The sequence below is a fragment of the Chiloscyllium plagiosum genome, unplaced genomic scaffold (genome assembly GCF_037043375.1).
Source record: "Chiloscyllium plagiosum isolate Xiang-an unplaced genomic scaffold, Cpla_swu_hap1 HiC_scaffold_43, whole genome shotgun sequence".
Lineage (NCBI taxonomy): Eukaryota > Metazoa > Chordata > Chondrichthyes > Orectolobiformes > Hemiscylliidae > Chiloscyllium > Chiloscyllium plagiosum.
Genome location: NW_028270181.1, coordinates 7,674,149 through 7,796,044, shown reverse-complemented (window position 1 = coordinate 7,796,044; position 121,896 = coordinate 7,674,149). Strand labels below are relative to the sequence as shown.

Here is a 121,896-nt window from a genome sequence, read left to right as displayed (position 1 = left end):
CTGCAGTAACTCAGCAGGTCAGAGTTAGCCTTTCATCTGATGAAAAGTCACTGGACTCGAAACGTTAACTTTGTTTCTCTGTCCACAGATGTTGCCAGATCTGCTGAGTTTCACCAGCACTTTCTGCTTTTGTTTCAGAGAGTCTAAATATTTCAATTGCATGATCATCACTGAATCCCCCCAAACCACCAACATCTTGGACATTCCCACTGACCAGGCTAGATCAACCAGATAAATATTGTGGCAGGGCTCACGCAGTGCAGTGGTACTGTCCCGACCTCTGAGGTCTGGGTTCAAATCCCACCTCCTCTAGAGGTGTGTAATAACATCTGTTGACAGACTGATTCGGAAAATATCTATAAATACTCGGACTGCTAGAACAGGTCAGAGGTAAGGAATCCTGCAGAAAGTAACTCACTTCCTGAATCCCAACATCTACAAGGCATAAGTCAGGAGTGTGATGGAATACATCCGACTTGATTGGCACCACATCCATAAACATGCCCTGTCTGCACTGCCAATTTTAGTAACAGCAGTATGTACCACCTACAAGATGCTCTGCAGAAATCCACCAAGTCATTGTGGAAAATACCTTCCAAACGTGGGTTCCACACAAATGATCACTACCATCTAGAAGGACAAAGACAGCAGATACATGGAAACACCACCACCTGCAAGCCACTCATCATTCTGACTTGGAAATATATCACTGTTCCTTAAGTGTCGCTGGATCAAAATCCTGGAAATCCCTCCCTAATAACACAGTTGGTGCCCCTACAACCCATTGACTGTATACTCTCAGTTGAGATGGAAGGGTGGGATTTATGGTTCTGGTAATTTTACACTGTTTGTACGGTGCTCTCCATGTGATAAAACATCTTATGGAACTTCACTGGAGTGTTATGAAGAAATATGATACCAAAGCACATAAGGCAATAAGGCATCTTGCTATTACCTTCTCAAGAGACACTTATGGCTGAGAAATAAATACAGAGACACCCACGTTCTGTGAAGTAATAAATAAAAGTCCAGGACTCCCTCAGAACTGCACTGGAGCATTGCAAAGTAATGAAAGTGCACAAAAAAAGCTATGCAATACCATTGATATTTTGCTGAGCCATTTTCAATTGCTGTCCCATCTCCTGAGGGCATTTATTTAAATTAGTGTATGTTGGACATACACCAGCTATGTCTCTTTAAAATGACCATTCGCCCTGAGCGGGCATAGATTGAGAGTCGGAAGGCTACTTGGCTGTGGAAGGGACTAAAACCGAGTCCATCCTGTCTCAGATCCTAGTTTGCAGACAGGCAATCATTTGAATAGCAGCCTCTGCTCGGAAACCGGAAACTATCCTGAATAATTCTCTTGTTGAAATGTATCTGCCTTATTTTACACTCTTTTGTTCTTGAAGCCTGACAGAAGCCCAACATACACTTGACAATCACCACATTGCCTGCGGTCATTCCTCAGCTAGCTATGTATAGCTGTTCATCTTCACTGTGAAAGGATTCAGAGAATAGCAACAAGGTGCTTCCATGATTCAGGGATTAGTTTAGAATGATAGCCTAGGTAAAAACAAGGACTGCAGATGCTGGAAACCAGAGTCTAGATTAGAGTGGTGCTGGAAAAGCACAGCAGGTCAGGCAGCATCCGAGGAGCAGGAAAATCGACGTTTCGGGCAAAAGCCCTTCCTCAGGAATAGAGGCAAGGTGTCTGCAGAGTGGAGAGATAAATGAGAGGGGTTGGGGGTGGGGAGAAAGTAGCATAGAGTACAATAGGTGAATGGGAGGGGGGGGGATGGAGGTGATAGGTCAGAGAGGAGGGTGGGGGAAGGTAGCAAAGAGTACAATGGGTGAATGGGGGTGGGGATGAAGGTCGTAGGTCAGAGAGGAGGGTGGAGTGGATAGGTGGAAAGGAAGATAGGCAGGTAGGACAGGTCATGAGGGTGATGCTGAGCTGGAAGGTTAGAGCTGGGGTGAGGTGGGGGAAGGGGAAATGAGGAAACTGGTGGTCTACATTGATGCCCTAGGATTGAAGTGTTCCGAGGCGGAAGATGAAGCGTTCTTCCTCTGGGCATCAGGTGGTGAGGGAGCAGTGGTAGAGGAGGCCCAGGACCTCCATGTCCTCAGCAGAGTGGGAGGGGGAGTTGCATAGGGCGGTGGGGTTGATTGATGTGAGTGTCCCAGAGATGTTCCTAAAGCACTATGCTAGGAGCAACAGCCCTTAACTTCGATGAAAAGAAGTGAAATACAGACAAAATGATTGTTTAGTTTAAAAATAAGAACAGAAGTGGATACAATCAAAATTGGCTGAAAATGTGTTGCTGGAAAAGCGCAGCAGGTCAGGCAGCATCCAAGGAGCAGGAGAATTGACGTTTCGGGCATGAGCCCTTCTTCAGGAATTATGGTATATCACTGACTGACAGTGATATACCATAAACACTGTACAGTTTGGCTTTGGAGGGAATTGTCTAGAAACGTTCTTGCTCCAACAATGTCAGACCAAGTTGGTTGATATCTAAATATCACAGATCATAATTGTTATAGAAAGTGGACATTAGTCATTCCTGACTAAACAGAGATTAGGATGTATATGTGTACGTGATTGTAATCGCTAAAGAGAAGAAAAAAAAACCATGGAAGATGACTTGTATTTCTGTAGCGCTTTTAAGAATTCAGAACATCCCAGGGGGCTTTTTAAGTCAAGAATGTTGCAATGGTGGAAACATAGCAATAAAATTTAGCACAGTAAGCTCCCATAAGCAGCACAGTGATAATGAGTAGATTAGTGTTTTTGTGATGTTGGCCGAGGGATATCCTTTAGTCAGGACACCAGGGAGAAACGATAGAGTCACAGAGATGTACAGCACGGAATCAGACCCTTCAGTCCAACTCGTCCATGCTGACCAAGTATCCTAAATTAATCCAGTCCCATTTGCCAGCATTTGGCCCATATCCCTCTAAACCCTTCCTATTTATATACCCATTTAGATGCCCTTTAAATGTTTTAATTGTACTAAGTCCTGCTCTCCTTCAGAAAAATAGCCCAAGATTATTTTGTATTTCTACTAGTAGAGCTGAAAGACTTAACATCATATCTGAGAGCACCTTCAACAGTGCAGCACTCCCTCACAACTGCACAGAATATCAATCTTGAGTTTTGTGATTTAGTATTGGAGTGGGTCTTGAAACCACAACCTTCTCGCTCAGAGGCAAGTGTACTGCTAACTGGACCAGAGCGCACCACTACCACAACCCTTACTGAATAGGGATTTAACTGCAGGTGGATTATGGCAAACAGCTTCATTCTCATCAACAGGACCTGTACAGAATGGCCACCTCTGTCCCTAACTGATTTGTAAGTCAAAATCTTCTACTCTGTTCTTGATCTGGCTGGAACATATCTACATAAATGCAAACAGCAGTACAAGCATATTTTAAAGTGGATATTTATTCATCATTTCCTGTGCTAATTGGCAATCAATATTGCAAATAGGAAGGAGCAATTACTTATATTTTTGACATACTTGTACAATTTTACAGCTTCAGTTTGACATCTTTGTATTGTTTTCCTCTCTGGTCTGACCATGCTGTTTCAGTCTGTAGATGCTAATTCATGTGTATGTTTGTATATCTAGAGTGTTTGTGCGTCACACACTGTGTACGTAGAGTTTGCGTATGCAGGCATGTGCCTGTGTATTGAGAGGGTTTGTGTACATAAATATGTGTGGCTATGTAGCTAGGGTGTCTGGGTGCATACATCTTTGTAGTTGTGTACCCACAGGGTTTTTATATATAGGTGCCCGTATCTACAGTGTTTGTGTGGGTGTGGGTGTGTGTATGGGTTTGTGGTCTGTGTATCTGCGGTGTTTGTATGTCTAAGTAACTGAGTATTTGTAAGGGTGGCTCTATCTGGAGTATTTGCATATTCAGTGTGTGGCTGTTCACCTACAATGGTTGTTTGTAATTGTATATTTCTTTGTACCAACAGTATTTGTGTGTACAGTTACACCATTTGTGTGTGTACCTACAGTATTTGTGTGTATCGACAGCATTTGTGTATGTACCTACAGCATTTGTGTGTATACCTACAGTTTTTGTGTGTACCTACAGTATTTGTGTGTCTCTGTATCTACAGTATTGTGTCTGTACCTACAGTATTGTGTGTGTACCTACAGCATTTGTGTGTCTCTATTTCTACAGTATTGTGTGTACATACAGTATTTGTGTGTCTCTGTACCTACAGTATTGTGTGCGTACCTACAGTATTTGTGTGTCTCTGTACCTACAGTATTGTGTGTGTACCTGCAGTATTTGTGTGTCTCTATTTCTACAGTATTGTGTGTACATACAGTATTTGTGTGCCTCTGTACCTACAGTGTTGTGTGTGTACCTGCAGTATTTGTGTCTCTATTTCTACAGTATTGTGTATACATACAGTATTTGTGTGTCTCTGTACCTACAGTATTGTGTGCGTACCTACAGTATTTTTGTGTCTCTGTACCTACAGTATTGTGTGTGTACCTACAGTATTTGTGTGTCTCTGTATCTACAGCATTGTGTGCATACCTACAGTGTTTGTGTGTCTCTGTACCGACAGTCTTGTGTGTTCCTACAGTGTTTGTGTGGCTCTGTATCTACAGCATTGTGTATGTACCTCCAGTGTTTGTGTGTCTCTGTATCTACAGTATTGTGTGTGTACCTACAGTCTTGTGTGTGTACCTACAGTATTTGTTTGTCTCTGTACCTATAGTATTGTGTGTGTACCTACAGTATTGTGTGTCTATGTAGTGTTTTTGTGTGTACCTACAGTGTTTGTGTGTCTCTGTAGCTACAGTTTTGTGTGTGTACCTACAGTATTTGTTTGTCTCTGTATCTACAATATTGTGTGTGGACCTACAGTGTTTGTGTGTCTCTGTGCATACAGTGTTTGTGTGTGTACATACAGTGTTTGTGTGTCTCTGTACTTGCAATATTTTGTGTGTACCTACAGTATTGTGTGCGTACCTACAGTATTTTGTGTGTCTCTGTACCTACAGTATTGTGTGTGTACCTACAGTATTTGTGTCTCTCTATTTTTACAGTATTGTGTGTGTACCTACAGTTTTTGTGTGTCTCTGTACCTACAGTATGTGTGTGTACCTACAGTATTTGTGTCTCTCTATTTCTACAGTATTGTGTGTGTACCTACAGTATTTGTTTGTCTCTGTACCTACAGTATTGTGTGTATATACAGTATTTGTTTGTCTCTGTACCTACAGTAATGTGTGTGTACCTACAGTGTTTGTGTGTGTACCTACAGTATTTGTGTGTCTCTGTACCTACAGTATTGTGTGTACCTACAATATTTGTGTGTTTCAGTATGTACAGTATTTGTGTGTAAACCTACAGTATTGTGTGTGTACCTACAGTATTTGTGTGTGAACCTACAGTATTGTGTGTGTACCTACAGTGTTTATGAGTCTCTATATCTACAATATTGTGTGTGTACCTACAGTGTTTGTGTTTCTCTGTACCTACAGTATTGTGTGTGTACCTGCAGTATTTGTGTGTCTCTGTACCTAGTCTTGTGTGTGTACCTACAGTGTTTGTGTGTCTTTGTACCTAGTCTTGTGTGTGTACCTACAGTGTTTGTGTGTCTCTGTACCTATAGTAGTGTGTGTACCTACAGTATTTGTGTGCCTCTGTACCTACAATATTGTGTGTGTACCTACAGTCTTGTGTGTGTACCTACAGTATTTGTTTGTCTCTGTACCTATAGTATTGTGTGTGTACCTACAGTATTGTGTGTCTATCTAGTGTTTTTGTGTGTACCTACGGTGTTTGTGTGTCTCTGTACCTACAGTATTGTGTGTGTACCACAGTGTTTGTGTGTGTACCTACAGTATTTGTGTGTCTCTGTACCTGCAGTCTTGTGTGTGTACCTGCAGTATTTGTGTGTCTCTGTACCTACAGTGTTGTGTGTGTACCTACAGTGTTTGTATGTGTACCTACAGTATTTGTTTGTCTCTGTACCTACAGTATTGTGTGTGTACCTACAGTATTTGTGTGTGTACCTACAGTATTTGTGTGTCTCTGTACCTGCAGTCTTGTGCGTGTACCTACAGTGTTTGTGTGTCTCTGTACCTGCAGTCTTGTGCGTGTACCTACAGTGTTTGTGTGTCTCTGTACCTGCAGTCTTGTGCGTGTACCTACAGTGTTTGTGTGTCTCTGTACCTGCAGTCTTGTGCGTGTACCTACAGTGTTTGAGTGTCTCTGTACCTGCAATCTTGTGTGTGTACCTGCAGTATTTGTGTGTCTCTGTACCTACAGTGTTGTGTGTGTACCTAGTGTTTGTATGTGTACCTACAGTGTTTGTGTGTCTCTGTACCTGCAGTCTTGTGCGTGTACCTACAGTGTTTGTGTGTCTCTGTACCTGCAGTCTTGTGCGTGTACCTACAGTGTTTGTGTGTCTCTGTACCTGCAGTCTTGTGCGTGTACCTACAGTGTTTGTGTGTCTCTGTACCTGCAGTCTTGTGCGTGTACCTACAGTGTTTGTGTGTATGTGTGTTCGTGTTGGGGGGAGGAATGGGTGCCGTATATACTGAGGCGCAGGCTCGCACAGTCTCAGATTAGAGAGAGGGAGGAGGGGGGGGGGGGGGGTGGGGAGAGTCGCGGATTTAATCAGCTCGCATTTCACAGCGACCAACCTGCGGGAGCAGTCGCATCCGTGTGGCCTGGGAGGATGCTGAAGCCGCTGAACTTCCTGCTGATCCCCTTGCTGCTGGCCGGAGCAGCGGACAAGGACAGTCCTGAGAAAGGGGGCAGCAAGGACAATTACCTGGAGGATGGGCAGTGGCTGTCCGGGGTCTCCCAGTACAGCCAGCAGATCAAAGACTGGAACCGCTTCAGAGACGTGAGTGTTTCATTCGGAATTTCAACCAAACCCATTGATGGGGACACGGGAAGCTGACCCGCTATTGAAATGCCGCAGAGAAATTAAATTTATACATTAAAACTAATGCTCAGAAAATAATTGCAAATGACAATGATTTGAAGATCGGATGAATTTGGCTGGAGGGGAAACTCATTAGGGAAAGGCTACATGGTGGGATTGTAATTATTTCGGACTGGCAGCAATATTCCTAGCGTGGTGTATGCATTCACCTGCCGTGGTGGGGGGCAAGATTGCATATTGCACCATTAAATACAGGGGATCTGGTTAGGGAGGGGGGAACTGGGGTAAATTATGAGGGGACCCACATCGAACTGGCTATGGATTTGTCAGCTGCCAATAACAGTGTTAAGGGTTGGAATGGATGTTTTTGCAGCCTCTCAGTCAGTTCATTGTATCTGTTCTGGCGAGTTCTGGTTTTTTTTTGCCTCCGGGTGAAATCTGCAATGATACCCCCCTCCCCCAAAGAAAACGCAGGGGAAAGGGTTAATAAGCCCAGCCATACCAGCTAGCAGGTAACTTCAGTTCGTAAAGATGTTATCCCAGCCACACTGCGTCTCCCAAATGTGTTTGATAAACACCGTTATTTATTTATTTATTTATTCTTTGAAACATTAGAAAGGGTAAACCTTCAATGAGGGTGTCTGAGGAGATTGGAGTCTTTTAAATAGGTCATCAGTAGGCATTGTCTTGTTGGGAGTAGCAGCTCTGGATGATGAGGTAGATGGTTCAAGAATGGAGATTGGTGACATATCTGACACACACTGGCCTTTTTTTTGCTCCGATTGTCAGCTCCCTCTTGTACCGTCTTGTGGAATATTTCAATCAGCCTCGGTTCTAGTCTCGGCTGAGAAGCTGGGCTGAATATCCCTTTGGAGGGAAGACAGACCGTGTGTTTCACATCGCCTCTGCGGTGCAGATCTGAGCTGAGATGTTGCCCCTTTTCTGTAGCTATGGCGACTGAGCCTGTCTAAGGTGGTATAGTGCCTCTGAGCTAGAAACCCTGGACTGATGGCTGGGGAAGATCAACATAAGGAGCTAAACGCACACCGGTGGCAAGTGATGAGAGTCCGAGGGATTCCTGGTCAGGTGGGTAATGGTTTGAAACAGAAATAGGAACAGGAATAGTCCATTCAGCCCTTTGATCCTGTTCCACCATTCCATATGATCATGGGTTCATATATGATCCTCTATCTCAATTGCAATTCCTGCTTTCTCCACTGAGAAACATATCCTGCTTTCTCCCATTACACCTTAATGCCTCCCCCAGAGCAGATGTGTACATGCTGAGGCTGTAAAGACTCAGATAGCATTTGGAACATTGCAGGTAGTTTTGACCCCACGTCTAAGGAAGGATTTGTTGACGTTGGAGGAGATCAAGAGAAACACTACAAGGATGATCCCGGAGTGAAAGACTTTTCATGGGAGGAGTGGTTGAGGACTTTGGGTCTGTAGCCAGTGGAGTTTAGAAGGCTGAGAGGGATTCAGTTGAAACTTACAGAATACCGAGGCCTGGATAGAGTGGACTTGGAGAAGATTGTTCCAAAAGGAGAGACTAGGACCCTAGGGCACAGCCTCAGAGTGAAGGGACAACTGTTTTGAACTGAGGTAGGAGGAATTTCTTCATCCGGAGGGTGGCGGCTGTCCGGAACTCATTGGCACAGAGGGCTGTGGAGGCCAAGTCATTGAGTGTATAAGACAGAGATATATAGGTTCTTGATTAGTAAGGGGATCAAGGGTTACAGGAAGAAGGCAGGAAAATGGGGTTGAGAAACATATCAGCCATGATCGAATGGTGGAGCAGACTCAAAGGGCCAAATGGTCTAATTCTGCTCCTATATCTTATGGTCTTAAAATCTAAAATAAAATCTAATATAATCAATGACTTGACCTCCACTGCCTTCTGTGGTAGAGAATGGAAGTTGGAGTCTGTACCATCGCTGTCCATAGTTCCAAAACGAGCATGTTGCCATAGCAACACTGACCCTGAATGAACTGTAATGTACCGTCACATCTCATTAAACAGGTTGGATCCTCTCACCATCTGAAAAGGTTAAGCGGGTGATTTTCCCAAAAAAACTTCTGAATTTATATAGCACCTTCCAACGCTTCAGGTTGCCACTTTGCAGACAATGTAGTACTTTATTTTTTGAACTGTAGTCGCTGCTGTAGGGAAACAAATTAATGATTTATGCACAGCAAGCTTCCACAAACAACCATGTGATAACAACTAAACAGAGCACCTTTGTGATGTTCGGTTGCAAGTTTAATAACAGTGACAACATTGGCAAGATCTCCTCAGTGATCCTGTGCATTGAATCTGCTCCACCATTCGATTGTGGCTGATATGTTTCTCAAGCATACAACCTTGTAACCCTTGATCCCCAAACCAATCAAGAACCTTTTTATCTCTGTCTTAAATGTACTCAAGGACTTGGCCTCCACAGACGTCTAGGTGAGGGAACGGAGAGAGTGCATGTGGAGGAAACAAACAGAAAAGGCTTATTAATTCTGAGTCACTTGGCACCTTGGTAAGGGAACTGGGTCAATAGTCCATTTAGAAAAGGGGTTTAATAGTTATGTAGATGTCAATCGATCTGTTTAAATCACTTGGTAATTAGGAAGACAGTTTCAGTCTGTCAAGTGGGGAAGGGATTGAGTCAGTTATGCACACAGTGTAAAAGACAGTACTTCTCTGGAGTGAATGGCCTTTTCTCCAGTCAAATTTTATGTCCTCACTTAGATCCTTGGTTGCCAACTTGGAGATGCAGCTCTGCTTTCCAGATTCGTGCTGAAATTGTTTGCTGCATTCAGGGATCAAAGATTCACACCGTGCAGTGACAGATATTGCTGGGGTGCAGCTGAAAACAATCATCCCCTCTTTGCATGCACAGCACCACAAATCCTCACCCCTAATGGTCACTAATGCCCAGCGAGAATGTCTTGGCACACTGTAAGACTGTGCAACATGTTCCTATGCCGAGTGCATATAAACTACCTTGACGCGCAATCACTGAAAATATTGCAGAGACTGGGAAACGTCTGGCTTCTGAAAGGATATGAGTGAATAGTGATCGTCTGCCCAATTATTGATCAGATACGTTGGTGTTGGACTGGGGTGGACAAGGTCAGAAGTCACATGACACCAGATTATAGTCCCAACAGGTTTATTTGAAATCACAAGCTCCTGCACCTGATGAAGGGGCAGCGCTCCGAAAGCTTGTGATTTCAAATAAACCCTGTTGGACTGTAACCTGGTGTTGTGTGATCTCTGACCAATCATTGATGCTTTAGCCGAGTTCATCGATCCTTCCTCTTCTTAAAAAGGGTGACATTGCAAAATGGACTAGGGCGGGTAGCCTTTGAGCATTTGCCCAGAGCAGAATTCTTGTCTTAAGAAGTCACCACATCTGCAAAACCTCCACTTCCACCCGTGGTCTGAAACTTGCTCACACATCAAGTGTCATTGAGTTAGAATGATTGTTTTTTAGAAGTCAAATCACCATGGCTTACAAACCTATGACTGTGAAACTGTTACAGAAACATTAAATAGAGTAAGAAACAAATTAAGTTATTCTTAATTTAATCATTCATGATACTCATCACCTCAGGACTGAAAACACTTTGCAGCCAATTAGGAATGTTTGAAATGTGGCCCTGTAATAAGTTCAAGTGACTGCGATGGTGAAGTATTGCATGATGAGCACAAGGGGCAACTTTCTCCCTCCTGTAGCCAGTCCCCTCCCTGCAGGCCCCCTTTCCAGCTATGACCTTCACAAGCAGAGCTGCACCTTCTTGGCTGCAATTAGGTGCGCATCAGAAGTGATGCTGAATGAGCGTAGATTGGCTTCAAAGCACTTAACTTACAAATCCTTTTGACAGTGTTGTTCCCAGAGCTGCCAAGATCAGTGATAATGACATAAGCTTAGAAATTACAGGAGCAGACATTGGTGGAGGAACACTTAACTCATTTGTGTGAAATTCTCTCACTCACTATTTTAGCAGACATCACGTCTAATGCATTTGTGGTTCCATTAGCTATCGGCAAAGGCAAGAGCATTCTCCCATCACAACAGAAGGTTTAAGTCCCATTCCACATACTTAAACACAGAATCGAGGTTGACACTCCTAGTTAGTTTTGATGAAGGGCTTTTGTCTGAAATGTCGACTCTCCTGATCCTCAGATGCTGCCTGACCTGCTGCGCTTTTCCAGCACCACTCTAATCTTGATCTCCAGCATCTGCGGTCCTCATTTGGTCCTAGTTAGTACAGAGGGATTGCTGCATTGTTGGAGGTACTGCCTTTCCAGTGATACATCAGACCAAAGCCTTCTTTGATCTCACAGACAGATGCAAAAGATTGCACAGCCTCTACTTGAGGAAGAATAGGGGGCTATCTTCCCAGTGTCCCTGCAACTAATTCTTCTTCAACCAGCATTGACGAAGGTGATACCTGAATATGCCACAGATCTGAAATAATAACAGAAATTGCTGGAGAAACTTGGCAGGTCTGTGCAGGGAGAAACAGAGTTAACATTTCGAGTGCAGTATGACTCTTCATCAGAACCCAAGCAAATAATCTGATCATTATCCCATTGCTTTTTGAGAAATTGGTCTGTGTCTGTATTAGCTAATTGCATTTTCAATATTGCAAGAGGCTTTTTTTAGGTATTATTGGCTACGCTTTGGGACATCCTGGGATCATGAAAGGAATTATATAAGTCTTCTTTGATTAAAGGAGTGAATGGAAAAATGTAACACTCCTGGTATATAAATATTACCAACTTATTTCAACTCTGAAGAAATGGTGTAGTTAAAAATGCTGAGATCTGCTTGGCTGGCTCTGAGGAAACTTTGTTTCTGTTAAGTATACTGAGCAACCTGGTTGCAACAAGGCCTTTCAAAGAATTGTTTGGGATCCCTGAAGGCCAACAGACCATAAAATGTAGGAACAGAAATAGACCATTCAGCCCATTGAATCTGCTCTGCCATTCTATGACATCTCAGCCAACCTGGTAATCCTCAACTCCACTTTCCTGCCTTTCCCTCGAATCCCTTATTGATTAAAAATCTACCTCAGCTTTGGACATAATTATGACCCAACATCGCAGCCCTCCATGGTAAAGAATCCTACAGATTCCCTTTCATCTCAGAGAAGAAATTCCTTCTCATCTTTGTCTTAAATGGGTATTACCTTTATTCTGATCCTAGACTCTCTCACAAAGAAAAACAACCTCGCTGCATCAATCCTGTCAAGACCTCTAACAATCTTTCATGTTTCAGTAAGATTGCTTCTCATTCTTCTGAAGTCCAATTAATATTGGTCCAACCTACTCAACCTCTCGCTACAAGACAATCCCCCCACACCCGTGATCAAAGTAGTGAACCTTAGACTCATAGAGTCATAGAGGTGTACAGCATGGTAACAGATCCTTCGGTCCAACCTGTCCATTCCGACCAGATATCCCAACCCAATCTAGTCCCACCTGCCAGCACCCGCCCAATGCCAGTTTGTCTTTCCTCAGATAAGAGACCAAAACTGTTCATTGTACAAGCTTTAATACCTTCAGTAGGAAGGGAAAATGTTCAGCCGCACATTATACAGTTTTTGTTGGATAGACTTTAACCAGGAATACGTCATAATGGGCAGCTGAGATATAATCTCTGAAATACAATATTCTCCAAGGTGAAAATGGTAATCATTGTGGTTGTAATTAGAATGGAAAGTGCTAGAGAATCTCAGCAGGCCTGGCAGCATCTATGGCGAGAGAAGGAGTTCACGTATCGAGTTCAATATGACCTTTCTTTGGATTGGTTTTCATAATGTCAAAGTAATTGTGATACACTGAGATAAAGCTATATTTATATAGCAGCCTTTCCTGTGTTTAACATTCCATGGGATAGGTTACTTTGAAGTTCCTCATTCGTGATGAAGGGCTTATGCCCGAAACGTCAACTCTCCTGCTCCTTGGATGCTGCCTGACCTGCTGTGCTTTTCCAGCACCACACTCTCAACTCTAATCTCCAGCATCTGCAGTCCTCACTTTCTCCTCCTTTGAAGTTCAGTCATTGTTGTCCAGTAAGCAAATGAGGCTCATGCTTCGCACACAGCAAGATCCCACTAAGAGCCAGGAGGTGAATGACTGATTAATCAGTTTCGGGTGGTGTCAGTTGAGGATGGAACATCCGACTGAGAGAATTCCCAGACTTTGCTTTAATGCTGCTGCGGGACGTTCCACACCAACCAGAGTTTTGTTGAATATCTCACATCCTGACGCAATCTAATGGGTAAAGGTTTATTCACTACTGAAAATGAGTGAAAGACCAGGAGGGGAGATAGAGTGAATTTCTTTCACACAGAGTGTCGTTATGATCTGGAATACAACGTTTGAAAGAATCATAAAGTTTTACAGCAAAGAGGCCCTTCAGCCCATCGTGTCTGCATCGGATATCCAGCACCTAGCTATTCTAGTCCCATTTCTCAGCACTTGGTCTGTCATAGCCTTGCGTTCTATATTGTCTCAAGTGTTCATCTAAAATATAGTGATAGTTACCATCTCCACCACTCTACAACGTAGTGCGTTCCAGACTCCTATCACTCTCTGGTGTAAAAAAAACCTTTCTTACATCTCCAGTAAACCTCCTGCCCAGCAAGTCAAATTCTCCTGGTTATCGACCCCACATCTAAGGGAAAGCCTTCTTCCCCCAATGCCCCTCATAGTTTTATTCATCTCAATCAGGTCCCCTATCAGCCATCTCTGTTCTAAGGAAAACAGCCCCAGCCTAATGAGTCTCTCTTCAAAGGTGAATCACTCCAGCCTAGACAGCATCCTGGTGAATCTCCTCTGCACTCTCTCCAGTACAGTCCCATCCTTCCTACAGTATGGTGACCAGAGCTACACAGTACTCCAGCTGTTGTCTGGGTAATGTAATATAATAAGAGCAAGTATCCCATATGCCTTTTTAACCAACGTAACCACTTGTCCTGTTGCCTTCCAGGATCTGTGGATATTCACACCAAGGTCACCCTGTTCCTCTGTATTTCCTACCATTCATAGTATGCTCTTGTGACTTGTCAACCATCCCAGAATACATCATTTCACTTCATTCAGGATTAAATCCCATTTGCCATTGTTCTACCCATCTAACCAGCCCCGTTTGTATTTTCCTGCAGTCTAAGACCTTCCTCCTCACTATTTAACATGCCATTAATTTTCAAGTTGCCTGTGAACGTATTAATCATTCTTACTACATTTTTGTCAGGATCGTTAATGTACACAGAAAACAGCAAGGGACCCCAGCACTGAACCCTGCAGTACCCTGTTGGTCACAGGCTTCCAGTCACAAAAGCAACCTTTGACCATCACACTCTGCCTCCTGCCACTAAGTCAATTTTGGATGCAGTTTGCCAAATTGCCTTGGATGCCATGACCCCTTCTTGACCAGTCTCCCATGCAATATCCTATCTACAGCCTTATTGAAGTCCATGTAGAATGCATCCACTGCACTACCTCCTCAAAAAAACCTACCAGAGATGATCTACCCTTCACAAAGCCATGTTGATTATCCTTACCTCTCCTAGTGGCGACTGATTGTGTCCTCAGAATTGTTTCCAAAAGTTTTCCAACAGCTAATCTTAGGGTAGTAGTAGCAGAATCGGCTGTAACTTCCAAAAGGTAATTGGCTAAACTCTTGAAAGGGAGACTCTGCGGGACAATGAGGAAAAAGCAGCGAGAGTGGAAGTAACCGGATATATCTCTCCAAGAGCTGGAGTAGGCATGATGAGTTGAATGGGTGAAAGTGAGGACTGCAGATGCTAGAGATTAGAGTCGAGAGGGTGGTGCTGGAATAGTTGACATTTTGGGCAAATGCCCTTCATCACAATGAGTTGAATGGCCTCCTTACTTGCTCTCGGGTTCTCTGATCTCAGGATGGAAGAGGGTTAGGTACTTCTTTCTGTCCTAGGCTCTAAGGATTCTTACCTTATTGAAAAAAAATCCAAGAAATTATGTTGGTTAGTAAAATCTCAGTAACCCATTTCCCCCTCTCTGCTTGGCGTTTCCTGACAAACGACTGAGCAATTTTTAAAAATTTGGTTTCTTCATTGTATTCTTTCTGATTTCACCTCTGACCTTTACCCTTGCTTTTAGTTGCTGACCTTCTCTATTTTATTGATATTACTTTTATATATTGCTCTTGTGAAAATGCTACTCTCTTGATTTTTCCAAACTTCAAAGGTGCTGTCCATCTGCCTCCTTCTTCTGATCTGTTTATCATAATCTCGTGGTGAAACACATTCACACAGGACTGCTTGTGTTGTTCGATTTTTGATATTTTGTCCTCCTTATATATAAATGCTGATAAACATGTGAAAAGATTGGATCCAGTTATTTTAATGTTAGTGGTAGTTGTCCACTCACTCATCAGGGATTGATTAACTCCATGGGCTAGTTTATTTAAAACATTAAAACACAGCATAAGTTATGAAACAGACAGGACAGCAAACAAACAGAATTCGCTGTGTCCAGTTTGGAGACTCATAGCAGACCAACTGTCAGGCAGAGTCATAACTTTGTACCCACAGTCATTGAATTCTTAAAGGTGACCTCTCTTAAAGGCAAAGTACACAAACAAGTTTTATCCTTCACCAGGATACTATCTGCAACATAACAACAATGAGTTAACATCTAAGATTTTTTTAAAATCCAAACTAATGACTAATTGTTTGGTTTGTGGTTTATTAGGATTTGTTGTGTTTGACTGAGGCTCTACCTGCCCTTTCATTATTGTTGTAAATTATCCCACAGCCCCATTTCACAGAAGCACTGAGAAATAGTTCCCTGGTCCAGGTGTATCCCTCAGTCAGCATTGTCAAAAGCAAGGTTCAGGTTAGAATGAAGCCATTATCGCTTTGTCATATGTAGCAGCTTGCTGTGTGCAGATTGGCTACCGCATTCTCTACGTTGACAGCACTCTAGAAGTATGTCACTGTCTGTGAACTGGTTTGGGACGTTCTGAAGTGGTGAAAGTCACTTTGTAAATGCAAACGGTTTCCTAACTCAGAGCTAGATGGTTTTCATTCTGCTTTTCTCACAGGGAAATGCCCCAAAACCCTTTCTAGTAAGAGTTTATCAGTTTGAAGCAGCAACAGAGATCTTATTTAGAATCATTTAATTTGAATTGATTTGATTTATCTTTGACACATGTACCTAAGCACAGTGAAAAGTTTTGTTTTGTGTGCAGTACAGGCAGGTCATAACATTTAAGGACTTACAGATCATAGGATGCTTAGACAGAGCGAGTCATACAGGGTTACGGCTGTACAAAATCAAAATCAGCATTAGATTTGAAATTAGAGAATTCATAGAATCCCTGCAGTGTGGAAAGAGGCCATTCAGCCCATTATGCACTGGCCCTCTGAAGGGCATCGCACCCAAACCCAAGCCTGCATTTATCATTGCTAACCCACCTAACCTGTACACTATGGGGCAATTTCTTATGACCAGTCTACCTAACCTGCACATCTCTGGACTGTGGGAGGAAACTGGAGCGCCCAGAGGGAACCCATGCAGACACGGGCAGAATGTGCAAACACCACACAGGCAGATACCTGAGGGTGGAATCGAACCCAGGTCCCTCGTGTTGTGAGGCAGCAGTGCTAACCACTGAGCCACTGTGCCACCTGTTTACCTTCCATTCCCTGTCCTCACCCCCACACCCCCCTACTTTATTGCATTATTGCCACCTTGGCTGAGATGAGTCGGCTGACTACTTAAGACTGAACTCAGCACCTTTCGGGTCCCAACAGATATTTTCTGATCAACCCTGTTCAGGGGAGTCATTACACAACTCTGGAGTGCGTGGGACTTGAACCCAGACTTTCTTGTCCGGAGGTAGACGCCTACCACTGTGCCATGAGAGCCCCTTATAAACCAGGCGCAAGCAACCAGGCCATCAATCCGAGTCCCTGGTAAACTGACGAGCCATCGCCTTTGTGCCATTTCCCTGCACTGTGAGATGACAACATTGACAGCTCCTCCTCGGGGTGTTTGAGGTGTTGAATGGAGCCTCCCCCAACCTCTGCGTTGCTTTAGCCGTCAAGGAGCGAACCCGTCAAGGTCACATTGTCAATGGGTAACACAGCAGTCCGTCTGGTGACTGAGTGCACTCGAAATCCTTTTGGAATTCTTAAAATAAAACCACGGAACACAGGGCAAGAGCTAGCTCTGACGTCTAGGAACTGAGCTGCAGGCAGCTCCGGCTATTGTTTCCGCCCCCTTGGGCTAACTCCATTTCCATGGTAGCAGGCTCTGTACAATAGTAACGAGAGCTGCTCCCTGCACCAGGCTGAACACAGAAACCGATGGTGCTTTTTGGACAGTAGCTTCCTTGTGTACTGAGAATAAATCACCCAGAACATTACCTGGGGATGTGAAGGTGTTAAAACTAACAGACTGTAGCCCTGCATCATCTCCCTCACAAACACAGACCCTCCCCCCCCCCCCTCCACAGCACTCTTCAGATGCAGTGATTTGCTTTTGCAACCTATTGGTGCAACAGCTGCCAGGCGCACAGCAGGGCCCCACCCTCAACCGTCAGCTAAACCTGTGGCTCTGAGTCAGGAAGGAACAGTAATATTGTGCAAGGTGATTGATGGTACACGAAGTGCATAATGTGGTGCCTTTGTCCCCATTGCAAGAGAACTCATGGGGAGTTGCTGTTGGCCATAGCTGCTCTCTATTAGACAGAGAGAGACGGCTGGTGATGGTTTAACGTGAGGGTCGCCACATCTCTGGCGAAGGGAGAGTTTCCTAAGAAGAGTCCTTCATGGTAACCTCAGCTGGTGCTGGAATGGAACCCACGCTGTTGGTGTCACTGCTTGGATGAGTTGAGATCATAGTTATTCTAATAGTTTGGATGGAAGAGACCGTAAGCAATAGGAACAGGTGTAGACCATTCAGCCCCTCAGGCCTCCTCCACCGTCCAGTGGTGTAGTGACCAAAATGAGGTCAGCCAAGTAGATCTCCTGGAATATGAGTTCCCTGGCTGGAGCTGTTAATCTGGTCTAATCAGGGAGCTCTGGCTGACAGATATAGACAGGAGTGTCAGGTGCTCTGCTCATTCTAGGAGGTGGCTCTGAGGGAGCTGGATCAGTGTATTGTATTATGAACGTGTAAACTAAGGGTCACTTGGTGACGGGATACCGGCCTTCGTGGAGTTATTTCAAGTAAGATTATAGCTGATTTGATATTCCTCATGCCCTTTTAACTGTGTTTTCTCTATAATTCATGATCCCTGTGCTGACAGAAGATCTATCTATCTCAGCCTTAAATATACGAAAGGACTCCACCCCCACAGCTCTTTCAAGGACAGAGTTCCAATCAAGGGTCTGTAATTCCTAATCCGTTTGAAAAGGGACCTTTCAATTGAAAAATGTTTCAGAACTTGTGATGACAAGCTACATTTGTTGTTGAGTTTCACGGGTCATGTTCACCCGCGCACTGTGCAGGTGGTTAGATTGTTTATTGTTCAGCGTGCGGCTTTGGACTCCTTATTTGAAAAAAAAAAGGATCCAGGTACTTTGGAGCACAATCTTGTGGTGCATTGGTAACGTCCCTATCTCTGGGTTGGAAAGTCCTGGTTCAAGTCTGAGCTGCTCCAGAGATGTGTCATGACATCCGAGGAAAGGTTACTGGACCTGAAACGTTAACTCTGATTTCTATCCAAAGATGTTGCCAGACCTCCTGAGATTTTCCAGCAATTCCTGTTTCTGTGTGTCATGACATGTCTGAACAGGCTGACAAAGATACCTAAAGTTGCTCTAAAATAGTTTGGAGAAGGTCCAATCGACTCAATCCTGGGATGGGGGGATATTTTCCTTTGAGGAAAGGTTGGGCCTATGTCTATTGAAGAATGATCATTGATCTTATTGAAACAAAGAAGATCCTAAGTGGAGACTAGGATGATGTTTCTCACTATGGTAGAGACTGGAATGAAGGGTAATGTCTTAAGAGTAAGAGATTTCCTTTAAAAGACAGATAGGGAGATGTTTCCTGTCAGAGGGTCTGTGGAATTCTGTTTCCCAGAAGGCACTGGTGGCTGAGGCATTGAATGAATTCAAAGCTGAAAATGATGATTTTTTTTGTGAGACAGGGAGGTCATGGGTCATGGGAGGCAGAGAGAAAGGTAAAGTGGGGCCTGCAACCAGTTCAGCCAAGAATACATTGAATGATGGAGCAGGTTCAATGGGCCAAATGGCCTACTCCTACACCCATCATACAATGCAGGCCAGGCTTCCTACTCTATGTTTGTGTGCTATCAGTTTCCAGGATTGTGATCTTCAAAAATTTAGAAGAGTCTTATTTTAGTGGAAACATCTTGCTAAACAATGAACTGGGAGCAGCAGGTTACTGACCTGAGAGTTCAGTGCAAGGCATTGACAGAAACGCACATGTCAGTTGCTTTTCGGTAGAACAGACTTTCTTTATTTGAATAAAACAAAGAACTGCAGACAGTAGAAATTTGAAACAAAAACAGAAATTGCTGGAGAAACTCAGCAGGTCGGGAAGCATCTGTGGAGAGAGAAACAAATTAACATCTTGACTCAGTAACCCTTTCTTCAGGACTAATAGCATCTGGGAAACAGTAGTCTTTCTCTTGAGGAAAAGGGGTGGGATACCAGTCAGAGGGAGTTCCAGGATTTTGACACTGACGGGATGGTGAAATATTTACAAATCAGAATGGTGTCTGGTGGCGCTCCCATTTTTTGCTGTCCTTGTCTTTCTAGATTCTAGATCAGAGTGTGCTGGAAAAGCACAGCAGTTCAGGCAGCATCCAAGGAGCAGGAAAATCGACGTTTCGGGCAAAAGCCCTTCACCAGGAATAGAGGCAGAGTCCCTGCAGGGTGGAGAGATAAATGAGAGGAGGGTGGGAGTGGGGAGAAAGTAGCATAGAGTACAATGGGTGGATGGGGGTGGGGATGAAGGTGATAGGTCAGAGAGGAGGGTGGAGTGGATAGGTGGAAGGAAGATAGGCAGGTAGGACAAGTCATGGGGACAGTGCTGAGCTGGAAGTTTGAAGCTGGAGTGAGGTGGGGGAAGGGGAAATGAGGCAACTGTTGAAGTCCATATTGATGCCCTGGGGTTGAAGTGTTCCGAGGCAGAAGATGAGGCGTTCTTCCTCCAGGCGTCTGGTGCTGAGGGAGTGGCGGTGAAGGAGGCCCAGGACCTCCATGTCCTCGGCAGAGTGGGAGGGGGAGTTGAAATGTTGGGCCACAGGGTGGTGTGGTTGATTGGTGCGGGTGTCCCGTAGATGTTCCCTAAAGCGCTCTGCTAGGAGGCGCCCAGTCTCCCCAATGTAGAGGAGACCGCATCGGGAGCAACGGATACAATAAATGACATTAGTGGATGTGCAGGTAAAACTTTAATGGATGTGGAAGGCTCCTATAGGGTCTTGGATGGAGATGAGGGAGGAGGTGTGGGCGCAGGTTTTGCAATTCCTGCGGTGGCAGGGGAAGGTGCCAGGATAGGAGGTTGGGTTGGTGGGGGGTGTGGACCTGACGAGGGAGTCACGGAGGGAACTGTCTTTGCGGAAAGCGGATAGGGATGGGGAGGGAAATATGTTCCTGGTGGTGGGGTCCGTTTGGAGGTGGCGGAAATATCGTCGGATGATTTGGCTGTGTGGAAGGTGAGCACCGGGGGGGGGGTCTGTCCTTGTTACGGTTGGAGGGGTGGGGTCTGAGGGTGGAGGGGCAGGATGTCTTTCTAGATGGTAATGGTGGTTGCTTTGGAAGATGCTGGCTAAAGAGCCTAATGCAGTGCCAAAACCCAACATCATTAGGGACGGAATTCTCCCCTCCTGATCCAGTCTGGCTTGTTATGTGACTGCAGATCCATATCCATCCTTAATTGCCCTCTGAAAAGACTTAGTGAGCCAGACACTTCAAGGGCAGTTAGGGATGGACAATAAATGCCCTCAACTCATACAAGAAGAATGAAAAAATGTTTGCCACCATAGTTATCCTTTGGTGATGGGATCATTGAATTGGAACCTTTAGGTTGACTGCTGTTGCTATTTCAGAATGATTAAGAAGCTTGACCTAGGAAAACATTGCAAATTAAAGTTTGCACAGTATGCTGAATGATTTGATGTGTTGATAAAACATAACAAAATTATAAAGTATTACAGCAATCTCAGAACACAAGAGGCAAAATCCTATTGTTTACCACAAGGCCACTGGAGATTGTTCACTATCTTGTAGATGTTAAAAGGTTTTAAATGACCATAATACAATTGATTAGATGTAGCTAAACCTTGGGAGGAGGTTTGACAGAAATAGAGGGGTGTGGATAGAGGGTATAAGAAGATTTTAGCATTAGTAGAAAAGATTCAGAAATCAATTATCTGAAGACAAATATTAATCAAGACTATTAGAAAGTAGCCATACTATGCACTAATGAGTTCTTGCTAAGAACCGGTACAGCACGCCAGAGCATTACAGAGAAGAACAGCTTAGAAAACAGCCCTTTGGTCCATTGAGTCAGTACCAGACAAAAACAGGCACCTAGCTATTCCCCCACTTAGCCAATAGCCTTGTGTGCCTTAGCATCACAAGTGGACATCTGAATATTTCTGAAACATTTTGAGGATTTCTGTCTCTACCACCTTTACAGACAGTGAGTTCCAAATACCCACCATCCTCTTGGTGGAACAGTCTTCTTTACCTCCCCTCTAACACCTTACTTTAAATCTCTGCCCCTTGGTCATTGATCTCTCCACCAAGAGAATAAATTCTTTCCTGTCTACCCTGTCATAGAGTCATAGAGATGTACAGCATGGAAACAGATAATTCGGTCCAACTCATCCATGCCGATCAGATATCTCAACCCAATCTAGTCCCACCTGCCAGCCCATATCCCTCCAAACCCTTCCTATTCTTACACTCATCCAGATGCCTTTTAAATGTACCAGCCTCCACCACTTCCTTTGGCAGCACATTCCATACACGCACCACCCTCTGCGTGAAAATGTTGCCCCTTAGCTCGCTTTTATATCTTTCCCCTCTCACCCTAAACCTATGCCCTCTAGATCTGGACTCCATCTGTGCAACTCATAATTTTGATTGACCTGTTTCTGTGCTAGAATTATATTCTATAATTCTAAGACTGAATACAATATAAAACTGAAGGATATACACTCCATTAATACTCCTTATGAATGAACATGGGTCAGTGGACAAGAGTTTGTGGTTTTAGTTATGTTTATTGGTCAATGCATTGAGTGTAGGAGTTGGGAGGTCATGTTGCAGCCGTACAGGACATTGGGTTAGGCCACTTTTGGAATACTGCGTCTAATTCTGGTCTCCCTGCTATAGAGAAGATGTTGTGAAACTTGTCCAGAAAAGATCTACAAGGATGTTGCCAGTTTTGGAGGGTTTGAGCAATAGCGAAAGGTTGAATAGGTTGGGGCTATTTTCCCTGGAGTGTTGAAGGCTGAAGGGTGACCTTATAGAGATTTATAAAATCATGAGGGGCAAGGTATGGTGAATAGCCAAGGTCTTTTCCCCAGTGTCAGGGAGTCCAAAATAAAAGGGCATGGATTTAAGGTGAGTGGGGAAAGATTTAAAAAGGACGTAAGGGGCAACCTTTTCATGCAGAGGGTGGTGTGTGTGTGTGTGGAACGAGCTGCCAAAGGAAGTGGTGGAGGCTGGAAGAATTACAACATTCAAAAGGCATGAATGGAAGGGTTTAGAGGGATATGAGCCACGTGTTGGCAGGTGGAACTAGATTTATTTAGAATATCTGATCGGCATGGACATGTTGGACTGAAAGGTTTGTTACTGTGTTGTACATCTCTATGACTGGAGCATAAGGCTTGTCATAGGAGAAATTGGACAGTCCTGCTAAGAAGTGGATTGTTCAACATTTGTGCTTCTGTGGTAGTAGTTGAATTTTCCAAACTTATTCCCTTACCTAGAATAAAAACCTACAGATGAACTGGTCATTCATATCACTGCAGTTTAATCATAGAATCTCTACAGTGTGGAAACAGGCCCTTCTGCCCAACATGCTGAAGGGTAACCCACCCAGACCCATTCCCCTACATTTACCCCTGACTAATGTACCTAGCCTACACATCCCTGAACACTACGGGCAATTTAGCATGGCCAATTCACCTAACCTGCACATGTCTTCGGACTGTGGGTGGAAACACCCATAGACACAGGGAGAATGTGCAAATTTCCCATAGATAGTCACCCAAGGCTGGAATCAAACCCAGGTCCCTGGTACTGTGAGGTAGCAGTGCTAATCACTAAGCCACTGTGCCACCCTAAGTTTGGGTGATTTTGCTCCAACACTTTAAAACGCTTCACTGGCTGTAAAACATTTTAAGGCATCCTGACATTGTATAAATACAAAGTCACTTTATGCATTTCCTGATTGTAGCATTAAGAACGGAATCTTGCAAACAAAATGGATGCTTCAGTTTATTGATATTTGCAGACAGCAAACCAATGAAATATTAAACATTTTCACAGACAATTTGTTATCAGTTTTATTTTGCTTCCACGGTGGTCATTCTGCAGAATCAAAACCAGAAATGGCTGGAAAACCTCAGCAGGTCTGGCAATATCTGCGGAGAGAAAACCAGTAAAACGTCTGATTTTTGAGGAAGGGTGACTGGACTCGGAATGCTAACTCTGTTTCTGAGTGCACACACACATTACCAGTCCCGATGAGCTTATCCAGCACTTTCTGCTTTAGTTTCAGATCCTCAGCATCTTTGTTTTATTCTGCAGGATGATGTGTTCTCTTCCAAATCAGTTCCCTCTTGTTCCAGAGGCTGATTTCTTTGTTATTATTAGCTCATAGGACATGAGTACCGCTGCCTAAACCCACAATTATTGCCCATCCCAAATTGCATAGTGATCAGTTGATAGTCAACCGTATTGCAGTGGGACTGGAGTCACATGTAGACGAGATAAGGAAGGATATAGTGGAGTGATGAATTTTGCTGACATTTGACAGTGGTTACATGACCAACAGTAAGCTGCAGCCTTTTATGCTTGACTTTTATTGCATTAAAACTTTACCATCTGCCATAGGATTTGAACCCATTCCCCCCCACCCCACCCCCCCAGGACATTAGCCTTGGGGTTCAGGATTACTTATCCAGAAACGACCCCCACCTCCCTGCTGTTAAACTGCAATGTAACAGAAATCTGCGGTTGAGTTAGGCTCCTGTGACCTTAGTTCGTATTCAGCAAAAACATTTCACACAGTCATTAACTGCTTTAGCTGAACTACATTAATGTCTGAACCTAATTGTATGTGCTGTAGTGCTGCTGCAGGAAATGTAATTAAATGGTGTTTCACCTGCATAAATTTGCAATTTTCTGTATCATGGAGACAAATTATTTTGCACAACCTACTATCCCATAGGCTAGAAGTGTCTAATCATTTGCTTTCAAGTGTCATCTGACATCAAAAATCCTCAGGGACGCATTTGATGACTAAATGCATGCTCCCATTAATTTCCAGATATCCCAAATTGCTTACACTATCAAACCTTAATGTTCTCATTTATGTTGACAAAAAGAAAGGCTTGCATTTATAAAGCGCCTTTCACAGCCTTACAATGGCCTGAAGCACTCTGTAGCCAGCTAAGTATTTTTGTTTTGAAAGTGTAAGGTCTGAGTAGGAAATGGGTGAGATCATTCACACAATTCAGGACCCCCCCCCCCCACTTCACGAGGAGCAAATGAGATAATCTGTTGTGATATTCCTTCCAGAACAAATATTGCAAGAACTGCCCTGCATTTTAAATCAGACAGTTGGGTCCTTTACATTCTACTGAGAGATGAGAAAGATATTGGAAAATCTCACGCGAAAGGCAGTACCCCTGACAATGCAGCCCTCCTGCAGTATTGCGGTAAAAATGTTGACCTGAATTATAATCTCAAATCTCTGGAGTCGGACTTGGGTCCACAAACTTGTAACTCAAAAGTTCATAGAATTCAGAAGATTAGTGACTCTGTGCAAGAAGAAACTCCTCTTCAGCTGAATTGATCGGATTGAAACTTACAGCATACTGAGAGGTCTGGGATGTGGAGATGCTGCCTCGCGTGGGAGAGACTAGGACCCAAGGGCATAGCCTCAGGGTGTCGGGATGACTCTTTAGAACTGAGATGATGAGGAGCATCACTCTGAAAGATTGTGATTTCAGGTAAACCTGTGGGACTATTACTTGGTGTCACGTGACCTCTGACCTTGTCCACCCCATCATAAAAATTAATCAAATGGAGCCTTGAATAAATTAAAAGACCCAGCCCTCCCTATCTTTTGCGAAAGAGAATTACTCAAAACGAGAGAAGGCATTTCTCCTCACCTCTGTCTTAAAAAGGGAGAAGTCTTATTCTTAAACTATGGAAACACCCTCAGTTTTAGTTCTCCGCCCCCATCCCATACATTCATTCCAGGAGGAAACATTTTCTAAGATTCCAATTTCCAAGCTAGAAGTGCTTTGGCAAATAAAATCAGTTGTTCTGGTTAAAACTCGCGACTTGAATTGTCTCCAACCCTCCATGGCCTAACCTGCTTCCTGATGAGAGGCCATTTTGCTCTCACACAATCACTGGAAGAAATTAGAATCTCTTGTCTACAGGAGTAGTGCCAGAAGACTGGAGGATAGCAAATGTGGTTCCCTTGTTCAAAAAGGGGAGTAGGGATAACCCTAGTAACTATAGGCCGGTGAGTCTCACTTCTGTTGTGGGCAAAGTCTTAGAGAGAATTGTAAGGGATAGGATTTATGCACATCTGGATAGGAATAATGTGATCAAGGATAGTCAGCATGGTTTTGTGAAGGGCAGGTCGTGCCTCACAAACCTTATTGAATTCTTTGAAAAGGTGACGAAGGAGGTTGATGAGGGGAAAGCGGTAGATGTGGTATATATGGATTTTAGTAAGGCGTTTGATAAGGTTCCCCATGGTAGGCTACTGCAGAAAATACGGAGATATGGCATTGAGGGTGAGTTGGAGGTTTGGATTAGGAATTGGCTGGATGGAAGAAGACAGAGGGTAGTAGTTGATGGCAAAGTTTCTTCATGGAGTGCCGTCACTAGCGGTGTTCCGCAAGGATCTGTTTTGGGACCATTGCTGTTTGTCATTTTTATAAATGACCTGGAAGAGGGGTTAGAAGGTTGGGTGAGCAAGTTTGCGGATGATACGAAAGTCGGAGGAGTTGTTGACAGTGAGGAAGGATGTGGCAGGTTACAGCAGGATATAGAGAAGCTGCAGAGCTGGGCAGAAAGGTGGCAAATGGAATTCAATGTAGCTAAATGTGAGGTGATTCACTTTGGGAAGAATAACAAAAAGATGGGGTACTGGGCTAATGGTCGGATACTTGGTAGTGTGGATGAGCAGAGGGATCTTGGTGTCCATGTACACAGATCTCTGAAAGTTGCCACCCAGGTAAATAGTGCGGTGAGGAAGGCATATGGCGTACTGGCTTTTATTGGTAGAGGAATTGAGTTCCGGAGTCCTGAGGTCATGATGCAGTTGTATAAAACTCTGGTGCGGCCGCATCTGGAATATTGTGTGCAGTTTTGGTCGCCATACTATAGGAAGGATGTGGAGGCACTGGAACGGGTGCAGAGGAGGTTTACCAGGATGTTGCCTGGTATGGAAGGAAGATCGTATGAGGATAGACTGAGACACTTGGGGCTGTTTTCATTAGAGAAAAGAAGGTTTAGGGGTGACTTGATTGAGGTGTACAAGATGATTAGGGGGTTAGATAGGGTTGACAGTGTGAACCTTTTCCCGCGTATGGAGTCGGGTATTACAAGGGGGCATAGCTTTAAATTAAGGGGGGGTAGATATAGGACTGAAGTTAGGGGTAGGTTCTTCACTCAGCGAGTCGTAAGTTCATGGAATGCCCTGCCAGCAGCAGTGGTGGACTCTCCCTCTTTATGGGCATTTAAGCGGGCATTGGATAGGTATATGGAGGATAGTGGGTTAGTATAGGTTAGGTGGGCTTGGATCGGCGCAACATCGAGGGCCAAAGGGCCTGTACTGCGCTGTATTCTTCTATGTTCTATGTTCTATGTTCTTGTGGTGCAGTGGTAGTGTCCCTCCCTCTGAGTTAGGAGAGCCAGGTGCAAGTCTCACCTGCTGCAGAGGTATGCAATAACATCTCTGAACAAGTTGATTAAAGTAACTCGAGGGACAATATTAAGGACTCTTGTGGTGGGGTAGTAGTGTCCCTCCTCAGAGACAGGACATCATGTTCAAATCCCACCAGCTCCGATATGTAATGACCTCCCTGGACTGGTTACTCAGAAATGGTTCAAAGGCAGAAATTAAAGCCATGGTCCTAGAATCCAGAGATCCCAATAAGGGGAAAATGGCTGAGAGAGCTCTCTTGTCCTCAGTAAATCTGACTCTTTCTAATGTACCAAAGTAATTGGTGAAACATTCTGTTAATTTAAATGAAAAATGTTGTTTGAGACCTGAGGAATATTGTACTAAGCCCCTATGGGCAATTGAAGAGGAGTAATTTTCACTGATTTGCAAATTCTATTGAATTAAGAAAACTTTTATTGAACAGTGTCATCAATGTTCACTCAAGCCACATCACATCAAATGAGCTACATGGAGGTACAGTGAATGCTGTTAAATGTGAACACAGCAGCCATTTTGAGCACAGCAAGATCTCATTATCAGTGATGGAGCAAATTCTCATTTAACTTACATCCAGTGAAAGTAGAAATATGGGTAGATATGAGGAAAACGTCAGCTCTTGAACATTGTCTTCCAAGCTCAGATAGAATAATAATTTGTAATAGTAATAATTAACATGCCCAGGAACAGATCATATGTACGACTATCATTCTTAGGTGTGCACCATTTAAGCATTAATTTAGTAGTCTACAATCCAGTTGAGATTTCACAAGCATTTATTTTTTAATGATGTGAAATTCAGAATGACCTTGGAGGTTCTCCTGAGGAATGCTCTGCCTGAAAGCACAGCTCTTCACTGAAGGTGAGAACAACACGATTTTAAAACCCAGTCTGAGACTTGGCTCCTTCATTGAACATCATTTCTTTAATTTGAACAGTCGGATTCAGGTGTTTGCCACATAGACCCTTGATGACGCAAAGGGAAATGTGGAAGTGAGAAGATAATAAAAGCAGAATGGTTTGGCCATGAGCAGACTCAATGGACTGAGTGGCCTCTATCTGCTGCTGTGTTCAGTTGTAAAGGGATCATAGGGATATTGAACCACAAAGTATAGGGTCAACCAGGGAAGCACAAACTTAAAGATTAAGTGTTCTGGAGTGACAGCAGGAAGCACGTTATCACACAGAGTGCAATCATATGAGATCCTTTCCCACACAACCCCCCCCCCCTCCCCCCCGATGAACTTCCAGAGGAAGTGGTGGATGCGAGTCCAGTTACAATGTTTAAAAGACATTGAGAAAAGACATGACTAGAAAAGATTTGGAGGGATATGAGTCAAATACAGGCAAAAGGGACTACTTCAGTTCAGGATATCTGAGTTGGCATGATTTGGAGATGCCGGTGTTGGACTGGGGTGTACAAAGTTAAAAATCACACAATACCAGGCTATACTTCATGGGTTGGCATGGATGAGTTGGACCAAAGGGTCTGTTTCCATGTTGTATGACCTTATGACTCTGCTTCTGTGTTGCAGCAGAGATATCACACAAAGCTGATTCATTGCAGCAAGCATAATGCTCCTATGAAATCTGATCATGAAACTGGTATCAGTTTGGTAGTTTTTTAATAGTTATGATCGCAGCAGATGTTAATACTGGACTGAAATCCCGTACTGAAATCTAGCTTGATCTTTATTTTCTTTAAAGGGGAAGGTCTTTCACTGAAACACAAATGCCACACAATGCTAATGATTTGGTTTTAACAAAGTTTATTACGCAGAAGAAAAGAAGATAGAATAAACCAAGCTATTTACATATAATGCACATTGAACATTTTCAAAACATACACTAAAAATACAAACAGCAGAGAGAATTCACTTTGCTTTCACATTGATATGTTTAACATCACTGTTTCTTTCAATTCTCAGTTTTGACAATTTGATTACCTCTTCCTTGAGAAGTCACATAACCGAACTTAGACTTCCTCAGCTTCAAATAACCTCTTCAGATTCTGCATAACACTGCTGGTATGAAGGTCTCAACTGAAACCCTTACGATGAGATAATGTATTTCCTATATGACTCCTCTCTCTAGGGGAAACTCTCTAAGAGTATGTATATGTTTAACCAGAATTACAGAACTGAATCCAAAAGCTTTCCAAGCTATTAATTTAAAAAAAGTCCTGATTCTTCTAAACTGAAAACAAGCTGATGCTCTTCAGTGTTTACTCTGTCGCGTATTGTACACACCTAACCACAGAAGATATATGTGTGATATATTTGTTAGCTGTTACAAGTTATTATTCAATTGGAGCTTGAAAAAGGATGTTGAGTTTGCACGACTCGCAAACTGCATGAATAATACCCATTATCACTCCACAGGATCCTTGTCTCAGACTGGTTTATAATCAAACATGGCTTCATAAATACTGACAAACTATTCATTAAATCCCCTCATACACAGAGTCCAACTCCATATGCCACTAGTTCAAAATCCAAACTCTTAAATGATATTAATCTCACATCTTGCATCAGACAATACTAAGTTACTGTTGTGGTTTGGTTACATGGATGATGTGGTTTCTTCATTCCCTCAGTAATTAGCTACAGCACTGACTACATCATTTGGTTAATAAGGCAGTTAACCGGTTGAATTGAGGAATGGATGCAGCTCTTTCCCATCATTACCCCACCACCACCTTTCGCTTTCCTCTATCCTTAGTGAAGATGGGTCTGCAATCTACCATCTGTGAGGCCACGTACCAAGGGCTAGCAAGTGGGTTATGCTGAATGGCTACTCGTTGGAAGCAATGAACCAAGTGGCCTCAATCCATACCACAACTTTCCATGGACCCGTGGCTCAGCAATGAGGGTGCTAGCCAGGGATGGTACCCAGGATATGAGCCGCCTGTTACTGTAGATTGTTGGGGTACTTGGCTGGGGAAGCTAGAAGCAGTGCTTCTGGTTTCACTACCAACTGTGTCAAGCCAATCTCAGCAGCTGGATCATTGGGGGGGTCTTGGTTTAACATCTCAACTGACCTTTGTGTCTCACTACCTGTTGATCATGTGCCTTTATTACAAGGACCTTGTGTGCAGTGGTACTCACTGTACGTTGGAGAAGAAGGTATCTCACTTGCCCTGAAGATGTGTCACAAAATACAAAATAGTTCCTTTGCATCTTTTATTAAATGGATGGTCTGGTCAAGCATTAGCTTGTTAAAGGAACTGGATACAGCTTGACAAATCTCCCAATGAGCTGTGGATCCACTCATAATCTGTATTAATTTTGTTTGGACTTGGTTTTGACTTCCCTGAACTTACTGATTATTTTCATTTTTCTTCCTCCCACTTTCTCCCCATCTCATGCTGCCGGTCAGGAAGTGGAGGTTAGTGGTAGCTTTGTTCTGGTACATGGTCTAATTTTCGTGTATATGGTATATTTTTTGATTACTGTAAAAAAAAACCTCATATTTTACATTACTGTAAATATGCTATCTTACTTTGTCATAAATGCTGTTGCATTACAAAAGGATAATGGATCCTGATTTACATGAACATTCTTAACAGTGATATTTGAATAAAGTAGAGAAAGTGAGGACTGCACATATTTGAATAAATTTAATTTAACTTTAATCGTTCCTCATAAATGTCGCCTCCTAAATTTCTGCTCACGTTTCTTCATCGTTTATGGTTAACTTTGACAGATTAAAAATGTGATTTTGCTTCCCCTAACTGTTTGCCTGTCTTTGGGGAGTGCCCAATCTCTCTAACACTGGGTAGCAGCTGATGATCAGAAGGCAGTACTCTTGCCTCTTGTCAGGAAGCTGTGATTTCAATCTCCACTTTAGAGATTTAAATACAAATAGAAAGCAACTTGATGCAGTTATGAGGGAGTACAGATTTGCCAGAGATACCATCTTTTGTTTGAGATGTAAAGCCAAGACCCACTGACTTTTAATTAATTTGATTTTGATTTTATTGTCATACGTACTGAAGTACAGTTGTTAAGCATCACATAACACTAGGTTATAGTCCAACAGGTTTATTTAGAAGCATTAACTTTCAGAGCGCCGCTCCCTCATCCTTTGAGTTACCTGATGAAGGACCAGCTAATGCTTCCAGACAAACCTGTCGGACTATAATCTGGTATTGTGTGATTTTTAACTTTGCACACCCCAGTCCAACACCGGCTCCTCCACATCACAAGTACAGCAGTACAGTGAAAAGTGTATAATGTCACCACACAAGTACCTAGTATCTTAAGGACAAGGTAGAAAGAAAAAACAAAGTTAAAAGTTCTGGATGTAGGTTTGCTCGCTGAGCTTGAAGGTTTATTTTCAGACGTTTCGTAACCATTCTAGGTAACATCTTCAGTGAGCCTCTGAATGAAGCACTGTTGGTGTAGCCCACTTTCTATTTATATGTTTGAGTTTTCTAGGATTGGTGATTTAATTTCCTGTGGTGACATCATTTCCTATGGTGATGTCATTTCCTGTTCTTTTTCTCAGGGAGTGGTAAATGGGGTCCAAGTCAATGTTTTTATTGATAGAGTTCCGGTTGGAATGCCATGTTTCTAGGAATTCTCATGCATGTCTCTGTACTCTGAACGAACCTTCCAGCTCAGCAAGCAAACCTACACCCAGCACTTCAACCTGAGCTCCAAATCTTCTCAAAACCCGCTAAAATTAAAAGTTAAACATTGCAGTAATTGTAGTATAGTGTAAAACATACCAAATAAGATTAAAAGTTACACATTGCAGACCTTCTTAGTTTGAAGTAGGAAATAAAGTTCAAATGTTATAGTTTATCTTAAGTGCTTAGCCACGGTGGGACTGCACAGAGAGGAATCACCTCGAGACTGGAAGTCCATGCTGAGGCCAGTTGTAGTTGGCAGAAGAATTCCCATGATATAACGAAGAATAGAAGGGTCCTTATCAGTGTCCTGATCAATATTGGAAACTGAAAGAACTGTAGATGCTGCAAATCAGAACCAAAAACAGAAATCGCTGGAAAATCTCACCAGGCCTGACACCATTTGTGGAGAGCAGTCAGAGTTAATGTTTTGGGTCCCCAGTGACTCTTCCTCACAACTGATGGTAGTTCAGATAATGTTGGTTTTTATGCTGAAGGGAGTAAGGAGTAAACGATAGGTGGAGATAGACCCCGAAGAGAGAGAAGAATAGTTGGACAGGCAAAGGAGTGGATAATGGTCAGCCCTGGACGATAAATAGTTGTTAATGGGGAACTATTAGTGGTTAATAATGGGTTTTGTGTAATAGCAGAACCATGTGATAATGAGGCCTGGTGTTTGTCCCTCAATATTTATCCCCAACCAGGAGTAGTAAAGGCAGATGATTTGATAACAACTGCACTGCTGCTGAGATGGCCACTTGCTGCCCTGTAGGGATTACTGGGATTCTATATAAGCTTGTACAAACTGGCGACCAGAAGCTTTAGCCTAAAAACTGAATTTTAAGGAAGGGTCTTAAAATGAAGACCAGAAAGATCAGAGAGAGAGTTCCTGATCAACGGGCCAACATTTAAAATTTTTAATACTATGCTCCAACTCGCGATAATTTGGGTTTCGCAACCAGGGGAATTAAAGTGTACAATGCACAGAGCATTATTCTGCTTGTGTGAATCTCTTGAGGACACAATGTCTAAAACCTGTTTGTCAAAATCCAACCTGGCCATTTCCATTCCCTGCCATCTGCATTCTAGGAACAGCAGCTTAATCATTATGGTCATGAGGGAGTACTGCATTGCTCGAGGTGCTGTCATGTGGACTTCAATCTCTCTGAATGTCCCCTCTCTCCTTCCTAACTGTTTGGAGAGCTCTTAAAACCCTGCTCTGTTTCGAACATGTCTACTGGTCTGTTTTCTGCCTGCTCAGTCACTCTCCAGTGCTAACATACCCTAAACTGCCTCCCGCCTCTAAACCATTCAGATGTCTGTCCAGCAAAGAGAACTTCAGTCTTGGTTTTACTTGGCAGAGAGATCTCTAGCTCTCTTATGCAAAATGCCCATCCTTTCCTGATCTGCAAGTGTGTGTATGTGAGTGTGTGTGTATGTGTGTGTGTGTGTATGTGTGTGTATATAGGTGGCTCTGTGAATGGATGTATCATTATAACGTACATAAAGTAACCTCAAATATATACAAGGCCAAACAGAGAGTTCACTATCTGAAGGTGCAGCTCAGAAGTTTGTAAATGTTTATACCATCCACTCTATGGATCTGAGCAGCAGGAGTCAATATAATGCCCTGTATTGATTGATATTAACCCAGAGTGTAATGGTCTCTGGTCTAGTGTCGAGAACAGTACCAGGCAGTGCTGCACTGTCAGAGGTACTGTGTTTCAGATGGGGCTTTTAATCAAGGGCCTATCTGCTGTCTAAGGCGGATGTAAACCATCCCATGGCATTCCACGTATTTTGAAGAAAAACAAGATAGTTCTCTGTGATCACCAGATTATTGTTGTCAGTGATTATAGATGCCAAGAGGCAATCCCAAACTAAGCGCAAGACCCAGTCTAACCACATGGACAGCTATCGTGTGTAAAAAGGTTTACACAACGTAATGGGCTACAAAACAACAGTACATCCCTACCCAACGAGCTCAATGCATTCTACACTCGCTTTGAACAGAAGGTCAGTGAAACCGTGTCACCCATCCCACCAGCTTTGGATGAACCTATTCCCACGGTTACCGCTGCTGACGTCGGATTAGCCTTCTCAAGGGTGACCCCACGGAAAACAACTGGTCCAGATCAAGTCTCCGGCCGTGCGCTCAGATCCGGTGCAGACCAGCTGGTGGGAGTATTCGCTGACATTTTAGTCTCTCTTTAACATGATCTGAAGTCCTCACCTGCTTCAAGAAGACCACCATCATCCCAGTGCCAAAGAAAAGCCACTCAGCGTGCCTCATTGACTACCAGCCAGTGGCTCTGACCTCTATAAATGCTCGAAGAGGTTGGTCATGGCTCACATCAACACCAGGCTCCCCAGATTGCCTCAATCCTTTGCAATTCTCCTACCAGCATAACGGATCCATGGTAGACAACCTCTCCCTGGACCTACACTCATCCTTGGAACATCTGGATAGCAAAGATACCTACGTCAGGCTCCTGCCTATCAACTATAGTTCCGTCTTCAACACCATAATTTCAAACAAACTCATCTCCAGACTCTAGGTCTTGGCTCCCCACTCTATAACTGGATTCTGAACTTCCTGACCCATGTACTGCAATCAGTAAGAATGGGTGGCAACACCTCCACAAGAATCCTCAACATCAATGCCCCGCAAGGCTGCATACTCAACCCCCTACAATACTCCCGAAACGCTCACAACTGTGTGGCAAAACTCCACCTCAACTCCATTTACAAATTTGCTGATAGGTTGGATCTCCAACAACGAGACAGAATACAGGAGAGATATTGAGTACTTAGCAGCATGGTGTAAAGACAAGGACCTCTCCAGCAATGTCAGCAAAAAGAAGGAGCAGGTCAGTCTTTAGGAAGCTGAGTGGAGGGCACAGCCCGGTCGGTGTCCACGGGGCTTAGGTGGAGATGGTCAAGCGCATCAAGTTCGTGGGGGTGACGATTACCAGCAATCTGTCCCGGCCCACCCAGCTCAATGAGATGGTTAAGAAAGCACAACAATGTCTCTACTTCCTCAGGAGGCTAAGGAAATTCAGCATGTCCATAAAGACTGTTAGCAATTTTTATGGATGCACCATAGAAAGCATCCTATCTGGATGCATCACAGCTTGGGATGGCAACTACTATTGCCAAGACCACAAGAAACTACAGAGAGTTGTGAACACAGCCCGGTCCATCACACAAACCACTGACTATCTAAACTTCCCACTGCCTCGGGAAAGCAACCAACATCATCAAAGACCCCTCTGTTATACTCTCTTCCACCCTCTTCCATTGGGCAGAAAATAATAAAAGGTTTGGATACACATATGAACAGATTCAGGAGTTGCTTCTTTCCCACTGTTATCAGACTTTTGAATGACCCTCTCAAATGTTCATGCTGATCTCTGTCTCTGCACCTTCCCTGCGACTGTAACACTATATCCTGCACTCTGTTCTGCTACCTGATGCACTTTGTATGGAACAATGTGCCTGTACAGCTTGCAAAAACAGCACTTTTACCTGTATCTTGGTACATGTGACAACAATCAATCAATTAATTATTATTGCTGTTTGTGCTATTTTACTGTGTGCAAATTGGGTTCTGTATTTCCTGCATTACAACAGTGCCTACACTTTGTAAAGTGTCTGTTTGGCTGGAAAGTATATTATGGAGTTCTGAGGTTGCCACATAGAAGCAAGCCTTTTTCCATCATGGCCACAGGTACGAGCATTTCTGATTGACTATATAATGCAATGCCGATTGATGGATGTATTTGAGAAATGAAGTATGATGGCATATGGGCTCAAGAATGTGCATTTAGCCAATCTGAAGTGTTTCTTTAGGGTGTTCATTCCGGGAACTGCTGCTGACTGAAGCAGTGCTATCTGAGCTGATGATGCTATCAGAAGGGTTCAATTGAGTTACTTCATTGTAAGTCGCTATTCCCCATCAATTATTCGCTCTGTGGTGTCTGGCACATTGTCTATAGACAAAAAAGGGATCAATACATTTTTTTTTGAAGAGTTGTCTTAGCCCAGAGGCACATTAAAGAGAGGCTGCAGTACTCTAACCACTGACAGCTTGAAGCTTCCTGGTATCAACAATCGATAATTACGGATAAAAATAGAAAATGTCCTAACCGGGGCCTAGAGATGGCATGGGGCAAAATTAGCCTCAACGTACAAAATGTTTCTTTGCAAGAAATGTCTTCACCTGTAAGCATTAATTTCCAGGATGACTAAGGTTCTGATACCCCTTATTCTTTCATGGGATATGGGCTTCACTGGTAGAGCAGTATTGTTGCCAGTCAGTAATCGCCTTTGAACTAAGTGGTTTGCTCAGCCATTTCAAAGGGCAGTTCAGAGCTAACCACATTGCTGTGGGTCTGAAGTCACATATTGGTCAGACCAGGTAAGATCGGCAGATTTCTAGAATTAAGTACACAAACAGAAATTGCTGGAGAAACTCAGCAGGTCTGGTAGCGCCTGTGGAGAGAAAGCAAAGTCTGGTGACCCTTCCTCAGAATCGATGGGAAAAGGCAGTATTGATGCTGATACTGGGGTGGGAGAGGAGTGAGCGGGTGGGGAGAGATGATGGCAGTGGGAAGGTAAAGGGTTGGTAAAAAAACATGGTGGGAACCACAAGCAGGTGAAAATGGATTGGCTACACTGAAAGCATCCTATATATTGTCAGGGCCTGGGAGTGGGAATGGGTCCAGAATATGGGAAAAGATGTTTGTAGTGATTGTAATGAGTGCAGACAGCTGGATCTCCATAGAATATCAGTTCCCTGATTGGGGCTGTTAATCTGGTCTAATCAGGGAGTCCTGGCTGACAGATAAGAAAGGAGGCCTGTGTAGAGTTATTTCAGGGGACACTCACTCATCACTATTCACCAGTATGAGAGGAGCTATTGGTTCCCACAGGAAGACAGAGCTGGGTTAACCAAAGAGATGCAGGCCCAAATATTCCACCCATCTTTGCTGTGAAAGGAAGTCACCAGCCTGGTGAACAGGGAATTATGCACGCATGTACTCCAAGTGGATTTCCAGAAGATATCTCATGAAGATTTGTACAAGAGCTTATTAACATTAAAGAACTAATACAGAATTTTAAAAAAAGGGGTGTCAGAGATGCTGAAACTCTGGTAGCTGACTCTGAATGAGGCGATACTGAGGTCAAGGACTGTTCATGTGTAAATAAAGGGTGACTTTGTGACAGATACTGGCCTCTGTCGAGTTTTTTCATGTTCAGATTCTAAAATGATTGAAGTCAATATCGAGTCCTGAAGGCTGCAGAAGCAGAAACTGAGATCCTGTTCTTCCAGCATCACTGGAGCACTGCAGACAGAGATGTTGGCCAGGGAAACACAGTGGTGTGTGGAGGTGTCAGGCAGCTGCAATCTCAGTCATTTCTGTGGACAGAATTAAGGGCAGGACGAGAATATGGAGCAGGATATGTTGGACTAAGATGAGGAGGAATATCTTCACTCAGAGGGTGAGGAGTCTTTGGAGTTCTCCCCCAGAGGGTTGTGGAAGATCCATCACTCTGCTTGGGACAGAGGTCAATAGATATCAGTGAGATCAATGGAATGTATGAATAGTGCAGAAAAGTAATGTTGGATTGCGTGATCAACCAGAGCTCAAACAGGTTCAAAAGGCTGAATGGTCTGCTCCTACTTAAATGTCAAACTGATCTCATCAATGCAAGTTAACTTTCAAATGTTAATAAACCCATCTCAAAGTTTCTGCATATATCCTTATATCCAGACTAGTCCATGTTATCTCTAATATATGAAGAGATTGCATCTCTGAAATGAATGTGTCAACTGTTGACAACCTTATCTGTAAATGGTTTTCAAACACATTTTTCACAGGAGAAGGAAGCTCCAAATTGTCCCATTCTAAACCATCAAATTGAGTGTGTGTGTGTGCGTGTGCGGACAGTGTGTGGGTGTGTGTGTGTGTGTGTGTGTGTGTGTGTGGAGTTAGTGACATCATTTCCTTTGGTGGGACAACACATCCATCCTAGGACAAGCCAGAGACATGCACTAGAATTCCAAGAAGCATGGCATTCCAACTGGAACTCCATCAACAACCACATTGACTTGGATCTCAGTTACCACCCCCTGAGAAAAAGAACAGGAAATTACATCACCATAATAAGTAACGTCACCACAGGAAATGACATCACTAACTCAAGGAAACCCAAATATGTAAATAGAAAGCAGAAAACACCAGCAATGCTTCATTCAGAGGCTCACTGATGTTACCTAGTACGGTGATGAAACATCTGAAAATGAACCTTGCAGCTCAGCAAGCAAACCTACATCCAGACCCTCAACCCGAGCTACAAACCTTCTCAAAACTTGCTAACTTCTAAGTGGTAAATATTTGGAACTTACTGACAAATGACATTTGATGGTGGGTCAACTGTTAATTTTAAAACTGACATTGATCAATTTTGTTATCTGAAAAAAAAAAGGATATAGGACAAAGACAGAGTCATAGAGATGTACAGCACAGAAACAGACCCTTCAGTCCAACTCGTCCATACCGACCAGGTATTCCAACCCAATCTAGTTCCACCTGCCAGTACCTGGCCCATATCCCTCCAAACCCTGCCTATTCATCTATCCATCCAGATGCCTTTTTAATGTTGCAATTGTACCAGCCTCCACCACTTCCTCTGGCAGCTGATTCCATACACGTACCATCCTCTGTATGAAAAGTTGTCCCTAAGGTCTCTTTTATGTCTTTTCCCTCTCACCCTAAACCTATGCCCTCTAGTTCTGGACTCCCCAACCCCAGGGAAGAGACTTTGTCTATTCATCCTTCTGTGTCCCTCATGTGTAAAGCTCTATAAGGTCACCCCTCAGCCTCCGACACTCCAGGGAAAACAGCCCCAGCCTATTCAACCTCTCTCTATAGCTCAAATCCTCCAACCCTGGCAACATCCTTGTAAATCTTTTCTGAACCCTTACAAGTTTCACAACATCCTTCCGATAGGAAGGAGAACCAGAATTGCATGCAATATTCCAACAATGGCCTAACCAATGTCCTGTACAGCCGCAACGTGACCTCCCAACTCCTGTACTCGATACTCTGACCAATAAAGGAAAGCATACCAAACGCCTTCTTCACTATCCTATATATCTGGGACTCCACTTTCAAGGAGCTATGAGCCTGCACTCCAAGGTCTCTTTGTTCAGCAACACTCCCTAGGACCTTACCATCAAGTGTATAAGTCCTGCTAAGATTTACTTTCCCAAAATGCAGCACCTCGCATTTATCTAAATTAAACTCCATCTGCCACTTTTCAGACCATTGGCCCATCTGATCAAGATCCTGTTGTAATCTGAGGTAACCCTCTTCGCTGTCCACTACACCTCCAATTTTGGTTTCATTTGGAAACTTACTAACTGTACCTTTTATGCTTGCATCCAAATCATTTATATAAATGATGAAATGTAGAGGACCCAGCATCGATCCTTATGACACTCCACTGGTCACAGGCCTCCAGTCTGAAAAACAACCCTCCACCACCACCCTCTGTCTTCTAACTTTGAGCCAGTTCTGTATCCAAATGGCTAGTTTTCCCTGTATTGAATGAGATGTAATCTTGCTAACCAGCCTCCCATGGGGAACCTTGTCAAATGCCTTATAGTAGTCCATATAGTTCACATCCATCGCTCTGCCCTCATAAATCCTCTTTGTCACTTCTTCAAAAAACTCAATCAGGTTTGTGAGACATGATTTCCCACGTACAAAGCCATGTTGACTATCACTAATCAGTCCTTGCCTTTCCAAATACATGTACATCCTGTCCGTCATGATTCCTTCCAACAACTTGCCCCATGATCCCGGCGAATGACAGAATAGATCCAAAGGGCCGAGTGGCTTCCCCCGCTCCTGTGTTCCTATACGACAGAATACAATGTACTTAATAATCAGCCTTCCATTTCCTTGGTAATAAACCAAGCTGTTAACTGGATGTTATTTCTTCTTGAGGTGGCACCTCCCTTGTTTCTTGTAATGGCACACCTCTGACATCACCCATTGCACTTAAAAATCAGTTACCTGTAGTCCAGAAATAATACTGTGTGAATATTCACAACGGAAAGCCTAGTCCATCATCCAACTCAAATTCTGCCCATTGACAAGTTCGATGGAGTGAGCCTGTTTAAACCAATCAGTGCTCTGCTGAAACACACAGTGATTATGTGCTAATGTTAACACAAGACAGTATCAGAAACTTAATATTGTGGTGTCAGGCCACCAGTATCGAGTCACTGTACATTTCAGGGGGCCACTGATGTGGTGACGTGGTTTAATTTCACGTTAATTTCTCTCATTGCTGGTGTCGCCTGGTCTTTGGTCTGTGCTGACATTTCGGATGACACCTCACCTTTAATTCGCTACTTTGCAGTGTGTCCTGAGTGCTACCCTTACATTCCATGACTGCAGCATTAGCCACCATGACCTCAGTCACCTCAGCTGTAAGATCTGAAATTCCCTCTTTATTGCGCTCCCTTGTCTTTTTTTATCTTGGACCCAGCTCTTTGGTAACTTGTCCTAAAGTCTCCTAAATTTGCTGTCTCTTTAGACGCACTTTGGGACATATAAAGGTGCTATATAAATGGAAAGTGTCATTGCCTTTGCATGTGACCAGTCATGATATAAAACAGGAAGATCAGTCGGTAACGTCACCCCAGCAAAGGGACGCACACCAGATGGGGTTTGAAGTAACTCTCCCACAATTCTATAATGTCATGATGTCTATAATAATTCCCATCTATTTTGAACCTCAACATTCGTGTTAAACTGGAAAACATAATAAATCTTATAAAGAAAGGAAGGAGTCACATTCATGAAGGTTTTCAGAACACCCCCAAAATGTTTGACGCCAATTAATTAATTTTCAAAAGTTTACACACTGGTATGTTATGCCAACGCTAGACTTTGGATTCATGTTTCACCTGAAGTGGCATCACCAACAATGGAGCATTCTCTCAATGCTGCACTGAATTATCCGCCTCGAGTGTACGGTCAGGTTCTGTACTGGGGCTTGAACTGATCATCTCCCAACCCACAGGCACAAGGGCTGTCAACTGAGCCAGTCTATCACACGGTCATCTAGTGTGTTGTACAACCAAAAGCAAAATCTAGAATCTCTGCAGTTAATCGCTTAAGTGTCAAGTTGATTAAAGCTTTGGGTGGTCCATATGGCTTCACAGCATCCAATCATTACACGCAGAGTTTTCAGTGAAGGCGGGGCAGGACTCACACTTTGAGTCAATGGCAATGTCCACTTTGTTCTTCTGGCTTTCCTGACAACAAGTAAAATTGTGAAACAGTGTCAAAGAGTGCTAGAGAAACTCAGCAGCTCTGGAAGTATCTGTGGAGAGAGAGAGAGAGAGAGACTGAGTTAACGTTTTGAGCCTAATCTGACTGTCCTTCATGTGCATTATGTCTGGGAGGTGAGGAGGAATACAATCTCTCTCTTACTGCCATCCTGCCACTGTTGTGGCTGCATTTTGATTCATCATTCACACGAAGGAAGGATTAAAATTTAATCTCATAATTCGAGTGCCACAGAATGATCAAGAGAGTGACTGGTATCCTGAGAGGATTTTGGAGGGAGAGGGGGATTGAGAGGGACAATCCAAAGAAAATTATTTTTATGTTTTGAAATAATCAAAACTAAGGAACACAACCACTCACAAAACTTAATTAACAGACACCAAATCCCAAGAATAGCTAAAAAGTTCCTAAGCTTTGATAAAGCCTTATTTGAATGCAAATCTTTTGTAGTATCTCCATACCGTAAGTACGCTGCTTTAAAGGTAGATGACTGATGATGTATAAATAATTAATATTCTCTTTTCATTACATTATCCTTCTCCTCATTTTTCAGGATGACTACATCCGAAACTGGGATCAGAAGACTTTTGATGAAGGTGAGCTTTTCCATTACACTCAGAGTCATAGAGATCTACAGACAACGGCCCTTTGACTCATCATGTACACACCAGTTAAAAACTACTGTATAAGTATGAACTGTAAAGAGAGGCTAGGAAAGAATGAGCTGTAAGGAAAGGCTAGAAAAACTCGGGTTGTTTTCTCTGGAGCGGCGGAAGCTGAGGGGAGACTTGATAGAAGTTTATAAAATCATGAAATGCGTAGATAGGGTTGACGGTCAGAATATTTTTCCCAGAGTTGAAATGTCTCATACTAGGGGCAAGCATTTAAGGTGAGAGGGGAAAGGCTCAAAGCAGATGTAAGGGGCAAGTCTTTTACACAGAGGGTGGTAGGGAGTCTGGAACCCCCTGCCAGGGGTGGCGGTGGAGTCAGATACGATAGGGGTGTTTAAGGGACTTTTAGATAAGCACATGAATATGCAAGGAGTGAAGGGATATGGAGCAAGAGCAGGCAGAAGGGATTTAGTTAATTTGACATCATGTTTGGTACAACATCATATACTGTACAGTTCTATAACTATTCTAAATCCATTTTCCAACACTTGGCACATAGCCTTGTGTGCCTGGTATCAGAAGTGCACATCTAGATGCTTCTTATGAGGGTATCTGCTTCTCCCACTCTTACAGCTCCAGGTTCCTACCACCCTCTGGGTAAAAACGACTTTCCCCACATCTCCTGTAAACCTCCTGCCTATTTCAGCTTAAATCTATGTCCCCAGTCATTGAAGAAAGGAGGCAGAAAATCAAACGGTCACCAGACTGTTTCCTGGGATCCCAGGGCTGTCTTACGCATTGAGTTTTTAATTCTCTGGGGTTTAAAACAATGAGAGGCAATCTCATTGAAACATAGAATGTCCTGAAGAAGCACAGGGGTAAATATTGAGAGGTACTGAAAGGATTGAGAGCCAGAGGGCACTGTTTTAAAGTGTTTTGCAAAAAGAATCAAATGCAAGGTGAGATAAAATTTCTTCTACGCAGGACTGGTTAGCGTCTGGAGTGCACTGACTGGAAGTGTGGTGGAGACAAATTCAATTGAGGCATCCCAGAGGGTGATTATTTAAATAAGCTAAAACATGCAGGACTGCAGGGAAAAGCCAGGAGATTGGCACAAAGTTTAAAAAGCTCAGAGAGCCAATATAGACACAGTGGGCCAAATGACAATGTTCTGTACCACCACAGTTCTGTGATAGTTTCTGTTGACTGTGGAAATGTAGAACATGAAGACACAATCTCAGGACAAGAAGTCTATGACTTAGGACTGAAATGAGGAGACATTTCTTCACTCAGAGAGTTGTACAGCTTGAGAATTCTCTACCTCAGAGAATTGGAGAATATATTTAAGGCTGGGAGCAACAGAATTTTTGGTTTCCTGGGGAATTAGGAGTGTGAGAATTGGTGGGGAAAGTGGAGTTGAGGCAGAATATCAGGCATGAGGATCAAGGGGCTGAATAGTCTGGCCCTCTTCCTATCTCTTGTATCCTGTGTCCTGTAACGTTAAGGAACCTTTTGGTGATTTTTTTTGGGACTAAGAACATGCCAGCATTTCAAGTTCGCAGTCAACCCAATTTCTTTACCAATTGTCCAGACTGGTATGTTAGCACAAAGCATTTAACTTCTGGGCCTCTTACTCAGTTCCAAGTTGTAACTCTTCCTCTCTCCATCTCTCAGACTGACTCTATCTCATGAATTACCTCTTTCTCTCCCCTCCTGCTTCCACTCCCTCCCACTCCTTTCACAAAACCCTCACATTCTCTTGTTTTATCTCTCTGTCACCATCTTAGTCTTCAGGATTCCAACTGCAGTTTTAATTTTTCTCAACCGTATGGTGGCTCAGTGGTTAGCACTGCTGTCTTGCAGCACCAGGGACCTGGGTTCGATTCCCACCTCGGGCGACTGTCTGTGTGGAGCTTGCACATTCTCCCCGTTTCTGTGTGGGTTTCCTCCGGGTGCTCCGGTTTCCTCCCACAGTCCAAAGATGTGCAAGTCAGGTCAATTGGCCATGCTAAATTGCCCATAGTGAGAGGTGTGTTAGTCAGAGGAAAATGTGTCTGGGTGGGTGATTCTTCGGATGGTCGGTGTGGACCTGCTGGGCCAAAGGGCCTGTTTCCACGCTGTAGGGAATCTAATCTAATCTAAACCGGTTATGGGGAATGAGTTAGTGTTGAGAACAGGCCTTAATTTAAGGCTGGTTGGCTTTATAGAATCCCTACAGTGTGGAAGCAGGTATTTGGCCCATCCAGTCCATACCAACCCTCTGAAGAGCATGCCACCCAGACCCACTCCCCCACCCCATAACCCTGGATTTCCCACAGCCAATCCACCTAGCCTGCATTTATTTGTACTGTGGGAGGAAACCCTCACAGACACAGGGAGAATGTGCAAACTCTACACAGATAGTCACCCGAGGCTGGAATCAAACCCAGGTCCCTGCTGTTGCAAGGCAGCAGTGCTAACCGCTGAGCCACCATGGTGCTGGAGGACAGCTGGCTGGCTGATCACTCTGGAAAGGCAGAAGGGGGTTGGTGTGGATTAGTCAATATGCTGCCAGCAAGCCTTCAGTGCTTGACAAACACTGAGGATATGATAGATCAGCAGGGAGGATCTTTCCAACTGCATTGCCCCTGCAACGCTTTGCTGTACATCTGGATGTTTTTCTTTAATCACTCCGTGGGACATGGATGTCACTGACTGGGCCAGCATTTATTGCCCATCCTTAGTTGCTCTGGAGAAGGTGGTAGTGAGCTGCCTTCCTGAATTACCACAGTCCGTGAGCTGTAGGTTGATCCACAATGCTCTTAGGGAGGCAATTCCAGGATTTTGACCCAGTGAAGCAACGGCGATATATTTCCAAATCAGGATGCTTTGGAGGGGAACTTACAGCTGTTCCAATATACCTGCTGCCCTTGTCCTTCTCGATGGTAGTTGTTATGGGTTTGGAAAGTACTGTTGGAGGAGCCTTGATGAATTTTTCTTGATCAGTTTCTTGTAGATAGTACACAGTGAATACCTGTGGTGTAGAGAGTGGATGTTTGTGGATGTGGTGCCAAAATAAGCAAGATGCTTTATCGTGGATGGTGCCAAACGTCTTGTGTTGTTGGAGCTGCACTCATCCAACACACTCCCGACTTGTGCCTTGTAGATGGTGGACAGGGCTTGAGGAGTCAGGAAACCCACACAGAAACCTTGAGGAGTCAGGTTCACTGCAATATTCGTAGCGTTAGAAAACCTATCTTGTTCACTAATGTCCTTTAGGGAAGGAAACTGCCATCCTTACCTCGTCTGGCTTACATGTGACTCCAGACCCAAAGCAGTGTGGTTCAGTCTTAAATGTCCTCTCTGAAAGGCAGTAAGTGCTGACAAAGTCAGCCATGCCCTCATCCCATCAATGATTTTTCTCTTAAATTGAGGGATAAGTATTGATCCAGGACAGAACCAAGGGTCACAGCCACACACAGCAAAGGAATGAAATGGTCCCTGTGAATGGTAGTGCTAAGTGAAGAGTTGGTCTGGTGTTTTCAGAGAGCAGCTCTCATACTGAGTGACGGTGTCAGGTTAGTGTCAAAAGGTATGGTGCTGGAAAAGCACAGCTGGTCAGGCAGCATCCGAGGAGCAGGAGAGTTGACGTTTCAAGCATCAGCTCTTCATCCTCTTCATCTTTTCCAGCACCACACTTTTCAACTGATCTCCAGCATCTGCAGCCCTCACTTTCCCCTGGTGTCAGGTTAGTGCTTGCTCTGGGGAGTGTCACTAACTCGATCAATGCCTGGGGGTTTGGGCTCAGTGGGGACTTGTGGCAGGAATGAAGAGATGGGGTGTGGGCCCAATTCACAGCTCATCACTTGCCCCCCTGCCCCCACGCAGCCAGAAACTAACACACAGCTGCCAGAGTGAAATGGATCAATGCCTCAGCTAGACAGCACGGTGTAGCTTGGTGTGGAGTCGGCTTGCTCTTCTCAGCTATCAGAAATCAATTGTATGTACGCAGAATATATCACCCGAGCTTAACACCCTGAAGCTGAGTGATACAGGGCTCAACGAGCAGAGTGAAACATCTGAAACACTCATTAATTTTGCTGTGTGAGACATGAACAAGAGGCTCCGCAGTCGAGATGGAAGGATTTTGAGGAGGAGGGGGGATTTTAATGTTTGGGGTTATTGGAGTATGGTTCCCAAAGTGGGGACCACTGGCAGGGATCTGACAGCACTCTCTCTTAGCCAGACCCTAGCCATTCTAGAAAAGCTCAGCAGGTCTGGCAGCATCTGTGAAGCGAAATCAGAGTTAATGTTTCAGATCAGGTGGGAACTGAGTTCTGAGGAAGGGTCGCCAGACCTGAAGCGATAACTCTGATTTCTCCTCACAGATGCTGCTAGACCTGCTGAGCTTTTCCAGCAATTTCTGTGTTTGCTCCAACCCCCTCCCCCCCACCCCATTTTGGGTTTGAGCTAGTTGGGCCTGATGGTCAGGAACTCAGCTATCACGGAATTGCAGAAGTGTTCCAGCGCAGAAGGAGGCCATTTGGCCCATCGTGAGTGCACTGGCTCCCCAAATGAACATTATCACTTTGTGCATTCTCCTGCCTTCCTCCCCTAACCTTGCACACTGGTTCTGTCCAAACATTCACATAATGGCTTCTTGGCTGCCTCAGTTGAACCTGTTTTCCATCACGCCTTCAGGCAGCGTGTCCTACCTCACTACATGAAAATGCAATTTCTTATGTTCACACAGACGTGCAACTCCTGCGGGCTGCCTTTTGTATTTGACTTGAACTTGACAATAATATTCCTGTCAGCCAACACAAAGGTTGGTGCTTACATGACCGCGGCAGTCGGAATTAATTGGTTAACTCTGTCAGACAGACCACAGGCGAGTGGCCAGCTGTATTATTCTGTGCAGCTCCTCCCGCTCTACCGTGACGATCTGTGAGCCTCACTGAGTGGCATCTCCATTTATCGGGCATGTCCTACATGAGCCGTGATGAAACCGGGAAGCCTGCTGCAGGCCCCTTGCCTTCACCTGGGCTTGGAAGTTGAGCTGGGGCGTTTTACAGTCTCGCTACACAAAGTGACTCGCTGCAGATGAGCTGGACCGTGTGAGATAGGACACTGTCCGAGGCTCCAACTGCAAAGCTTTGAGAAAGGGTGTGATACGCTCACCTTTTGCCCTGGGTGTGTTGTATAGTCAACACCCAGCATCCATGACCCAGATAGTTGGTGGGCTGTTAATTTTTAGCCAGGGGCATTTGCGTAACTCTTGGATACATGAATTATTGTAGTGAAATCCACAGTCACTGGAAGATATGGATAGTGCGCTACATTGATACTGGTGTGAATTGTTGACAAAGCAGCTGACCCCACTACCTCCCTCCCATGAAGGGCCAGTTTACCAGCTGTGTACTGAACATGTACAGCCAGAGAAACAGTGACGTGAAGCATGGAGACAGCAGGGAGCGATGTTTATCATTTAGCACTTTTCCCGTTTGGATTATACACGGCCAGCTGAATGAACACACACATGCATGACCTGGCACAGAACAGAATGCTTCATCACTTGTTGTAGGACCTGACAGTGAGCGAATTATTTGGCAGGATGTTGCCTGGGCTGGGGCGTTACAGTTTGGAAGAGCGATTAGGCAGACTGAGGTTGTTTTCTTTGGAGCAGAGTAGACTGAGACATGATTGCAATGTAGAAAACGATGAGGGGCATCAGTAGGGTAGACAGGAAGAAACTTTGCCCCTTGATTGAGTGGGGGTAGGGGAGCAGGCATAGTTTTAAGGTAAGTGGCAAGAGGTTTCAAGGAGATGTGAGAAAAACTTTTTCCCCCAGAGGATGGGAGTCTGGAACTCACTGCCTGTAAGGGTAGTAGAGGTAGAAACCCTCATAAAAGTGAAGAAGTATTTAGATGTGCACTTGTGATACCAAGACACACACGGCTATGGGTCAAGTGCTGGAAAATGAATTTGAATAGTGAGATGCTTGTTTTTGTCCAGCACAGACTCAGTGGGCCGAAGGGCCTCTTTTTGTGGTGTAGAACCCTTTGACTGTCATTCAAAGGAGCTAGATGACAATTTTTGTTGATGCTGAATGAGATTAAGCCAATTGGAGTCAACCGATTCAGCAGTAAATGTGCATTTTGACTCATTTATAATTGCTCTGTCTTTGCCATCCTGCCTTGTCCCCAGCTTCATAAAGTTTCTGACCTATCCGACATCCTGACCTTTATTACCCGGAGTTTCCCACTCTTCGGGCAGCACTTCTCTGTCACAAAGAAAAATTGCAGGAAGATGTGGAAGATTGGGGAAATGGAACTAACTGTGAATGATCCTTCAAAAAGCCAGGGCAGATTCGATGGGCTGAATAGCCTTCGGTGGTCTACAGTTCCATGAAATTATGTCAAGCTAATCAATGATTGGAGGACCAAGTGGCTAAGGTTCCAATTGGTGAAGGGCACATTTCAGTCTGACATTTAGATTAGATTACAGTGTGGAAACAGGCCCTTCGGCCCAACAAGTCCACACCGCCCCGCCGAAGCGAAACCCACCCATACCCCTACATTTACCCCTTACCTAACACTACAGGCAATTTAGCATGGCCAATTCATCTGACCCTGCACATCTTTGGACTGTGGGAGGAAACCGGAGCACCCGGAGGAAACCCACGCAGACACGGGGAGAACGTGCAAACTCCACACAGTCAGTCGCCTGAGGCGGGAATTGAACCCGGGTCTCTGACACTGTGAGGCAGCAGTGCTAACCACTGTGCCACCGTGCCGCCCACATGAGTGTCTACGTATCCTGATGCCTGATGCTTTTGCCTGCTGGCTGACCTGCTGTGCTTTTCCAGCACCACACTCTCAGCCCATTGAGACTGCTCCGTCAATCAATCATGACAGATAGGTTTCTCAACCCCATTCTCCTGCTTTCTCCCCGTAACCCTTGATCTCGTTGATACTCAAGAATCTATCTACCTCAGTCTTAAATACACTCAACGACCTGGCCTCCACTGCCTTCTGTGGCAATGAATTCCATAGACTCACCACTCTCTGGCTATAAAAGTTTCTCCTTATCTCTGTACTAAAAGATCTTCCCTTTATTCAAAGGCTGTGCCCTCACGTCCTAGTCTCTCCTACCAATGCAAACATCTTCCCAACGTCTACTCTGACCAGGCCATTCAGTGTTCTGTACGTTTCAATTCGCTCCCCCTGTACTTTTCTATATCCATCGAATATAAACCCAGAGTCCTCAAATGTTCGTCATATGATAAGCTTTTCATTCCTGAGACCATTCTCATGAAACTCAGCACTTCAACAATGATACCAACAAGTACTGTCTGTACAGCTGTAGAAATACTTTGATAAAGATCAATTTTTAATTGGGACTAATTAGAATCTTTTACCTGAGAGAAACGATGTGACCTCATCCATTAGAAAGATAGCGCCTCCAACAGTGCAGCACTCTCTCATCTCTGCCTGTTGCTCAAGTCCTCCTGTGGGGCTTGAACCCACATCTTTTGATTCTGAGGGAAGAGTGCTAACTTGAGATTGGTTACCGCACAATAGGCACACCAAGGAAGGTGACCAGTCTCTGACTGTTGGTCATCCCTGGACACAGGGGTATGTGTTTTTAGGCAACACAGTGATATAAAAGAATCTGTATCCATTAACCTCTCAGCTGGGGAATATATTCCCCGTATCTCCTCAATTTAAATGGGATTTAATGATTATTTAATGAAGTCATTAAAATTTAAGGAGCCCTGTTTTTCTCTTTGGCTTTTAGTCAGCGCCTGCATTCAGATGTTTAGTGGCTTACGTTGCAACAATCCAACACAGCCCCTGTGGACATCACTCACTAATTTACCCTCGGTAGACCACTTACAGCAGCAGGCACATAACCTGCCTTCCTCAGGATGTTTAACGATAGCAATTTGCATTTATATAGCATGCTTAATGCAGACTTAAATGGCCCAGGCTGTTTCACAGGAGTGTTACCAGGAATTGGATGCCAAATCAAGAAGGAGATGTCGGTCAGGCGACCGGGAGTCCGGTCTCATGGCTGGGTTGTACGGCACATCTTAAAGGAGGTGTGAGAGGCGGTGGGGTTTACAGAATGGGATTTGAGAGCAAAGGGCCTGGATGACTGTAGTCTTGGCCACCCATATGGGATCGGGTGATGAAAGGGCAAGTCTGAATAACGGGAAGATGCGACTGTTAGTCTGCAAAAGAACAGAAAGTGAGACTTTTGTCCTCCGCCCTCATTCTCCACCCCAGCCTTAACAACTATGGCTCCCAAATGGACCATGAGGCGTATCAGAGCGTAAGAAACCCCACAACGAAAGATAAATCCAGCTGGGAATTTGAGGAACATTGTTATCTGGAGAGTTTTAGAAAGTAGATTTTGTGCTTCAGAGAGTATTGAGGTGAATAGCTTTGATCGGATTTAATGAGAGCATTGAGACACACATGAGGAAGAAAGGAATAGACAGATGTGTTGAAATCAAGATCAGAGTGGTGCTGGAAAAGCACAGCAGGTCAGGCAGCATCTGTGGAGCAGGAAAATTAACGTCGATTTCCCTGCTCCACAGATGCTGCCTGACCTGCTGTGCTTTTCCAGCACCGCTCTGATCTTGATTCTAATCTCCAGCTTCTGCAGTCCCCACTTCTGCCTAGATGGGTTGAAACGGTGAAATAAATGACTGTGGTGGGTGGTTCATGTGGAGTATGAGACCCAGCATGGAACGGACAGGAGGACTTGAACAACAGGCAAAGCTGAGGGAGTGCTGCACTGCTGGAGACGCTGTTTTGTACTCTATCTCAAAGCAATTTTAGTAGCTGGAGTGTTGGACACTCCTGGTGTGTGGCAGCAACTCATTTCAGGAACGTCACTGAGGGCTGCTTCCCCCTCCCCCCAAACTAAGTAATGAATCTTCTAATGGGGTCAAAGCTCAAACAAAACTCCTCCTGATCATAGTCCCTGTGGAAATTATCAGAACTCATCGGAAAGTAGCGGATACACTTACGGCAGCTGGCGATGTGTTCAGTGAGGGTGAGGCCTGTGAAAAAATGTCTAGCCGAGGTTAGGGTGAATTGGCCATGATAAATTGCCCGTAGTGTTCAGGGAGATGTAGGTTAGATGCATTGGTCACCCTAAATATAGGGTAAGGGGAATGGGTCTGGGTGGGTTACTCTTCAGAGAGTCTGTGTGGACTTGTTGGGCCGAAGGACTAGATGGATTCTATGAAGCTGCCACCATCTGAATGGACCTGCTGGGTGCCTTTTGGGTACCTAGCATTACTTTGAGAGAATCGTTCCTCCTCAGGGCAGCGACGGGCTTCAAACTTTACAGTAGAGAATCTGAAAAGAACACAGGAATCGTGAAGAACACAGGTGATTCTGTGTATCTTGTGTTGGACATGTGCTATTTTGCATTATTTGGTGATTCTAGACATAGCCATAGCGATGTACAGCACAGAAACAGACCCTTCAGTCCAATTAGTCCATGGCAACTAAGTATCCTAAGTTAATCTACTCCCATTTGCCAGCACTTGGCCCATATCCCTCTAAACTCTTCCTATTAATTTGCCCATCCAGATGCCAAAGAAATGTTGTTATTGTACCAGCCTCCACCACTTCCGCTGGTAGCTCATTTCATACACGCACGATCCTCTGTGTGTAAAAGTTGTCCATTGGGTCCCTTTTTAATTTTACCCCTCTCACCCTAAGTCTATGCCCTCTAGTTTTGGATTCCCCTATCCTGGATAAAAGACCTTGACTTTATCCATGCCCCTCATGATTTTATAAACCTCTGTAAGGTCACCCCTCAGCCTCCAATGCTCCAGGGAAAACAGCCCCAGCCTATTCAACCTCTCCCTATAGCTCAAACCCGGCAACATCGTTGTAAATTTTTTCTGCACCCTTTCCAGTTTGACAGCATAGTTCCTATGGCAGAGAGACCACAATTGAATGCAGTATACTAAAAGTGGCCAAACCAGTGTCCCGTACAGCCGCAACATGACATCAGCTGTGCATCAGCTGACAAGCCTTCAGTTTGAGATCTCACGGACCCGTTCAGTCATCAGTTCCAGTTCAAAACAACTTCAGTCCAGTGGGAACCCAGCACAACACAGCATTAATGCCAACTGCAGAATTGGCTGCAATAATCAAACTCAGTCTGCAGTGCAGTGTTGAGTTTATCTGCAATTGCAAGCAGAGAACCTTCCAGAGTGAAGCCATTTGGGCCAGGCAACCCTGCTGGTTATTTGAAGGAGCTAGCCAATGAGTCTCAGAATCCACCCCCTTCCCCCAACCCCCACTCATATCTCCAAAACACTTTAGGTCTTTTCCCTTTTTAAACATTCATCCCTCTTGAGACTGGCTATTCAGTCTGTGTCCTTTCAGGCAGTACGTGCATTGACATTAACAAAAGTGCAATGTGTTCTGAAAGAAAATGTTCTCCCCTTCTATTTTTCTTTGCCAACATCAAGCGCTTGTGACATCTAGTGTTGGCAGTTGGATTGTGACTTGGGTGTCATGTCTGAGCTGTCTGAGATAGAGGGTTCTCATCTGTGTGTGACTTTGGAGGGCAATCTCATAATTCTTAAATTTCTAGGCCAGACTGCAGTCATTGCACCCAACAGCTGATTAAACCTTGAACATTATTGTGGGTTGGCTCAGGTATTGATGCTAGACTTTACACTTAATTCTGGAATATACTGCCCTAATTCTGTCTTCAAAAGGCAAGGGATAGAATGACTGTTTCCCTTCGCAATCCAAGAACTGAGTCTCAACTTAAATGAGCCTTTGAAACTTGAGATTTCTCATGGTGTGGGATTGGTGACGCTCCTTTTTTAAAGATAAAAAGCATTCTCCTTTTTATTCATCAAAACAAGAATCCCATCCCCTAGAGGGAGCCAGAATTCTGGAGAACCACTGCAACCTCAGAATGTTTTCTCTCCAAATGAACATTCCCGGCAGTGAGGGAACGGTTGTCACTTCTTGTGAAATTTCAAAAGCTTCCAAGTTATCAACAGATTCTGCCAACTGGACCCAGAGCCGTCATCAAAGATGAACAGGGGAGGGAGGATGGGGAGGCTTGAGGGGATGGAGGGTGAGGAGACAGGATGGGAGAGAGTGGGGAGGGGGAAGCAAGAAAGATCAAAATTTGTACTTGCTAAAGGGTTATGTGATTTGATTTGACTTATTGTCACATGTACCGAGATATAGTACAAAGTATTGATTTGCATGCTATCCAGACAAAGCATACCCTACATCAGAGTGAAGGAGCAGCGCTCCGAAAGCTAGTGCTTCCAAATAAACCTGTTGGACTATAACCTGGTGTTGTGTGATTTTTAACTTTGTCCACCCCAGTCCAACACCAGCATCTCCAAGTCATTATATTAGAATATCAGGGGAATAGAACAGAATGCAAAATATAGTGCTACAGCTGCAGAGAAAGTGCAGAAAGCAGCAAACTTTACTATACTATTTATAAGTCTGATAATAGTGGGGAACAACTTGATCTTGAATTTGGTGGTACATACCTTCAAACTTTTGTATGTTCTTCCTGATGGAAGAGGGTATAACCAGGGTGGGAGGAGTCTTTGATTATGTCGGCAGCTTTCCGGAGGCAGTAGGAAATATAGATGGCGCCAATGGATGGGAGGCTGGTTTGTCTGATGGAGTGGGCTGTGTTCACAACTCTCTATAATTCCTTGCGGTCTTGAGTAGAGTAATTGCCCTACCAACCTGTGATGTTTCTGGATAGGACACTTTCTATGGTGCATCAAAAACATTGGTAAGGATCACTGTGGACATGCCATATTTCCTTAGCCTTCTGAGGAAATAGAGGCAATGGAGTGCTTTCTTGATGTAGCGTTGACATGGATGGACCAAGATGGGACAAAACTTCAGGACAGACTCTAAAACCTGGTTTCTAGTTGTGAGGGGAGTAGGTGAGATCAAATAAAAATTACACGTGGAATAAAACATGTTAATATTGCTCACACCTTGTTCGGAATAATGTCTGTAAAATGCGGACAATGGGCATAGACTGATAAAATGTAAATAATTTCATTAAGCGCCTGAAATGCAGTTGGAGAGTGAGCTAGTGTAGTCCAGGAGGAGTAAGAGAGATGCTAAAGTCATAGAGTCATACAGCACAGACCCTTCAGCCCAACTCGTCCATGCTGACCAGGTTTCCCTAACTGAACTAGTCCCATTTGTCTACATTTGGCCAATATCTCTCTAAACCTTTCCTATTCATGCACCTGTGCAAATGTCTTTTAAATGTTGTAATTGTACCCACCTCTACCACTTCCTCTGGCAGTTCATTCTACACACGACCCATCCTCCGAGTGAAAAGGTTGCCCCTTTTAAATGTCTTAAATTTAATTTTTTTTAAAATGGTGTGCTTCCATTTTATTGGCCCCCTAACAAATAGGTTATTAGCAGGTAAAGAGGTCAGGAAGGTTATGACTTAGGAGTACCTTCAAAGAGCCAGCAAAGATGCAGTGGTCCAAATGGCCTCATTCTGGAATGTTCCCTGATTGTAGCTGCAGACATTTGGAAAGCCCAACTGTGTATTCTTGAGTATTCTCCTGTCCGTAAGTGACTATTGTGTGCTTTCTTCCCTCTGCAGCACTGGATCCCACCAAGGACCCCTGTCAAAAGGTGAAGTGCAGCCGACACAAAGTGTGTATCTCCCAGGGCCAGCTGAAGGCCATGTGCATCAGTCGCAAGAAATTACAGCACAGGTTAGATGCGCCGGGATGCCATTACGTTCCCTCACACACGCCAATGCGACTTGCTGCGAGATCTGCATAGACGTGTTTCTGGTTGTGCACATTCATACTCTGTACATGAGGGACGCTTTCTCTTCAGTAACATCACAGACAGACCCCACCCAATGAAGATGTACATCGCACCCTCCCCATTGATAAGGACATACGTGTAGATAAGTGAACGTGTGCTTCTGTTGTAGCATATGTGGAGACTTTGAGCATGGAGCTCATTTGTGTGCAATTCGTAGCACGGATGCTGTGTCACCCATGAGAATACTTGGCCCAATTACCTCGGGCGAAGGTGACCTTTGCCCTCTTGGACAGCCTCCTGCACTGTGTTGTCTAACCATCATGTGATTGTACTTGTTTGAATCCAAATCCAAATCCCACCATCCTGCATGAGTTAATGATTTGGTTCAAAGTAAGGCAGCTTAGTCCAGCCTAGTTCACATTCCACATCGGATTGGAGGACATCTTTGTCCGTTCACATCTGCGATCAATCCAATCCCACGGGTGGTGACATATCCCGAGTTAACCTTGGCACCAGGACGTGAGGATACTGTGAGCAGCAATATGTTAATTGACTAAATTGATGAAAGAATTGTCACTTGAGTGATGACACAGCTTCTGAAGCTGGGCAGAACTTGTGTAAAAATGATCCCTGATAATGAAACAGAATCCTTTTAAAGTCAGACTCTATTGATTGTTCTGCATTATTAATGCTCTGGCTGTCTCTGCGGGAAATATAATTGTCCTCTGTATTCCAAATGTCTTGTTACATTTGGGCAACATTGAAAATTGTTTTGGTGTGCACTCGGCAAAAGGAGAGCAAATTTCCATTGACTGATCGGGTGGTGAGCCATGAGTGGAGTTGTTCACTCAGAGAGTGGTTAGAATGTGGAATGTGCACCACCATAAGGAGTGGTTGTGGTGTTCAGACAAGCTCAATATATGTTAATTTGGGGAGAAGGAGGAAACAGAGTGGGAAAGTGCTCAAACACTAGCATAGACTGGAAGGGCTGAAAGGCCTGTTTCTGTACTACTATTTCTAGGTGGTGATTAAGTCTGAAGCCACTGCGGCTGGAGAAATTAATTTGAACGGCTGTAATCTGTCAGAGTATTTAATGCCTATTGTAACATGTCCTATACAGGGGGCCCTCACTAGTTGTTAGAGATACATTTCAGAAAAATCTGATGGATTGAAAAAGAACAACATACAGCTATTTATTTCCCATAAGAACTGTATAAATTAATTCTGACAACACACCAAAATAATGACATAGACACAAAAGAGCTGAACGAGTAATGAAAATTGTTCCCTAATAAAATCGAGGTGCATATCAGAGCAACAGATAATGTGGACTCATTACATCAGTGTTAATTAGGGGTTTAGATAATGTTGACCGTGAGAACCTTTTTCCACGTATGGAGTCAGCTATTACGAGAGGGCATAGCTTTAAATTAAGGGGTGGTAGGTATAGGACAGATGTTAGGGGTAGGTTCTTTACTCAGCGAGTCGTGAGTTCATGGAATTCCCTGCCAGTAGCAGTGGTGGGCTCTCCCTCTTTATGGGCATTTAAGCGGGCATTGAATAGGCATATGGAGGATAGTGGGCTAGTGTAGGTTAGGTGGGCTTGGATTGGCGCAACATCGAGGGCCAAAGAGCCTGTACTGCGCTGTATTCTTCTATGTTAACTATTTCTGCTGAAATGACTTTAACTCAGACTCAACTTGTAACGGAACATTATTGGAAATTGAAATGAAGCAGAGTTGTCCTATCCAGGTGGCCTGCATTTCTATAAAGTAGCTGAACAGATCTAAAGCCATTGCTGATCAATCAATAATTGCTGTAGATAGGAACACAGAATTGTTAGATAAGAATGGACCAAGGTCCATCTAGTTCAGCTTCTACCCTACTGATAAGTCGTTTGTTCCAATGATAATGGAATTCCAATGATAATGGAATTCTGGTCCAATAACAACAATCAATTATTAGCAGGGCGACACGGTGGCTCAGTGATTAGCACTGCTGCCTCACAGTGCCAGGGACACGTGTTCGATTCCCATCTCGGGCAACTGTCTGTGTGGAGTTTGCACATTCTCCCTGTGTCTGCGTGGGTTTCCTCCGGGTGCTCCGGTTTCCTCCCACAGTCCAAAGATGTGCAGGTTAGGTGAATTGGCCATGCTAAATTGCCCATAGTGTTAGGTGCATTAGTCAGGGGAGTGGATTGTTCTTTGGAGGGTCGGTGTGGACTTGTTGGGCCAAAGGGCCTGTTTCCACACTGTAGGGAATCTAATCTAATCAATGAGTAAATATTCCAAGGCATGAGGTGAGACCAAGGCAATGATGGAGAACTTTGAAATCCATAATTCACCTGTTCCTTCCAAGTACACTATACTTACTTCATGTCATGACCGACATGTATTATTCCATGGTGTTAGTTTCTGAACCTGCATGTCACTTGTGGTTAGAACCAGATAGAACTGATCAGTTTACCAACTGCCTGTTCCTTTGATTGGCCACTTGCTCACTGATGGGTTGACTGAGGTAATAGGTCAAGTTAATGGTTGCCAACACTACCCCCACTTGAAATTCCCTCTTGGTGCATAGTGTCCCAGAGGTGCAGCTCCTTGGATAAGCTCCTTGTTGTTGTTCTGGTACAACATGTTGGAAGTGAATATCTTTAGCATCTTGAGGTGGCTGGAATGGGCACGCAGTTTGTCAGCATGTATTCTCAGTGAGAACAGCAGACGATACAGAAAATCTCAATAATTGTTTTATGATTTTGTGTCCTTAGTAATTCAATCTTTGAATCTGCATCACAGAAAGAGGCCATGTGGCCCTTTGTATGTTGCAACTTCTTTCATTAACTGTTCCATTATAATCCTTCTTCCCCGTATCTTTTTTTTTGTCATTAATCCCATTAAAATAACTACACAGAGTCCCTGTATCATGTTATTCTTATCTTCGTAATTAAATTTTAAGTACCGTCAGTTCTGCTATAGAGCGTCTTTCATTAACGTGAATGGATTGTAACGTGATTGGGTGAATAGGGAACGCTGTTTCTAAAATGCAAACTATTAAAGTGTGCATTGGCTGTAACATGAGTACATGGCTAACACTTCCAGTGTATTTGTATATCGTGGCTTCGCTCAGGAACACACTGCTGCATTCTGGAAGAAATTACTGTACTCTAATCTCTGCCGCGTTTAGAAACCTAGATGACTACAGTGCAGAAAAAAAGCCCTTCAGCCCATTGTGTCTGTGCCTATCAAAATCAACCACCTAGCTATCCTGATCCCATTTTTCCAGCAGTTGGCCCATTACCTTGGTTTTGCAAGTGCACATAGAACATAGAACATTACAGCGCAGTACAAGCCCTTCGGCCCTCGATGTTGCACCAACCTGGGAAACCAATGTGAAGCCCATCTCACCTACACTGTTCCATTATCATCCATATGTTTATTCAATGACCATTTAAATCTCAGCGTTCTGATGGTTTCTGCCTCCACCACCCATACAGGCAGTGAGTTCCAGATTCCCAGCATCCTCTGGGTGACAAATCATTTTCTTCACATCTCCTCGAAACCTTCTGACCTTTAAATCTGTGCCCCTTGGTCATAGAATTGTAGAATCCCTATAGTGTGGAAGCAGGCCATTTGGCTCATCGAGTCCACACTGATGCTCTGAAGAGCATCCCACCCAGATCCACACCCCTACAATATCCCCATGACCCTTCATTTCCCATGGCTAATCCAAATGGCCTGTGTATCCCTAGACACTATGGGACAATTTAGCATGGCCAATCCACCTGTCCAGCACATCTTTGGACTGCAGGAGGAAACCGGAGCACCCGGAGGAAATCCACACAGACACGGGGAGAATCTGCAAATGCCAACCAATAACTAATTCAGCAAATGTAGTTGGCAGGAGGGTCATTGATCCCTTCAACAAGGGGAAAACATTCATTACTGTCTACCTTATCTATGCCCCTCATAATTTCAGTCATGTCACCCCGCCCCAATCTCCTCTGCTCCAATGAAAACGACTCCAGTCTGTTCAATCTCTCCGCCATAATTAAAAAAACTGTCCAGCCCAGACAACATCCTGGTAAATGTCCCTTTGCACCCTCTGCAGCGCTATCATATGCCTGGTAAAATGTGGATTCCAGAACTGCACACAATACTGTAGCTGTGGCTTAACCAATGTTGTGTCGTCATTGCCATTGCTACTAACCACAATAAAGCTTTTAAAAATATATTCCTGATTTTCCCTCTAATAATACTGAGCTGGGTGACCTCACAATCTTTTCCATCTTGCACAGTTGAAACTTTTTGTAGTTAAAAACCACACAACATCAGGTTATAGTCCAACAGGTTGATTTGAAATCACCAAGCTTTTGGAGCACTGCTCCATCGTCAGGTAGCTAGTGGGGCAGGATCATAGGACACAGAATTTATAGTAAAAGATCAAGGTGTTATACAATTGATGCAATGTATTGAACAAACCTAGATTACTGTCAATGCTTAGAATGGTTTTCATGGTTTTGAAAACCTGGACGAGAATATTCCCTATTTCCTGATTCTCTGGAAACAGAATTGAAGGTGGTCAGTCACATAGCAGAGTTATAAAGGGAAGGTTTTTAAACTCTTTTTTTTCAAGAAGGGTATACTGGTTTTTCTGCAGATATTCCTCACTAATTTCTTTTATTTCAGAATCAAGCAGTCTTCCCTGGGGCACGTGGACAACACTTGCAAGCCATGCCAAGCAGATCAGGTGGAACCTGTGTGTGGCTCAGATGGTCACACCTACTCATCGCAGGTAGGACTGGTATTCCGGAGCTCCCTGGAAGGAGCGGAGTGCGCTTCCCTGGAATTCTGACAGAACGTTGTAACTTTCAAAGGGGACCAGGAGAAATGCTGGAAGGAGCCATGGGAAAGAGAGGCACATGGATAGCTCTGTCAAAGAGTTGGCATGGGCTTGGTGGACCCAGTGGCCATAACACCATACAATGCAGGAGTCAAAGCAGGCCATTCGGCACATTAAGCTCTGCGATTCAGTGAGATTGAGCCTGATCTGATTATCTTCAACTCCACTTTCCTGCCTTTTCCCTATAACTCTCAATTCTCTCACTGATTAAAGATCTGTCTATCTTAATCCTTAATGACCCAGCCTACATAGCCCACTCTGTTAAAGAATTACACAAATTCTTCCTCACCTCTGTTTTACTCTGGGATAGAATTCATTGAATCCTCTACAGTGTAGAAACAGGCCATTAGACCCAACGAGTCCATACTGAGCCTCCGAAGAGTATCCAACTCAGATCCAGTGCCCTACTCTGACACTCTGTATTTGCCCCTAACCAATGCACTTAACCTCCACATCCCTGAACACGACGGCCAATTTCCCATGGCCAATCCACCCTAACCCACACATCTCTGGACTGTGGGAGGAAACCCACACAGACACGGGGAGAATGTGCAAACTCCACACAGACGGTCGCCCGAGGATGGAATGGAACCCGGGTCCCTGGCATTGTGAGGTAGCAGTGCTAACCATTGAGCCACCATGCTGCAGTATCCCTCTCCTGTTAGTTTTCTCTCAGATAAAGGCCCATCTCACAGAGGGAAGCCTTCTCTCTCCATCTACCTGTGAGACTCCCTATGAAGGCCCAATCTCCTCATAGGAAAATCTGTGCCTGGGATTAGCCGAGTGAACCTTTTCTGGACTGCCTCCAATGCCAGTATACCCTTACCTTAGATAATGAACCCAAATCTGTTCATAGTATTTTCCGTGAGATCTGAATAGTGCCTTATATAGTTTTAGCAAGACCTTTTTTTATCCTCCATTCCGTGTTAAATAAAGGTCAAAGTTCTACTTGCCTTCCCTATTACCCACACCGCAGGGGCATGGTAGTTGAGTGGTGAGCACTGCTGCCTCACAGCACAAGGGACTTGGGTTCAATTCCAGCCTTAGGTGACTGTCTGTTTGCACATTCTTCCCATGTCTACATGGGTTTCCTCCCACAGTCCAACAATGTGCAGGTTAGATGGATTGGCCATGCTAAATTGCCCGATAGTGTTCAGGGATATGCAGGCTAGGTAAATTAGCCGTGGAAAATGTGGGGTTACAGGGCTAGGATGGGGTGTGGGTCTGGATGGAATGCTCTTCAGAGGGTCTGTGCAGACTCGATGGGCCAAATGGCCTCTACCTGCAAGTAGGGATTCTATGAAGTACTCGAGGAGAAAGTGAGGTCTGCAGATGCTGGAGATCAAAGTTGAAACTTTATTGCTGGAACAGCACAGCAGGTCAGGCAGCATCCAGGGAACAGGAGATTCGACGTTTCGGGCACAGGCCCTTCTTCAGGATTCCTGAAGAAAGGCCTGTGCCCGAAACGTCGAATCTCCTGTTCCCTGGATGCTGCCTGACCTGCTGTGCTGTTCCAGCAATAAAGTTTCAACATTCTATGAAGTACCACATGGTAGGCTATTGTGTCAGGGGTAGTATATTAACATGGTAACTAACAGAAGACAAGAAAGTTTGTGGCATTGTTCCATGTGTGACTGTTTGTTACGGATGCTCTGGGCTTACACCCAACATCAGTGCACTGACCCAGAATCAAAATAACCTTCTGTGAGAGAAAACTAACAGGAAAGAATTGAAAGGAATTCAAAACCATAATCGCGGTATTCCATTAATTAGCTGACAACTCTCTCCAAAGTGGGTGAATCCACAGAGTAGGTGCAGTTGAATTCATCCGTTGACTTGTTCTAACCCCTCTTCTTCCCTCCCTCTCTGTCTCTCTGTCTCTCTCTCTTCCTCTCAATTCTCTCTCTCCACAGTGTAAGCTGGAGCTACAGGTCTGTCTGACTGGGAAACAGCTCAACCAGCAGTGTGAAGGCAAATGTCCATGTCCAACAGAACGCACTCCGACCTCTGACCCTGCAAGCAAGTCAGGTGAATACCAGCTGTGGGCCTAGAGCTCCAATGATAGTGACGATGATCAGTTAGGCACAAGTATAAACCGACCATTGCTCCAAGCCTATTGCCAATAGACCCTCACTCATTGAGTCTATTCGAGATGGCAGTTGATAGGTTTTTGAGTGGTGTGGGGAAAGGGCAGAAAAATTGAACTGGTTTAAAAAGTCAGCCATGATTGTATTGAATGATAGAATAGGGTAAGGGGTCACATGGCCAACTCATGCTCCTATTTCTTACATTCTTAACTAATTCACCCAGGCAAATACAGGTTAGTGACAAAAAATGTATTTGTTGATAACAAGCCGAGATTTATTTTTCTGAAAATTATACCCATATTCATTGGATTTCTGAAAGTACACTACAAAGCATATTGAGTTATAAAGAACAGACAATAAAATTCAACATGTCCTCCTGCATCATGATCCACTCTTAGATGCCTCAATCCAACTATAGTACTCATAATGTTTACAACATACGTTCTGTGTCAGGTGCAAGCTTTCAATAGTGTTGTGGATAAGAGAGACCTATGGGTTCAGGCACATAATTCTTTGAAGTTTGCATCACATGTTGATAGGGTGGTGAGGAAAATGGTTGGCATGCTTGCCTTCATTGTTCAGGCCTTTGAGTGCAGGCGTCGGGGCATCATGTTGAGGTTGTACAAGACATTGGTGAGGCCTTTCTGGAGCACTGTGTCCAGTTCTGGTCGCCCTGTTATAGGAAGGATATTATTAAGCTGGAGAGGATTCAGGAAAGAATTGTTGCCGTGAATGGAAGGTTTGAGTTATAGGGACAGGCTAGATTGGCTGAGACTATTTTCACTGGAGCGGAGGAGGTTGAGGGGTAACCTTATAGGGGTTTTTCAAATCAAGAGAGGTTTGTACAAGGTAAATAGCAGATGACTTTTCCCTAGAGTGGAGGATTTCAAGACAAGGGGCATATTTTTAATGTAAGAGGAGAAAGATTTGAAAAGGGCATGAGGGGCAATTTCTTTACACTGAGGGTGGTTAGTGCGTAGAATAAACTTCCAGAGGAAGTGGTGGATTTGGGTACAGTTAAAACATTTAAAAGATATTCGGATAACTTCATGAATAAGAAATATTTGGAGGGATATGGGCCAGGAGCAGGTAGGTGGGACTAGTTTAGTTTGGGATTATGGTTGGCATGGACTGGTTGGGCTGAAGGGTCTGTTTTCATGCTGTACGTCTCTATGACTATGACCTGATGATAAATCATTTCAAATTGAAAATTACAGTAAGTGCAATAGAATTAAACTTTTCTCTATACAGCCTGTTTCATTCTGAGATCCTTCAACATAATTTTGATATTATCAGGTATAGGTTAATGGGGGTTAAATGAAAATTCAGGACAAGCAGATCATCCATGATCTTATGAATGTCAGCACTGGCTCAAAGGGCTGAATGGTCTACTCCAGCTGCTAATTCTATTCTTTCAATGTAACAGGTTCAAGATGTTACTAGTTTGTGGTACCCTGTGGCTGAAAGGCTTGAGGTTGTGATCATTTCCAACTCTTTATTTCCCAAAAAGATATTTTCTTCATAATATTTGTCCAAACAATTTACAAAACCATTTCAACTTAAATCTCATTGAATTTGCAATAATATTCAACTTGTCCCCATCCAGTGTGTTTTTCTTTCCAAACAATTGATGTCATTCATAAAATTAGGAACATATTTAGGAGAACACTTCAGCTTGAATCTTATAGAATTTGCAACAACATTCAACTAATCCCCATAGTGTACAAGGGGCTGGACACTTAAAATACTTGGGCTGCGTGCCTCACATTGTAAGTCAAGAGGATTGAAAATATATTCAGGCATATCAATGTGGAGCATGAAAACAAAATACATCCGTTGCACTTTCTCTCGTTTAAATAGTCATTTGGTCGTACAGGACCCGAGTATTGCTGTAAAAGGACACATTTTCTTGACAATTACATTTGTGCACTCATCAGGACATTTTCCAAGAATACCAATTTGACGGGAGAACCAATATTCATACTACCTGAGGGGAGAGTGCTGATTTGTTGGCATGTGAACTCTGATTGGTAGAAGCCATGCCAAGGAAGTTATATTAATCAATGCTGATTGACAGCTAACTGCCAAACTTTGTTTAAATTTTAAAGTCAGTGAGGCTGACTTTAATTGGTCAGGGCATTGACCTGAAAAATGAGCTAACAAATGATTGTCATCAATAATAAAAGCAGAAATTGCTGGAAAAGCCCTCAGCAGCATGTGTGTCGAGAGAAATCAGGTCACCGGACTCAAAACGTTAACTCTGATTTCTCTGCACAGATGCTGCCAGATCCTGCTGAGCTTTTCCAGCAACTTATGTTTTTATTTCTGATTTACAGTATCTGCAGTTGTTTTGGTTTGTAATGGTTGCCATCTGTTTAGTTGAGTTGAAGCAGGTGGAGTATGAGTACATGTTCTTTCTGTCTGTGTATTAATGTGTGTAACTTCCAAAATGCACAAGCTCAGCTGACAATCTTCATGAGTGCAAGATTAAAAGTTTCGACCACATGTGTCCTTTTTTTAGCAATGTGCGATCTCTGATGTCTAATTTGGATTGTTGTCAGCTTCAGACTGTATATCTGACATGAAATGCATTTTGTAAACATTAAGTCTATTGCAACCATATCAGGTGGAACATTGTACCTGGTGTACAAACCAGCATTTCACCCTGTGACTATAACATTCAATTACCATCTCGCTGTTAACAGTGACCTGACAGCACTCCCAGCATCAGGAGCCAAATTCCCGTTTAACTATCAACACACCATTTTTACTTCTCCTTTGTGCTTATCCGAGATCAACCTTTTGAAGAACGAAGCTAGAGTCAGAAAAAAAATATACATCTTAGTGGGACCAGCAGGGTAGCTCTTTTGGGAGCCAGTACAAACACGATGGGTCAAATGGCTTCGTTCTGTACTGTAAAATTCTCTGATTCCATCTCGGCTACAGTTAGGCTGCCATTTAAGCTCTGTCTCTATTTGTACACTTGTGTACATGGGCCTCAATGTTCCTTTATTTTTATCCACCTAAATAAACCCTAATTTTCACTTTGTCCATATCTAAAAATCATTTACCCTGAGAAATGGTTGTGAATGTTTAATTATATAATTTCAAATCTCACTCTCGACCCCAGGATTTGAGTACCTAATTGAGGCTAGGCTAGACACTTGAATTCTGCATTTGAATAGCCAATTGCATGAAATAATTATTCTGACCTCTAGTCTAGGATTCCAGTGCTCTTCCTAATGTTGTATAAACATTGGAACAGGAGTAGGCCATTCAGCCCCTCAAGCCTGTTCCATCATTCAATGAGATCATGACTGATCTATGGCCTGTCTCTCTATAGCTTCCCTTGGCCCATATCCTTTAGTACATCTGCTGAACAAAAATGTATCTATCTCAGATGTAAAATTATTGACTGATCTTGCGTCCAAAGAGCATGTGCAAGAGCATTCCAAGCATCTCCCACCCTTTGTTGTGTAGAAATGCTTCCTAACGTCTCTCCTGAACAATATGGCCCTAATTCTCAGACTATGCCTCCTAGTTCTATAATCTCCAACCAGTGGAAATAGTTTATCTTTACCCTGTCTTTTCCTGTTAATATCTTGAAGATTTCAATCAGATCACCCCATCGCCTTCTAAATTCTTGAGAAAACAGACCTAATTTGTATAGTCTCATAAAGTAACCCCTGAAATCCAGATATCATTGTTGCCACTTAGGTTGTACTGCCTTCTAGGCCAATATCTCCTTCCTAAAGTGTGGTAAGTTTAATATCCCCCGGTCATTAATTGTGTAATCCATAACTTTGGATTTGTCATTTGCCAATTGGTGCACCAAGAATTAGTGCAAATATTTTTTGAACTGTTCTTAAATACAGTATTAAAATGTGGACATGGAAATTGGTAATACTAAACAACTCACTCCATCTAATCTGTCTATCATCATCCTGGGATTTGTGCGATGTAGATGATTAGAGTGCCTAATTGCTATCCATGAGCCTGCAATAGATTTAGACATAGAATCATAGAATCTCTACAGTGTGGAAATAGGCCATTTGGCCCAACAAGTCTACACTGACCCTCCGAAGATTAACCCACCCAAACTCATTCACCTACCCTATTACTCTACATTTTGTGGGTGGCACAGTGGTTAGCACTGGGATCTGAGTTCAATTCCCACCTTGGGCAACTGTCTGCGTGGAATTTACACATTCTCTCCATGTCTGCATGGGTTTCCTCTGGGTACTCCGGTTTCCTCCCACAGTCGAAAAGATGTGGAGGATAGGTGAATTGGCCATGCTAAATTGCCCGTAGTGTTAGGTGTAGGGGAATGGGTCTGGGTGGGTTGCTTTTTGGAGGGTCGATGTGGACTTGTTGGGCCGAAGGGCCTGTTTCCACACTGTAAGTAATCTAATCTTACCCCTGACTAATGCACCTAACCTACACATCCCAGAATACAGTCAACTCACCTAACCTGCACATGAGATGGGAGGGACAGAGAGCAAGGGAGCTCGAGATAGTGCAGAGGTGAAGCCGTGTTTTTTGCCCATTTTAAAAGATGCTCATTTTCATTGACTTTGGTTGAGTTCAGATCTGTTGTATAGCAGGTGATCCAAGGGCTTGTTTCCCCTTATTCCCACACTCGCCCAAATGTTTAATTTTGACTCTCACAGGTGTATTGTTCTTCTCGAGCATACTTCACTGACAGCGCATCGTCTCTTTCACTAACAGTCTAAGGGTTCAAATTCCGCACCCCCATATCTCAGAGTATCGATGATGCTACACACTCCACAAGTAATTGCATCATTGGCTCTCTCCTCTCCAGCTGACTGCACCGGCCAGGATTTGGCAGATCTCGGCGATCGACTCAGGGACTGGTTCCAGTTGCTGCGTGAAAATGCGAAACAGAACAGTTCAGGGAGACCTGGGAGCAGTGCATCCAGTGGTAAGCTTCAGAGAGATTCTCCCAGCAGCTAGAACAGGCTGCACTCAGAGCAAGACATTGACTGGTACAAATTGCACCTACCATCATAGGCAATGTGTTATGGACCAGACCCTGCCTCAAAATATTTTAAGAAGGTAGCCTAGAGCCTGACATTATCTTATTTTAAAGGCAATTGTACTGTTCCCGATGCAATCTGGCTGGTCAAACTATTTGACGTTAAGAAAAGCAATTTATTTAAACACTGCGGTTATAAAGAAAGAGGAATTTAGAGTAACTTAACTCTTTCGGAACACTTAACAGAATAATAGATACAGTAACAATTACTAATTAACTGTTCCCATATTGTAACATCCCATAACCACACCCTTTGGCAAAAAGGAAAAGTTGGAGGGAGTCACAGCCAAGAGACATTCACTGAAGCTTCCGATTCTGTCGAGATGCCAACTGCTCCTGTCTAAAGCTGAACCGAAAACTACAAACCAACTAGAGAGCCTGCTCTGTGAGAGCTGGCCATGCCCACCCAGGCTGCTTCTATTGTTCCAACCTTTTAAAAAAAAACCCAAGGACTCACCAGTTGTTTACTCAAGTGGTCTTCAGTAACTGGCTCTGCTCCTCTGCCTGAAAAATGTGTTGCTGGAAAAGCGCAGCAGGTCAGGCAGCATCAAAGGAGCAGGAGAATCGACGTTTCGGTACAAATCACACAACACCAGGTTATAGTCCAACAGGTTTAACTGGAAGCACTAGCATTCGGAGCGTCGCTCCTTCATCAGGTGGTTCATCACAGCTAACTGATGAAGGAGCAGCGCTCCGAAAGCTAGCGCTTCCAATTAAACCTGTTGGACTATAACCTGGTGTTGCGTGATTTGTAACTTTGTACACCCCAGTCCAACACCGGCATCTCCGAATCAAACAAAGCAGTTAGTCCCATCACTCCTCCTGTTCCCACTATCACTGCACTGCTTATCTCTCCTTTAACCATTAATGCAATTCCCTTTTAGGGGTTATTATTGAATCGCTATCCACCACATCCTCAGGAAGGGCAGTCTAATTCCTAAACACTCGGTATTCTCCAAATGTCACACTAATTAAAAATCACCTTAGACCTACCCTCTCAAACAACCATGTAAAAGGAAAGAAAAAGCTGTTGGGTAGTTGTGTGTTTTCCACAACAGTATAAGTACAATTCAAGCTTAGGTACAATGCATTCTAGCCTGATACCAGCACCAGTACAGCTACTGTGTGTTGTAACCATGCAGTAACATTAATATGTCTCTTGTTGGTTTTCTTCTATTCTTTCATGGGACGTGAGGCCAGCATTTGTTGTCCACCTCTAATTGTTCCTGAACCAAGAGGCTTCCCAGGTCACTTCAGAGGGCAGTTAAGAATCGCTGTGGGTCAAGAGCCACACATTGACCAGATCAGACATGGAAGACTGAAATACAAACAGAAAGTGCTGGAGAAACTCACCAGCGCTGGCAACACTGATGGAGAGAGAAACAGAATGAATGTTTTAAGTATGAAGAGTCACACAGGAGCAGAAACGTTAATTCTGTTTTTCTCTGTACAGATGATACCAGACCTGCTGAGTTTTCCTGCACTTTATGTTTTACTTCAGATTTCCAGCAGGCACGGTACTTTGATTTTGACCAATTAAGGGCAACAGATTTCCTACCCTCAAGGACATTGGTGAACAGGATGGGTTTGTACAACCACCTGATGAAGGAGCGACGCTCCGAAAGCCAGTGTGCTTCCAATTCAACCTGTTGGACTATAACCTGGTGTTGTGTGATTTGTTGCTTTGTTTGACAAAGTTAAAAATCACACAACACCAGGTTATAGTCCAACAGGTTTATTTGGAAGCACTAACTTACAGATTGCTGCTCCTTCATCAGGTAGCTCCTTCATTCAGCTACCTGATGAAGGAGCAGCGCTCTGAAAGCTAGTACTTCCAAATAAACCTGTTGGACTATAACTGGGTGTGTGAGTTTTATCTTTGTTCATCCCAGTCCAACACCCGCACCTCCATATTTTGTTTGACAGAGCCAGTGAAGGTAATAAGACTATTCTGTGATGTCTTCTATGATTCTAGGATGTCACCTAGACAGGGGATGAAACGTCTGCAACACAACTTCCCAGCTCGGCGAACAGAACCACAACTTTTCCATGATGCCATGAACTCGTAAATTTCACTAAGATCTTTATCCATGATGTGGAGGTGCTGGTGTTGGACTGGGGTGGACAAGGTCAGAAGTCACATGGCACCAGGTTATAGTCCAACAGATTTATTTGCAATCACGAGCTTTCGGCGCGCTGCCCCTTCATCAGGGTGAAGTGGTAACAAAGGGACAGCGCTCTGAAAGCTTGGGATTGCAAATAAACCTGTTGGACTATAACCTGGTGTCATGTGACTTCTGACTCTGTCCACCCCAGTCCAACACCAACACCTCCACCTGTTGTGGTGTGACCTAAGATCTTTAGAGTAAGGGGGGGAGAGGATTGTAACATGGAATTCAAGAACATTTCACCAATTACATTCCAAATTTTGGACTGGGTTTGACTTGGTCTGTCTCCACATTGCAGTACCATTTCTCATGCCCGTCCAAGGAAATGCAGCCCTCAATCCAAAGGAACCCTTAAAAAGACCATCCGGCCATTCATCCAATTGTGGGTACTTATTATGCACAGCATGACTACTATATTCACTAACGTGTGCATCTTGCACCTCCGTATTAGATAGGATTTGGTTTTGGCACAGTAAAATCCCCACCATAGGCTGAAGTCTAGCCAATTGAGAGAGTCCAAGTCAACCTAGAAATTTCAGTGTATTCTCTCAGAGAATGTTTCTGCTGGGAAATGGCCTAATGGTATTACCTGTTCATCCAAAGAGCCAGGGAATGTCCCATGGATCTGGGTTTGAATCCTGCCTCAGCAGATGGTGGAACTTGGATTCAGTGAAATTCTGGAAGTAAGAGTCTAATAGTGGCCATGAATCATTTGTCAGGAAAAACCCTTCTGGTTCATGAATATCCCTTGGGGAAAGATACTGCTGTCCTCCCCTAGTCTGGCTTCTGTGTGACTCCAGACCCACAGCAATGGGGTTGACTCTTAACTACCATCTTGGCAATTAGGCAATAAATGTTGGCATTGCCAGTGGCACCCTCATCCCATGAATGAATAAACTAAAATAGTGTCTTGGTTTACCTAAGGATTTGCTTTATTTCTTAGCCATAACTAGCTTCTCTCTTAGTCATAATCTCTGTTTTTTTTTCTCTCTGGTGAAGTGTTGGATAAGAATATGGTGGCCAGCTGCAGGGATTCGGTCGGTTGGATGTTTTCCAAGCTGGATACGGATGTGGACCTGTTCCTGGATGAGGCAGAGCTTGCAGCCATTAATCTGGACAAATATGAAGTCTGTGTGAGACCCTTCTTCAACTCCTGCGACACGTACAGAGACGGACATGTTTCCATGGCTGAATGGTGCTTCTGCTTCTGGAGGGAAAGTAGGTGTTGCCGTGATACCAATGTCAGCGTTGGTAGATGGACCCTTCCTTCACCAGTCAACGTCCACCCAATGTTTTATGGAATGTGCCCAAATTCAACTGGATGAGTTGACTTTCAACAAGACAAACCCTGTTTCAGCAATAACACAGTTTCAGTTTTCATTGTATTGAACTGAATCATTTCCTCTTGCTGCCCCTCCCCCTCTCCTTTCATAACCGCCCCCACACATTTTGTGCCAGGCTCTCCGCTGATTTCTTCCAGTTGATGTTTTAGAATCATAGAATCCCTGTAGTCTGGAGGCAGGCCTTTCAGCCCATCAAGTTCACACCAACCCTCCAAAGTGCATCACCACACAAGCCCCACCCCCTGCATTTCCCATGGCTAACCCATCTAGCCTGTACATCCCTGGACGCTATGGGCAATCTAGCATGGCCAAACCACCCTAATGTGCACATCTTTGGGTTGTGGGAGGACACTGGAATACCTAGAGGGTACCCACTGTTGTGGACCAGGCCAGACCCCTCAAAACATTCAGGAAAGTAGCCCAGACCCTAACTTTGCTAATTTTTTTAAGCAGGTGTATAGTGGATATTCCAGGAGTGATTGCAGCTGGTCAAACCACTTAGTTTTAAACAAAACAGAATTTATTTACAAGATTACCAAATGAAACACAAACAAAGGAGAAGAGAATATAGAATAACTTAACCTAGCTGAAAACCAATAAAATTTCCCAACTTAGTGATGCTGTTCCAAATGCTTGCAACCTTCCCCATAAACACCCCTTAGCACAAAAGGTAAAATCAAACACAGGGTCTTACAAGAGAGATGTCAGAGAGGGAGAGGATCGACCTGCATGGACCTGCTTGGGTCCAGCAGCTTCACAACTGCCTGCTTGTTAAAACCAAACCAAACCAGAGAAAGGCTGAGCTGGCAGAACTGGCCACTCCCCTTCCATTGTACCAGTGTTTTTATTTTCAAAACTCGAAAGCCCTTTTCTTGAGGCAGTATCTGTTAACTATAATCAAATGGCCCTAAAACCTTTCAAAACCTAGACTTTTCAGAATCGCTGCTTTTCCGACCTCTCTGAAAAAGAAGCCAAGGACAGTATATCCTTGTTAAAGGAGCAGCGCTGTCACACCATGCAGACACGGGGAGAATGTACAAACTTCCCCCGAGGCTGGAATCAAACCTGGGTCCCTGTCACTGTGAGGCAGCACTGAGTCACTGTGCCAGTCTTTTCTGAATTTTCAATCTTGTGGCTATTTTTCCAGTTCTGGTCCCTTGTCCATCTCCAGTTTTAGTCATTCCACCACTGTTCAAATCACTGGACTCTAAGCTGTGGAATGCCTGTCTGAACCTTCCTGACTCACTTAGAAACATCGAACATAGAGAAAGGGGTCAGCCATTCGTGCCTGGTCAGCTCTCCCTCCCTCCCTCCTGAAAACCAACCTCCCCATCTCTCCTGCTGTCTCCTCACAAGCTGTGATTCGCAGAGTGCTCCTGTGAAGGGTGTGCTGGTGTTTTCACTGGATGTGGAATAATGCTGTTGGTTGATCAATTAATGTTCTCTTTGTGTTGACACAGAGCCCCCCTGCCTGGCTGAGCTCGAGAAGATCCAACTGCAAGAGGCGGTGCGGAAAGTGCCTGGTGAGTCTCGGCTGGAGACTGTCATCTTTTTTCATTAGCTCACAGCCTCCAGATTGCAAATCGCAGCTAAGTGAACTCTTCTGTGCAATTAACTGTCAAGGAACCTCAGCTCTGCAGTGCACATAGAAAGATGGAAATGTATCAAAACTGCATGCTTTTGAAAAGTCCTTGAATTCTCACAGTGCAGATAGAGGCCATTCAGCCCATCAAGTCTGCACCAACCTTCTGAAGGGCATCCTCTATCCCCACCTTTCCCAGGCCTAACCCATCTAATCCTGCACATTTCTGGACACTATGTGCAATTTCCCATGGCCAATCCTGTGCATCTCTGGAGTGTGGGAGGAACCCGGAGCACCTGGAGAAAACCCCCAAAGACACGGGGAGAATGTGCAAGCTCCACACGGACAGTTAGCTGAAGGTAGAATTGAACGCAGGACCCTGGCGCTGTGAGGCAGTAGTGTTAACTACTGAGCCACTGTATTGCAGAAGGCTGAGAAGAGATCTGATTTCAAAATCATGTACGATCTAGATAGAATAGACAGGGAAAATCTGTTTCCACTCGTAAAAGAGAAGAGAAAGGGAAGCCATATTTAAATATGATGTGCAAATAAAAGAAGGGTGATGTGAGGAAAATATTTTTCACACAGCAAATAGTTAAGGTCTGGAATGCACTGGCTGGAACTGTGGTGGAGGCAGGTTCAATTGAGACATTCCAGAGGGGCATTGGATGGTTATTTGGATAGAAATAGTGCCCAGGGGTGTGGGGAAAGGCAGGAGATTGGCACTCGGGGATAGAACCGGTGCAGGAACAATGGGCTAATGGCCTCTGCACTGTAACAATTCTGTGATAAATAATAATTACAAATGTTGTAAAATGCAAGGTGTCTTTAATTTACAGAATGGAAATGAAAGGTATTCCCAATCATTAACTTGCTATTTATAAGTTTTATAAAGCAGGAGATTGGACTGTCTTGTCATCTGAATGTTCTGTATCTTATTTTATGCCTTTTGCTACAAAACACACAATTTAGTAAAGTCCGTCATGTCACACAGTGGTATCAAAGTCAGTAAGTCTGGTAGTTACTGAGCTTGTACTAGGAACATCAGAAGTTGAAAGCTGTTAGATTGTTGAAAAACAAATAGTTCATTAAATGTTCTTCTGGGGAAGTGATATTGCCTCAGAAGAATAATTCACGTAAAACAAAGGTGGCAGGAGAGTAGTGTCTTTCTGGTCTCCTTCCTATAGGAAGGATGTTGTGAAACTTGAAAGGGTTCAGAAAAGATTTACAAGGATGTTGCCACGATTGGAGGATTTGAGCTATAGGGAGAGGCTGAACAGGCTAGAACTGTTTTCCCCGGAGCAACGGAGGCTGAGGGGTGACCTTTTAGAGATTAATGAAATCATGAGGGGCATGGATAGGGTAAATAGATAAGGTATTTTTCCCAGAGTGGGGGAGTCCAGAACTAGAGGGTTTAGGGTGAGAGGGGAAAGATTTAAAAGGGACCTAAGGGCAACTTTTTCACCCAGAGGGTGGTGTGTGTATGGAATGAGCTGCCAGAGGAAGACTGGTACAATTACAACATTTAAAAGGCATCTGGATGGGTATATGAATAGGAAGAGTTTAGAGGGAAATGGGCCAAATGCTGGCAAATAGGACTAGATTAGGTTAAGATAGCTGGTCAGCATGGAGGAGTTGGACCAAAGGGTCTGTTTCTGTGCTGTACATCTCTATGACTCTATGATTCAAGTGTCGATCTTGGAACTGGTCCTAAGTTGGAAGCTTCTCAAATGATTTTTTTCTTTGTCTGTTGGGGCACAGAACAGAATGTTTTCATTTAACATTACTTTTGGAAATTTTATAGTACAAAAAAATTATAATATGTGAGGAAAGAGACAGGGAGACACAGAGTTCGGGAGAGGCTGACAGTTTCAGAAAGGGAACTTCTTAGTAGTGGACTGAGCTTGGGAGATTTACCTGTTTCACACAGTTGTTGAGGGTTTTGTAACAGTGTTAGTAGCAGTGGACTAACAACAGGCAGCAGGCTTTCTGGATCTGTTATTTTAGAAGGCTAGATCCAGGAGTTAGAAGGATCAGAGACAGAGAGGGCTGAGCATTTGACCAGAATCCTCACCTGTTAGAGGATCTGAGGAGGGGGCTGTTCAGTTGCTGGGAGCTGATGGCAGTAAATGAGTGGCTGAGGAGATGGTGCAGGGTGCGAGGATTCTGTTTTTTTTTGGATCGTTGGGATCTCTTCTGGGGCAGAAGAGACCTGTTCAAAAGAGACGGGTTTCACCTGAACTGGAGGGAGACCAATATCCTGGCAGGGAGCTTTGCTTGTGCTACTCAAGAGCGTTTAAACGACTGGGGAAGGGGGAGGGGATTATCCTAAGCAGTAGTGAGAATAGAGAGAAAGCTGAGGATGGTTCAGAAGTTAAAGAAAGTAAGTTAATTGGAGAAGACAGGCAAGAGCATGTCAGAGAACGAGGTGCAACTGATGAATTAAACTGCATTTATTTCAGTGCAAGGCATCTGACAGGTAAGGGGTGGATGAACTCAGGGCATGGTTGGGAGCATGGGACTGAGACATTATGGCTGTTACAGAGACATGGCTGAGGGAAGGACAGATTCTGGATTAGTGGTGCTGGAAGAGCACAGCAGTTCAGGCAGCATCCAAGGAGATTTCAAAACTCCTTGGATGCTGCCTGAACTGCTGTGCTCTTCCAGCACCACTAATCCAGAATCTGGTTTCCAGCATCTGCAGTCATTGTTTTTACCTACCTGAGGGAAGGACAGGACTGGCAGCTCAATGTTCTGTGCTAGAGATGCTATAGGAAGGATAGAAAGGGAGGCAAGAGAGGAGAGGAGTCGTGTTTGATTAGGGAAAACATTACTGCTGTTCTTAGAGTGGATATTCCTGAGGGATTATGCAGTGAAGCTATATGGGTGGAACTCAGGAATAAGAAGGGGGTGATCACCTTGATGGGATTGTACCATAGGCCTCCCAATAGTCAGCAGAAACTGAGGCGCAGAGATGTCGGGAGATCTCAGATATGTGTAAGAATAATAGGGTTGTATTGGGTAGGTTTCTGCGTGCTCCCACAAATAGCCCGGATATCCGGTCAAGCCTACCTTCACTGGCCTGAGCTCTGTGACTCATGTTTTGCATTGCTAAGGCAGGTAATTGTTTGCAATCGTGGCTTCTTCCCCGAATGAGGCACACCATCCCACCTTCAAGAGCAGCTGACCAATTGGAGGGCCAACAGCTTCTCTAGTCCCAGCAGCGCCACTCAGGTGTATGGCCATTGCTGGAATTGCAGGTCAGTTCAGACCTGAGCAACCTGAAGGAAAGTCGGGGTTGGGGCTTGTTGGAGCCAAGTAGACAGCTCCCTGCTGAGGAGTTAGGGGTCTTCCTACCCAGGTGCCCAGAGCACAACTGTGTTTCACTGAGCAGCCTTCCTGGGATGGGGGTAGGGGTGGTGAAGCATTCTAACTCCTCCCCCCTCAACTGATAACAAAATATCAGCAAGAAGCCGTTAAATGGTCATTAATGGTCAATTATTTACCTCAGTTGGCCTAAAGGCAAGCAGACCATCAACACCTTGATAAAATCCCTGCAAGCTCACTCCACCAGCCATCTCCTGGATACAGTGTAACATCCCAGCTGAAGTCACGAATCTGAATTGTGTGTGTGAATATGTGTGTGAATGTGTGTGCATGTGTGCACGTATATAATGGATGTTTGTGCATATGTGGGTGTGTTTGAGCATGTGTGTACATGTGTGATCAGTACTTGTGCACCTGTGTGTTTGCATGTATGTGTGTGTTTGCATGAGTGTGTGTGTGATTGTATGTTTATGTGTTTCTGTTATGCATTTCCTTATGTGTTTGAGTGTTTTTGTGTGAATGTGTGCATTTGCATGTGTCTGTTTTTAGTGTGTACATATGGCTGTACATGTGTGATGGGTGCTTCTGCATCTCTGTGTGTAACTGAGTGGAAACCTGTATCCAATCTCCACTGAACTACAACACAGATCCTATCCTTAAAAGGCGATCCATAGGCAGAGTATGCAGCCTATGCATTTTCCCTGACATCTTGTGAAACGGCATTTGTGTCAGGGCTTCAGTTTTGGAAAGTGCTTCAATGTTTGTAAAAGCAAATCAGATCGCGGATTGTTCAGCAGATAAATTGCTGGTTAATGATTGGGGTCATCAATTCAGGGAGCTGGTTGGTTGTGGTTTGAAATGGTTTAAACTGCGGTAAGCCAAACAGTAGATTAGATTAGGAGGAGATTGTGTAGTTTATCTCCAAAGCACGTATGCAAACATCAAAAAACACGTAAGTCTGGCTTGTTTAGTCGAATAGCCTGTCAACTGGGAGAGCCTTTCAGCAGAAAGCAAAAAGGAATTGGTGAGCAGAATGGCTGACAAAATCTAGTTTGATTTTTATTGTAAGTAAGATATTTAGTGAGATATTAGTCAACACATCCTTTTGATCAATCTATTTGTCCCTGAAAACCAGAGAACTAATCCGTGGTTCCTTCAATTTAATGTATGGTGTTCAGAATTAGTTTAAGACAGCAGAGATTTCAACAAATCTAACCAGAACCTGAACTAGACCAACCACAAGGACTAGAAGTTAGGCTGGGATCTTTTTCACTAGAGCGTAGGATGTTGAGGGGTGACCTTATAGAACCAAAGAATCCCTACAGTATGGAAGCAGGCCCTTCAGCCCAACAAGTCCACACCAACCCTCTGAAGAGTAACCTACCCAGACCCATTGCACTACCCTATCACTCTAAATTTGCTCCTGACTAAAGCACCTAACCAACACATCCCTGGACACTATGGTGCAATTTAGCATGGCCAAATCACCATAACCTGCACATTTTTAGACTGTGGGAGGAATCCCATGCAAACAGTGGGAGAATGTCCACACAGTCAGTTGCCTGAGGCTGGAATCAAACCCGGGTTCCTGGCGCGGTGAGGCAGCAGTGCTAACCATTGAGCCACCGCGCTGTAGAGACTTTTTAAAATCAAGAGAGGTATAGATTAGGTGAATAGCCGGTGTCTTCCCCCTAGGGTGGGGGATTTCTAGACTAGGGGCCATATTTTTATGGAGAAAGATTTAAAAAGGACATGAGGGGAAATTTTCTTAGACGGAGAGTGGTTTGTGTGTGAAATGAACTTCGAGAGGAACTGGCGGATGCAGGTACAGTTACAACGTTTAAAAGACATTTGATGGAAAAATGAATAAGAAATGTTTGGAGGGATATGGGCGGAGCACAGGAATGGGGCTAGTTTCATTTGGGATTATAGTCAGCCTGGATTGGTTGGACCACAGGGTCTGTTTCCGTGCTGTTTGACTCTATGACTCTAAGTGAAGGTCAGAGACTAGGAATGCTCCAGTGAGTATTGCACTTCCTGACTCCCCAAAGCCTTTCCACCACCAACAAGGCACAAGTCATGAGTGTGATGGAATACTCCCCATTTGCCTGGATTTGTGCAGATCCAACAATACTCAAGAAGCTAAACACCATCCCAGAAATCCGCTTGATTAGTACCACATCCACAAACATCCACTTCCTCCAGCACCATCATTTAGCAGCAGTATGTGTACTATCTACAAGACACACTGCAGAAATTCACCAAGGCTCCTTAGACAGCACCTTCCAAACCTATGACCACTTCCATCTAAAAGCCCAAGGGCAGCAGGTGCATGGAAACACCACCATCTGCAAGTTCCCTTCCAGGCCACTCACCATCGTGACTGGGAAATATATTGCAGTTCCTTCACTGTCACTGAGTCAAAATCCCGGAACTCCCTCCCTCAGGGCATTGTGGGTGAACCTACAACACAAGGACTCCACCAATTCAAATGGACAGCTCACCATCACCTTCTGAAGGCAACTAGAGACTGGCTAGAAATGCTGGCCCAGCCAGTGATGCCCACATCCCTTGGATGCATTAAAACAGATTGATTTTGATGACCATTGCACTTGTTGTTAATGGTTGTGCCTCTGTGGCAGTTGTGAATGTCGTTCAAAAGTAATTTTTTTTGGAATAAATTCATTGGACTTAGGGATCTTAGAGGTTGTACCAAACACCGGGGGGGGGGTCAGTCAGTCACTCCTCTGCCTTCCTACAGTTCTCTCGTTGTCCCCAGAGCATCAGCATGTCCACTACTAAACCCAGTGCACTCATGATGAGAAACTGAATCAAGTTCCTCGTGTCCTTTTTAAATCTTTCTAGTTTGGGATTACATTCAGCTCAGACTGCTTGGACCGAAAGGTCTGTGTGACTCTATGGCTCTGACTGTCAAACTCTTGGGTGGATTTGAGGATCTCTTTGATCTAATTTGTTGATGAGCTGGGAAATTGTTCCTAGCCAACATTCTATCCCTCAACCCACACCTCCAATCTCATTGTTTGCGGGAGCTTGCTGTGTACGAATTGGCTGCCATGTTTCCTGCAATGCAACAGTGAGTTCCAAAGCACTTAGTGGTTCAGGACAACATGAGGTCACAAAAGGAGCTATAGAAATGCACGTTTTTAAACTCTACTTTGTAAAGAGCTGATGTTCAGAATTATGACGACAGTGTGAGTAACTCCGTTCTCTGTTTTACAGGCACCTTCATTCCTAGTTGCGATGAGGATGGTTACTACAGGAAGCTGCAATGTGATACTTACTCTGGCGAGTGTTGGTGTGTTGACCAGCAAGGCAGTGAGGTGACAGGAACCCGGGTTAAAGGGAACCCTGACTGTGGTAAGAGCCTCATCTGGCTAGCTGCTGTGATCTGCTTTGGGCTGTTCTGTATTGCCCTTTCTCACAGACAGTAATCTCCCCAGGGACACCCACCTAAATGGAGAGATGTTGGTAATATCATTGGAGTAATAATCCAGAGGTACGGGCTAATCCTATGGGATCAGGGCTACAAATCCCACCTCTGGCAGTTAATGGATTTAAAGTCTGGAATTGAAATCTAGTCTCTAGTATTCTTCAGTGTCACCATAACCCATCTGGTTCATTAAGGCTCTTAGAGGAAGGAAATCTGCCCTGTTTCTTCAGTCTGGCCTATATGTGACTACAGAGTGGTTGACTCTTATAGTAAAAGACTGGGGATGTGGGGAATCTGAAATCAAAGCAGAAAATACTGAAGAAACTCAGCAGGTCTGGCAGCATCTGTGGAGGGAAAAACAGATATTGTTTTGATTCCGATCTTATCCTTCGTCAGAACTGGAAGGGGTTGGAAAATGGAGTTGTTTCTGCCATTGACGGAGGAGGAGGAGGAGCAAGTGGAGCAGGTAGTGAGGGCGCCCAGAGCAAATAGGAGTGATAATGGTGGTAAAGGAGCAATGGAGATGTAAAATAGGTGTAAATAGTGGGTATGGAGTGGAGAAAATGGATCCACTCTGCTGAGAACAAATCTAACAAAACACAAACAAGTCATGGTGGGGGAGGGGAGGGATGTAAATAAAATGTGGGGACAAAAGTCATGCCCTGAAGTTGTTGAACTCAATGAGTTTAAACTGTTGTTCCTGCAGCTTTCATGTTGCATTGGCTCCGAACAGCCCCCTGAAACAGCTAAGCAAGCCTCTCAGTTTGAGGGCGATGAGGGAGGACCAACAGATGTTGGTCCAGCCACTGACAGCTGAGTCCCAGGAAAGAGTGAACAAAAAGAACTAAAGCTTTGAATCAGAAACACCCTCGGTGAATTTGGTGCTGCATTAAGAGACCCAGGCTGGTCCTTTGTGTTTAGAATATTTGAAGGATAAACTGACCATGGCTTTTCAAAATTTTAAAAATTCCGGTCAGGTTGATAGAGGGGAACTGTGTCCTTTGGTGGGAGAACAAACAGGAGGATAAAAACGTAAATTCAGAGCCAGACTATTCAGGAAGCACTCGCTCATCCAAAAGCTAGTAGTTTGGGATCACGTTGGGACTGGTTGGGCCAAATGGCCTGTTTGCACGCTGTATGGCTCCATGACTGTCTAACTCTGGAACTTCATGACTGAAAGGCCTGGGGTTACTGGCGGTGAACTGGAGCTTTCAGAAGGATCAATGGAGTTGTGTTAGATAAGAGTATCAAAGGCTGAGTGGAATAAAGATGGAGATGGGTACAGATCAGCAAGGTTTAATTGAATGGTGGAGGAGGTTGAAGGGGTCAAATTACCTCCTGTGTCCCTCATGTTTCTCTGGGGTTGGATGTCTCGGGTGTCATTGTGGGGACAGTGGGCTTTACAATTGTTGTTGCTCGCACGAATTGGCCTGCCTTGGGATTCCACCTTTCCTGCAAATGTTTGGGGTGCTTCAGAAATCAAACCAGGTGAATAACCATCACCGGATCACAAACGTAGATCATTCAAACCCACATACCACCACGGGCTGTATTATCAAGTCAGGCTGTATAATCCAGTGGCAATCTCCTGCCTTTTCCTCAATGCCTGATCACAATTTCTATCCAAATAACTCTGCAATGTCTCTCTTGAATGTTTGAATTGAACCTGCCTCTACCTGAATTCCAGGCAGTGCATTCCACACTCTTAACTATTCACTGAGTGAAAAAGATTTTTCTCACATCACCCTTGCTTCATCTGCACATTACTTTGCACCCCTCTCATTCTTGTTCTGTTTCTGACCAGAAACAGCTTCACCTTTAATCGTGAATCTATTAATTCTAAAATTGTAGAAAGAAAGCTTTTCGATGGGCAGTCATGTATCATCCAATTGGTTAATGAAGGCTGGATATGCTTTCCCAATTGGTGGGGCTCTGTGAAGATTGACATGTCAGGAAACCAATGGGAACAAGAGTGGGGCCATTGCGAAGGAACTTCCAAACATGGTCCCAAAGTGCCCACCTCCCTCTGTCTGCTCTTTGTCCAGCTAATTGCGTTCCCTGTGAGTGACCCTGGTTTTCTGTCATTTCTGCAGAGGATGTGATCAGTTTCTCCGGTGATTTTGGCAGCGGAGTCGGCTGGGAGGATGAGGAAGAGAAAGAGACTGAAGAGACTGCGGAAGAAACAGAGGAGGAAGAGGGTGAAGCTGGGGAGACGGATGATGGAGGCTACATTTGGTAACACCGCAACAGCTGTCTGATAAACACTGCTAACCATTTGGCACATGTTTTCCACCCTTCATGAACAACTTTCACTCCTTCTGATTAACTCATCCTCTGTCCTACAGTGTACACTACCAGTTCCTGATGACCACCTTGGCACCAGTGAGTGACACTGCTCGCTGCTTCATTGCATATTATTTTATCACACTTGACACTAAGGGGCACAGAATGTTACCACCAATGAATGGCTAGACTCCCCAGTGATAGTGCTGACCAGGACAAATGTACAATTTACAATTTTAAAAATCCAGATTGTATCACAAACAATCCAGAGAGGGGGAGGGGTGTGAGGGACTCATTACTGTAGGCAAAGGTTGAATATCAATATCATGAAATAGAGAGGGATGTGACAGCTGCTTCATTTTAAAGTAATGTTTGTGAAAGGTATCGTGTACAACGTCAGCATCTCTCACCCATTGCCCCGTTACCCACTGACCCTTCACTCACTGCCTCCTCACCTACTGCCTCCTCACCTACTGCCTCCTCACCTACTGCTCCCTCATGCACCTCACACTCACCCGCCACTATTCCTCCACTTATCACACCTTCACCCACTGCCCCCTCACCCATTGACCCCTCACCCATTGCCCTGTCACCCACTGACCCTTCACCCACTGACCCTTCACTCACTGCCTCCTCACCTACTGCCCCCTCATGCACCTCACACTCACCCACCACAATTCCCCCACTTACCACACCCTCACCCACTGACCCCTCACCCATTGACCCCTCACCCATTGTACCATCACTCACTATGCCCTTGCCCATCATTCACTGCACATTGCTCCTTCACTCACCACACCTGGCCCTCCCACTGTCACATCCTGCATGGTCTTACAATGTCAACTCCTCAGCCAGTGCCCTTTGGATAGTGCCCACCAGAATGTGCCAGTAATGTTTCTGCAAGTTTGCTTCATTTGAAACTCAGAAAGCCCATTCCAAAGTGGGAGATAAATCTGTGTGTGTGTGTGTTCATATGGTAGAGGGTACAGGAGCAGGAGACCAAGAATATTTTTGAATGTGTTTCTCCAGCACCTCCACTGACTCAGATACCAGATCGGGGGAGAGAATCAGCAATCCTGAGACTGTGTAAAATGTAGGTCTGTTTCCTGCCGGCAGAGATGTTCCCTTAAGTGTTGAAAGTTTAACATCACTCAGGTCTGAGAATTATACACTGGGTGTAAAAGTACCCATGACTTTGAGTTAATTCAAAGTCAGAGAATTGTCAAACAACGCTATTCAATATTTCAATTTCAGAAAGAGATCATGTTCCTCTCTGGGAGCTCTTTGCAGGTTCAGCAATATTCCTGAAAAGGTGTCACTGGGAAATAAACTCCTGAGTGAAACATTATCGTTAGCAGAAGATTTGCCCTGTAGCTGATCACCCTGTTATTCAGTCATCTGTATTACTGTCAGGCTGTGTGTCTGAAGGACTGAGGGATTTATTAATGTGAAGCTAGTGAAGTGTGAATTTTTTATTCCTGCTTGTACTCAAAGTTAAAGCTACCTCCATAATCCTTCCCAATATCTGACTAGCAGCTGTTTGACAGGATGCCCATGAATTTGAGGTTATTTACTCACCAGCGATTGGGCTACTGGTTTTCAGTTGCTCCAGGAAAAGTATACACACCAATGAAACACATCATGTCTACATACACGTGCACACACACAATATACACACATACACACAGACACACGCGCACACACACAATATGACACACAGACACACGTGCACACACAACAATATACACACAGACACACACACCCACAGACATATACACACGCACACATAACACATACATGCACATCTCTATGACTCTATGCACATGCACACACACACATACAGACACACATACATCCAGAAACACATGTACAGACACACACACACAAACATTTTCCAAAAAGTACACTTTGTTCAAGCACGACAAAAGTATGTTTTGTAACCGTTCAAATATAACATGGAGTGAAATGTAATACACATCCTGCTTGATTTAATATAATGTGGTGATCTGAGGAATCTCACTATACTTACAATCTTCAACGGGGATTCCACTTTCAGCAGATTACACCCAAAGCAACCAGAGGTCTTGGATTTCTGATGAGGAAACTTTAGTATTGTAACAAAAATATCAGACTTACAGGTTACCAAACATTGGTTTCTCCAATCCCAGAGCGTGTCCACTGTGTGTGGGATCCTTACACAGCAGGAGATAGAAATAAGATTAAAGTCCCCCAAAGGCATGTTGCTTGATTCTGCATCAGTCCCACACTAGAGTCACATCCTTGATCAAAGATTCAAAACAACAGCAAAGAGGGGACTGAGCACATTCTATGAAATATGGGATGGACAGAGTGTTGGGGAGAATTGACACAAACAGCTACCTGGTATCTTCCAGCAATTACGTTACACAAGGTAGCTGTCCATGCTAACTGCAAAGATTGTGTGTTTCCAAGACAATACATTATTAGTCTTCTTCCCAAGGATAATCCTAAATGGAAAAAGCTGCCAAACAATGTCATTACAGCCCCGTCAATCAAAATCTTCAAGGCTCACCTTCAGATTATTTCCTTTTTTTCTCAGGATTTATCATTTCAGCAGCTCACATCTGGTTGAGCTAAATGTTGGCAAAGTAGAATATCCGTCCCTGATGCCAATGTGACTGAAGCAGCAGCAGAATTACAGCTTATGATTGCAATTTTGAATTGCTGTTAAGCAGACAGCCCAAGGGGTTTTCCAATGCTGAAGCCCCTCACTGTACTGTGCTGGGAGGCTTCTAGATAGTGACCTTTCCCCATCGCGCCAGCTGCCCGAGGCCTTGGATTGTGCCAGTCTGTAACACTCAAACCAACAGCCCTTTAAACTGGAAGACCCAGAGCTTTCAGGCTAACTGAGTTTCACAAACACTCACTCTCACACACACACACACACACTCACTCACACACACATACCTCCGTGCATGTGCGCACACACACGCACTCACACACACACACACTCACTCATGCAGGCACATACTCTCACACACATACATCCATGCATGTGCACACGCGCGCACACACACATACACACATACTCTCACACACATAGTTCCGTGTATGAGCGCGCATGCGCACACACACAAAAACACACACACACTCATGCAGACACATACTCTCACACACATCCCCCCACACATAAACATACCTCTGTGCATGTGCACACTCACACATGCACATGCTTAGACACACACATGCTTACACCGTCAAAAAGTGTGGCGCTGGAAAAGCACAGCAGGTCAGGCAGCATCTGAGGCACAGGAGATTCAATGTTTTGAGCCTAATGTCTTCATCAGGAATGTTCCTGATGAAGAGCTCATGCTCAAAACGTTGACTCTCCTGCTCCTCGGATGCTGCCTGACCTGCTGTGCTTTTCCAGCGCCACACTTTTTGACTCTGATCTCCAGCATCTGCAGTCCTCACTTTCTCCCACATACTCACACACACATAGACACACCCACACTCAGCCATGCACACGCACTCAGATATGTACGTACACCCATATTCTCAGACACACAAGCATTCCCACACCCACCAGAGACACACCAACCAAATACTAATTGCTGTGGCTGTAACTTCCATTACTCAGCTCACACTGACCAAAGTAGCAGATTAGATGTAAATCTCACATAGGTAAAATTCTGATGTTTTAAGTGATTCCAAGTAACTCTGTGCTTTTGCTGATGAAAATTTCTTCACTGGCTATTCCTAGTGAAGCTCCAAACAGGCCTTTATTCTGATAGTGAGCAGTGGCAGGAGAAAATCCTGATAAGCAGCTTCTGAATTGCCCAGCACTTGGAGGTTACACTGGGCAGACTGGAAGCAGCTTTGTTGTAAGGATCTCTTCCCCGTACCTGACACACAGTGAGGTACAAGTTCCAGGTAATGGGAGGGACCTCACCGAATGAGCAATGTCATTTCAGCACAGGAGCCAGCCAAAAAGAATTTCAGCAGTGCGATGGGAGAAACAGCACATTGCCTTCAAAAAGGCTGAGCTGGACTGCGACCTGCAAATGGGATAAGCGTGCAGAATTAACCAAACAGTATTCCTCCTCTGTACCCTGACAGTATCTTTCAGTAAGTCATTCATAAACTAAAGGAGTTACTGAGACTGAGCTGTACATCAGTGAGGGTCACAGAACCTCACACTGACCCTTGCACTCTGACCCTCACAAAATGACCCACACGCTCTGACCCTCGCACTTTGACCCTTGCACAGACCTTCACACTCTGACCTTTACTCACTGACACACACTCTGACCCTTACACATTGACACACACTGACCCTCACACTCTGACCCTTGCACAGACCTTCACACTCTGATCTTTACACACTGATACACACTCTGACCCTTGCACTCTGACCTTCACACACACATATAGCTAACCCCATACCAAAGCATGCCCAGTTCTTTTGTTTAATTTTAACTTGTTTTCAACTTTGATAGCGGATCCTCCGTGGGGGACAACATAGCGCACATGTTAATAACTGTCTATTACCCATTACTTACTACTTAGTTTACCTCAGTGGGAAGAAGAGTCAGGAGGGGTATTTAACTTTGCGTCCATTTCACACAGGCCCCCAAAACAGTTTGCTAAGTACACTGTGATTATGATCCAGTGGAAAGGGCAAAAATAATATCAGACTGCACAGAATCAACAACTGACTTGTAAAAGCACCTGTCGTGAAATGATTCATGTCCAGTACCTATCCCAGCCTATACTCAGGGCACTACAAAGAACACTAGGTGAGTGGTACAGGGCTCCGGTATAAACATCAGACCTGGCTCGAAAAGCCACAGGCTCTCTTAAATCTGACAACTGCTGCAGGGTCTTGAACCCATTACTCAGGCTGACTGTCCAGTGCATTACTGAGGGAGCATTGCACTGTCAGAGACATCCTCTTTCAGGGAAGATGTTATTGGGAGGCTCTAACTGTCCTGTTCGGGAGAGGGGAATGGGAAAGATCCAGTTACATTGTGTGAAGAAGAGCAGGGTGAGTTCTCCCCAGTGTCCTGCTCCTGCTCGTGATTCTCCCCTCAACCAACACCTCAACCTGGGGCCCTGGACATTGCAGCACAGCTGTGGGCCTTTGACTTGTGTAAGCTGGTAGTACATCACTGGGATAGAGGATCGGAAAACAAAATCTTGAAATGTTTTTAAACACTGCACAGGAATTCCCGGCTGGTCAAACATTTAACTCTTATGGCTTGTATTACCTAAGCACTCTTCTGAGCTCCCCCAGTCGAGAGAAGAGTGTTTGAAGGAGCTTCCTATATTATATCTGACCAGCTTGAAATGACCTTGTACCTATTCAGATCTCCACAACTTCCAGCTTCTCTCTCTCTAATTAGATAATGTTTGTAACATAAAGCACTTGAGAGTACCAAGCAATTGGCCTAAAAACCATTTTATAAAATTGTAACGGTCATTGCTTTCCCCAATTAATTACTCCAAATGCTCTCGGTTATGCACTCTATTTCTCTGGTCAGAGTCATCACTTATTTGGATGTGACAGCTTTCATTTGTCTGTAAGTTATGTAGTCACAGTCCTGTAGCCATGTGATTTGGATTTTAATTTCCTAAGTGCAAATTGTTTTGCAAAGATTGAGTATTACTTAAGAAATATGAATCCACCTTGATGTTATTCACCTCTGACGTGTTATTGAAGTTTGAGATGTGAGTAAAGAATGCTGTAAAGTATCTAAAAAACTGTAAATTTCAAGCGATTAGCACTGCTGATGGAAGGATTTTAAATTTGTTAAAATGAGTAGGGAGGGTGGTCAACCAGCAGGAATGGTGGGGGAAAGTCTGTGATAAGAATAATCATGGGGGGGAAGGGGTTGGCAAATATTTCTCCTCATGCTCTGCATTTTATTTTAAGATGGCAAAGGGACCGATGAGTGATGGGATGCGGCTGGACCATTTGGGTTTAGTGCTTCAATTGTAAAAGCAGACTCCTCTTAAGATTAACGAACCACACAAGGCAAGCCAAGCAACGGAGTCCCCATCTTACTATGAGTTTCACCGCTTTGATAAACGGTTTACAGGAAAACTTTGAGGAAGGGTTCAGAGTAAAGTTGTGTTTGCATGCCCGTCTTTCATAGGAGCAAAGGTGCAATCCATGTCCGCTTAAATTGTATCAACAGCGTGCAGCGTAATGTAGCGAATTTAGAGGGTGCATTGTAAAACGACAGGGTAACTCCAAATAGACAGCAGTCCCATTCTTGCACAGTGCTAGAAATATGTAGAGAAAGTGGGTAGGATTGGGGGAGGGGTTGTGGGTCGGAAGGACCCCCTCCATTTATGTCACACGGTAGTAGTGAGGCATTTTGTCTTGATTCCTTTCTGTGGCAATGGATTTGTCTGCAATGCTCTAATAATCTGTATATGGATCAATCTCAATCCTATTCTTCACTCACTGGGTAGATTAATGTATGCCTTCAGATACATGGGACTTACCAGAATGTATAAATCTTGTTGTACTGAATGTTAACTGCTTGGAGATGTCTTATTCTCAATATTTACATTGTATTTGATAATAAAAAGAACCCATTTATCCGAGCACTGTTGTATTTTGTCCCTAGCTGCGCTTCACAATAGAATTTTCCCACCTATCACCTCAGCATCACAGTTAATTCTTACTAATTGCTATCCTTCCATATGCATGAATTTTCCAACTATTGTAGTTGTGCGCTATATGTTTTCAATTTTTATAAACTGATATAAGTAAATTTGTTCCAGTCTTTATATTCATTCATAGGTCATGGGTGTCACTGACTGGGCCAGCACTGATTGCCCATCCCGAGTTGCCCTGGAAAAGTTGGTGGTGAATTCAAAGGAGATTAACTCCAGTCAAGTCAATAAACTGAAATGCAAATTTATCAAACCTGGTTTGTATTTAAAAATGAATTAACCAACAGCCAACCAGGCGAAAGTGAGGACTGCAGATGCTGGCGTTTAGAGCCTAGATTAGAGTGGTGCTGGAAAAGCACAGCAGGCCAGGCAGCATCCGAGAAGCAGGAAAATCGACGTTTCAGGCAGGAGCCCTTCATCAGGATGCTGTCTGACCTGCTGTGCTTTTCCAGCGCCACACTTTTTGACTCTGATCTCCAGCATCTGCAGTCCTCGCTTTCTCCTCTGGAGAAATGGGGCCCCTATGCACCCACCCTCCATCACTGGAGTCTCTGCACAAACCCTTCCACACTAATGGACAGCGAATGTTGTGCATTAGTGATGTGTGTCCCCTCTTTCACAGAGTTAGGTGGTGAACTGTAAGTGCTCTTGAAAGGCTACTTGTTGACTCTGGGGACTTGCATTTGTGAAATAAATAAAAAAATTTTCTTTCCTTGGCCCCCTTCATATCTTTATCTGGTGAACATTTAAATGCAATGATGATAATTGCTCAATCATTCCAAGGGGTATTGAGGCCCACATTCTCACCGCTTGCTAGATGTGGGTGAGGAGAAAGTGAGGTCTGCAGATGCTGGAGATCAGAGCTGAAAATGTGTTGCTGGAAAAGCGCAGCAGGTCAGGCAGCATCGAGGGAACAGGAGAGTCGACGTTTCGGGCATAAGCCCTTGATGTGGGTGACTCAGTGGTTAGCAGTGCTGCCTCACTGCACCAGGGACCTGGATTTGATTCCAGCCTCGGGCGACTGTCTGTGTGGAGTTTACACATTCTCACTATTTATATGTAGGTTTCTACTGAGTGCTCTGGTTTGCTCCCAGAGTCCAAAGATGTGCAGGTTAGAGTGGATTGGCCATGGGAATGCAGGGTGGGAGAAGCCGGGTCTAATTGGGATACTCTTCTGAGAGGTGGTATGGTCTCGATGGGTTGAATGACCTCTTTCTACACTGTAGAGATTCTATGTGGAGATTTCTTCAAAATTCCCAAACAGATTTATCAGTGATTAGTTCACATAGATGGATGCCTGGTTTTGAACGGTCCCACAAGTAAAATTTATTTTTCCGCCTCAGCCACCTGGCAACCATCTTTCTAAGTTGCAAACATCAAAGTAAGAAAATGAAATGAGGAAGTGCAGATTCTGGAGATCAGATTCTGACAGGAACAGAAATTGCTGGAGGAACTCAGCAGGTCTGGCAGCAGGTGCGGAGAGAGACAGCAGAGTTAACATTTCGAGTTCAGTTCCCCTTCTTCAGAACTATCAAAGCAAGGAATCCACTTTTGACAATGCTATCATCACCTTTCCTCTGCCCTCCCTGTCAAGTGCCCTCGTTAGGGCTTTTAATTAAAAGCCTCAGGCTTTCCCAGGTCTGGCAGGTAATTGTTTCTCCCCCACCCGCTCTCAGTGTTTGTGTTTCTGTGGTCAATGGGATCTCTGCCTGCTGGAGTGAATCTCACCCTGTGCAACTCAAAGCCTCTCTTTATTCACACTGTAACGAGATTTCAAAGCCTATTTACTTTTCCAACACTGCTGCATGATTTTCTTTCGCTGCTCCCTTCAGGTAAAATTTCGCATCCAAATTGCATTGTGATCGAAAGAGTCTCATTATTAGGATGCCATGTAGACTCACATTATGGGGAATTTGTGGCATAATTACGGTCCATTTGGTTGAAACTGCAAAAGGACCATCTCCTACCCACTTCATCTCGTCCAATCAACACATCTTTCTGTAATTTTCCAGTTCATATGTTTATCCAGCTCCACTTTAATTTATCCATGCTATTTACCTTGGCTACACTAGTGAATTTGATTTGATTTGATTTATTGTAGTCACGTACCTAAGTACAGTGAAATGTGAAATGTTTTGAGATCATAACAAACAAGGACATACAGATTCTAGGGGCTGCGACAGAGTGAGGCATACATGGTTACACCTGCACAGGAGGTGCATAAAGCAAGGTCAATATTATTTGAAGTTAGAGAGGTCCATTCATCAGTCTAATAACAGCAGGGAAGAAGCTGTTCTTGAACCTGTTGGTACATGTGTTCAAGCTTCTATATCTTTTGCCCAATGGAAGAGGTTAGAAGAGAGTATTAACAGGGTGGGAGGGGTCTTTAATGATGTTGGCACCCTTTGCATGGCAATGAGAAGTCCAGATGGAGTCCATCGATGGGAGGTTGGTTTTCGTGATGGTTCATGTTGTTAGCATTCTCTAGAAGTTTTCTTTGAAACTCTTGTGGGATTTATTGGTGATAATTTCCATTCTTAGGTCTCCTCATCCCATCCCACTCAACAACAATGGAGACACCTTTAGGTCTACCCTAACCCTGTCGTAGTCTTAACTAAGTCCCCTTCATGTTCTGAGGAAGGGTCACTGGACCCGAAAAGTTAACTCTGATTTCCATCCACAGATGCTGCCAGACCTGCTGGACTTTTCCAGCAATTTCTGTTTTTTTGTGTCACCTCCCAATTCTCTGTTTTCTAGAAAAAAGACCTCAGGCTTTTCGAGAAAAGTTAGTTCTGGTAAAGTAAGTGAAAAGTCAACTTGTTCATTGTCCTGCTGTTTTGTGAAGGAGAGGTAACTGGTGGTGGTTTAACCTGAGGGTCACCGCACCTTAGGTGAGGGGCAAGGTTGAGACTGACTCAGCCAAGGTCAGAGCTATCAAAGCAAAGAATCCATGCATTTAAAGGTTCATCAGATAAACACAGAGGTGGAAAGGAAAGGAAAGATAAATGTTATTTAACGAATGCAAATACCCTGTGCTAAGCAATAGCCTCCTCACTTATTGAGCTTAAAGTTCATTTCTACATTATGGCACAGTGGCTCATTGGTTAGCACTGCTGCCTCACAGTACTGGGGACCTCGGTTTGATTCTAGCCTCAGGCAACCGTCTGTGTGGAGTTTGCGTATTCTCCCCATGTCTGCGTGGGTTTCCTCCCACAATTTAGCCACGCTAAATTGCCCATAGTGTTCAGGGATGTGTAGGTTACGTGCATCAGTCAGGGGTAAAATACGATAATACGGTAGGGGAATGGGTCTGGGTGGGTTACTCTTTGGAGGGTCGGTGTGGACTTGTTGGGCCGAAGAATTGTAGGAATTCTATGATAAATCAAGGATTTAGTTTTTTGCTGTAAAGTGAATTGTACACGTGCAGGCCAACTGTGCAAGTGTTTAACATTACAACACTGTTTCCTGAGTCTATTACTCAAGAAGTAAACCTAATGGTTTGTTTGCATAAGAATCAGCTCATGAATATTTTGTGAATTTGAGAGAAATGTGCTTGTGCCAGTTCCTGCAATAAAATGGGAATGCATCTAGTCAATTCCACATTTTAAAGTATTTAAAGACAATAATTAGAAAGTCAAACATGAGTTTCCCACTATTTCTCCCTTACTTCTGTCATCTCCATTGGAAGAAGGTCATGTGACTCAACGATTACCAGCCCTGATTCTGACCCAGAAGGTCTGGGTTCAAGCCCATGTCAGAAGGGAAGTGTGTTGGTTGATTCCCAGGTGGCTGATGGATGGTAGGTAAGAGCGGGAGAGTTTTCTGGTCAGGCATCCAACAGAGCATGATGACAAACCACTGCAGTGTTTAGGCCAAGAGTGTGGACTAATGGAACCCCCAGAAGCGAGATGGGAAGATGGCATTCTTGAGGGTGACACTGTAGCTCAGTGGTCAGCATTGCAGCTTCACAATGCCGGGGACCCAAGTTCCATTCCAGCCTCGGATAAGATTAGATTACATTACAGTGGGGAAACAGGCCCTTCGGCCCAACAAGTCCACACCGACCCGCCGAAGCGTAACCCACCCATTGCCCTACATTTACCCCTTACCTAACACTATGAGCAAGTTAGCATGGCCAATTCACCTGACCTGCACATCTTTGGACTGTGGGAGGAAACCGGAGCACCCGGAGGAAACCCACGCAGACACGGGGAGAACGTGCAAACTCCACACAGTCAGTCGCCTGAGGCGGGAATTGAACCCGGGTCTCTGGCGCTGTGAGGCAGCAGTGCTAAGCACTGTGCCAGTGTAGAGTTTGCACATTCTCCCTGTGTCTGCATGGGTTTCCTCCAGTTTCCTCCCACAGTTCAAACACGTGCAGGTTAGGTGGATCAGCTATGCTAATTTGCCCTGTATTGTGCAGGCTATGTGGATTAGCCATGGTGCATAGATCCCTCAAACTTGCCACCCAAGTGGATAGGGTTGTTAAGAAAGCATATGGTGTTTTGGCTTTCATTAACAGGGGGAATTGAGTTTAAGAGCCGCAAGGTTTTGCTGCAGCTCTACAAGACCCTGGTGAGACCACACTTGGAATATTGTGTCCAGTTCTGGTCACCCTACTATAGGAAAGATACAGAGGCTTTGGAGAGGGTGCAAAGGAGGTTTACCAGGATACTGCCTGGACTGGAGGGCTTGTCTTACTGAGAGAAGTTGACTAAGCTCGGACTTTTCTCTCTGGAGAGAAGGAGGAAAAGAGGTGACCTGATCAAGGTGTACAAGGCAATGAGAGGCATGGATAGAGCCAATATCCAGAGGCTTTTCCCCAGGGCAGGGTTGACTGGCACAAGGGGTCATAGTTTTAAGATATTAGGCGGAAGGTATAGAGGAGACGTCAGAGGTAGGTTCTTTACGCAGAGTTGTGAATGCATGGAATGCGTTGCCAGCGGTGGTGGTGGAAGCAGAGTCATTGGGGACATTTAAGCGATTGCTGGACATGCACATGGATAGCAGTGAATTGAGTTGTGCGTAGGTTAGGTTATTTTATTTTAGATTAGGAATAATCCTCAGCACAACATCGTGGGCCGAAGAGCCTGTTCTGTGCTGTACTTTTCTATGTTCTATGGTAATTATGGGTTTAGAGGAGTTTTGGGCGGCACGGTGGCACAGTGGTTAGCACTGCTGCCTCACAGTGCCAGAGACCCGAGTTCAATTCCCGTCCTTGGGCAACTGTCTGTGTGGAGTTTGCACATTCTCCCCGTGCCTGCGTGGGTTTCCTCCCACAGTCACAAAGATGTGCAGGTTAGGTGAATTGGCCATGCTAAATTGCCCGTAGTGTTAGGTGAAGGAGTAAATGTAGGGGAATGGATCAGGGTGGGTTGCTCTTTGGAGGGTCGGTGTGGATTTATTAAGCCAAAGGGCTTGTTTCCACACTGTAAGTAATCTAATCTAATCTCAATGGGGAGCTGGGTTTGTGTGGGTTGCTCTTTGGAGGGTCAGTGCAGTCTCAATGGGCCAAATGGTCTCTTCCTGCTTTGTAGGGATTCTATCAGAACAGACATTCGAGCAGTAATCACCTCTAGCCCTACAACCCTCTAAGATCTCTGCACCTGCTGATTCTGGCCTCTTGCACCATCTCTGATTTGCACCATCCCAGCATTCGCAGATATGCTAATCCCTGAATTTCCCCCTCTGCTCAAATCCATCCCTCTGCTCCTAGCTACTTCCCTTGCTGGTCTGCTCCAATTTTGTGGCTCAGTGTCAATACACAGTTGTAAAACATCTACCTTGGGATGTTTTAATACACAAAAAATGCATTCACAAGACAATTAGTCATACCCTGACCTTGTACCAATGGGATTTACATGGTGCTGTCCATGTACAGAAATTTCCTCTCAGAGTGACTCCTCTGTTTAGGTGAGATTACAGGAAGAATCATAGGAAATGTTCCTAATGAGACAGCGTGATTAAACAGAACATTTTAACAAACAACTAACGTTGCTCCAAATATTGAACTGCTTGTAAACAATGGCACAGAAGGTGCTATTAAAATTCTATTAGTTAAATCTGTTAATCTCTCCCGGCCAAAATTCAATCCACTCCCAACACACTGTTTGCAGTTTGTGGAAACATGCTGTGCGCAAATTGGCTTCCAATTTCTTACACTGCTACAGTGAATACATTTCAAATAGATCTACGTCGGTTGTAAATGTTTTGGAACAACCTGAGCTTGTGAAAGGTGCTATGTAAATGCAACTGTTGCTTCCTTTTTAGCATCAGTGCCACATTAAGCTAGTTTCTTGTGAGGCCTAACGTGAAGCTGAGAGTCCGTGTAAAAGGCCAGCCCCATTCAGTCACTGTAGGAATTCCTTTTCCATATATCCCCTGCACCAGCATGAGCTAGAGGGAATATCGGAAGACTGGAAAACGGGAAGCCTACAAAAATGGGATCATGAGAGTCCAAAGGCAGTACCTTACATCAAAGACATATCAGAAATGACTTCCAGGCTACTCAGACTCCTTGGCATCATGGTAGCCCACAAGCCTACCAATACACTTATTTGGGATAGTCAACATGACTTTGTGCGTGGGAAATCATGTCTCACAAATTTAACTGAGTTTTTTGAAAAAGTAACAAAGAGGATTGATGAGGACAAAGTGGTGGATGTGATCTATATGGACTTCAGTAAGGCATTTGACAAGGTTCCCCATGGGAGACTGGTTAGCAAGGTTAGATTTCATGGAATACAGGGAGAACTAGCCATTTGGACATAGAACTGGCTCAAAGGTAGAAGACAGAGGAGATGGTGGAGGGTTGTTTTTCAGACTGGAGGCCTGTGACCAGTGGAGTGCCACAAGGATCGGTGCTGGGTCCACTGCTTTTCATAATTTATATAAACAATTTGGATGTGAGCAGAAGAGGTATATTTAGTAAGTTTGCAGATGACACCAAAATTGGAGGTGTAGTGGACGGCGAAGAAGTTTACTTGAGAGTATAATGGAATCTTGATCAGATGGGCCAATGGGCTGAGGAATGGTAGATGGAGTCTAATTTAGATAAATGCGAGGTTCTGCATTTTGGAAAACCAAATCTTAGCAGGACTTATCCACTTAAGGTCCTAGGGAGTGTTGCTGAACAAAGAGACCTTGGAGTGCAGGTTTATAGTTCCTTGAAAGTGGAGTTGCAGGTAGATAGGATAGTGAAGAAGGCGTTTGGTATGCTTTCTTTTATTGGTCAGAGTATTGAGTACAGGAGTTGGGAGGTCATGTTATGGTTGTACAGGACATTGGTTAGGCCACTGTTGGAATATTGCGTGCAATTCCAGTTTCTTTCATATCGGAAGGATGTTGTGAAACTTGAAAAGGTTCAGGAAAGATTTGCCAGGGTGTTGCCAGGGTTTGAGGGCTTGAGCTACAGGGTGATGCTGAGTAAACTGGGGCTGTTTTTCCTGGAGCATCGGAGACTGAGGGGTGACCTTATAGAGGTTCATAAAATCATGAGGGGCATGGATAGGTTAAATAGACAAGGTCTTTTCCCTGGGTTAGGGAAGTCCAGAACTAGAGGGTATAGTATGGTGCGTGTATGGAATGAACTGTCAGATGAAGTAGTGGAGGCTGGTACAATTACAGCATTTAAAAGGCACCTGGATGGGTATATGAATGGGACAGTTTAGGGGGAAATGCATGAAGTGCTGGCAAATGGGACTAGATGAAGGAGCGGCGCTCCGAAAGCTAGTGCTTCCAATTAAACCTGTTGGACTATAACCTGGTTTTGTGTGATTTTTAACTTTGTACATCCCAATCCAACACTGGCATCTCCAAATCGGGACTAGATTGGGTTGGGATATCTGGTCGGCATGAACGAGTTGGACCGAAGGGTCTGTTTTGCGCTATGACTGTAGTCAGGGGACTCAGGGTCAGATAAGGATTTGCTTCACAGCAGCAAGGCACAGAGGCTTTTCTGAGCCGGATAAAGCACACACGCACACACTCTCTCTCACACACACACTCATACTCTCTCTCTCACACACGCACACACTCTCTCACACACACACTCATACTCTCTCTCTCACACACACACACACTCTCTCACACACACTCATACTCTCTCACACACACACACTCTCTCTCACACACACTCTCACACACACACACTCACTCTCTCTCACATACACACACACTCACACACACACACACTCATACTCTCACACTCACAAACACTCTCTCTCATACACACACAAACACACTCATACTCTCACACACACACACTCACACTCACACACACACACACACTCTCACACACTCACACACATGCTCACACACAAGCATTCACACTCACACTCTCATGCTCACACACACACTACAATCACTCGCACAAACACACTCACACCTCCACTCATTCATGCACACACACGTACACACACACATGCACACACACTCACGTACACACACACATGCACACACACTCACTCACACTCACACACTCTCTCTCTCTCGCACACACATGCTCACACACAAGCACTTACACTCTCATGCTCACACACACATACACACACACACTATCACTCGCACAAACACATACATTCACAACTCCACTCATTCGTGCACACACACACATACACACACAGACACACTCACATACACGAGCATACTTACACACATGCACACACTCACCTACTAGTTTCCATAGCTAGTGTTTCCCTACATGGGTCACTAGCCTGTCACCAGATGATACAGTTTTACAGGGGGGTTAACTGCATTGACACGGCTGACTAGGAGACTATCCCACTCTTTCTGCCTGCCTGAGGTGTACATCAAAAGGATTTACAGATTGACGATCTGCGGGGCTGGGTTACGTTGTAACTCTCCTAAACTGTGGGGTGGGACCTGAATCCAAAGCCTCTTGATGTATACGGTAATGGTTCTGAAAGAGTTAATATCTGTGTAATTCTGACCCATTTGCAGACACATAACCTTTGAGTGAGGAATTGATTGGAGTCTGGAACAGCCTCTTAATGTACTTTCTCTATCTCCTGTTAGTAACATTTCCTGGACCAAAGAGCGAATGTAACCTGGATGCAGTTACTGTGAGCTGATAGACCAGAAGACAGCGGAGCAAAAGGAGGCCATTCTGTCCTTCGAGACTGCTCTGCCATTCAATAAGGTCATGGTTGATTTAATAATCCTTAACTCCATTTTACTGCCCTTACCCTATAATCCTTACTGTTTAATAATCTGTCTCTTTAATATATTTAACAACACAGCTTTGATAGCCCTCTGTGGTAAAGAATTCCACAGATTCACCACACTCTGAGAGAAGAAGTTCCTTCTCAACTCTGCCTGAAATGTGTGACCCCCTTACTCTGAAATTATATCTGAGACTCTCCCACAAGGGGAAACAATCTCTCCACATCTCCCCGGTCCAATCCCCTAAGAATCTTGTAGTTGCAATAAGGCTGCCTCTTGTTCTTCAGAATTCCAATAATTACATGCCTAAACTACTCAACCTCTCCTCACAAGACCAGCTCGCTGTACCTGATAGACCAGTCGAGTGAGCCTTCTCTGGACTACTCCCAATGCCAGTCCACCCTTCCTTCGATAATGGGACCAAAACTGTTCACTGTATGTGGTCTGACCAGCGCCTTGATCAAACTGCATCTTGTTATGAAAGTCAAGACCCTGTTTTGCTGAGACTTATATGGTTCACCCTCCACCACAGACTGAACAGACCCCTTAGACTACAAAGGGCACACTGTAACCTGACCACAAGCCACCAGTGTTTGGGATTGAAGCATCATATTATGTCACGTTGTGGCCATACATGACATTGGTTCAGCCACTTTTGAATAATGCATTCAGTTCTGGTCTCCCTGCTATAGGAATTACGTTGTGAAGAATTGAAAAGCTTCAGAAATGATTTACAAAGATGTTCCCAGGATTGGAGGGTTTGAGGAGAGGATGAATAGGCTGGGGCTGTTTTCCCTGGAGCGTTGGAGGCTGAGGGATGATCGTAAAGAAGTTTATAATATCATAAGGGGTATGGTTAGAGTGCATAGGCAAGACCTTTTCCCCAGGATGGGGGAGTCAAAATCTAGAGGGCATAGGTTTAGAGTGAGAGGGGAAAGATTTAAAAGAGACCAACGGGGCAACCTTTTCTCGCAGAAGGTGGTACGTGTATGGAATGAGCTGCCAGAGGAAGTGGTGGAGGCTGGTACAATTACACATTTAAAAAGCATCTGGGGTTGGGTATAGAGGGATATGGGTCAAATGCTGGCAAATGGGACTAGGTTAATGTAGACTATCCAGTCGGTATGGACAAGTTGGACCAAAGGGTCTGTTTCTGTGCTATACATTTCTGTGAATCTATGACAGTTCTGGCTCAGAGGTGGGGTCGATACCCCCGCATCACAAGACCTCCTCCTAGCAACAACGTGTTGTATTATAGAGCAAATCGAAGAGGGAGGGTAATCTCTGTGCACGAGGGAGAATCAGACAAAGCACGAGCCACAGTGCCTGAAGTTGACAAAGACAGTGAGAATTCTAAAATGTTACTCTCCCTTAGCAGAGCTGGCACTCAGTGAGGTTCAGTTCAGGCTGATGCTGCCTTTGATAGAGGTGACTGTCAGGCATCAGACAGGAATGGGGAGAGGGAAACAGGAAAAACAAGACATATGCATCAATTCACTCCTGTAAAAATACAGAGCTTTTACACTCCGTGTGAAGGACACTGCAAAGAGGCATTTATTAATTAACCTCTTATCACCAAAATACTCAGTGCACCTTTCATTACAATAAAATTCAGAGAGAAGTTCCTTTCTCCAGGGGTCTTATCAAACTGAACTTATTGAAGATAGAATCTGTGGTATTTTCACCATATTTGCAAACAAAATACGTTTATATAGCACCTTTCACAACCTCAGGACATCTAAAATGGGTTACAATGAATTAAGTACTTCTGAAGGGTAGTCAATGTGGCAAAGTTTGCAAACAGGCAGGTTCCAAAACACAAATACAGCCAATAATCTGCTTTTGATTTTGTTGAATGAGTTTCAGTTGGTCCCTGGGATGAGAGGGCTGCCTCAAGAGGCTGACAGAATGGGGTTAAATGCAAAGATTGCTGGAGAAACTCAGCAGGTCTGGCAGCATTTGTGGAGAGAAAGCAGAATTAACGTTTCAAATCTGATGACTCTTCACCTGAACGGAAACTTGGATCTGTGCTTTCTGGAGCTGAGAGGAATGAGGAGCTATCAGTGAAAGGTACAAAATACTGAAGGCACTTGATGGTGGTTCTTGCTGGTTGATGAATCTAAAGTACAGGTTATTGCCTCAGAATGAGGGGGTGATCCTGGATTGATTTAGAACCCTTTTCAGAATGAGAGAGGGATAATTACTTCACTAATAGTGAATCTTTGGAATTCTCCAGAATCATAGAATCCCTACTGTGTGATAGCAGGCCATTCAGCCCATCGAATCCATACCAACTCTCTGAAGAGCATCCCACCCAGACCTATCCCGCTCCCCTATTCCTCTAACCCTGTATTTCCCATGGCCAATCCATCCAGCTATCTACTACAGAATTTTGTGAATGTTCCATCATTGAATATATTTAAGGCTGAATTTTCATTCAATGGGAAATGGAGGCATACGAGGAATGGGCAAGAGAAAGATGTTGAAGCCCAGCTGAACCATGGCACGGTGACTCAGTAGTTAGAACAGCTACTTCACAGCATGAGGGATCTGGGTTCAATTCTACTCTCGGCAACTGTCTGTGTGGAGTTTGCACATTCTCCCTGTGTCTGCGTGGGTTTCCTCTGGGTGCTCTGGTTTCCTCCCACAGTCTAAAGATGTGCAGGTTAGGTGGATAAGCCATGGGAAATTGCCCCATAATGCGCAGGCTAAATGGGTCAGCTGCAGGGCAGAGGGGTGAGCCTCGGTGGGATGCCCGTTGGACAGTTGGTCACTTCAACAATTTGAATCGTAGGATAGAATGTTTGTTCCCGTAGCTCCAAGCTATGGGATCACTAATTCGGTCAGCTGGTAACACTCCAGTCACGGAATCAGCAATTTACTGACTAAACCTCACTCCTGAGACTTCAGTGCATACTCTCAGCTGATGCCTCAGTGCAGTACGGAGGGACCACTGCACTTCCTGCAGTGCTGTCTTTTGTAGGAGTTTGGAGGTAATATGTTTCAAGTGTGGACAGATGTTAAAGACCCCATGGGGAAGTCGAGATCAAAACATGGCATGATTTCGGGAAAGAGTTGGATGAAGCACTTGGGGCTAAAAGCTAATGGGAAAAGCAATTACAGATTCTTGTTGTAAAACACCCCCTCCCCCACCACCAAAAGACAGCACCTCCAACAATGCCGTGTTCCCTCAAAATGCACTGGTGTGTCATCCTTGATTTCATGTTTTATTCTATCCAGGCACCTCAATCATATCTTCCCTCGGTAGCGGCGCTCTTAAAAAACACAAGCCGAGACTGTCCATCCTTGCAAGTAATGACAAGCTGAAGCAAACTTGGGCCACTTTGAGATCAAGAAGCCAATGGGAACCGACAGATCACTGATCTAAAAGGAAGGGGAAGTCATTGAGGTTTGCAACACACACCCACACGCAATTATCTAGAAACTCTGCCACTGCTGAGAGGTTGGTTTGAGTTCAGTTGCACGCATTGGCAGCTGTAGCATCCTGACATGAATAAAACAATTATGTGGTTGCTATCCCGTATACATAGCCTTTTATAAATCTGATCTAGGAATCAGAATGGTACAGCTTCTTGCTTTCGTTCTCAATTGACATCCAGGTGCCCAGGTTAACATGCTGCAGTATCTCCAAATCCAAGTCCTTTGCATATTTTCACATCGTTATCAGCATGAGTGATATTATTAAGCTGGAGAGGGTTCAGAAAAGTTTTGCCAGGATGTTGCCAGGAATGAAGGGTTTAAGATATGAAAATAGACTGGAAAGTCTGGGACATTTTTCGCTGGAGCACAGGATGTTGAGGGGTGACCTTATCTCGAGGTTTATAAAATAATGAGTGGAATAGAGAAGGTGATTAGCAAGTGTCTTTTCCCTAGGATGGGAGGTGTCAGGACGAGGGAGCATATTTTTAAGCTGAGAGGGGAAAGATTTGAAAAGGACAATCTTTTAACGCAGAGAAATGATTTATGTATTCAAGAGGGAGTATTGGGTATGGATACAGTTATAGCTTTTAAAAGATATTTGGATAAGTACGTGAATAAGAAATGTTTGGAGGGATATGGGCCAGGAGCAGGCAGGTGGGACGAGTTTAGTTTGGGATTATGGCTGGCGTGGACTAGTTGGACCGAAGGGTGTGTTTCTGTGCTGTATGATTCAATATGATGCAGAGAAATAGAAACAGCTTTTTAAAGAAGGTGCCCTCACTGTCAGTCGTGAAAAAACTAACAGCGGTCACTTCAACAATTTGAATCGTAGGATAGAATGTTTGTTCCCGTAGCTCCAAGCTACAGGATCACTAATTCGGTCAGCTGGTAACACTCCAGTCACTGAGTCAGCAGTTTACTGACTAAACCTCACTCCTGAGACTTCAGTGCATACTCTCAGCTGATGCCTCAGTGCAGTACTGAGGGAGCACTGCACTTCCTGAAGTGCTGTCTTTTGAAGGAATTTGGAGGTACTATGTTTCAAATGTGGGCAGATGTTAAAACAGTCGAGGTCAATACATGGCATGATTTTGGGAAGGAGTTGGATGTAGCACTTGGGGCTAAAGGCATAATATGAATAATGAGGAAAGCAATTACAGACTATTGGGAAATTTGATTTGACTTGATTTGTTATTGTCACATGTACTGAGATGTATTGTTTTGCGTGCTATCCAGGCAGGAGGGGAGAGAATGGCCTAGTGGTATTAATGCTGGACCGGTAATGTTCTGAGATGGTGGGATATGAACTCAATAAATATCTGGAGGTAAGAGTCTAGTGATGACCATGAGTTGATTGTCAGAAAAAAAACACGTTTGATTCATTAATGTTCTTTAGGGAGAGAATCCACCATCCTTCCCTGGTCTGGCCTACGTATGGCTCCAGACCCACAGCAATGTAATTGACTCTTAACTGCCCTCTGGGCAATAAATGCAACCTCATCCCATGAGCGAATAAAGAATAAATCATACCTTACATCAGGGTAATAGAACAGAATGCAGAACATAGTGTTACAGTTACAGAGAAGGTGCAGAGAAAGATCAACTCTAATATGTGTGAGTCAAGATTAGAGTGGTGCTGGAAAAGCACAGCAGGCCAGGCAGCGTCCGAGGAGCAGGATAAATCAACGTTTTGGGCAAGAGCCCTTCATCAGGAATGATTCCTGATGAAGGGCTTTTGCCAGAAACATCGATTTTTCCTGCTCCTCAGATGCTGCCTGACCTGCTGTGCTTTTCCAGCACCATTCTAATGTTGACTCTGATCTCCAGTATTTGTGGTACCCACTTCCATCTAATATGTGAAAGATCCATTCAAAATTCTGAAGACAGAAGGGGAAAAAGCATGGGGAGTGGCAGAACAGGCTGGAAGGCCAAGAGGCCTACTCCTGCTCCTATTTTCTGTGCTCCCTTTGACTATTTTGAAAGGGGGGGTTTATTCCCCTTATCATTACCAATATCGATCGCTTGATCAACGTCATGTAAAACAGATTATCTGTTTGTTTCTAAACATATTGATCAAAAACGTAGTTGCAGTTTGTGGTTGTTGGTGTGTGATGCTGACACAGCTAAAGTAGAAGATGAGGAAAGGAGATAATGTGAATAGGAAGTACCATTGCCCTTAGCAGAGAGGTCAATAACCAAGGGTCTTCGAATTAATAATAAGCAAGATGGGAGTTGTAAGGATTTCACCCAGAGAGTGGTAAGATCTGGAAATTATTGCATCAACTTTTCACTGTACTCATTTGAGTATGTGACAATAAAGCTAATTCAATTAGTAAAGGTCATCCCATTTAAAAAATCCTTGGATAACACACTGGATGTGATGTAACTTATACAAGGTTAAGGACCGACGTGGTAAAGTTCTTTCTCAGTTGGCACTGACAAGATGGACCAAATGGCCTCCTCTGGGCCGTAACATTTCTTATTTTTGGGCAGGAATTGCAACAGCTTCACTCAACAAAGAGCAGGAAGAGGTGGGCCCAATTGGAGAGGTCTTCTCAAGGTTCAAAGAGTTAGGTGGCCTGAACCTACACTGTGTGATAATACTAATATCCAGTTCATGCAACATTGAACTTCTTTCCCATCTGCTCTTTTCTCAATGACCATGTTACTTGCACTGATGCAATGAAAATCCACTTTCTTCTGAATCATCAGATTGTGGGTTCAAACCCCACCCAAGGACATAAGCTCACTCAAAGAAAGTATGGTATTGCTTGAGATGCTGTCTTTTAGATAATGCATTAAACTGAGGTTCCTTGGAAAAAGTGAGGATTGCAGTTGCTGGAAAGTCAGAGTTGATAAAATGTGGCGTGACACATTTTATTAACTGAGGTTCCCTTCCATATGATCCCAGTCACAGTTTTGATGAAACAGCAGAGGATTTCCCAGTATTCTCACCAGCCCTTGTCACAAGTCAACACTTATCCATTTGCCATTTGAGGAAGCTTGCTGTGTTGGTGACTATGTTTGCCAACAAGACAACCCTTAAAATATTGTCTGTTAGCAGGCAAGGCAAGACCTTTTCAACTTCTTCGTCACTGCTGTTCTCACATAATTTTTCATCCGCTACTGGGTTTCCACTGAAGATTCATCATGTCAATGAGCCACTATTAAGACAGATAGAGTAAGAGTTCTATTTGAACTAATCTCAGTCCCTGGTCTTGAGAGATGATGCTATAGGGCCACAAGGTACATTTGGACATGGATGGTTTCCGTACCTGAGGAGTCATAAACAGTGCTGAACATTGCGCTATCATAGTGCAATATGTGATATGCATTGAGCAGGCCAATGTGGCGCACTCTACACTGCTTCTTCACAAAAGTGCTACAGGATCTGATAAGACAGATTGCCCTTTACGTTTTGGGAGACCGTACCGGTGATAGTGCAGTGAAATGCTGAGGGAAAAAAACGTAGAAAATCAATGCAGGCCATTCGGCCCTTAAAGCCTGCCCTGCCATTCAATATGGTCATGGCTGATCATCCAATTCAGTCCCCTGTTCCTGCATCCTCCTCATGCCTTTGATCCCTTTAGCCCTCAGATGTGCATCTAACTCTTGAAAACGTTCAATGTTTTGGGCTCAACCCCTTTCTGTGGCAGAGAATTCCACAGGCTCCCGACTCTCCGCCTGGAATCTCCATTCATGTCCCTGGAATGGGCCTAATACCTCAGACTCAATGGGAGCTTCACATACTGAGCTCCAGCTGATAACAGGTCATGGTGCACCGGTGCCCAAAGCTATGTAAAGGCTCCAAGTGATCCAACAATGCACAAAGTAAAATCGAGTCCCCCCTTCCTATCTCCGCACCCAAAGGGTTAAAGAATTACTCTAACCAGTTCCAACTGCCTCTGCATGCTGAGCAGTACATTCTGTATTTACAGAGGGAGGGTTCAATTCAAGTTTCCTGTCATCTGGATGCCAATTGAATGTGTACACTCAGCGTTTTTCGCTCACCTCCCCTGACCCCACTTCAGGGCCCTGGGTCGGGTTGAATTACCTGCTGGTTTGCACATGCTATGATTCTGAAAGAGGTGAGGGAGCTGCTCAGTACACTCTGCATTTGATCATCAAAGCAAACATATCAGATTTCAGACTGTGGGCTGAGTACAGCAGTTGTCAACAAATACAGAAATTGCTGGAATTGAATAGAACTGAAGAAGGGTTGCTGGACCCTGAAACATTAACTCTGATTTCTCTCTCCACCGATGCAGCCAACCAGCTGAGTATCTCGAGCAATTTCTGCTTTTATTTCTGATTTTCAGCATCCAGACTTCTTTCTGATCTTTTGTCAACAAACAGGTCTTGGCTTTGACTGAAACACTCTCGCTTTGTAATTTGATGGATCGTGGCTATCTGCCCGATTGAATGGACCATTCTCAGTGAATACTCCTCTGTGGAGTATTGAAGGAGTGCTACACTGCTGGTTTTCCAATAAGACTCCATCAGAACACACATTGTGCGTGGGAAATTACGTCTCATGGACTTGATTGAGTTTTTTGAAGAAGTAACAAAGAGGATTGATGAGGGCAGAGCGGTGGACATGACCTATATGGACTTCAGCAAGGCGTTTGACAAGGTTCCCTATGGGAGACTGGTTAGCAAGGTTAGATCTCATGGAATACAGGTAGAATTTAGCCATTTGGATACAAAACTGGCTCAAAGGTAGAAGACAGAGGGTGGTGGTGGAGGGTTGTTTTCAGACTAGAGGCGTGTGACCAGTGGAGTGCCACAAGGATCGGTGCTGGGTCCACTGCTTTTCATCATTTATATAAATGATTTGGATGTGAACATAGGAGGTATAGTTTAGTAAGGTGACACCAAAATTGGAGGTGTAGTGGACAGCGAAGAAGATTACCTTAGATTACAATGGGATCTTGACGCAGGTGAGCCAATGGGCTGAGGAGTAGCAGATGGAGTTTAATTTTGATAAATGTGAAGTGCTGCATTTTGGGAAAGCAAATCTTATCAGGACTTATACACTTAATAGTAAAGTCCAAGGGAGTGTTGCTGAACAAAGAGACCTTGGAGTGCAGGTTCATAGCTCCTTGAAAGTGGAGTTGCAGGTGAATAGGATAGTGAAGAAGGCATTTATAGAGTCATAGAATTATAGAGATGTACAGCATGGAAACAGACCCTTCAGTCCAACCCGTCCACGCCGACCAGATATCCCAACCCAAATCTAGCCGCACCTGCCAGCACCCGGCCCATATCCCTCCAAACCCTTCCTATTCATATACACATCCAAATGCCTCTTAAGTCTTGCAATTGTACCAGCCTCCACCACATCCTCTGGCAGCTCATTACATACACGTACCACCCTCTGCGTGAAAATGTTGCCCCTTAGGTCTCTTTTATATCTTTCCCCTCTCACCCTAAACCTATGCCCTCTAGTTCTGAACTCCCCGACCCCAGGGAAAAGACTTTGCCTATTTATCCTATCCATGCCTCTCATAATTTTGTAAACCTCTAAAGGTCATCCCTCAGCCTCCGACGCTCCAGGGAAAATAGCCCCAGCCTGTTCAGCCTCTCCCTGTAGCTCAGATCCTCCAACTCTGGCAACATCCTTGTAAATCTTTTCTGAACCCTTTCAAGTTTCACAACATCACCTGTGACTATCGATGATACAAATATCTCAGCAAGAGGCCCAGCAATCACTTCTCTAGCTTCCCACAGAGTTCTCGGGTACACCTGATCAGGTCCTGGGGATTTATCCACCTTTAAGATCGTATGAGGAAAGGCTGAGGCACTTGGGGTTGTTTTCATTGGAGAAAAGAAGGTTTAGGGGTGACTTGATAGAGGTGTACAAGATGATTAGGGGTTTAGATAGGGTCGACAGTGAGAATCTTTTTCCACATATGGAGTCAGCTATTACAAGGGGGCATAGCTTTAAATTAAGGGGTGGTATGTATAGGACAGATGTTAGGGGTAGGTTCTTTACTCAGCGAGTCGTGAGTTCATGGAATGCCCTGCCAGTAGCAGTGGTGGACTCTCCCTCATTATGGGCATTTAAGCGGGCATTGGATAGGCATATGGAGGATAGTGGGCTAGTGTAGGTTAGGTGGGCTTGGATCGGCGCAACATCGAGGGCCGAAGGGCCTGTACTGCACTGTATTCTTCTATGTTCTATGTTCTATGTTTAACCATTTCAAGACATTCAGCACTTCCTCCGCTGTAATATGGACATTTTGCAAGATGTCACCATCTATTTCCATACAGTCTATATCTTTCATATCCTTTTCCAGTAAATACTGATGCAAAATATTCATTTAGTATCTCCCCCATTTTCTGTGGCTCCACAAAAAGGCCATCTTGCTGATCTTTGAGGGGCCCTATTCTCTCCCTAGTTACCCTTTTGTCCTTAATATATTTGTAAAAACCCTTTGGATTCTCCTTAATTCTATTTGCCAAAGCTATCTCATGTCCCCGTCTTGCGGTCCTGATTTCTTAAGTATACTCCTACTTTCTTTATACTCTTCTACGGATTCACTCGATCTATCCTGTCTAAACCTGACATATGCTTCCTTCTTTTTCTTAACCAAACCCTCAGTTTCTTTAGTCATCCAGCATTCCCTATACCTACCAGCCTTCCCTTTCACCCTGACAGGAATATACTTTCTCTGGATTCTTGTTATCTCATTTCTGAAGGCTTCCCATTTTCCAGCCATGCTTTTACCTGTGAACATCTGTCCCCAATCAGCTTTCGAACGTTCTTGCCTAATACTGTCAAAATTGGCCTTTCTCCAATTTAGAACTCCAGCTTTTAGATCTGGTCTATCCTTTTCCATCACGATTTTAAAACTAATAGAATTACGGTTGCTGGCCCCAAAGTGCTCCCCCACTGACACCTCAGTCACCTGCCCTGCCTTATTTCCCAAGAGTAGGTCATGTTTTGCACCTTCTCTAGTAGGTACATCCACATACTGAATCAGAAAATTGTCTTGTACACACTTAAGAAATTCCTCTCCATCTAAACCTTTAACACTATGGCAGTCCCAGTCGATGTTTGGAAAGTTAAAATCCCCGACCATAACTACCCTATTATTCTTACAGATAGCTGAGATCTCCTTACAAGTTTGTTTCTCAATTTCCTCCTGACTATTAGGGGGGTCTATAATACAATCCCAATAAGGTGATCATCCCTTTCTTATTTCTCAATTCCACCCAAATAACTTCCCTGGATGTATTTCTGGGAATATCCTCCCTCAGCACAGCTGTAATGTTATTCCTTATCAAAAATGCCACTCCCCCTCCTCTCTTGCCCCTCTTTCTATCCTTCCTGTAGCATTTGTATCCTGGAACATTAAGCTGCCAGTCCTGCCCTTCCCTGAGCCATGTTTCCGTAATTGCTATGATATCCCCCCAGTCCCATGTTCTGAACCATGCCCTGAGTTCATCTGCCTTCCCCGTTCGGCCCCTTGTATCGAAATAAATGCAGTTTAATTTATTAGTCCTACCTTGTCCCTGCCTGCCCTGACTGTTTGACTCACTTCTGTTCTCAGCTGTACCCGTCTCAGATCGATCTCTTTCCTCACTATCTCCCTGGGTGGTATGCTTTCCTTTATTGATCAGAGTATTGAGTACAGGAGTTGGGAGGTCATGTTGTGGCTATACAGAACATTGGTTAGACTACTTTTGGAATATTGCATGCAATTCTGGTCTCCTTCCTATCGGAAAGATGTTGTGAAACTTGAATGGGTTCAGAAGGATGTTGCCAGGGTTGGAGGATTTGAACCATGGAGATAGGTTAAATAGGCTGAGGCTGTTTTCCCTGCAGCGTCAGAGGTTGATGGGTGACTATACAGAGGTAAGATCATGAGGGGCATGAATAGGATAAATAGACAGGGTGGAGGAGTCCAGAACTAGATGGCATAGGGTTAGAATGAGAGGAGAAATATATAAAAGAGACCTATGAATAGGAAGGGTTTGGAGGGATATGGGCCTGGTGCTGGCAGGTGGGACTAGATTGGGTTGGGATACCTGGTCGGCATGGACGGGTTGGACGGAAGGGTCTGTTTCCATGCTGTACATCTCTATGACTCTATGACTCTATGACTTCATTGGTGTGTGTGTGTGTGTGGTGGGGGGGTGTTGGATGGAGATGATGATTAGAATAGGATTAAAGTCTATGCTGTCAATCATAATCAAACGAGCAATTAAGCAGAATCAAACAATCATAGAATGGTTACAATACAAAAGGAGGCCATTAAACCCATCTATCATTGATATTTATCTGCAACAGTATTATACTTTTAAACATGACACATCATCTTTCCTCTTGGATGGATGTACAAGGTCTGCTATTTCAACGAACAGGGTAGATAGCCCCAGAGTCCAAGCCAATATTAGGATTCTTACCCAATAACTTTAACAGAAATAATCTCACAGTTATCTACCAACTTGAGCTGGGGCCAGTCTGTGCACTGTTTGAGCTCGGTGGCCATCGGCCAGGGAAAATTCTCATCCCTGACTCCAAATCTGTGGAGCCTCACCCACCCCTGATGCTAGTAATGTGCCTAACTCTTGGATAATATATTAAGGAACACTTATGAAGGACACTTTGTGAGGGACATGAGTGTTGGTGGGCGGTAATTGTAGAGGTGGTGATTCTGTCCATCAGTAAAGCCAACATTTAGAAATGTAATCAACCCAACAATAACCCAGAATCAGCAATTCATAGTTACAGCACCTAGGGAGGCCATCCTGCCCTCTCTCAGCAAGAGCAGTGTAGTTAGACCCACACACTCCTCGATCCCTTCCTTAACTGTAGCTCAGCTATTGAAAATGCCTCCACCTTCTTTTCGTCAGCAACCATTCACTGTGTAACAAAGATTTTCCTCATGTTGCCATAGCTCTTTTTGTCAATCATCTTCCCTTTCCCTTTAACACCACTCATGCAGTACCTGTGGAGAAACAAGAGGTAGTATGTCCTGATATCTAAAGAGTAGTGTTGCAAACCCTCCAGGATTGTCCTGAAGAATTGTGTGAAAGAATGGGATTTAGCTCCCAGACACTGTTTCCAGGGAGAAATCATGGTGTGGGGTTGGGATATGAACAATAAATATGTGTTTTGTTCACTTGCTTGAATACAAAGGCAAGGAAAGAATTGCAGAGGGTGGTTCAATGTGAGGTCATGAAGCATGCAGCAAGATCTCCAATCAGGTTTGATGACCTTGTTCAATATGGACTGACGATGGGTCTTTAAATCTGAAATGTTGACTCTCTGCCCTTAATTTCTCACAGATGTTGTCTGATGTGACAAACTTGCAGCTTCTTCTGTTTCTGTTTACATTCTGCCAGCATCTGCAATGTTTTTGCGATATAAGATGAATCTGTCACAGAGCTGGTTTGTCACATGCTAAGGAGCAGTTGCAGAATCGTCTGGGCTCAGCCAATGTGCGTCTTCCACAAACTGAGATATTACACCAACTGAGGCATTTACTGGCACTGAGGCATTCCCCTCTCAGGTATCTGTGAAAGATCGCATGGTATAATTTAATAATAGGAGGTTTATTCCTGTTATTTTAAGCTGGTGCACCTCCCCGAAGCAAGACCATTGAAAACAAGCAATCATTATCACATAATTTTGGGGATGTTGCTGCGTGAAGAGTGGCTGCTAATTTTCTTCTCTGAATATGTGGAAGTCTCTTCACAAATCTTTGTTTATGTTGGGTGACATCAGTTTCTACAAAGATCTGACCTAGCTAGCTTGAATTGAGCAGCTTCGTTACAAGATGATAGTAATAGCAGACTAAGATCAACAATCTTTTCAGCTCCTTTTTGGAGTGGCCTGGTGGCTCAGTGGTTAGCACTGCTGCCTCTCAGGGCTCCATGTTCTATCCCAGCTTTGGGTGACTGTCTGTGTGGGGTTTGCAATATTTACCCTGTGTCTGTCCTCTGGGTGCTCTGGTTTCCAAACGTGTGCAGGGTAGATGGATTGGCCATGCTAATTTGCCCCATGGTGTCCATGGGTGTGTAGGCTAGGTGGATAAGCCATGGGAAATGCAGGGTTACAAGGATGGGAGGGGGATGCTCTTTGGAGGGTTGATGTGGACTTGGTGGGCCAAATGGCTTGCTTCCACACTGTGGGGGGCTCTGTGATTGTTTAACTATTATAATGGCTACTTTGGAACTACAGCCTCCAGGGGTGTGTACTAAAATGTCTGGACACTGGATTTAAAATATTCAAACACTGTTGGGACCTGCTAAATCTAGTAGCTGAGTAAACCTACATCTGGCTGGGTTTGGCACGTGTTCTTCTTGAAGAAGATTCATGCAACAATGAGTGCTTTTATATAGCTCTGTTAGTCATACTCGGTAAATGAACTGAGTCACGTAGAACTTCTTAAACCCGTAACTGATGTAACATTGTGCTATGAATCACACCTGGCATTTCCAAAATACACACACCTTGTATGAACAAGCTCAGCTCGTTGGTATAGGCATATGGTCGTTAGGGGCATGCTTAGAGATATTTGATGGAAACACTCCTGGATTTGAATTTTTAAAATTCATTCATGGAATGTAAGTGGCGCTGGCTGGGCCAGCATTTATTGCCAACACTTATTTCAGGTCATGATGTGGAGGTGCCAGTGTTGGACTGGGTGGACAAAGTCAGAAGTCACACAACACCAGGTTATATTCCAACAGGTTTAATTGAAAGCACTAGGTTTCGGAGCGCCGCTCCTTCATCAGGTACTCCACAACCACCTGAGCTCCGAAAGCTAGTGCTTCCAATTAAACCTGTTGGACTATAACCTGGTGTTGTGTGAGTTTTAACTTTGTACACCCCAGGCATCTCCAAATCATAGTCCAACAGGTTTATTTGAAATTACAAGCTTTTCAGAACATCTGGATAATAAGAATGGAGAAAGTGAGGACTGCAGATGCTGGAGATCAGAGCTGAAAAATGTGTTGCTGGAGCGCAGCAGGTCAGGCAGCATCCAAGGAGCAGGAGCATAAGCCTGAAGAAGGGGGCTTCCTGAAGAAGGGCTCATGCCCGAACGTCGAATCTCCTGGATAAGAAGGATACCTATATCAGGCTTCTACATATTGATTACAGCTCTACCTTCAACATTATAATCCCAATCAAACTAATCCCCAAACTCCGAGATCTCTTCCATGACAATCCTCAACACTGGTGCCCCGCAAGGCTGTGTATTCAGCACTTTACTATGCTCCTTGAACACTGATGACTGTGTGGCCAAATTTCATCTGAACTCCACCTACAAGCATCGCTGATGACACCATCATTGTAGACCACATTTCAAGCAATGATGAGACAGAATGCAGGAAATTGATAGAGTGATTGGTGGTGTGGTGTAAAGATAACAATCTCATCCTCAACGTCAGCAAAATGAAAGAGCTGCTCGTTGGCTTCAGTAAGCAAGGAGGAGGATACTCCCCGCCTGTATCAATGAAGCTGAAATGGAGAGGTTCCTAGGAGTGATGATCACCAATAAGCCGTCCTGAATCATCCACATTGTTGCAATGGTCAAGAAGGCACAACAATGCCTTTTCTTTCTCAGGAAGCTAAGGAAATTCAGCATGCCGAGAACGACTCTCACCAGCTTTTATAGATACACCATAGAAAGCACTCTATCTGGATGAGTTCTGAATGGACTTCTGAAATCTCAAATCTAACGTTGATCTTATTTTATGTGCACCTCCTCTGCAGCTGTAACATTGTATTCCTCGCTCTGTTCGCTTATGCACTTTGTCTGGTATGATCTACCTGTACTGCACGTAAAACAAAATTTTCACTGCCCCTAGGTACATAAAGCCACAGAGTCATAGAGAGATACAGCACAAAAATAGACTCTTCGGTCCAAGTCATCCATGCCGACCAGACATCCTAACCTAATCAAGTCCCATTTGCCAGCACTTGGCCCATATCCTGCTAAACCCTTCCTACTCATAAACCCATCCAGATGCCTTTTAAATGCTGCAATTGCACCAGCCTCCACCACTTCGTCTGGCAGCTCATTCCATACACGTGCATATGACAATAGTGAATCAAATCAAATTAAATCAACACTTAAGAAGCTTGACACCATCTAGAGCAAAGCAGTCCACTTGATTGACATCACATCCTCAAACATTCACTCCCTCCACCACCAACACACAGGAGCAGCAGTGTGTACCATCTACAAGATGCACTGCAGAAATCCACCAAGGCTCATCTGATACGCTCATTTACATGTACAAAGACAAGGGCAGCAGATACATGGGGATACCACCACTTGCAAGTTCCTCTCCAAGTCACACACTATCCTGGCTTAGAAGGATTTCTCTGTTCCTTCGAATTGCTGGGTCAAAATCCTGGAAGGCCTTTATGAACAACACTGTGGGAATCACTTCACTCCGAGGACTTCAGTGGCTCATTGCTGGAGCTTATTACCCACCTTCTCTCAGCACAATTAGGGACAGGCAATGAGCGCTGGCCCAGTCAGCGATGCCCACAACCTATGAATGAGTAAGAAGAAATATAGTAGTAAGTGTTCAAACAAAGCCAGGTGCTGAGATTCATGGAACACATTTTCACAGAACTTCAACAGGGAGAAAGTGAGGACTGCAGATGCTGGAGGTTAGAGTCGAGAGTGTGGTGCTGGAAAAGCACAGCAGTGCAGGCAGCATCCGAGGAGCAGGAGAATCGACGTTTCCTGATGAAGAGCTTATGCCTGAAACATCGACTCTCCTGCGCCTCAGATGCTGCCTGACCTGCTGTGCTTTTCCAGCACCACACTCTTCGACACAGAATTTCTACAGTGTGGAAGCAGGCCATTTGACCCAAGTCCACAACAGCCTTCCAAAAAGCATCCCACCCAGATCCACCATTTCCCATGGTTGATCCACCTTGCCTGCACATCCCTGGACAATAAGGGCAATTTATCCTGGCCAATCCACCCTAACCTGCACATCTTTGGACTGTGTTTAGAAACCAAAGCACCCAGAGGAAACCCATGCAGACATGGGGAGAAGGTGGAGAAAATGAGGACTGCAGATGCTGAAGAGGTCAGAATTGAAAACGGTGGCACTGGGAAAGCACAGCAAGTCAGGCAGCATCCAAGGAGAAGGAGAGTCCACGTTTCTGGCATAAGCTCCACATGGTGAATGTGCAAACTCTACACAGACAGTTGCCCGAGGGTGGAATTGAAACTGGGTCCCTGGTGCTGTGAAGCAGCAGTACTAACCACTGAGCCACTGTGCCACCCTAATACTGGAAAGTTCTCTTGGATTCTGTCACGGAATGTATATGTCACTGGCTGTGTCTGCATTTATGCCCATCCCTAAGTGTCTTTAAGGAGATGGGGGTGAGCTGTCTTCTACAGTGCATGTGACAGACCTGAGATGTTCATTAAAGCCAGGGTGCTGAGATTCATGTAATACATTTTGCTCTTGATTGGACAAACTGTTTACTATTTTCCTTCCTATATTGGAACAAGGGAAAGATTTGAAAAGTATTTTCTGTAAATCATTAAAAAGTATTGTATAATAACTTGCCTTTGTATGGCACATGCAATGTAATAAAAGGTCCCAAATCAAATAAATGTCTATTAAGCAAAATTGAACAAAAAGACACTTTAAGAAACACATTGTTAGGTTTTAAGCAGGTCTTAAAGGAGGGAAAGGGAGGAGATTCTGGAGCTCGGGATCCATACAGCTGAATTTTTGATTTGATTTATTGTAGTCATGTGTACCTAAGTACAGTGAGAAGTTTTGTTTTGTGAGCAGTACAGGCGGATCATAACATACAAGAGCATACACATCATAGGGTACTTCGACAGAGCGAGGTATACAGGTTAAGGTTACACACGTGGTGGGCAAAACAAGTTCAACATTAGATTTGAAATTTGAGAAATCCATTTAGCAGTCTAGTAACAATGGGGAAGAAGCTGTTCTTGAACCTGCTGTTACATGTGTTTAAGCTTCTGTACCTTCTGCCTTAAGGAAGACATTGGAAAAGAGTATAACCTGGGTGGGAGAGGTCTTTGATGATGTTCATTGCCCTTCCATGACATTAAGAATTGTGATGGAATGTATGAATGGGAGGCTGGCTTGCGTGATAGTCTGGGCTGTGTTCACAACTTTCAGTAGTTTCTGGGCAGGCTGTACCAAGCCGTGATGGATCTGGATAGAATGCTCTCTATAGTGCATCTGTAAGGGTCCTTATGGACATGCCGAATTTCTTAAGCTTCCTGAGGAAGAAGAGGTGTTGTGTCTTCTTGACCATTGCATCTATGCAGGATTGTTGATTATCATTACTCCTAGGAACCAGGCTGCTCATGATAAAGTGATGAAAAACAGGAATTGAAGGATTGTGGAGCCAGAGGAGACAGAGATAGAGAGGGGTGACCCCCCATGGGGTCTGTGGAGGTGGAAATATTCTAGGTTCAGGAACCGGTGTGAGAACCCAGTGGGCACAAGGGTTATGGGTGTGTCACAACAGAGATAAAGCAATAAAAGTTCTCATAGTCAGGGCTCAATTCAGTAAATCTTGTGAAATCCACACAATTTAATTGAATATCTTAACTGCCTCGTCTGCACAGGAAGTGATGTCTCACAGCCTCACCTGATCCTGGTAATACTGACAACATAATACATCAGAATGACGTGACAACATGTTGTAGACAAACCGGAAACCACAGTGTGCATTACATTGATTACTGTAAAAAGGCAACAGCAGAACCAAACATGCCACAATCAGACTGGTGACTCATCATGAGTTACAGATAGGAGGCTCTTGAGAGTCCTTTGTTTAATCTATAGTATTAGTAGTGTTATTTTGTGACTTGTCCAATTCAGCATTAACACTGTCCTTATATTTTACTCAAGTTGCTGCTCCACATCAGGAGTTCCTGTACAGCCAGTAACAACTGTTGAATTCAATCATGCAAATGTAACAAAGCGTCAGGGAAGACATCAATAAAAGCAAAGTGTTGCAGATACAGGAGATCTGAAATAAAAAGCACAAAGTGCTGGAGAAACTCAGCAGGTCTGGCAGCATCTGTGGAGAGAGAAACAGAGTTAATGTTTCAAGTCTTAAGGCTCTTCTTTGGAAATGAAAGGCTCTGGATAGTGAGGAATTTTGTGCTGCAGATAAACTAGAGTAGCAGGGGTGCAAGTAAACTTCTGCTTCAGCTGGAAGGTACTTGGGGCCTCAACCAGTGAGGGAGGAAGTAAAAGGGCAAGTGCTACACTGTCTGTTATTGCATTCTTTCCTCAATTGAAGGAAATGCTTCCTTTGTCAAAAGAAAAAAAAACCCACGTTTTTCCACTTTCCTTCAGGGTGGCACGGTGGCTCAGTGGTTAGCACTGCTGCCTCACTATGCCAGGGATCGGGGTCCAATCCCAATCTTGGGTGACTGTGTGGACTTTGAACATTCTCCTCACATCTGCGAGGTTTTCCCCTGAGTGCTCCAGTTTTCTCCCACAGTCCAAAGAGGTACAGATTAGGTGCATTGGCCACGCTATAATTGCTCATAGTGTCCAGGGATATGAAGGCTAGGTAGATTAGCCATGGGAAATGCAGGGATAAGGTCTGAGGGGTGGGGGGGTGTGGGGGCAAGGGTTCTGGGTAGGATGCCCTGCAGAGGGTTGTTGTTGACTCAATGGGCTGAATGGCCTGCTTCACACTGCAGGGATTCTGTGATTCAGTTCTGAAGCAGACTCAAGCTGGACTGGAAAGATTAACCCGATTTCTCTCTCCAGGTGCTGCCAGAGCTGTTGAGTTTCTCCAGCAATTTCTAAATTTTATATCAGGAAAGTCTTCAAGAGCCTGTCGAGAGTGCAGTAAGCCTGAAGTTTGCTTCCGTTCAGATTTGCACTTTCATTTCGTCATTACCATTGAGTGCATCAACCTCTGCAATATCAGTCATTTCCCGGCTTATCTCAACACATCTGGGGCTGAAACCCACACCATACTATTATTAACCTCTAGCTAGAATCATTGATAGAAATAGTCTCCAAAGTCTCTGTTTGCGTGTGCTAATCTAAACCTTGACTGGCCATACCCTAACTCCTCCTCAGATTGTTCACCCATCAACCTTGTGTTAGCTGATAGGCTTCTGGTCAGGCAACACTACAGTGTTCAATCTGTTGTCCAAATTCCTTCATAGTCTCACCTCTTTCTACTCATAACATTTTTCCAGCTCCAACACCCTCCTGTGTTCCTCCAATGCCAGTCTACAGTGTATGCTCCATTTCCTTAGCCTGCAAATGGCGGACTTGCCTTCAGCTGGTTTGGGGAATATCCCCCATAAACCTTGTTGCCTCTCCATATCATTGACCAAGTTATTAGTCGACTGCCCCTTACTTGGCTCAGTGTCAAGTTTTATTGCACTTTTCTCCAGCGAAACAACCTGGGAAGTTTTATGTCAAATGCATGAGGTAAATGCGAGTTACTTTTGCTGCTGATGTCAGTAGAACTAAAATTCGGGCAGGCATCTAACTTTTCAGTGAATTTACATTATTGCACCATGTTGTTAATTATCCCAATCAGTCATTTGGTAGAACAGGACATGAACCTTGCTGGAAAAAGAGACAGGGTCACAGAGTAATAGAGTCACACAGCACAGACACGGACCCTTTGTCCAAGCAGTCCTTGCCGAACATGTTCCCAAACTAAACTAATCCCACCCACCTGCGCTTGGCCGATACCTTTCCTTTATTAAACTGGAGAGGGTTCAGAAGAAATTTACCAGGATGTTACCAGGTATGGAAGATCTGAGTGATAACAAAAGGGTGGATAGGCTGGGACTTTTTTCACTGGAATGTAGGAGGTTGAGAGGTGACCTTATAGAGTTTTATAAAATCGTGAAGGGTATAGATAGGGTTAATGGTTGGTGCATTTTCCATAGTTTGGGGGATTTCATGACTAGGGGACACATTTTTAAGGGGAGAGGAGAGAGATTTACAAAAGGCAATGAGCGGCAACTTTTTTTACATTAAGGGTGGTTCGTGCGTGGATTTAACTTCCTGAGAAAGTGGTGGATGTGGGTACAATTATAACATTTAAAAGACATTTGGATGAGTGCATGAATAGGAAAGGGTTGGAGGGATAATGGGCTGGGGCAGGTAGGTGGGACTAGATTAGTTTGGATTGTGTTCAGCATGGGCTGGTTGGGCGATAACCAACAACCTGTTCTGGACCTCCCACGTAGATGCAATGGTCAAGAAGGCACGGCATCTCTTCCTCCTCAGGCAGCTCAGGAAATTTGGCATGTCCATAAGGATCTTCACCACTTCTACAGATGTACTGTTGAAAATATATTACCCAGGTGCATAACCGCCTGGTATGGCAACTGCTCTGCCCAGGACCGTAAGAAACTACAAAAGGTTATGTGCATAGCCCAGCCCATCAAGGAAGCCAACCTTTCATCCATGGACTCCATTTACACAGTTCGTTGCAGCAGTAAGGCTGCTAATATCATCATGGACCATCGCACCCTGGTAACGATCTCCTACAATTTCGTCTGTCAGGCAGAAGGTACAAAACCTTAAACACAAACACCAGCAGGTTCAGGAACAGCTTTTTCCCAGCCGTTATTATACTGATGAAAGGACTCTCTAACTTCAAATAATGCTGTTCTGGCTAACGTTGATCTTGCCTCGCACATGCCCTGTGCAACGTACCCAAATGCCTCTGTCTAAGTTTGTTTACTTTACTATGATCATATGTCCTTGCTTACTATGATCTGCCTGTACTGTTCGTAAACAATGTTTTTCACAGTACTTATGTACATGTGATAATAAAACAAGCAATCAATCAATCAAAGGGTCTGTTTCTGTGCTGTGTGACTCTATGACTATTTATGTACTTATCCAAATGACTTTCAAACGTTGTAACTATACCTATAGCCATCACTTCCTCTGACTGTTCTTTCCACACACGAACCACCCTCTGTGTAATAAAATTGCACCTCATGTCTTTTTTAAAACTTTCTCTTCTCACCTTAAAAGTATGTCCCCTAGTTTTGAACTTCCCTTACTTTGGAAAAAAACCCTTTACTGTTCACCTTCTCTACGCCCCTCATATTGCTGAGGTTTTACATCCAGCACTCATCAGGACAAACACAAGAATGCCAAATTTCAATACTTTATACGACAGAAGGAAAGAATACTGATTGGTTGGTAAATTGACTCTGATTGGCTGAGCTGTTGCCATGAGGAGAGTAACAAGGATTGGCTCTCTATGTTTTCACATGATTTCAAAAAGGTACAAGGCTTGAACATATAAATTTTGTTTGTAGAGAATGACTCCTGTGCATGTTGCTTTTAATAATTATGAATAAGCTACATGGCTCATATAAAAGCAAAACACTGCAAATGCTGAAAATCTGAAACAAAAACAGAAATTGCTCAAAAACAGAATTCTTTGGAAACTCAGAGGTTTGGAAGAAGGGTCACTGAACCCGAATTATTAACTCTTGTCTCTCTCCATAGATGCTGCCAGACCTGCTGAGATTTTCCAGAAGTTTCTTTATTTTTTGTGATTTCCAGCATTTGCAGTTCTTTGGGGTTTTTTTGGGAGAAACTCAGCAGGTCTGGCAGCTTCTGGGGAGAGAGAAACAGAGTTAACAATTCAACTCCAGTACAACTCTTCATTAGAACACTCAGATCTGTTCTCAAAACCAAGGCGAATATGTTTAAACCTTGAGCCTTTTTTGAATTACTCAAGAGCTTTTGGAGCCAATAGCTTCTCACCATTTAATCCATGGCAACGTTTCAGCAGGTCAGAATTGACTTGCTAATCAATCCGCACCCTCGTATCCATGAATCAAACCAAAGTCTAGTGTAAATATTATCTGGTCTGAAGAGTGTACCAAGTCATATTATACCATCTTGATTTGGTTTATATAGTGTCTCAGTGGGTATCACTCTTATCTCTGAGTCACAAAGTCAGAGATTCAAGAAACTTGACCCCATAATCTAGTTATGGAAATGTGTTGCTGGAAAAGCGCAGCAGGTCAGGCAGCATCTAGGGAACAGGAGAATCGACGTTTTGGGCATTAGCCCTTCTTCAGGCTAATGCCCGATACGTCGATTCTCCTGTTCCCTAGATGCTGCCTGACCTGCTGCGCTTTTCCAGCAACACATTTCCATCTCTGATCTCCAGCATCTGCAGACCTCACTTTCTCCCCATAATCTAGTTGACAGTTAGGGGCTGAATGGCCTCCTAGTGCACTGCAATGACTCTGTGACACACTCAGCGTTACTGAGGGGGTGCTGCCTTTTTCAATTAATGTTGTCTAAGGCCCTAAGGTACTATTTGAAGGGTGTGGATGTTTTCCCTTCCCTATGCCCTGACCAATATTTTTCCCTTAATCAAAATCACCTCAGCAGACTATCTTGTCATTCAAACTTTGCTGTTTCTGGGACCTTGTTGTGGGTATTTGGTTTGTTAGGTTTTCTGACAAAGCAATACTTAAAAAGAATGTGTTGATTGTAAAACACATTGTTAAACCCCGAGAGCTTGAAAGGAGCTAGAGAAATGATTTCATTGGTCAGAGTACTGAGTACAGGAATTGGGACATCATGGTGTGGCTGTGCAAGATATTGATGAGGCCACCTTTAGAATGCATCATACAGAGCCCTGCTATAGGAAGGAAGTTATTAAACTGGAAAGGGAGTATAAAAGATTTACATGGATGCTGCCATGGTTGGAGAGTTTGAGTTATAAGGAGATTCTGGATAGGCTGGGGCTTTTCTCCCTGGAGTGTAGGAAGTTGAGGGGTGACCTTATAGAGGTTTATAAAATTATGTGAGGTGTAGATAAGTTGAATAGCCGAGGACTTTTTTCGCCAGGGTAGTGGAGTCCAAAACGAGAAGGCATGAGTTTAAGGTGAGAGGGGAAAGATTTAAAAGGGAATTGGAGAGGGCTCAGAAAAGATTTACCTGGATATTGCTAGGATTGAGGGTTTGAACAATAAGGAGAGGCTTGATAGGCTGGGACTTCTTTCACTGGAGCACAGGAGGCTAAAGGGGTAGAGGTTTATGCAATCATGACGGGCATGGATAAAGTGAATAGCAAAAGGTCTTTTCCCCAGGGTGGGGGAGTTCAAAACTAGAGGGTGTAATTTTAAGGTGAGAGGAGAAAGGGACCTGAGGTACAACTTTTTCACATGGAGGGTAGTTTGAATATGGAATGAACTGCCAGAGGAAGTGGGAGATGCAGGTACAGTTACAACATTTAAAAGACATTTGGACAGGTACATGAATAGGAGGGGTTTAGGAGGATATGGACCAAACATAGACAAGTGGGACTAGTTTAGTTTGGGGAAAACCTGATCAGCAATGGAACGAAGGGCCTGTTTCCACACTGTGTGACTCTATAATTCTATCTTTTTAAATTCTCAATTCAAGATAGCTGTGTGAAAGGATAGGGTGCATCCAGTTCCAGGGATTTTTCCAGTGACATTTTAGGAAGAAAATATCATATCTGTATTCCATTGAGGAATTACTTTTTAAAACGTAGCAACCGTTGTTGGGGAAAGACATGAGAATTGATTTATGGAACGAGTTTATGGAATGAGCTGACAGTTAATTGGACTATTTTTAAATATTTGTTGATGCAGGAATAGGTTATAGAATGCACTGCTCTCAGGAAACTTACCATTAGATAATCACATCTGCAATCCTGTCAGCAACCAGGACTCTGCCTTTCAGAAGAAGCATTATAAATAATTCCCCATTGCCCACTTGGCAGACCGCAAACTATGTAAAGGAAGAAAATGAAAGTCCTCCTGGCAATATTTATCTGCCAGCCAATGTCAATAGAACAGCTTATCTGCTATCTTCTATTATGAGACGGTTTGAACATTGTAGTGAGAATGCTTTGTTTAAATTATATTACACATTGTTCAGAACGCATCTTGAAAACTGTGTGCAGTTTTGGTCTCCTTATCTTGGAGGAATGTAAATACCTTGCAGTCAGTTCAGAAGAGGGCTACCTCTTGTTGGCAGCATGGTGGCTCAGTGGTTAGCACTGCTGCCTCACAGCACAAGAGACCTGGGTTCAATTCCAGCCTCAGGCGACTGTGTCGTGATTGCACGTTCTTCCTCTGTCTGTGTGGGTTTCCTCCCACTGTCCAAAGACGTGCAGGTTAGGTGGATTGGACATGCTAAATTGCCTTATAGTGTGTAGGCTAGCTGGGTTAACTATGATACATGTGGGCCTACAGAGATAAGGTTGGTATGGGCTGAATGGCCTCCATCTGTCCTGTAGAGATTCTATGACCAGGTTGATAGCTGGAATGAGTGGATTGTCTTCTGAGGAAAGATTGGATGTGTGGGGTTCCACTGGAGTTTAGAGAAGTGATCTGATTGAAGTCTATAAGATCAAGATGGACTTAGAAATTTTATTTCTCTTGTGTTTGAATCCACCTGTTAGGGGCACTGTTTACAAATTAGCAATCCCCCTTTTAAGACAGAGATAATGACATTGAGAGAATAAAACAGAATTTGCAACCTTGGTACATTCCATTGCAGAGGAATCAAATGTTGTCAGGGATAGACGGGAAGGTGGAATTTTAAATACAAACAGCTGAGCCATGAATTTATTGAATAATTGGAGTTGAATAACCCCCCTGCTGCTCCACATTCATATATTTACTAATATGAGCAGCAGTACAATCATATTGAGGCACCCAAGAAAGAACAGTATGCTGTATGGAGACCCAAGTTGAATTTTATTGCACTTTCTGCAATTTTTCAAGTTGAAAAATGTGAGGTTTACATCAAGTTTAAAATCACAAGTTGGGATGTTTTAATTTACTTCTACAAATTTTACAAATAGCATATATTTTTGGTGGAAAACGTGCG

The 121,896-nt window shown here is 44.1% G+C and overlaps 1 protein-coding gene across 1 annotated transcript; it reads left to right on the top strand.

Moving 5' to 3' along the window:
• Positions 1-6,666: 6,666 nt before the first annotated feature.
• LOC122541917 (testican-2) lies at positions 6,667-87,324 on the top strand. The gene is made up of 10 exons (XM_043679138.2): positions 6,667-6,895; positions 41,668-41,710; positions 54,362-54,476; positions 59,220-59,325; positions 61,347-61,461; positions 66,343-66,462; positions 69,744-69,962; positions 71,548-71,610; positions 78,237-78,374; positions 80,541-87,324. Exons 1-10 carry the CDS (start codon positions 6,725-6,727, stop codon positions 80,684-80,686), a joined length of 1,236 nt encoding a protein of 411 aa, XP_043535073.2. The 5' UTR covers positions 6,667-6,724; the 3' UTR covers positions 80,687-87,324.
• Positions 87,325-121,896: the final 34,572 nt, after the last annotated feature.

Excerpts from the sequence above, each read along its gene's own strand:
- LOC122541917 (XM_043679138.2), top strand. The coding sequence starts at position 6,725 with ATGCTGAAGCCGCTGAACTTCCTGCTGATCCCCTTGCTGCTGGCCGGA. Across the intron at positions 41,711-54,361 it reads TCAGAAGACTTTTGATGAAG|CACTGGATCCCACCAAGGAC; the intron begins GTGAGCTTTTCC and ends TTCCCTCTGCAG. Across the intron at positions 59,326-61,346 it reads GTCACACCTACTCATCGCAG|TGTAAGCTGGAGCTACAGGT; the intron begins GTAGGACTGGTA and ends CTCTCTCCACAG.